General features: G+C 46.6%; 6 protein-coding genes across 8 annotated transcripts; all 6 read left to right on the plus strand.

Annotated features, from left to right (window-relative positions):
• The first annotated feature begins 3,416 nt into the window (after nt 1–3,416).
• LSG1 (large 60S subunit nuclear export GTPase 1) lies at nt 3,417–14,834 on the plus strand. The gene is made up of 14 exons (XM_054639269.2): nt 3,417–3,574; nt 3,649–3,766; nt 3,993–4,113; nt 4,685–4,771; nt 5,638–5,724; nt 7,761–7,821; nt 8,523–8,699; nt 8,864–9,289; nt 9,587–9,688; nt 10,505–10,648; nt 10,957–11,080; nt 11,693–11,772; nt 12,406–12,579; nt 13,898–14,834. Exons 1-14 carry the CDS (start codon nt 3,494–3,496, stop codon nt 14,075–14,077), a joined length of 1,962 nt encoding a protein of 653 aa, XP_054495244.2. The 5' UTR covers nt 3,417–3,493; the 3' UTR covers nt 14,078–14,834.
• An 18,003-nt stretch (nt 14,835–32,837) lies between these two features.
• ATP13A3 (ATPase 13A3) lies at nt 32,838–88,921 on the plus strand. 2 transcript variants are annotated; one of them, XM_054639088.2, is made up of 34 exons: nt 32,838–33,062; nt 34,194–34,247; nt 53,095–53,188; nt 54,925–55,098; nt 55,614–55,784; nt 56,094–56,164; nt 59,674–59,754; nt 60,475–60,544; nt 61,382–61,516; nt 62,297–62,369; nt 63,152–63,283; nt 64,287–64,466; nt 66,155–66,312; nt 66,970–67,158; nt 68,060–68,121; nt 68,716–68,866; nt 68,953–69,069; nt 70,098–70,115; nt 70,207–70,360; nt 70,445–70,565; nt 71,722–71,846; nt 72,724–72,902; nt 73,357–73,479; nt 73,562–73,641; nt 74,328–74,370; nt 74,468–74,577; nt 75,417–75,513; nt 76,406–76,478; nt 77,279–77,456; nt 78,113–78,300; nt 78,754–78,842; nt 79,041–79,121; nt 82,801–82,890; nt 84,345–88,921. In XM_054639088.2, exons 2-34 carry the CDS (start codon nt 34,210–34,212, stop codon nt 84,540–84,542), a joined length of 3,843 nt encoding a protein of 1,280 aa, XP_054495063.2. In that variant the 5' UTR covers nt 32,838–33,062; nt 34,194–34,209; the 3' UTR covers nt 84,543–88,921. The 2 variants fall into 2 exon arrangements, with proteins under 2 accessions (XP_054495063.2, XP_077040105.1); XM_077183990.1 differs by having other exon boundaries at nt 32,838–33,009.
• Nucleotides 88,922–89,043: 122 nt separating this feature from the next.
• Nucleotides 89,044–95,335, plus strand: GP5 (glycoprotein V platelet). 2 transcript variants are annotated; one of them, XM_054639087.2, is made up of 2 exons: nt 89,044–90,179; nt 92,651–95,335. In XM_054639087.2, the coding sequence occupies exon 2, from the start codon at nt 92,677–92,679 to the stop codon at nt 94,582–94,584; it is 1,908 nt and encodes a 635-aa protein (XP_054495062.2). In that variant the 5' UTR covers nt 89,044–90,179; nt 92,651–92,676; the 3' UTR covers nt 94,585–95,335. The 2 variants fall into 2 exon arrangements, with proteins under 2 accessions (XP_054495062.2, XP_054495059.2); XM_054639084.2 differs by having other exon boundaries at nt 89,044–89,623.
• Nucleotides 95,336–102,744: 7,409 nt separating this feature from the next.
• LOC129124553 (uncharacterized) lies at nt 102,745–107,585 on the plus strand. The gene is made up of 2 exons (XM_054639578.2): nt 102,745–102,783; nt 104,340–107,585. Exon 2 carries the CDS (start codon nt 104,345–104,347, stop codon nt 106,091–106,093), a length of 1,749 nt encoding a protein of 582 aa, XP_054495553.2. The 5' UTR covers nt 102,745–102,783; nt 104,340–104,344; the 3' UTR covers nt 106,094–107,585.
• Nucleotides 107,586–108,678: 1,093 nt separating this feature from the next.
• CPN2 (carboxypeptidase N subunit 2) lies at nt 108,679–111,429 on the plus strand. The gene is made up of 2 exons (XM_054639540.2): nt 108,679–108,743; nt 109,604–111,429. The coding sequence occupies exons 1-2, from the start codon at nt 108,732–108,734 to the stop codon at nt 111,227–111,229; spliced, it is 1,638 nt and encodes a 545-aa protein (XP_054495515.2). The 5' UTR covers nt 108,679–108,731; the 3' UTR covers nt 111,230–111,429.
• Nucleotides 111,430–114,851: 3,422 nt separating this feature from the next.
• On the plus strand, nt 114,852–117,866 carry LOC129124520 (uncharacterized). The gene has a single exon (XM_054639539.2). It carries the CDS (start codon nt 114,852–114,854, stop codon nt 117,300–117,302), a length of 2,451 nt encoding a protein of 816 aa, XP_054495514.2. The 3' UTR covers nt 117,303–117,866.
• The last annotated feature ends 22,759 nt before the right edge of the window (nt 117,867–140,625 follow it).

Below are 140,625 nucleotides of genomic sequence, written 5' to 3' on the forward strand. Positions count from 1 at the left end.
AGAGCAAAATTGTCTTGGTGTTCTTTCAGGGCTGTTGTGGGGACAGTTTCTTAATGGGTCTGCTTGTCAGGCTGAGGCTGGCAGTACCGCTGAATTGAGCATTGTGAACCTACATGAATAATGAATAGCCATCACATGAATATTTTAGGGACACAGTCCTGAGATCTCCCAGTGCTGCCTTAAAGAAACATGGAGGGAAAATTGTCCAGAAAGAACGATGTTTCCTTTAGGCAAAAATGCACTGTTATCACAGGCTTTTGAAAAAGAGCTGCTGCTGCTAAATAATTCTCAGGATATGCATCAAAAACTGGAGCAGTGGTTTGGCTCCAAGGCAGAAGAAGTTGAGAGAGAAGCCCAAGACAATGATTACAATGTGCTGGAAGGACAGCAGATTTTACTTTGTCTATGCAATGGTTTTGTGAGAATTCCCAAAGCTGTGGCCACTTTCCAAAGAGCCAACAGTGCTGGGCACTCAGTGCTTTTCAAAGGAGTGGTGAGAAGTTTTGTGCTGCACAGAGGTGCTTTCTCTCCCAGGACAACACCTCAGTCCAGCCCTGTCAAAGAGATGAGTTGTACAAACAAAGCCCCACAGCAAAAATTGTGTTCATTTTGCATGCAGTGGTAGATACTCCATCATATGGGAATGGGCTGCAAATCAACAGCTTTCTCACACTTGACAGCAGCATGCCCCTCTCCTCCAAGCTCTCCTTGCCTGGCTGTGCTCTTGGCACGTACACTCTGGTGCCAAGCTGCCTCTGTGCAGCTCTTGTGACAGCATCTGTACCTCAGTTTCCCTTTGCACTGTGTGAAATGCATGCATAAATGTCTTCTAGAAGCAGCAGGCTGTCGGGTTCAGGTGAGACCAGCAGCAGCCTGTCTTGCTCAGGTAGACACAGCAGAGCAATGGGAGAGGGATGAGAAACATGGCAATTAGAAATAGGCAATTACTACTCCAGCTCTGATGTTTTTGTCACTTGGATGACCCAGTCTGTTTCTCCTTCAGCACTGCTCTGCTCAAAGCAATCTTCGCAGTGCTGCTGGCATCACCAGACAGAAATAATTCCTTGGTGTTTATGAAGTGCCCAGAAATGTATCTGTTGCAACAATGAGGGCAATTTGGGCATTGCTTAAGTAGGTCTCACAAAGGTAGTAGAAAATACCTGCAATTAACTGTTCCCTGAAGCATTTCAGTCTAGAAATGGGGAAAGGTGGGGGGGAAAAGGGCAATGTGTGGGAAAAACATCTCCTAAATGCAGAGATCTTTGTTCTTCAGGTTATTCTCAAACCTCCCTGCCCCAGGATGGGTTGCAGGTGGTGGAGCAAGCCTCCTTTTCCCACTGCACCAGCACTTCTGCCTGTCCTTGAGTGTCTGTTTCCCAGTTCATGCCACTGAACAGAGCTGCAGGTGTCCCATGGAGATCCATTGAGCTCTGCAATCTGTACTGACAGTCTCCAGACCCTGATGGTTCTGGGGCTGTGCTGCCAGGGCTGTGCCAATGGGATTATTAGAGCATTTAGCCTGTGGTTGGGCAGCCTGGGAATGGCACTGCACGTGCCTCAGCCGTGGGGCTAGAAGTGCTGCCAGACCTGAGGCGTGGGGATCAGCCAGGCTGGCTGGCTGCTCTGGCTGGTGATTATGCATTGTAGAGGGAAGGTAACTTTTAACTGAAGTACAAAAGAAAGACAATAATGAGCACTTATATTACTGCTTCAGTGCCCACATAAAGACTTGAGATGGTTTTATTAAAGATTACTCGATTAGAAATTATTTTACTAAATGTCTGCCTGCTGTCTGCAGCCCACCAGCCTTCCATTGAAGCACCTCACCTAAATGAAAAGGTGACTGCTGAGTCCCCTTTCATCTCTCTTATTTGCCTTTAGGAAGCAAAGGAGGGGCCAGACCTGGCTGGTGGTGGCGGCAGAGCCTGGGATGAGCATGGCAAAGGATCAGACGTCCTTGGGAAATTTATGCCATGCAGTTACTGGCTTTGAAAAGAAGAAGAAAATAAAAGCTGTGTCTTCCTAATGGGCGTTTATCATGGAGCAAGAGAAAAGAAAAAAGAAAGAAAAGAGAATAGAGAAGAGAGAAAAGACTGCTCCTGCCCAGGGGGTTGTGCATGCTGCCATGCTGTTGGTTGGTGGCAAACTCCTGAAGTTAAGCTTTTTCTGCTTCTGTTTTCCAGGAATTAGATAGGTTATTCTCCAGTTACAACTGATACACATTACAGAGTTGTAGTGAAAATTGTCTGGCCTTAACCCAACAACCATAAAGGAGAAATGCTTCATAATTCAGTTCAGTGAGCAAGTACAGGTCAAGTTGTTTATTAATTTAACCTGTTCTCCCATCTTGACCCAGACCAGTCACAATGGCTGCTGCCAAAATCCATTCAGTGGTTCCGTGGCTGGTCATGCAATTTCCTCCATCTGGCAAAGATGCCCAGACTCTGTCTAGATTTTGCCAGGAACCTCATAGTGTACCTCCCACATCTGCATCCAGGATCCCACTTTGCCACCATCATTCCTCACATGCACTGTTTGCTGTATTGGGACGGTGGACACTAGGGAAGGAGAACCTGCACTGGCCTGGCTGTGTTGCACAGCGCGGGGTCAGCCTTGGCCACAGGAGCTGGTGGCTTTCCCCAGAGGGAGACACAAACCCCTGCCCCCATGGCTGGCTGCTGGGCAGGGTTTTGCACAGCGTGGTTTGATAGCATCTGCACCAGGCCGAGCCAGCAAGAGAAACTGGCCCCACTGCTGGTGGCACTGCCACGGGCAGGGCTGGGACTGGCAGCCCTGTGTGCCACCCCAGTGCCAGGGCCTCCAGCTGCAGCACCGACCTTGGGGTGGGAGTGAACCGTGCCCTCAGGCTCATTACTGGTGGGGTTGGTGGCTGCTATGGGAGGCAGGAGGTTAGAGCTGAGCCTGAGGAGGGGAGACCCAGAGAGAGGTGTGTCCATACTGAGCACCATAGGGTGGGAGGGATAGAAAGATTGGATGGATGGATGGATGGATGGATGGATGGATGGATGGATGGATGGATGGATGGATGGATGGATGGATGGATGGATGGTCACAGAACCAACTGGGTTGGAAAAGACCTCTGATACTGAGTCCAACACCATATCAACTAGACCATGGCACTAAGTGCCACATTCTTAAACACCTCCAGGGACGGTGACTCTACCAACACACTGCGCAGTCCACTCCAACGCCTAATCACCCTTTCAGTTAAGAAATTCTTCCTAATGTCCAACCTAAACCTCCCCTTATGCAGGTTCAGGCTGTGTCCTATCGCCCTGGCTGGCCGGCGAGGTGCCGGTGCGGTGGCACCGCCTGGTGGCAGACGCCGGGGCACGGCGGGGCGAGCGCAGCTAAGGCTCCGGGCGGCGGAAGGGGCGGTGGAAGGGGCGGACGGCGGAAGGGGCGGTGGAAGGGGCGGTAGAACGCGGCGGTCCGCCCGCCCCTTCCGTCGGCGGGGCGGCAGCGGCGGCACATGGGCAAGAAGCGGAGCGATGGGCTCGGGCGCTGCCTGCAGCGGCAGCGCGGGCTGGAGCGGCGCGGCGCCTCCTCGTGGGTACGCCGGGGGGCCGGGGAGGCGGGAGAGAGGTCGGGGCGGCCCGAGCTGACGGCGGTGTCCTGTCCCGGCAGCTCCACGCCAGCGAGGTGGTGGCCGAGCGCGGCCCGGAGCTGCGGTCGGCGCCCGAGCAGAGCCCGCTGGAGGAGTTCCTGGCCACGGCCGAGCTGGCCGGCACCCGCTTCGTGGCCGGTGAGCAGCTGGGACGGGCCTGGGGCTGAGGAGGGGACCCCGGGCCGGGGCGGCACCGGTTCTGGGCTGAGTGGGTGCCAATGGGAGCTGGCAGTGGGTCTGGCCCGCGGGAACTGGGGCAGGTTGTGAGGCCCTGAGCCAGGGCTGGGGTCTGCAGGGACAGGATGGGGTGGCAGGGGTAGCAGCGCTGGGGACAGGTGGCTTTGGATGACTGTCTCTCCTTTAGAGCGTCTGAATGCCCAGATCGTGTCTGCCCAGAGCTGCACGGGCCTGCTCACAGCACAGGAGGCCCAGCGCGTTCGGCAGCTGCAGCAGGAGAACCAGGAGTTCCTGCGCATCCCACGGAGGTGAGTTCTGCATGGCTGCCTGGGTGCCCCTTGGCTGACTGGGCCTCCGGGGCTGATCCCTCTGGGCTGCAAGCCTGAGGACAGCCCTCGGGTTGGCAATACACTGCTTTTGGAGAAGCCACTAACTAACCTATGTGAGCAGGCTGTAACCCACAGTACAGTGCCAGTCTGCCATGTGAGTGCTGCCAGTGCCAGCCTCTCTGGCCTGATGGTGTGGGTTTCCTGCCCAAAGCTTGGCACTGCTGAGGCAGGTGCATCCAGGGTGCCTGGTAAGCCTTTTCAGAGCTTTGTGAATGGTGAACAGAGAGATTAACCCCCATCTCAATGACCCTACAAAACTTAGCTCAAGAAAACAGCTTTGTAGTATCTGGTGTACGTGCTCTCTGCTAATGGAGTTTGGAAGGAACAAGGAAAGAAGGTGTATTTAAAGCTGCTGAAAACAGTTGTATGCACATCTGAACCATTATTTCAGCATAGCTGAATGTGTGGTTTTTATGTTCTATTTACTGAAGTAATGTTGCTGGACTGACTGCTATTTCTGACCACTCACTCCAAAATATGTTTGTTATAGGCCACACTGGGATAGGACAACCAGTGCAGAGGACTTGAAGCAAGCAGAGAGAGAGAGCTTTCTCGAGTGGAGGCGACAGCTTGCCCAGTGAGTATGCTGCTTGTGGCTGGGTAAGTAGCTGGTGGCATTTAGTGACAGGGGAAGCAGTGGGTTGAACTTATCCTTGTTGGACCAATAAAACTATCATCTACTCAGTACCTCTCTGTACTTGTTCTGGAAGGCTGGACATCCCTGCCACAGTGCAGCATGTCTTTGTGCTCAGCTCTGCAAAGCTCTCTTGTGTGTGCATGTTCTTTTAAATGAATTCAGGATGGCATGTGATGTTCTTAATTCACCTGTGAAGTAGAGGGTTACTGGATGTGTCTTTTAAAAGCAACAGTGCTGCTCTGAATAGAAGGCCATGCTGCCAGCCTGCTGCATCCAGCAGCCTGTGCTGGTCTGGCACTGCATCTGCTGGCTTGGAGACTTGGGTGATATCTGCTCACATCCTGCAAACCCATGCTTGCCCTGAGTAAAGTTGTTCAGGTGCTGTTAACACCAACTTAAAGGTTGTATAGAGGTATTTCAGGTACCATGCCCAAATTTCAGGTTTTTTTCCAAGTGGTACTCAATTAAGAAAAAACTACTGGCACTTGGGATAACTTCTCTCATTTGTTATCATGGCTCTCAAATTTCACAGGCAGACTCTTGATGAGTTCTTGCTCTTTCCATCTTTTACCACTTCTGTATTGACAAGATCAGAAGTCGTTGTGTCACCACTAAACCAGTGCCACTGGTACAGCAGTGTACCTGAGGGCTTGATCTGTTTGAAAAATCATCAGAAATGGTATCTCTGTATGAGTTTGGTTTGATTATTCTGTGCAAAACTAAAGCCTTCTGGATCTAGGGAAGACCTGGGAGTGATCTTACAGCCTGTCATAGACCAAATGTGATGTTTTTTCTGTTTGCCTTAGCCTTGAGGAAGAGAAAAAGTTAATTCTAACCCCATTTGAAAGAAACTTGGAATTTTGGCGTCAGCTTTGGAGAGTCATTGAAAGAAGGTAAAGTATTTTGCTATCCACTTTTTAAAAAGTGATGTTGAATGTATTTTCCTGAATTGCAGCTTTTGAGACAAGCTTCAAGTGTCTCAGCACAGGAAAAATTATTAAGTTAGTAATGTTTTATTATCAGCACTTCAGTGATTTTGTTTTTGTGGTGCCTGCTAGCTCTGAGCAGTGTGATGTGCAGTGCTTCACTGTGAGTCCCCAGTAACTGTGTTGGAGGCCTCCTTTGAGAAAGTGCCTTTGAGGTCTCTTGCCAAGATTAACCCTTCCCCTCCTTCCCAACCAAACTGCAGCAGCTGATGTTCAGGAGCAGGAGGCAAGGACTAAGTAATGTTGGGAAAGAAGGAACTTCTTGGTCCTTGTCTCTTTGCCACACAGAGAAGTTGCAGCAGTGCACAGAAGACAACAGGCTGTCATACCACAGGAATAGCTTTGTTTGCTCTGCTGAGCTGTAATACAATAAGAGTGCTATCTGCTACATTAATCTAACTGGGGCATTTAATTTCACTAGTTATTAGGCTTAAGATCATTTCATTTCACTTTTCTAAAATTGAAAAATGCTTCACCAGTGAGGTCATGGTGAGCTGGTCCTTTCACAGAAGGGCCTTTGTACTGAGTGCTGCTGGGCCCTTGGCTGGGAGAGTGCTGGTCAGGAGCATCCACTCTAGGGTATCATGATGTACACTGTGAGTGTGCAGGGTGTTTGGAGGTGACTGGAATGTGTCATTAATGCCTTTCTGCTCCTGTTGAAGCTTTTTATTTCATGTAGAGTGAGGATGCTGTCTCAGAAGTGAATGGAAAAGTCACTCAGTCCTTTAACCTTTCCAGATAATTTGATCTGTTATCAGCCTTTTCCATGAACTTGCTTCAAACTAGTTCCCAGCAGTGGCCTTCAGTAACTTCTCTGTATCCCATCCCAGTACAATGGTGTCAGCTTTCCCTCATATTGATCTTTGAACGTCTGTAACTGTGCAGTCCTCTTTGTACCCATGGGGCTTATTAAATTATTCTCTTGGGGGGGTTATTGATTTTTTTTTTTAACGCATAACAAACAGCCTAGTGAAACTTGAAATTCTTCCATGTGACCTGTGGTGTTCTGAAGTTGTCCTGACTTAACAGAAATCCCTGTCAAACAAATGGAATTAGTATGTGATAATACCTGGCAGTATTTTAAATTACTTGCTTGGAAAAGTTCTAGTGGAAGAGGCTGTAGTTAAATTTTCCCCTCCTTTTGACAAAAGAACCATGAATGCCTTTGGGATCTGAAGCCATTGCATTTAATTAGTGTGTGGAACTAATGAGTCCTGCTCGTGTATGTGGTGGCAACCTGGTCTCTGGGCTTGGAAGGTGTTTCCTAGAAGTATGTTGCAAGGCCTTGCTTGCATGGGGGAACAACATATTTTACTGAAATCTAAGGCTATTTTTTCATTGTTTTATGCTTTTTGTCACAAAAAGAGCACAGAGGAACTTCTGAAAATATCCAATAGCAAACACTTAGAATCTGTATGTCATTTGTGGGAGGCTTTGTACATCTTGTTCCATGCAAGGACAACAATGTTCCACTCACTGTGTAGGAAAACCACCTCTTCTTTCTCTCTGTAACCACCCTGCCACAGTTGAGGATGAGAACAGACAGAAACAAAGTTGTGTTACCACAGTTTTTAGTACCATTCTAAAAGATGGAGTACCACTACTGTCGTTCTTGCCTGCTGAGTATTTCTGAAGGGTAGATGGGTTGGCAGAATTGGCATGTTTTCTTCCCCCTTGCTGCCTGTACATTTGTGCAGGAGAATGAGCCAAGTGAGGAGGAAACACTGTATGGCAGTACTAGCTTGTAGCACAAGCATGGCTCTGTTGGGCAGGTGGGCTGCTGAGATGCTCTGTTGTTCAGTAAAGATATTTAGTAGGATAATACAATTGAAACTATTAAAATTCCAAGGAAAACCTAAAAATGAATAATTGCTGTGTCTTACTGCTTTCTTTGGGGCAATGTAAGAATGACTACTTCATGGGGCTTTCCTTTCCTTTTGCAGTGATATTGTAGTCCAGATAGTAGATGCCAGAAACCCCCTTCTGTTTAGATGTCAAGACCTGGTAAGTAAACAACTTTCTTGAATCTTGTCTTCATTTTATGTCTTAATGTTTATGTGATATATTTTTTGCTCAATGCATTCAGCCACCTTGAAGCTGTTTTGTTGTAGTGCCTGAGTGGATATCTTATTAATTCATAAAAGTATTCAGGCATGAAATTATTTTTTTTTCTTTTGGTATTTCACACAGAATGTTGTGGATTTAGAGGCTCTTCTGCAGATGTTACATTGCAGATACTATTTTATTTCTCATTACCCATTAGAAGTGTCCTCACCTAAAGGAATTGTCTTTTGTAAAAGCATAGTGGAATAAAAGTGGGTGAGGATTACAAAGGATCAAAAATTATTCAAGTGACAAGTTTGTAATGATAGGCTATAGAACACTGCATCAGGGAGATATGAAATTGCTCAAATAGTTATCTTAGGAGCTCCTGCTGCAGGGTGCTGATTAATATCTTGTCACAGCTCTAGGCAGACAAGGCGTTTGCACACATGGCCAGCAACAAGCTGTATTGTGGTAGTTGCATGCTCCAATTTGTTCTTGTGGCTGTCTGCTGAACAGCACTTCATCAACCTAGGGATGGTAAGCTTGGCTACACTCGTGTGGAGCTGCATGGGTTAATTTGTTTTGGTGATCTTGTGTTGTCTTGGGGTGGAAGGAGTTGAAACCAGAGGGCAAACTGATCCTTCTCTTGTTTTCTTTAGGAAAGTTATGTTAAGGAAGTCAGTAAAGACAAAGAGAACATGATCCTGATCAACAAAGCAGATTTGCTGAGTGAGGAGCAACGTGCTGCTTGGGCACAGTTCTTTGAGAAGGAGGGTGTCAAGGTGGTGTTCTGGTCAGCTCTGGCAGAGTGTGAACGGCTGTGTGGAGAATCAAAGGTACTGCAGGTGACCAGGTCAGACTGGGTCTGTGCTGGCTGCAGCTGGGAATAGATAAGCACTGGGTTGTCAGCTCTTGGGATCTGGCTGATGACAGCTCACTGAGCCAGCAGCAAGGCTTGGGGTTGTCTTTGCATTTCACCTCTGAACTGCTGTTCCCACAGGAACTGGGCTCTGATGGGGGAGCAGAGCACCCCAGCGGTTCTGAGGATGATGGCTCCAGTCAGGAAGATGACAACACAGCACAAGGAAGTGCAGAAAGAGCATCCACAGGCAGCACTTGGCAAAGTGCAAACCAGGCCTTGGGGAGTGATGATAACAGCAGTGATGAATATGAAGACTGTGAAGATGATGAAGAGGAGGACTGGCAAACGTGTTCTGAAGATGAAGCTGGTGACAGCATAAATGCTGTTGGTCCACAGAGGATGGAAAGCAGAACTGATGGTGCTGCAGTGCAGCACAGAGTGCAGGAGCAGAACAGGAACGTCAGGAACTTCAGCCATCTGGTACAGAGAGATGAGCTGCTGGAGATATTCAAAACTATGCACAATGGACCAAGGGTGAAGGATGGGGAAGTAAATGTTGGGCTGGTAAGTTGGACTTAGTGCCTAAATGGAACTTACTTAATCTAAATTCTAATTCCATGTGCCCTCCATGGGAAAAATTCATCCTGTAGTCTGGCTTCCCATAAGGGTATAAAAACTGGCAAGCACAAACCACTGTGGGTTTTGTGCAAAGATTAATACTGAAGCTCCTAGAGGTCAGCGTGCCCCCCTGCTTGCCCTAGTTGGTTTTTTTTAGAACATTTTATTAAAAAACTTTTGTGTCAGAGCTCTGTGAGTCTTTTGGCATCACCCTGCCTAATAACATTTCACTTTGTCATCTAGGTGGGTTACCCTAATGTTGGCAAAAGTTCAACCATCAACACAATCCTTGGAAATAAGAAGGTGTCGGTGTCTGCTACACCAGGCCGTACAAAGCACTTCCAGGTACTGCTAACAAATAACATCAGTCTTTTTGTAATTTCTTCTCCCCAGTGGAAGAGAGCTTCATTATGACCTAGTTGCAACCACATGCACTCACTGAGAACTCTGCCAGCCTGACCTATGGTCAGCAGAGTAGGTTGGAGAGGAGTGGTCTTGATGTGTATAATTTTGGAACTTTAATTCTTGCTTCTAAACTTGTGCTCGATTTTGAGTCGCTCATGAGAGCTGCTGTGCAATGGGGCACGGTTTATATCCTGATTTTATTTAGTTACCTTGTCCCTTTCTTCCAACACCAGTCATGAGGAGAGAAGCTTTTTAACATGAGTGTTCCTCCAAGTAGCTTAAGGTCAAGGCTTCAAACTATCCTTGTCAACATCATGGCTGTGAATAAATGTAGTTTTGCTGATATTTTCATATTGATCAAACTTTGATTTTGAGGTAGCTGCTCCAATGCTATAGTGTGGGACCATTGTGGGATTTGTACTTTTTGAACTCCCAGCTGTTTCAGAAGGTCCAACACACTTAAAGGTTTCTGGAGTGCTTTCTCCTCTCCCATCAGACTGAAGAGCTGAAGATCTTGCTGCCCCCATCTGGACACCTTATTTAGGAACTTTGAAAAATGTTGCTGTCTTCTACATCTGATCTGCTTAATTCATTGGCTGGGACCAGCAGGGCAGATGTCTGTGTTAGTAGAATTTCTCCTTATTGTCATTTGCATCCATGTTTCATCTGTGTGTTTGAATTTATTTTTTTTTTGTTCCTTTTACCTCCGTGGACACTGAGTTGCCATAGTGAACTAATAGGTTATTTATCATGTAGACCCTGTATGTGGAGCCTGGCCTGTGCCTTTGTGATTGCCCCGGTCTGGTGATGCCATCTTTCGTCTCTACCAAGGCAGAAATGATTTGTTCTGGAATTCTGCCTATAGATCAGATGAGGGACCACGTTCCACCTGTTTCTCTAATATCCTTTGCATGGGGTTTGTAAGAGGGCATGCAAGGGTTGGATCTGGAGTATGCCAAGTAGCGTGTTCCAGCCCTGCTAGCAGCACATGTGCTCATGCTTTGAGGGAGGTGGGACATACTGGATAACAGTCCTGCTGTGTTGGTCTTTTCCTATCTCATTTCAACTTAGTTGTGTTTTCAGACCTGTTATTTTTCTGGTTTGCAACAAAATCCAAAAGTCATTCTTTTGTGTGTGCTCCTAGAGTGACAAGGGCAAGATTACTTGTGTAGCTGTAAATGACAAAGTGGTTTCCTTCACTAGCTTATGTTTGCCAGCATATCCCACGAAACATTTTGGAAGCAACCTATGGAATAAATATCATAAGGCCAAGGGAAGATGAGGACCCAGATCGAAAGCCAACAGCTGAAGAGCTGCTAACAGCATATGGATGTGAGTGATGATCCTTTTAAAACCTGTCACCTCCACTGTGTGCATGGTCCTGAACATGGCCTTAGGAGAACATTGTAAAGTTTTCCTAAGCCTGGGGGTTTTGTGCATTGGACCTCTTTGATAGGACTTGCCCTGCTCTCAGGAATGGTCTTTGTTAATGGCTCGTCTCCTGTGGGAGTTGGAGTGGTGCTTTGCCAGTCTTATCTGACAGATGTAGTGATGGTGTGGAAGATACTGGTGGAATGCCCTGCCAGTCTATAGTGTGGTGCTCTTACCCTTTCAGATACCTCCCACCATCTGGGTCTGAATTAGACTTTGAAGAATGCAGTGAATTCTCATTCTCTGCCTTTAAAACAAAAATAAAACCCTAGCAGTTTTCTCCTAGTAGGGAGGTGTCAGCTCTTATAATTTCTTTCAGGTCAGGGTGCTTCTGCAGTACCTTTACAGTCACCAAAGTTCTTCCCTTCTTTTTCCCCCTGCTTTCCCCAAGAGAAGCCTTGTTCTAAGGGAGTATTTTTGAGAAAGAATATGAATGGGTGGTTAGGCAGCAGAGGAGAACACATTAACATTCTCTTGTACTTACAAAGAATATACTTTGGATTTCTCTTCCAGATATGAGGGGCTTTATGACATCTCATGGACAGCCAGACCAGCCGAGATCAGCTCGATATGTGTTAAAAGATTATGTCAATGTAAGTGCTTTCTACATCTGGGTTTTCTTCTCAGAGGTGAATTAAAGGTTGCACTGGAGTACAATAAAGTCAATTCTGTTTCTCTGGATAAAATCACCATGTATCAAAAGACTCTTGAGATTGGCCTGCTTTTGTGTTTTAAAAGAATAAATTGAATTTCTGAAGCTGCCTAATCTTAGAAAGGTGATTGCTTAAAAATATGATGCCAGCTAAAAAAATAATCATATCTCCAAAGTAGCTAGCAGATACTCAAGAAATGAACCCATAATGTACTGCTGGACCAATATTTGGCACTAAGGACTGTTGCTGTGAGTGTTGTAATATTGCATGCTGCTTTAGCACCTCTTGGCAACTTACTGTTGATAATTTCTTAATAGGATCCTCTGGTGCTCCTGAGAGTTTTGCTCTGTGTTGTTTGCATCTGGGCACTGCAGCTGCAAATGTTGCTTTGATGTAGAGGTGCAACAGTACTTAACCTTAGGAGTCAAGCCAGTTGTTGTCTGGGAGAAGAAATAAAGTGTACTGATAGTCTGCCAGTGTGAACCCCTAAACTTCAGGCCCTTCTTAGGTGTGGAGTTGTTTTCTTTCCTCTCTGACTGTCTTTTTAGTAACTAAGTCCCATTGCTTTCACAGGGGAAGCTGTTATATTGCCACCCACCTCCTGGTATTGACCCAAATGATTTTCAGCACCAACATCAAAGATGCCCTGACAGAACAACTTTGCAGGCCACTGGACAGGTGAAGCCTGAGAAAAATACCAAAGCAAAACAAATTGAAAATGTGGTGGACAAAACTTTTTTCCATCAGGTAAATTCTGGAAAAGATTTGTTCTAGGAATTTTTGCTGCAGCACTCATCTGTAGTTACTGGAGGAAAACCACCTTTGAGGATGGAGGTGTGCTGGGTTGAGTTAATGGTGTTTAATGCTGTGGGATTTGCATGTAATTTCTACCCAAGAGCTCTCTGTTCTTTTTATTACCTCCTAAATCACTGGGAATGTCCTCAGTGACAGAAAGATTGCTAGTGAGGTGTGCACAGATGATTTTTCAGAGATCAGCAGGGTGACCCTTGTTGTTAGGAATCAGACATCAATCTTGAGCAAACAGGAGGGTGACTGGGAAGAAAGACAAGGAGGAATGACTTGACAACTGACCCAGAACATGGTTTGGAACTAACAGGTCCTTCCAAGTGACATTCCTTTCCTGAGCTGATGTATTTAGAGGCTGTGATAAGCTTTTTTAAGATAATTTAGTATTACATTGAGGTTTTGACTCAGAACCTGAAATCAGATGAAAAGAATACCAACTGATTTAAAATCCAGTTAAGAAATCTCAAAATTAGGTAGAAAATGGGAATTTTTCTTAACCTGTATGATTTGTGGTAGATCCTACAGGCATTTGTTTTGCCTCTACACGACTGAAAAGAGGCAAAAGTCTATTTCACTTAGAGTGAAATATGAAATCCATAACTGACCAGATCTGCATACCTGACAAGGATTAGAACAGGTTTTTGGCTGTGAACAGGATGGGTGATAGATAGCATGTTCCATTCTGTGTGGTTGGCTGGATGTGAAGACCATTTATTTAGCACAGCTAAGATAATCATGCATTTTGAAAACAAAAACTCAGGCTCTTTACAAAAAAAAAAAAAAAAAAAAAAAAAAAAAAAAAAAAAAAAAGTGAGCTATTTCAGAAAACTGTGACCTGAAAAGCATTTTTGGGATTACCAGACTGTTGCTCTGTCTGCCCAAAGTGCTGGCACAAGCTGCGAGCCCTGTCAGTGCTGCCCACGCTCCAGACTTGAGCAACTTATTTTGGTCTGTGGCTTTCCTGGGCGCCAGATTTATTTGTGAAGACAATTTGTTGTGCACAGAGCAGAGGCTGTGAGGATCCATCCTGGTGCTGGAGCTGGTGCTGGCTGGGACACGGTGTCACGTCAGTGGCAGACGCCGGGGACCCGGCACAGCTTGGCAGCTTCGGCTGCCTGCCGTGACCTTTCTGCAGCTCCGGAGCAGGGGCTGGGCAGGCCCTGCTGGGTTTGAGCTTGCTTGTGTCTGGTTCTACTGGCATACTGCAGTGGTTGAGGATCTTCTCCTTGGTCACTGGAGGTTGTGTCTCCTTTTCCAGGAGAATGTTCGTGCCCTGATGAAAGGGGTCCGGGCTGCCATGGGCTACCGGCCTGGGAGCGGCCTCGTGCCTGCGGCTGCACCCAACCCTGCCAACGTGGTGGGAAAGCCCTGGAAAAAACACGGGAACAGGAACAAGAAGGAGAAAATCCGCAGGATCACCAAGCACCTGGAGGCTTAGCTGTGGCACTGGTATCTTGCCTTTTCAGGGCAGGGACTGCACTGTCTCACAGGCCTTGATTGAGGGGGAAAAAAACAGATAAGTGGGCAACACTAGCTCACCTGGGAGCTCTCTGCACTGGATTGGCCTGGCAGGGGATGAGAGTAGGCTCTGGTGGCTGGAGTTCATCCCTTCTGTGAACAAAAGAGACCTGGCTGTTCCTGTTATCTGGAAGCCAGCCCAGACATTTGACTGCTGTTGAAACATCCTTTCAATGGGAGCAGATGGAGCTGTGCAGGAATGTTTTTTTCCTTCCATAAAGGATGTGTTTTATAGCTGTTGCAATCAAAGCAAGCCCTGGTAAAACTCAGTAAAATCTTTAAACAGTTGAATTTCAATGAGTGATGTTTGTTACATTTTGAGACACTATTGCTCTTTTTCTTTTTTTTTTTTTTTCTGGTCTTTAAGGCTTGTTTGTTGATTTGACAAAATGCTTTAGTGTGTTGACAAATAAGGTAGAATGATCTTTATTGCCCTCTTCCTTCTTGGCTATTCTCAGTCCTATTCTGTAGAATCTGTAACCACTCCCTATTTCCCAGCTTGAGCAGAGCACAGCACACTGTGCAAGGAAAATATTGCTTTTATATCCTTTACACTGAGCTGGTATCAGTTGTTTTCGTGTGACTTCCCACTGGTATTTTAAAACATTGGCTCCATATGACTGCCTAAAAATCTGGTGCTAATTTGTCCTTAAATATACTTGAGATTTTACTTCCTGTATGTGTGTCATGATCTGTCTCATTGTCCTAAGTCAGAGAATTGTCTATTAGCAGATTTTAATTGAGTACCTGAGTATTTGATGCTAAAAAGACTTTACTTACCTGGGGTCAGATTAAAGTGAGATTTACTTCTCAGCTGCCCTACTGAGAAAATGTTTGTGCCCTTGGTCAGAGCTCTTTGTTCCTTGTTCAGCACAGGGAGTAATGATAGGACTGGAAAAGCTCATGAAGACGAGTCATGCTTTGTTTTTAGGGGGTGGAAGGAATAACACATGATGCTGGTCTCTTGATGCTATAAAAAGGGATTGCTGTCTTGTAATTCTGTACTTTCCAGGCTTTAAATGTGGATGGAGAGATGAAAGCAACTGCTGAGCAAAGCCACAGCAAACCAAGCCAGTTTTGGCTTTGTGACCCTTTGTGTGTGTCCTGTACAGGCAGCTTGCACTGTGTATGCAGAGGGTCCCCTGACAGCAGAGCTCTCACCTCAGCTCCTGCTTTCCCTGGAGTGCCTGCTCTCAAGTTCCTAATTGGAGGGGAGATAGTTCCCTGCCATGTGTAAAGGTAAAGTATAATTACCCTGAATTAAAATGGTGAATGGTGTTTTAAATCAGTGTACCGTAGCAGAAAGTAGATTCTCAGGAGAGACTGTTTAATCTAGTTCTCCTGGAGAAGGTGATCTTTGCCTTTGTTTCCTGAAAAGGTTGTGCCTTAGCCAAATCACTCAGATCTTACTTCTCCACCCTCCTTGCAGGAAAGGTATCTGCTTTTGTTCCTTACAGTGCTTTAGGAACTTGATTGCTCAGAAACACTCCTTAGTTTTTGTCCTGTTTTGTGTGAAGCTATTACCTGTCAAACTGAGTATCTTTTATTGAAGGTCTAAAACATTTTTTCCTATTCTGTTTTTCTGCTTTAGAAACATTTTGAATTGTTAGCCTATGTTGCATGTACCCAAGTTCTCTTCTTTTGCATTGTCTGCCCTTTCCTGTTGGCTGGGTCTCCATGAGCCACCTTGCTGGACAGGCTGAGTCCTTATGTAGACCCTCCCAAATCTAGTGAGTGACAGAAATCCCCAGGTCCTGAGACTTGGGGTGACTGCTTGTTGCTTGCAGAAGCCTTTTGCCATGAGACCTGCCAAGCAACTTGCAGTGTTTGCCTGAGTGAGTGGAGGATAATGTAAATATGACCAAGCAAGTACTGTGTGCTCAGGTGTTAAATGCAAACTGCTCCTTGCTGTGCTAAAGGACTCTTGCCTCAACAGAAGAAGGATGTAAAGATCTGTTAATATTTCATGCTGTTACTAGGCAGTGAGCAGAATAGGTAAGAGGCAAATTAATGCTTTCCTGTGGTGGTTTGATATGTTGCTGAACCACATCCCTCACTGGGCAGTGCCAGCTAGGCCTTGCTGACAGCTCAGTACAGCACATGGCAGCAGCTGGCAGGCGTGAGGCCATGTGGGCACTGCTCATTGTCAGAGCCAGCACAAAGGAGACAATGTGCTCTGCCCTGGCCACCTGTGAATGAGCTTCTGCTGCTGCACTGCTGTCTGGAGAAGGCCAGTTTCCATTTTGGAGTGCTGTTTTCTTCAAGTGCCTTGTGTGTGTAGAGGGAGTGTGCAGGCTGCAACTGGTTCCAGTCTCTTCTTTGGGATCCCCAGCACCCCAGTGCTGTCTCCCCTTTCAGGCCACTTTCCTTTTAATGCATGCAGTTTGTTTTCCTGGCTGATGTTTCCTCCTGCACAGATACCTGCAGCAGAAATGCAGAACTGGTTTGGGAATATGTTTTGGAGCTGAACTGGCCTTTGATGGTATGTTGCACTTGCATTGTGACCTACAGCTCTCCCTGCAGGTCCCTGCTGCCAGGTTCAGGGGGTCTCACTCCAGCCTGCAATCTGTCCCACAGCAGGTGGTGTCCCAGAGATCATGGGTGGGTCTGTGCTGGCTGTCACACCTGTGGGGCAGCACTGGCAGCCTGTGGTGGAATCACCAGCTCTGCCCTGGATGTCCAGAGAACTGGTGCTCTGCTTCACACACATTGCATGTGTGAGCTTGTCATTGCATGTCTGAGCTGCCATCTAGGCCATCTAGCTACTACAAAAAAGTGTTTTACAGTCTTGTTTTGAGGAAGAGTAGTTTTACTGTCTTCCTGAAAGCTGAAGCATCATGGGTGAGCAGTTGACAGGTAGGGATGCCAGGATGCAAATCCCTAAGCCACTCTGTTGTGGGTGCTGTGGCTCTTCTAACTGCAGTTGGTAGCAAGTGATGTAGGAGCTTCGTTCCCCTCAGCTTGGCAGAGCCAGCAGTACATAAATCCTCTGCCCATCACCCCACTGCAGACTGTGGGGCTGTCAGGGTCAGGTGTCTGATCTTTTCCCAACGTCTCAGGTCAAGGATCAAAGGGATGATGGCTTTTTGCACCAGGGAGTCTGCAGCAAGGGATGGCCATGTGGCATCTCGCTGGTTTTCTGCAGTCTCCACGTAGCCCAAAGCTCCTCGGTTGTGTGTCTGGAGGAGGCTGAACTGCCCCTCTCCTGCCGTTAGGGGCCGGCCTTTCCCAGGCAGAGGAGCAGCCCGGGTGCCCCCAGCAGCAGTGTCGGCTCCTGCTCCAGGTCAGGATCCCAGCTGAGGTGTGGCTCCCCGAGGACTCCCAGCCCAGCCCTGCAGAGTGGCTCATGAGCTGCCCTTCCCAGCCACCCCAGCAAGGAGGTGGCCGAGGGGACCACCATGGGGAGTGTGGCTCTGGCCACAGCAAGGCAGCAGCTGAGTCCAGGGCCTCTCAAGCTGTTCCTACAAAATTGAAGCAACTCTTTTCTAATTCTCCTGAGACACTGTTGCTTTAAAGTAAGAAGCAACCTTTCTTCTTTCCTCTCTGGTCACAGCTCCTTCCCTCCTGTGAGGAGCTTCAGGCCATTGCCTGGCCCCTGCAGGAGGGATCCTTTACCCCATTTGTCTGTGAGGAGCAGTTTTGTGCTGGACCCCTTCCCTGTGTGGTGGCTCTAGTCCAGCTTTTTTACTAAGTTTTTTCATTTTTTGCTGCAGAAGGAAAAAAATATATATTGGGGAAAATTATCCTGGGGCAGCTGGGAGAGGAGCAGGGAGCAGCTCTCCAGAAAATAATGTCTCCAAGCTAAATGCCTGAGGTGCCCAGGACATCTTGAGACCCAAAGAGAGGTCATGGTGAGGACAAGAGGAAAAGAAACCGCTACTGAGTCAGAGGAACTCTGCCCCAGTGTTCTTTCTTGCTGTGGCTGTGGGAAAAGGGTCTGTCCCATGGGTGGTGTCAGGGCAGGAGGAGGGTGGGTGTGCTGGGTGGAGCACACTTGGGTTTGCCCTTCTGGAAATGTCACCAGCCCTTCATCACTTGGGAGCTGAGGCAAAGAACCAGAAACATCATCCATGAGGGAAGGTCCTGCAGTCCAGCCAGGCTTTTTCTGCCTGCCCAAAGCAAAGGAAGCTGGAAGCATCTACAGAGCCCCTTTGTTTTGGTCAGCATTGATAGACCAGTGCAGGCTTGTCTGGGATTTCACAGGGTTTTCAGCAAGAGTGTCTCTGCTTGGAGCTTCTCAGAACTGGCTGTGCTCAGGGCAGTGCAGGGGGGGATGCTCAGGAATCACTGCTGTGTGGTCTCAGGGAAAAGGGATTCTCTTACTCTTGACACCACATCTTGCCTGGCCTCTCTGTGTGCTCCTGAGCCCTCTCCTCACACTGGATAGCAAGGGAAGTGTGTGAGAAAAATGGAAACCAGCACTGTTCTGCTTTGCCATGGAGAAAGGGAGAACCAAAAACTTTATAGTTTCAAATGCAGCCAGTTCCCCTTTCTGGAAGGAGGCAGTGCAGGTCCTTTGCTGCCCAGGGAGCTGCCTGGGGCTCCCTGGCACCCATCTAGGGCACTTCCTGCCCCTTTCTCTTCACAGTGGGACTTGGAGGATGTGATGGTGCAATGGAGCCAGCCCAGCCCTGCTGCTCACCCTTGCTCTGTGCTGTGCCCAGGCACCTTCAGACAAGCTACAGCCCCTCCAGGATATCCAAGCACCTCAGCCAAACAAGCAATAAGCAGCAGAAGGTACTTCTTTGGGGCGCTCTGGGGTGCCACCACAGGCTGCCATGCCATGTTGTGCCTGAAGCACTGCCTAGTGGAGCAGGGACAGTTCCCAGCATCTTTCATGCTTGTCCTGCTGAGATAAGGCATGGGGGTTCCCCCTTTCTTACCACTGATGGCTTCCTTCTCTGGATCTGGGGCTTTGGGAGAGGTGCAGCCTCACAGCTGGATTCAAACCCATCAGTCTCCTCTTGTGATTGTGCTGCTGTTTCCCCCTGCATTTAGGCTTACAAGCCATGCCCAGTGGAATTGAAGCCAGCTGATGCACTCAGCAAGGCAGGAGAAAGGGACAGTCCTCACTGTGGCTCACTGCTGGTGGCCACCACATTTCCTGGTAATCCCTGGCTCCTAATTTTAGCACCAAGAACCATGGACCAGTGAGATGGAAACCCATCCAGCAGGCTGAGTATGTCCTCAGTGCTCTGTGTGGAGGGCTGACCCATGATTCATTGTTGGCATGGAAGGAAGAAAGAAATGGAAAACCATAGTGTTTCAATGCCTTGGTCAATTCTCATCGAGCTCTGCTGCCTGGCACTGCCATCCCTCTGAATGAACTGCTGAGCTGGCACCTGCCTTGGGCAGTGGAAAATGCACAGCTCATGAATGGGGTGAGGATGGGGCCTGGGGCCACCAGACCCTGCCTGGTTTGCCTGCAGCAGCAAAAAAAGCGTTTGCAGAGCTCCTGCTGATAAGAAGGGCCTGCATTCATATTTCCAAAGGCCTGAGCACATTGGTGAGTGGCAAGGCTCAGAAATCCAGACGCCAGACAATGGAAAGGCTGGAAGCATAAAGGAAAGGAAATTCTTCTGCTGTATTGCCTTTCCTATGGCGATAAGATAACCTCAAGTGAAACAAAAGTCCCTGCTGCAGACGCTGGGGTGGGCACCTCAGCTGCTCTCTGAAGCTCAGGAGGATGTATGTCTGTGTGAGCTGGGATCTCCTGGCCAGAGGCTCTGGCTCTCACAGCTGTGCAGTGGGCACAGGGGGCTCCCAGTGCTTCAGTGAGCCTTGGACCAGCAGCCTTGGCCTGCTCCTGCTCCATGCCATGGGAGCATCTGTGTCCTTCATTTACACTCCTGCAAGGGAAGTCGTAGGATAGTTTGGGTTGAAGGGGACTTTCAATCACCATCTAGTCCATCACCCCTGCAAGGAGCATCTTCAATTAGATCAGGTTCAGAGCTCCATCTAACCCTGCTGTGAATGTTCCTTAGGATGAGGCAACAACCACCTCTCTGGCTAACCTGTTCCAGTGTTTCCCCTCATTGTAAAGAATTTCTTTCTCAAACCTAAATCTAAATTAATCTTCCTTCACCTTAAATCCATTACCCCTTGTCATATCACAACAGGCCTGACTAAAATGTTTGTCCTCATCTTTCTGGTAGGTCCCTTTCAAGTACTGAAAGGCAAGTCTAAGGTCAGCCCCAAGCCTTCTCCTCTCCAGGCTGAACAGCCACAACTTTCTCAGCCTTTCCTCATAGGAGAGCTGTTCCAGCACTCTGATAATCTTTGTGGCCTCCTCTGGCCCTGCTCCATGTCCTTCTTATGCTGAGGACCCCATGGCTGGGTGCAGTCCTGCAGGTGGGGTCTCACCACAGCAGAGGGGCAGAATCTCCTCCCTCGCTTGTTGCCCATGCTGCTTTAGATGCAGCCCAGGACAGCTTTGGCTTTCTGAGCTGCCAGTGCACATTGCTGGCCCATATCCACCAGCACCCCCAAGTCCTTGGCAGGGCTGCTCTCAGTCTGTTCTGTATTGATATCAGGGCTTGCCTCAACCCAGGTGCAGGACCTTGCATTTGCCTTTGTTCAACCTCATGGAGTTCCCATGAACCCAGTTCTAGGGCTTGTAAAGGTCCCTCTGGATGGCATCCCATCCTTCAAGGGTGTCAGTTGCATCACATAGCTTGGTGTCTCACTTTAAATCTTACTTTAAACACTTTGGAAGAGCTAAGAAAAATGAGGCCACAACATTTGCTAGTGATACATTTCTATTGGGTATGTGAACATCCCAAAGCTAGTGGCAGATGTTGAAAGCATTGCTGAGTGGCTGAGGAACAGTGTGACATGTTCTATGTGTTATAGGTTATTTTTCAGAGTGGGGGGACAGGGACAGAGTGGTGTCCACGTAGGCAGGAATGGGAGCACGATCAGGTGCTACCAAAGAGAAGGCTGTCATGGGAGCAGTGCTGAGTGGGAGCTGGTTGGGAAAGGGCTGGAAGACAATCTAATGTCTTCCCCAGTGCCCAGAGCTAAACAGGCCACGAGAAGAGGTGCAAGGGGCACAGGTGGCATCTCAGTAAGGATAGAGGTGAGCCTCTGCAGCACTGTCCTGTCCCAAAGAGGGGATGTGATGGGATGGGTACCCTTGGGATAGCAGAGAAAAGGAAAGGAGGAGCGCCTTTGCTGTGTCTCAGAGTAAGGGGACAGGGAAGTCTGAAATGGAGCTGGCTAGAGCCAAATTCAGATTATAGCCTGCAGGCTCAGAGCAGGCCCAGATTAACTGCGGAAATCATTGCAGGCTATTTTGGGCAGCAAGACTGGGATGAATGATGAGAGGAGTTCAGGGAGGCAGGCCAGGGCTGGCTCTTTGGCTCAGGAAGGCCCCAGGCTGTGGCACTGGGAGCGGCAGGGTGGCTGCAGGAGGTCACCCTGTGCTGACCTGCTCTGTGCTGGCCCCAGAGGTGGGTCCCAAGGGCTGCCTTGGTGTTCCATCATTGACAGCTGCTCTTCAGAAAGCAGTGGGATGGGTGCTGTGCCCAGCAAGCAGTGCCTGCTCCCTTCTTGTGGGGGACCCAGGATGGGAGCCATGAAGATGCACACTGGTGTTTGGTCAGGCTGAAGGAAGGGACATTTCAGGGATCTGGCAAAGGGAGGGGCTATGCAGCAGAGGCTGGAGCACATCACACACTCCTGTGGTTTGCAATTTTCCAGTAGCTGCACTTGTCCTCTGCCCTGAGGTGCAGCAGGTGGAGATCAGTGGCCTCAGCCCTTTCAGATCTTGTATTCAGTTCACCTGGATTCAGCAGAGCTGAGCTGTTGGCATAGGGGGACATGCAGGAGTCAGCAGCAGCTTTGCTGGGATGGCTGTGACACTTGCAGCACTGTCAGTGTCTCCCTTCATCCAGCCCTGGGAAGCAGGAGCCAGCAGTACAGCAAAAAAAGGGCACAAAGCACCAAAACACCAGGTAGGTGTTGTACAGCTGTGCAGCATGGTTTGCTGTAACTTCTGCCTGCTCCCAGTAGCTGTCACTGGCTGCTTCTGCTGGGGTATTTAGGGAGATAGCTCTGGCACCAGCACCTCTGATGGAGATCACCCCAGGAGCAGCCACAGTTGTGCTTAGCGGGATGAAGAGCTGCCCAATGCATTGCACCAGAGTGAGGTTGGCTGCAGCTTCCATCATGGTCCCAGTGCTATTCCCTCTCCCAGGTGAGCTCAGCAGGTTGGGCAGGGGTCCCCCGTGGATCATTGCAGGGTCATGCTGGCTGTCCCATGGCCATCAGTCACCCTGTGGTCTTCTCCTGCCCTGGGCTTGCAGCAGATGTGAGCCAAGCACCTGCTGCTCCCTGCTCTGCCAGGGAATGTGGTTTGTGGACTCACTGAACAGGCTTTTGGTCCTCATGACCCTGCTGGGGAGGGGCCCCAGGTGGCCTTGCAGCAGCAAGGAGCAGAGAGGTCACAGGGTGCTCTGCTCTCCTGTCTGCATGGATGCTTTGCAGGCAGAGATGGGTTCGTGGGTGGCTCTTAGTCTTCCTGATGAGATGATGTAAGCTCTCCAGGTGATGATCTTCTTTGCCCTGGGACTGGGAACAATGTGTGTCCTGTTGTAACCGGTATTGCAGGGGCCAGGCTGTCCCTGGGGTCAGGATGGCCACTGGCCACGCTGGGTCCCCATGTGGTGACAGCGCTAGGCTGAGTGCCTTTGAAGTGCCCTGCTGTGCTCTCTGCTCCGCTGTTGGACAGGATCTGAGCAGCCATTGTGCAAAGCAAAACAAACCCTTCCTATCTGTCCCAGGCTCAGAGCTCAGCTCTGCTTCCAGCTGTGAGGCTCCAGAGCCAGCACAGCCCTGCCAGAGACTGCTGATAACCATCTCCCCTTGCAAAAGAGTTCAAGTCCCTGCTCCAGGCAGGCGATGTCACCTTATCAGCCCTTGAAGGCTCCTGATAAAGGGATCAATCTGACTTCAGCTGCATGCCCACCTGCAAACACAATGTTCTGGGTGCAGCCAAGGTGAGGGTGGCCAGGCCCACTGCTCCTTTCCTTTTGGGAGGGTCACGGCTGCCCAGACTCCGCAGGGCTCAGCCAGGGCTGGGAACAATAGTGGCCACTGGCGACCACAGGGGGGGCAATTACCGAGAATCATGTGCTCACCGGGCCGCTGCGGAGGCAATTTGTCAAAGTCCCGTTTTCCTTTCCCTGATAAGATAGGGCTCGAGGAATACAATAATGCTTTTCTGAGATACAATCGTGGCTCTTCTACCCGGCACACACGCAGGGGAAGCTAATTTTGGCCATGCTGGACTGGCAGGGGCCGAGAGGAGGCTTCTGTCTGCTGGGGCTGCAGTCCAAGGGACAGGGAGACTCCCTAAGCCCCGAGGACTAGGACAGCCCTGGGGCTGGCACACTTCCTGCTCCCTGGGGCACTCCTGGAAGATGCTATAGCTGCAGGAGGAGCTGTTGCTGCTGGCTTCATGGTAGGAGCTGATATAATGTGGCCCAGTGCTGCAGCTCTGCCAACACCTGCCAAGCCCTGTCCGAGACTGGGCAGCCGTGGGCAGCAGTGCTTCCCTTGCAGGCACACAGCACATGTAGCTGCACCTCACACCCTCTTCCCCCCTGCCCCATGCTTTGAACATTATCCCACCCCAAAGGCGGCACCAGGATGCCAGGCCAGTGTTCATGGCCTGGCCAAGGAAAGCTGCCCTCTCCCGGCTCTCTGCTCCATGGCAAGCTGGCCGAGCAGGGGGGGAAAGTGATCTTGGTTGCCTGTGGCAAGCCAGTCCCTCCACAGGCTGCTCCTGTGCCACCAGAGTCTCAAGGGGAAAGGAGTAAAAGACACCATTGGCAAAGGCAGACATTGCACAATTCCAGCCTCCCTGGGAACCAGACCCTTTTAATAACATATACAGTATTTGTAGGTGGTGGATCTGGCTTTCCTCGGGAGGATAATGAGAAGCACACCCATCTGGCAGAGCTGACGTTTCCATTTTGGCATGTTGCTTGGGATGCACTTTCTGCACAGTTTGAAATCTGAGCATAATCCTATCTTCATGAACCACATTCACTAGTCTGATAATGTGACCCCACAAAAGGTCAATGGAAAAGTTAATATAATTTATTGGCTGATTTAAAAAAAAAAATCTAATCATCTCTTTTTCCTTTTTCCTGACCCCCCCACCCGCACCCAGTGCCCTGCTGACATTTTCCAGTCGTTCCCAAAACAATGGCAAGGGTGGGAATGCTCTGAGCGGGTGCAGCTTTAGAGGAGGCTTTTCCTGAGGGGCTGCAGATGCATCTGCCTGCTCAGGCCTCCCTCTCCAAGAGGTGTGTTGGGAGTGATGTGCTCAGCCAAGGTCACCAGCCCGGCCAGGGACAGGGCTGGCACCAGGTCAGGTTTGGGCAGGCCTGGTGGTTTCAGTGTTTGCTGGGTATCTTCTGCTCTGTGGGGTGACTGGAGTTCAGCTGCTGTGGACTGTGAGGAGACACACCTCTGTTGTTGATCATCTCTGCCAGTTCTGTAGCTGTGGAGAGTAGAGGAGGAGGATCCAGCCAATTCCTGGGAGTCAGGCCGTCTTGGATGAAGCCATCAAGGGCCCCAAGAACCTTTCTAGGGACACAGTGCCCTGGGAGGTGCCATGCTGCTTCTAGGCAGGGCTGCAAGAAGCTGCAGTGCACACGGGTGAGTTCCTATGCACAGCTGTGTGCCAAAGGGGACCTGCACTTGTTTTCCTCTCACTGTCCTCCCTTTGGGTTTCCCAGGCACCAGGAGCACCCACAGCATGCCCAGCCCGGGCTGTCTGCAGAGCCCCAAGTGCTGTTTGGAGCAATTAAAGCAGCCAGGTGTTTGTCAGGGCATGACCTGTCCTGGGGAAGCAGACGAGCTTGCTTGTTAGGGTGGAGCTGCAAAGTAATTACGAGCTGCAAAAATAATTAGACCTTTCTTACTCTGAAACCTCAGGGATAGAGAAGAAAGGACCCCAGAGGGCAAGGAAGGGTGAAATGGATCCAGCGGCTTCTCTTTCAGCATTAGAAAAAGCCACTTTTGCTATTTCAAAGTCGTGGCTTTGGAGCTGCCACACTGCAGAGCTGAAGAAGAGGGCACTGGGAAAACATCTTCTGGCAAGAGCAGGGGAAGGAGAATCCCAGAACTGCCCATCACTGTCAGGCTCCAGCACTGCAAGGTCTATCAGGTGCTGCCACGGCTGTGCATGCAAAGCCTGGCTCCTGTCAGCAGCTGACTGCCCTTCCTGGCTTTTTCAGAGCACTGCTCCAGGCTGGCTCTTGCCAAGGAAAGACTGGAGAGATGGAGGGAGCCTGAGCAGTGTGGCTTGGAGGGCAGAGGGCAAAGGAAACACAGGTAACTTCTAAAGTCGGTAGTTTCAGAAAAGCAAAATGATGTTCTAATGTGGTGTAAATGATGTTCTCACCTTGTGCTTTGTAAAGCTGGGCTGGCCTGGCCGTGCAGCTCTGCCTGCTGCCCACCCTGCCTGGCACTGCCCACCAGCAAACCCAGCCTCCCCAGTGCAGGGAAACTGGGCTCCCACACTGTGAGTGCTCCCCTGCCTTGCTTTCCAGTGTCTTGAAGGTGAGCTGACCTTCTCCAGCCCTTGCATAAGATGTTCTTTATCCATCAGCACATTCAGCTCCTGCTCTGTTCCAGCTGGTGCTGGGCCCTGTGGGCAGGGAATGCCAGTCCTGATGGCAGCAATGCTGCCAGTCTGGGGGCGGGTGGGGAGACACGGGGGCATCAGAGGGCACTGCAGAAGCACAGTGTCTCAGATCATCATAAACTCATGGACTTTGCCCACTTAGTTGAAATAACAGAGATGAAAAAGTTATTGAGGATGACTGATGGTGGGTCAAATGACCAGACAGCGTAACCTGCTTCATTCTCTGAGGCGCCATGCCAGGGAGAGGAGCTGCACACAGGCTTTGGTTCCAGCTTTGGAGAGCACAAAGCAGAAGAAAGGCTTCCCAGCCCTCTGCTTTGTTGTAACAGCACCGACTGCCAGTCTGCCAAGCACTTTCCCAGGAGATGCTGTGAGAACAAGGTTGCAGAGGTCAGTTTAGCAATAACTGCTTGATCTGCCCTGGACCATGCTAAAATTGTGTCCAGTTTCCAGATACAGCAAGAGTTACAAGTTGTTCCTTAACCTGGCTGGATGGAGGTATCTTGGTTTGGGATCTGTGATGAAGTCCTGGAGAAGTGGATGTGAAATGCCCCTGTTCCTGCCCCTGTTGCAGTCCCTGGTGGCATGGCTGTAACAGAGAGATTTGTGTTTGTCTACTTGGTGACAGGGTGTGCAAGGTGTCTCCTCACCTGGAGTTCAGAGCACTTCAGCTCCTTACTGCCGTCAGAGATGGCTGGGACAGTGGCCTGTGTGGAGCTCCAGCCTGGCCCAGAACAGCTGCAAGATCTGCTGCTTCTCTGCAAATGATGATGGAGGACAGAAGGTGAAATCAAGGGTTTCATATGCTATCAAATCAAGTCCAGGGCTTGGTTTGCTTTTTTTTTTTTTTTTTTTTTTTTGTTTAGTAGGGTAACTTTGCTGTGATAAATATGTCTCAGAAAGTGGGAACCCAAATAGCAATAGTTCAAAGACATTTTTCCAGTGCCACACATTTAAGCTGCTCATCACAGCACAGCTTTGTTGGGTGAAGTGTAACAGGGATTGTGTCCTCTCTTCATGCCAAGGGTGTAAGAGCAAGGCACCAATTCACAGATCCTGAAGAATGTGACAGTGGTATTTCAGCAGCTCTAATGCTCTGCAGCCTGTGAAGGCTGCACAGTAACTGAAAGGAAATATCTTTGGTTTTATTCACTTGGCTTTATTCCCAATTCACTCTTTGATGCCATCAGCCTGGGATAATGAGTTTTCAGAGATATGCTGGAAATTAAGGAAATGAGTCTGATTAAGTCCTTTATACATACTTTGAGAGAGAAATGTGTAACAATAGAGGTATTAAAGGTCCTATTTTCAAGCAATTCTAATATGAAATCAAAACATTGAGCTGCTAGATGGTGAGATCCATTAGTAGTGTGTGTGCATTCTTCAGCTGGAGAGGGTATCACCTTCTTCAGCTAGGAGAGTTGCCAGAGAGCTTGAATCTGTCCTCTGTGCTGGGTGGGCAGTGATCAGCAGATTCATTTCACAGTAAAATACTTGCAGCTAAATAATAAAAGCACAGACTCTTGTCCTTTGCCTGTTGTATTTTGCTGGGTAGAAGTGATGGTTTCTCAAGAGTCTCATGTTCAAGGTTTGTATACAGGGGTCTTTTAGCTCTGTTTAGCTAGTTGCTTTCTTTTTCTTAGCAGTCCTGGGGTAATTGAGCTGTAAATAGGTTACCTAGTATGGGGTTTATGCTGTCCATTGGTCAGGGTGGAACTCCCCCCCATTTACTGGGATACTTCCCAGTGAAGTCAGCAGTGTTGCAGGTACCTCCTGGGTCCCCTTGGCAACTTTTCCCTGTGGCTGGGACCACTGCTACCAAACTCAACCCTCTGTCACAGTGTGGCAGCCTTTGCTCTGCCGTTTCCAGCCCCAGTGCTGATGTGGTGCCCCAGGATTTCAGCCCAGTCTGCAGGCTGGATGGGACAAACCCTGTGCAAGCCATCAGGAAAGTGGTGTCCTTGGTGGAGACAATCCCTCAGGGAGCTTCTGTGCATGTGCTGCAGGGCAGCTCTCTGAAATGCTGTGGTGGAGGTGTGAAAGCTGATAACAGCACTCAGATCCCACTTCCTTGGGTATGATGTGATCTAGGCAAAGGCTGGCAGTCCCACTGACTGAAAGACTTCTGCCTTATTTTAAAAATAGAAGGGAGAGGGAAAGGGACAAGTACCAACAAAAAGGATAAGCCAAGTAGCTCTACAGTGATTCCATTAAGGCTGTGTAGTAGCAGGGAACCAGGAGAGGAGAGTGGAAGGTAAATTCTGTGGAGGGAACAGTCTTCAAAGGATCTGAGAAGTAATCTGGAGACAGGAGTGACCTCCTTTACTGCTTCCCATGGCAGTCATGGGCTAGCAAGAAGAATAGGAAAGCACAGTATTATTTTTTTAATTTACTATAAAAAGTGACTTTTTAAGGTCTTGTTCAAGTAAATGGAGCAATGAATTCTCCTTTGCCTCTGACTGCTGTTGAAGACATGCAACTTATTAGATAGGCTGCTATTGTAGTGGAAATAACCAGCCAGGCTATTTTAAACCATGAAGAACTGGATGTCTGGGAAATGGGGGAAAATGGATTGGGTGGCACAAGAGAAAAGAAACTTAATCTGTGACAGTCTTGGGCACTTTGTACAATTTCCTCTTAAAGCGGTTTCACAAGCTCATCTGGCAGAGAAGTGATAAATTGTTCAACAACTCAGGCTTGCCAGAGTAGTTTAAGAGCTTTCAAAGGAAACTTTTAAGGACTTGTGGCTTTCAACTGCATGTGAATCATTTTGAAGAGTGAAACTATAATTGCTAACCTCCATTTAATGAGTTACCATGTACCTGTCTGTGTTCATGAGCTCTGGCACTCAGTTCAAGAGTCATGTTCCCATGCAGATCCCATGCCTGTGTCCGAGAGCCCAGAGGGATGCCACTGCTGTTGCCAACCTACTGAACTTGAAAATCTAAGCTGGCAGAGCCTGCAAGCCACTGAGGTCAGAGAAGACACATGAAGGTAGTAGGAGGAGTGTCATGTGTACACACACAGCCAAGGCACAGAGCCATGTCCTTTCTCAGCCCCTTTTCTTATGAGCCTCTTTTTGTTTGCCTAAGGATGTATGGGGATTAGAGAGAGTGAGCTATGGGGATTTTATCCCCTGTGTAACACCCTTGCCAGGAAAATCAAACAAACAGGGCCAGAGGTGTCCCACAGGAGGCCCCACAGCTGTACTCAGGGAAGGCTTGTTGGTACAGGGCTAGCAGAGGTGTGCTTGCAGCATCTGGGACCAGATGTGGCCAGCTGGCTGCTGCTGCACTGCAGAGGTGGGTCCCATAACCTCCTCTGAGCTAAGGCACATATTTATACAGCCCTACCAGAAAAGGCAGGGTGGAACACGCTAATATATACACATTAAAGAGACTGAATAAATAAACAGTAGGTTCTGATTTATTTTCTCTGCTACTTGGATATCTTAGTTTTGGCACAAAATAGATTTCATACACAAATGTGATCCCCAGATAGGTTTTTGTCCTGCCTGATTTAGAAACCATGTGCAAAGGAGAAAAACTTCACAAATGTTCTTAAGGCATAATGATATTTATTCTGTTTGTTGCCAAAGCACATAAAATCCTTGGCCCCTTTCAGCTAGGTAATATACAGCAGGTAATTGTGCTGATCTCTGCCCTGGAGGATTTACAGTTACAGATGAGAGATAACAGTGGGTACAGTCAGACTGGGAAAGCACATAGAATGTGATTAGTCAGACTGAGACTCACTAAATGCTGTGCACTTAATTGGCATTGTTCAGCTCATTTGTGCCTCACCTGGGAGAGAGTGCAGGGCTCGGTGGGGCAAAGCCAGACAAGGAAAACAGCAAACGCCCTCGACACTGGGGGAAAGGTGATGGGAGGGAGCAGTTGAGAAATGTCATGTGTAAGAATCGTTCTGGTCACAGAAAGCTGTAAAGGACTTGTAAGTTTTATTATTAAGTGGGACTTGTACCCAGTTTTCAGGTGGAATATGTGTAACAATGCAATCAGAATCGTGATGGGCAGCCCATTAAGAAAGGCTGCAGGGTTTACCACTCCTGTCCTCAAGCCCCAGGCTGCTTATCTCCTCCTGAGCAAAGTCTGGAGGAATTACGCTGTCTGTGAATGCCCATAACATTTCCAGAAGCACTGACAATGCTGGATTGTATTCTCTGGCTCATTTCCTCCTGCTAACCAATCCCTCAAAGGTGAACAGAATGGAGAAAAATTGTTGTTTTTCTTGCACTTTCTCTTGTAATTTACTTTATTTCTTCTACCAGGTTAAACACCTGATGTTTTAAAAGCACTGAATGCTCTGATTTGTGCCTGGAAATAACTTGTGATGCCCTGTGAGCCCTCTCTTCCCTAGGGAAGCTGCAGCCAGGAATGCTGCAGGAGAGCTGAGGTTGCCAGGCACTTCCAGCAGTACAAACCAGAGCAATGCCAAGAGAGCTGGAAAGCAGGGAGTGTGCCAACCACAAAATTAATCTCTGAGTTAATAAAAGCTTGCATGGTTTGAGGTTTGTGAAGCAATAAACGAGTTCAAATTTGCCAGTGACTGAAAAAGAAAAGCAATTAGGTGTTAAGGGAAACCTTCTAATGGGGATAAAGATAATACATTAGAATATACAATGCATTGAAAAATGTGATGAGGAATTAATCTTTAATTGAAAATTACTAAAGGAATTTTCATGAAGAACATAGAAATGTATATATCAAAGCAAACCTTTTAACTCCTTTTACTAATAGGGAATGATAGAGTAAGAGCTTCTGTTTAATAGCACTAATAATTTCATAATATTTTTCCTCTGAGTCATATGATAGACTCTTTTTACCAGTCAGTACTTCATCCAAAAAAAAAAAAAAATCTCCTTGGCTTCTCCTCATCATAGCAGTTTCTAGGTCTGCATGACCTAGAAAGCTGTTTGTACTAATGTGTTTTACCTCTGTTTTTCCAACACCCAGGCAGAAGGGTACCCACTTCAGTCTCCCCACAATCCTATGACTCTGCTAGCAAGTTTGCAAGGCTAAAAGAGGTTATGAGAAAAAGTGAACCAGAGGAAATACCTCAGTGTGATCCAGATGGACCTGGGGGAGTCCTTCATCAATGTGTTGTTAGATGACTCAAATGTGCACCATTTCAGTGGCATCAAAGGAGGCTTTTCTGGTTTTAAAACAAAACATCTTGCTCAAAAGGGAAGACTAGGCAACAATAAAGACATACATAGATGGGAATTTTGCAAGCTGATAGCAATGGGTAGTTTAGCAGTTTGCAAAAAGGGTAACTAGCTAGGGAAAGCCAGTTGGCCAATACCATTGATCACCAGTGCATTTCCTTGAGGCACAAATAAAATTCTAGCAGTGATTTAGGTTGGATGTTGGACGACAAAAATTGCAATTCAATGAAAAAATCCCCAAATTACTCAGTAATTTTTCAGTTCTTTGTTTAAAAAATTGACAGATTAGTGTCACCCTATTGGAGGTATTTCACATGGTCTTTCACATGTAACCAGAGTGAATGAAAACCACTGGTTTATACCCATCTTAAAAACTTTCATGCAAAAGTATTTTAAGAATTGCCTGAGAAGATCAGAAACTCTTAGTACTGATTTCTCAGTAAAAACTGTATCTCTGAATTTCCAGAGAACCAGCGGAAGTAACTGCTGAGTCATTACACAAAACCCAGTAACTGGTGTGTGCCGGGTGAGCAGGGACAGAAGCTTGGCCAGGCTGACACCAGCCTTGGCAGGAGTGGTGAGGTGTGCAGTCAACAGAGAATCAAACTGTGACAGCAGAGTTAGCACATTAAGAGAAAATAGATGCTTTTGGGGTTTTTTTGAGTAGAGGAAGGCGTCCATCAGTCAGAGCAGCTCAGCGTTTTGTGTGGGTGGCTGCCAGAAGGGGCAGTTTTCTCATTTTGTTCTCCTCTTATTCCCTTAAACAGTGGTCACATGAGTGAATCAACTCACCCGGGCCAACAAAAAACTGTGTCTTTTCTTTCTATCACTGTCAGAATTTCCTGCTGGATTCCCATGCTCACCCCAGAGCTGTGGGGTCACTGGAGCTGCCAGGAAGCCCAGAGTGGTGCTGGGGTGATGTGATGTTCTGCCAGATGGATGTAACCCCTGTTCAGTCACTGCTGGGGTTGCATGCAATGAGATTAACAGTCAAGGGCTCCCTTCATCTGCAATGGAGAAGAACTACTAGAAAAAATAGTATGTGAAAATACACATAGATCCTATTGTGGTTTACAAATCCTCTAAATGGTTTGCAGTGCTCTTCAAAATTGAGCAGTTGACAGAAGCAGGGATGGGTTATTAAAAGCAGGTGTAGATAGGACAATGGGAAAGATCCCTGATCCCTTCTGTCAGGCTGAGGGGAAGAGCTGAGTGAGTGACCCACTGTGGGGCTGGGCTTGTGTCCAGCACCTGAGCTGGGGTCTGTGATGGAGCCCCTCAGTGGTCACTCATGCCTTACAGGGATTCCCCTGAGGTGATCCCCACCCTCTGTCACCTCTGCCTAACATTCCCCGTGGTCACACTGAGTGGGATGTGCAGAGCTGCTCAACTGGTGCCTGTCAGTGTTCACCAGTGCTGGATGGAGCCAAATCCCCCAACAGCAGCCATAAAGCTCTTGGCCTGGCGTTGTTCCCTGTCCTGTGACAATGGATGAGGATGCTGGAGGGTAACTGGCAGAGCTGGACCTGAGAGGAGGTCCATGGAGACGTTTGCTGTCTGGGTTTTAGGGGCAGCACCAGCCCTCACTGCCACCCCTGTCCCAAGGGGACCCCTTGTCCTGCCCCACAGAGCCCTGCACAGCCATGTCCCCCCATATCCATGGCCCCCACATCCATGTCCCCCCACCCGTCTCCCCACGTGCTCCCTTGCCCCGCCCCCTGCCCCGCCCCTCTCACCGAAGCCCCGCCCCCAGGCCCCGCCCCCCGGCCCGCGCGGCACCCTCTCTTCCGGCGCCGAGCGGCGCTGGCGCGTGCCGCGCCGCCGTCACTTCCGCGCCCGCCCCGCCCCGCCCCGCTCAGCGCGGTCGGCGCGTGCAGCCGGTTGGCGGCCGATCCGCTCGCGCCTCGCGAGGCAGCCGCGCGCGGCGGGCGGGGTGGGGGGGGGAGCGCCGGTCCCGCGCCGGTCCCGCGCCCGCCCCGCCGGCGATGGGGCTGCGCTGAGGCCGCCGGTGAGTGGGGCCGTGGGACCGCGGGCACGGCACGGCACGGCACGGCCCGGCAGGTGAGGGAGGGTCCGCGGGCCTCCAGTGGCGCCCGCAATCTCCGCCGCGCCGGGCGCGGCACGGCCGCCCGCAGCGCCCTTCAGCCGCGCCGGCCGCTGCTCCGCCCGCGGCAGCCCCCACGGGGCGGCCCGGCGCGGGCGCGGGGGTTGTGGCGGGGCCGGTGCCGTGGAGCGGGGCCCGGGGCCGGGGCGCGCGTGGCCGGGAGCGCGGTGCCCGGCGTGTGGCGGCCGCCGGTGTCCGGACACGTGCGGCGCCGGCCCGGAGGCCAGGCCGCCCCCCGCCTTATCCAGGGGCCAGCCCGGGCTGTCGGGGCCCCTCGGGCAGCCCTCCCGTGCCGCTCCCTCTGCCCTCTCAGCCCGGCCCGCGGTTCTGCCGGCGGCCCCGGTTCCCGAAGAGCGCGCGTTCCGCCGCCGGGGCACACGTCAGCGCGTTCTGCAGTGGCGGGGTCGGTGGCGAGTGCTGCTGGTCGTGTGCCAAAGAGAAACTTTCGCAGCCCGAGATGAGGACTTAGTGCGTCTCATCCTTTTTTCAGCACATGAGTCAGTGCATGCTGCAGCTGCAGCTGCTGCTGCTGCTGCTGACAAAGGTTCCAGAGCACGTTTCCCTCAGCTGAGCCATGGAGCCGGGGATCTCGCACTGCGAGCACCTCTGACGGCCACTGCGTCATCCCTAAGGGGAGGCCTGTTTATGCCTGTGCAGGGATAAACAGCTGCTAGGTGAATTAAACACTGAGAACCTTCACAGCATTGCTGCTGAAGGTGAAGATAAACTTGAGTATCGACAGTACTGGCTCTGAAAGCTTGCTGCTGCCATCAGGCTCTGGCTTGCCTGCTGGGATCAGTGTATCCCTTCAGGTGCTCTAGTTGGAAGAGACTTTTGGAGCCCTTCAGGAAGCTGAGATAGCATAGCCTCCAGCAGTGGGAGATGTTAACTCTCAACTGTTCTAACATGAGTGCTGATGGTTTTCTGGCCACGCTGGCTGGCTGCTTCCTCCTCTGAGGTTGCTGAGATAGAATTCGTTAATGTGTTTTCTTTGCAGTTTGCACTCACTGCAATTGTATGGTGTTAGCAGGGGCAATCAAGATTATGTTTCATTTAGCCTATTCATTACTCTTTTTTTTTTGTTGTAGGTGACTCAGCTGTTGTATGTATGAGATTTGTCCGCACACTGGCTCTTCAGACAGGTTAGCAATATTTTTCAGCCATCAGTTCCATCATGTTTGAAAGAATTCCTACTTTTACCCTTTCTTCACATTTTGTACAACACCATTACATCCTGTAGAATATTGATTTTCTTGATCTTGTGAGAAACAGTTTTTTTTGGCATTATTTAAATTTACTCTGTTGTGGTCCTTACTCTGTAAGTGTGGTCCTCATAAACTTAATGTCCCTGTATCAGTGTCATGAGTGACAGCAGTGTATCTTTATTACACCTATACTGAGGAAATGTTTGTCCTGGTATTTGGCATGACACTGATGGCTGCATACTGCTGCTTTTGTTAGCTGCATTTTCTGGTTAATTACAAGTACAATTTCACAAAGTTTAAAGAAAATATGCTGTGTAAACTTTGAACTGTACAATTGAGTTGGAAATTGATTGGTACTGATCTAACCCTCCTGACTTCTAAGAAGCATATCATTAACATGATGTAGTGAAACAAAAATGCCATCTCTTGTTGGTGTAGTCACCTGTGGGAAAGAACACTGGCTTCTGGCTACATGGAGTGTTCCAGTGTGAACACCTAGGTCAGCTGTGAAAAACTGATGTGCTCCAAGGTTATCAGTTTTTAAAGTGCTTCAGAAAATGAGCAAGAGAGATCTATTTGTTAACTGGTTTTGGCCAAGGCTGACTGTCTGTGACACAAGGAGGTGCAAGCAGTGAAGGGGGTCTGAGCAGTTCTGCAGACTCCAGCAGAGCTGCTGGGCAGCAGCTGCTGCTTTCCCAAATAGCTCCCGGGAGCAGTGGGGCTGTTCCAAGCTCTGTTTCTGTCTTCCTGTAGTGCTGTCTAGACTTTGAGCTTGTTTTGCTCTCCCCACTTAATTTTTTGTTAGTTGTCTTCTAGGATCAGGCATCTGTTCCTGTATTTGTTTTTCATTTGTTGCTAGTCTGTGGAGGACCTCATGGCATTGGTAGGCACTAATTCATCCCTAACTGCCTGGTCAGGAAGCTGCAGTGCCTCCAAGGGAGCCTGGGGGCTGCCTAGCAGGAAGGGAAGTTGCATCATGAAGTCTGAGTGATTGAGAAACTTTGTGATTCAGTCCTCTTCTGCTCCTCTGCCATGTGACAGGCATGGCACATCAGACAAGCTGTTTTGCTGTGTTCCTAATCAATTATTTAAAAAGAAGGAAATATTTCTGTATTGACATGGAACCCTAAGATTATATTTTCTCATTTGCCTTGAGGACTGTCCTATTGTTTTCTGTGTGGAGTAGAAAACAGCCAACAGGACATTGATTTTCTGTGGGATGAAGACAAATTCCATTTATTCTGTGGAAGTAAAATACCTTTATATTGTTAAAGCCAGGTCCAAGTGGAGTGTCCAGGTCATAGAGGAAATCTGTACTAGAGCTGGGAGCTGACATGGAAAGGTCAGGTTTTCATCAAGCTTTTTGACCATTGCACCCTTGTTTTCCTGGAAACATTCAGATAACATTTGCTTTATTTCTGTAAACAACAGAAATCTGCAGCAGGGGATTACTTTGACTTAGCTTGTCCCAGGTCTGGTGTAGAAATTATTACTTCTGTTGTGATAAATGTCTCTATTGAGTGCTGTGCCCAGGCATCTTCAACTGCAGAGCAGGGAGCATGGTTGTAGCACCTTCCTTATTTACCCTCTGTGTGGTAGACAGAGGATGGATGCCAGCATCATAAAGTCACCCCAGGACAGAACCTGATGGCAGCTGGCATGGAGAGAAGATGTGTCATTCCTTTATTGCCTTGTGAAACAAAGTCCTTTAGTTAAATCTTCTAAAACTCCTGAGTTCTGGAAATTAGAAAAAAGGGGTTTCCTTAGATTTAATTTACTCAGTGCCCAAACCTTATCAATGTAATGTGAACATAAATGTTCTGGCATTCCTGTTCAGGCTCATCTCTTGAATGTCTGCAAGAATTGCCTTGGAGAACACACCTTGTATTTAAGTGCAGGTTTTTTTGGGCAGGGATTACTGGTCTCCACAGCATGGTATGTACTATGGTCAAACCTGCTTTGGGTCTGGAGTGGTGTTGTTGTGCAGATGAGTAGTTTTTGTGGGCTTTCAGTGGTGAAAAACCTCCCAATGTTCTGACTAGTGCTTGGATATGGTTTCGATTAGCATGAGAAAGTTCATACAAGACAAATCCTAGTTCAACAATCCTAATTTTACAAGAAAACATTGAAAAAAGTGTTTTAAATAACAGTAATGCTAAAATGTTTCCCTTTCACTGTTACACAATGAGCTAAAAATAGTTTTCATTCATAAAAAAGCTGCTTCCTTTGTTAAATAATCTGCATAGCAGAGAACAAAAGTTCATTTTGTAGTAAACTGTAGCTGTATTATAGCTCCAAGTCTGACACCTTTTATTCCTGATTGAAATAAGACTGTAAACTTTAATTTTTGGTAGCTGAAAAGCAGGCTTAAATAAAAAGGATGGGTGTTCACAATTTCTGTTCAGGAGCTATGGATGTGATCTGCACAGAAAGCTGAAGTTCTGTGTCTTGCAGCTCCTTTTCTAAAATGTATCATTTCTGCACCATCTTCATGGAGTGCTGTGCAGGGGTTGGGATTTTCATTTTTTCATTGTGTGTTTTTCATTTGAAAGAATTTAGCCCCTTTTTAAATGGTTCTACTTTATTAGAATTGTGTTATTGCATTGTTCATCTTAAAACAGCTCTTTGGATGTGGTAGTAGAACTGGTGGCAAGTCCATTACTTTTTAGTTGGCTTGAGATTTTTTATGTGGCATTTAAGACTAAAAGATCATCCTTCAAAATCAAAATACACAACTCTCTTTTTTTGACCTTTAGCAAAGTTAGATGGCAGTGATATTTTCAGTTTAGAGGCTACATGCAGTAACAAAAATGGCAGCTCCTTCAGGTTTTATTCTAGCTAGAAGATGTCAAAATGAAAGGTGATAAATGGCAATGGCTGTGAAATCACAGCTGATTCTTTTAAAGGATAGGAGAACAGTGTAATGAGAAGGGTTTTGAGAAACAGGAGTAAGAGCAGCTTAACTGGCTTGGGATGCAAGAAGAAAATATCTATAGAATGTGAAATTGACTCACATTGTGAAGAACATGTGAAAAAGACAAGTAGGGGCAGATATCACAAAGGCTGACAGTGCAAATGGAATGGCAAGTAGCAAGAGACGTAAAAGTCTCAAGCTACCTGTAAAAGTATCTTAGTAAGATTGGGAAATGCTCACTTGATTTGGTGGGGAGAGCACAGTCTGCAGGAGGTGCAGAACATCTGAATGGTTTAGTGCCTATTTTGCTTGTCTTTCACATAGTGTCATGCAGGTGCTTAATCTTGTGAATATTTGTGACAAGGTAATATTTTACACTACAGCATACTTCCACTAGATGTTTCTGTATCAACTGGCCCTGATAAGTTTCACTGTACAATTCTTAAAACTGCTCAAAAATATTATCTGGAACTACTCAGAAGTACTAGAAGGTTGGCACAGGATGAGTCTTCAGACAGTTACAAAGGAGAAGAGCTGAGGAAGATGAGTTACAGCCTGACAGTTCAGTTTGTCCCAGTTTTTTCCATCAGTTGAGATTAATGAGCAAACATTCTGTTTTCAAGTGCTTGGAAGATACAGCAGCATGAACTGATTTGTGGGAAAAGTAATTGTGTCTGAAGTCTTGATACCTTTTAACTGCAGAGCAGAAGGCTCAGTGGCTATAGCAGAAGCAGTGGAGGTTTAGTCTCCTGAATTGATTGATTTAAAAAGGTTGTTCCTCATTTTAATGGCCTCATAAGTAAATGGAGGCATGATCTGGGGGTAGATGATCCTATCTGAAGAACTGTAATTAGCAATTTGGTGTTAAATTGAGAAGTTATGTTGAAGGATTCTGTCCTGGGTCCTGGCCTTTAATGAAAATATTAGTCAGCTGGCTGATTAAATGTGCTTATTAAATTCACAGGGACTGTGTTGTAGGACATGATGAGAGTTCAAAATAACGTGAAAAAATCACACAACATTCAGTTGTTCAAATGCAGGTACTGCACTTAGGCAGGAATTGCCAGCTGTTGAAATGCAGGGTGAAGAATAACTGGTTAGCTACTAGAAAAAGGACCTGGGGGTGTACTGGATCACAAGTTGAACATGAGTCAGTGTCATGCTGTTTTGCAGAAAAGGCAAATATCTTACTGGGATGTTCAAACAGAAGTATTGTCTGAGAGACATAAAGTTTGAATCCATTGGCTTTATTTGCTGTTGATGTACAGTCTGTGCAGACAGCATCAGTTTTGGGTGCCAAGATTCAAGAAGAATTTGGACCACTTGGAAGGAGTTCAGAGTAGAGAAATGAGAGTAATCAGAGTTCGAGGAAACAACTTCATAAATGTGGAAGAAAATCCAAGTTATTTTGGCAAGAGATGAGGAGTTTAGGGGGAATGTAAGAGATTTCAAGTATTTAAAAGATTTGTAAGAAGGGAATGCTATTTTCAGTGGCCATGATGGGCACATTGAAGTGGGATTAACTTTTGTTGCAGAAAACACCAATTAAGTTTTCAACATTTCTCACAGTTAACGTAGAACTTTAAGAAGTCTTTCCTTGTGGCCATGAAGAACAAGTTTGTGTGTTTAGAAGGAGTGGTATATGGTTTAGGTTGAAGAATAGACTAAACTCACAATTAATGTCCCTTTACAAAATGTCCCATTTTGTAAGATTCTAGTTTTGGTTGATGTTGTGTTTGAGCCAGTGAGGGAGAAATAGACAGGATTCTTTTTGTCAATCTCTTGGTCATATCATGTGGGTGTAGATCTTGTACAAGTTCAGATGGTTAGAGCTGTGGTGCTTGTATTGGTTTGGAAATACACAGTGTTTGGGATTACTTTCTTCCCTTGGATGCTGCCTCCTGTGAATGGAGTGAGGTTTCTTGTGCTGTCAGGGTGTTCTAAACCTCCATGGTGGAGGTACTGCATGTTAGCAATGTCTGTGTGAGTTAAACCTAGCAGAGCACTGATGAATTTACATTCATTTTAGTAGTCTTGGTAGCTTTCAGATTACTGCTTTGTCTTCAGGTGATAATTTTATGATGTTTGTTATCCATAGTTAAAAGGTCCACCTTTGGCTTTGAGGATCTCTTTGCAGTTCCCATACTGTGGTATATTTGCCACTGCAGGGATCCTCACTGTGATGGACTCATGGCAAAGTGGAAGGTCCAGCTGTGAGTATAGCCATGCTATTTTATATATCATTGTTTTTATGCACTGTTATCATTGCTTTTGATTGTCTGCAGTAGACTGCGTGGCAAAACAAAGGATCCAGCTCATCCTTCTATTTCAGCAATCGATTTGTAATGTAACTGCAATGTGTGAAAACACTTCAATTAATCCTCTGCATTTTGCTGCCATATCATGTCTCCAAATCATTGAAGAAAAGTACAGTTACCCTCATGACCTCTGCCCTTAAGATCTGCTATGGTGTTTCACATCAACAATAGCAAGAGCTTATTTTCTGGAGGCTGCATTTAGTGCAGCAGCAGATAGCAGTAGCTGAAAGGTCAATGACAGGGATAATGGTTGGCCTCTGGTGGGGAGATTGTACAGTTGAGTTGCATTACCTGCCTGACTTTACCTTTACCCTGTAATATTTACTGAACTGTTTAACTTTTGGGTACAGGTTAATTTCCTGAAAAGTCCTATTACTGTTGGCTAGAGATTTTTTTCTCTGGGGTGGGGGTAGTTTTTCTTACCTTTGTTTCTCAAACAGGGATCTATTTTTATCATACAGGCATGGAAGGTTCTTAACATTATCTGCTGTTGTCACCAAGTTGTGAAAGCTGGATCCAACGTCCAGTGAATTCAAAGGGTTGTTCCACTGGCTTGAGTGGCCTTTGGCTGAGGGTGCTGCTGTCTGAAAGTGGTGCCTCTGTCACTAGAGCAGTACTCCAGATCTGACAAGCCAGGAAAAAGTTCTTTTCAGACCAACTGGTAATTCAAATGGAAACATAAAAGGGCTGTTAAATGTGCAGTCTTGCAGAGTGCATTCTTTAGATTAACCCTATCTTCAGTTCATCCATCTAGTGAGGACCTCAAAACCTTAAGTAGTGCTTTGAGAGAGGGTCCTGACATTATTTTCCTGCGTCATAGCCCTGCTTTATTGCTAGAGGCAGCCTACTGAGCCTTAATATTGGCAATACTGAAGACTTGTGTTGGGGGTAATGGTGTTGAGTCCAATTCAGACAGCCAGACTTTAAATGCCAGCAGTGTATGGATGAAACACAGCTTCTGCTGTGTTACAGTTGTACTGTTGTGCTGGCCTTCAACTGCTTGGGTAGATCAACCTGTGGTGAAGGGCATGTGTCTGGGGAAGAGGCAGATGTAATGTGTCTGAGTGAACTCGAGCACTTGGAAAACCATTGTTGTGCAGTCTAAGTTGGTCAAAAGTCTACTTGTGCTCCTAACTTCTTAATTTTCCTTAATTCATCTACAAATTTTAATTTTTGATAGCAATATGATTTGCATTTGTTTATGAATTTGTCTTCTCCAGCAGTAATAACTTCAGTAATGAACAGGCAAAAATAAGAACACACAAATTTCACCACACAAATTGCATGCCTTTTGTAGGGTGAGAGCACAATGGAAAATAACTTAGGGTCTTGTCAGCCTGACAAAGTCCTTACTCAGTAGTGTGCAGATGGATTTGTTCTTATAGCACCCTTCCTTCTGCCACCCTTTCCATTACCCAGCAAAATCCCTTCCCCAGAGACAGGTTTTTTAAGAAGGGAGACTGTTGGCATGATTGCATTCTGAGCATGTATTGTGGAGGACTTCTATGCCTTAAGCTGGTACTGCTGTGCTGGTAGCATTTGTAACCCCAGTTCTTATGCTGTGGTCATTTCAGTACTGACTGTCTGGTGTGTTTAGTAGTGGCTGTCTCTGATGGAGATGCTGTTCCACATAAGTCCATTGCTGGAACAGGTCATGGAAGTCCTTGGCTCTGGTTTCAGAGCAGAGTATTTTGAATTAGTGCAGTCTGCACCTTGCATTTGGAACAAATGTATAGTCTCAGTTTCCTGCTTGCTGTCATCCTCTGCTGGCATAAATGTCTGTGAAGAAACAGTATCTTAAATGCCAGAATTGTCTGTGTGGCTGAAATCTGATAACACTTGTATGTACCATTGGTGGGTGTGGTGGCAGAACTCATGCAGCCTTGTAGTCAAGTCAGTGTTGCTGGTTGATGAGGTACTGTCAACAGAAGAATGTATTGGGTTGAGAATATTTTGGTGTGCACTCTCAGAAAATACTTTTTGTTGGCCTAGCTTAATGGAAGTAGTTCACCTTTTGTAAAGCTCATTTATTTTGGAGGCTAATTTTTGGTAGTGCAGACATTGTGCTATAGTGCAGACAGTTTGCTAGGTTTGATGGGCAGTATATTATGGTGAATCATCTGTGTAGTGTTTTGCTCTATCCTGACATCTTACCTTTGCTGGATTCCTGAAGAGTGTATTTTATATCTGTGTGTCTCTCTATCAGAGAACATCCTCATTCTTTGGTTACTAATTTTGATTTTAGCTAGGTTAGTGTTTTTCAATTTCAAAAGTGTGGTAGTATATACAGGTAGTATATACAGGTAGTATATACAGGTAGTATATAACATCAGCTTGAAAGATAGTAAAAACATAGTAACTGGTGGTTGATTCCTTTCTTAATGCCCCATAGAAAGGAGGTATGTTCAGAGCTTCAGTCTTTTTCAAACATTTTTGATTATTTTGCTTATATTCAGATGAAGTAGTTGTTTGGCAGTTTGCCTTTCTGAATGCTGTAGGCAAGGAGAATCCAGAGTGCATGTTCATAGAGCTAATAGATTGAGGGTTAGAATAAGGGCAAAATGAATCCTCTGTGAATTCAGGAATTCTTTGCAGGATGATGGCAAGCTTAAAATGTGCCACAAAATAATTTTTAAAACCCCAGGAAAAATCCAGTTAGTAATAAATAAGGTGATAGGGTATTTGGCTCTTGAGACTCTTGAACTGCAAGTCCCTGGGACTGGAGATTGTGCACTGGGGAGCATCATTATGTGACTCTCTCTGTGCTGTCTCCTTGACTGCAGGGGAAATGCACATTTGATCTGACCTTTCTGGACCATTGTTTTGTTGCTCTATTAGCCTTTCTGTTCTTCCATGCCACTGATACAAAGAGTATGAAGTTAAAGCTACTGGGGCATTTAGTATAAGTGAAATGGTGGCAGTCCTCAGTGGTACTTGAGGAAGCTGACCTCTGTTTTCACCTAACATTTATGAAAAAGCAAGGCTGAAGGGGGAAAGCTGGGTCGAGCATCTGGACTAGAGCTGTCTGGGAAGAGGCTACTTCTGAATATATGGCTAGACAGTGGTGATATTTCAGTTAGAGAGGTCAGTGCTTGAGGAAAAAGCACTCCTTGATACACTTCACTTACTCGAAGCATTTCAGTCTTGCTTTTAAGGAAACTTTCCTCCTCAGGGAGGAGAAGATGGATACAGTTACACCTCTTAATACTGTTATAACAATTTTTATAGCTAGGAAAGAAAGAAGAGTTCTAAAAAAGGTATTTCAAACAGAGATAAAAATGTTGCTCTAGACAAGATATGTTAAAGCAGAATTTCTCCTTTAAGGTAAGTGTGCAGGATAAAAGTTAACTATAAATGGACTGATAGCAAAAGCTATTACTTGTGGTAGAAGTAAGATTCAAGACCTTTGCTGATGGTCATTAGGACTGAGAAGATTGCAGCAGTTGAAGGGATATCCCTTGTCAGATTTTTGCAGTCTGTTTCCATTATACAGGAGATGTCTCCCACTGCTGATGGTGTGGAAGTCGTTCCCAAGGGGCACAGAAGCCCTGAATAGTGTCATTTAAACAGAGCTATTTAAGGCAGTGATGAAATGTATTGTAGTAGGATGTGGGGAGTTAATTTAATTTCATGGATTGTAGAAGTCCTTCTCTGAAATACAACTGTTTACTAAATCTCTGAAGCTCTTCTGGGTTTGTAGGGCTGTTCTGAATGACTGGGACATAGTAGCTAGGTGGATGTGGGCCAGGGTTTAAGTTACAGGCAGGGAGGTAAATGTTACAGTCCTGTATGTCTGTTCTCTTCTTGTCTTTGTCAAACTTCTTTTCGTGGAAGTAGAGTGTGCAACTTTTCCCCCTTGATTTTTTCATCTTGCTGTAGTTCTGAGTGTAAATTAATCAATTTCAGGAGTTAAGCGGTCAGGTTCTATAAATTCCTGTGCATAAAAAATTGTCCTGTACAGCAGTTCAGTCTTGGGATGGAACTCATTTTCAGATTTTTGTGTTAATTATTTCAGTTACTGTAATTTGAGATCAAAACAAATAATTTGTCATATGTAATATCTTAAATTGAATCTATACAGTCTTTTAACATTAATATTTAGTGTTGGTATATGATATTTAGAGTTTTAACAGTATCTGTGATGCACAGTATTTCTATTGATTGACAAGTTTGCAGACAAGAGCTTTTTCCTTGAAGTGTTTCTGATTTAAGTTAAGTGAATGTATCACATACACTGTGGTACATTCAAACTTTGCGTCAATTTATTATGACTAGTTTAAAAAATTGTGCTTTCAGTAAACAGTAGAACCCACTGGTTTAATGTATACATTTTCTTACAGAATACATTTTTAGAAATTAGTACAATTTGGTGTGTAATTAGTACAATCTTATTCAGGAATATATTCTTGTGTTCTGTACTTTTAGTAGTTACATGGTTGAACTTTAGAATATCTAAGTTTTGCATTTTGAGTTCAGGAAACTGAAGAAATACTGTTGCTTTGTCTGAGAATGCTTTGCTGAAAGCAGTGAAGTCATAATTAGGATGGGAAAGGAAGATGTGAAAGCCAGTTGCTTGCTTATGATGAGTGTGACTGCTGTAGTTGTAGCTGTATGCCACTATATGTGCTTCTGAGGAAGCAAAAGTTAAATGTCTAAACTTCAGAGGCAAGTTCATCTTTTGTGATTAGTCTGGTTGTGCTTGATGATCTCCTTGCAGACGAAGGGAAATTTGATTCAAATGTTCTTATGTTAACCTCAAAAATATTTTCCAAGAATTTAAGAGGAAGAGGAAAAAAAGTCATTGCCTCCTTTTATTGAGCATCCATACTACAAAAGCAAATATATCCCAGGAAGCAGATACTCTACATTGCACAATAAGGCGGCAGCCACACAGGAAAGGTTGGGCTCTTGGCACAGCCCCTAAGGGGAAATGCTTCCTTGAAAGGACCCATTGTTGCTGGGTCTGGGTCTTCAGACTCCCAGTTCTCCACTGGAATGGCTGTGGGTCTCTTGGTGCTGGGATGGGGCATCTTTGCCATCCCCATTATCTAACCAGAATAGTCTTGGTTATTTAATCACATAGAAGGGCTGAGTAAAGTTCACACCTCATGTGAGAAAAAACCATTTCTTTGGAAGCAGCCTCAGTACTCAGCTGTGCAGAGCTCATGCTGGGTGTTATGGCGCCATGCCTTACCCAAGGTATTTGGAACAGTTTAACTTTCTCTTCCAAGAACAAACAAAACATAGTCTGTGAATTCTAACCCAAATGTCTGGTATACTCTTCCAAGAGACAAAAGAACTAATAAGCATCCAAAATAAATGCATGCTTTGTTGGATTCCCTGACTGTGGGACAGGTCTTCTTTCTCTCATGTCAGTTAGGTAAGAGACCCAGAAATCTGAAAAGAAATGGGTAAAGACTCTGTTTCTGCGAGCCTGAGAGTGGGAAACAAGCTTTGGGTGATTGTGAGTTTTGGTGCTTGGTTTCCAGTTGAAAATTTTCATTAATGTGAATAGCTGCTGCTTGAAGTAAGATAAATGAGATGGTGGGAAGGTTAGGTGGTAAAATGCTTGACTAATTGTCCTTGAGATGACCAACAGCTTTCCTAAATTCTCTTCCAACATATCTTCAACTTCTTCATTGCTGCTATATTAATAACAAATTTCTAAGTGATCTGAAAATAATGATCTGAAGACCAGTTAGAAAGTAAGTTTTGAGTGTAGTATTGGCTATAGTACTTCGTTATCATGATGAATTGACATACTGAGTTTATTGTTAGATGTAGAATTATCTTTCCTTAATGTAGCCTGTACTCTACTATAAACATTGCAATTGCTCTTACAGCCTGCAAAAAGTATACTTTACAAAGAATACACTCTACAAATGTAAATACAATTTTGGTTTGGTGATTGTTGGATACAATGGTCTTCCTTAGGCCTAAACACAGAAACAAAAGCTTGTATTATAACAGAAAGCCTAAGATGGGAAGTGATAAAATAGGTATTGAGTGGAGGGCTTTGTTAAAATTTAGCTCGTGTACTTGTAAAATTTCCATGTATTCATTAAACTATTATGTCATTCTTATTGTTAGAGCTTGGTTAGTTGACTAAAGTGTTAAGCTTTGTTTGTAGTACAAATTATAACCTTAACTCCTTTCAAAATGCAGTTGAAGGATTTTTGATCTTCAGTTATTTTAGTTTGTGTGTCTTACCCGAGCATCTGTTGTGCATTATGTGAATAAGTTAGCATTTAAGGGTTCAGCTGCAAGGTACTGGAGAGCTGTAAATGCATCAGCTCCCATTTCTGTAGGGTGCATTTCTTCTGTGAGGCTGCCTCTCAAGCTGAGCATCTCTTGTGTTTGTAAACCACATGCTTGTAAAAATACAGATATATTCAAATACTGAAAGCTTTACAAGTGCATTATGTGTGTGTAAGCTCATGGCAATGCATATTGAAGCAAAAGTCATAACCTTTTAGTCACAAAAATGTGATAGCCCCAGGCCTTTGAGTGGCATGGGTTTTGTGTTTTGGGGACAGGCAAAGAGGCTCTCTCATGTGGGATCAGGCTTGCCAGGTGGTGTGAGATGTCTCTGGCATTGTGCTGCTGCTCATACATGGATCCTTCCAAATCCAGGGTGCAGCAAAATCCATCTGGCACACACCATGGCTCTGGTCCTGGCTACCTGCAACACTGAGGCAGAATCAGAGGAGCAAAAATGTAGAGTGCAGGCGCACCTGTGTACAGAAGCTCCTTGGAGACTGAGAATCCAAAAAGAACAGCTCAGAAACTCTTTCCTTAAAGGATGCACAGAGACTAATAGTGAATCTTGATTACAGACTGGTGACAAGATGTCATGAGGTGCATTTTAGCAGGACTTTCATATAGAAAGAAAGTCCTGTTTGAATAGATTTCAAGGTTTTTAATTGCAAATGTATTAAAGTGGTCCTTCTTTCATTCTCAGTGGCTGCAGATTCTGCCTGTCTTGTTTCAAAAGCTGCCAGTGGAGAAATTTTAGGAAATATAACATTATTTTTATAGATGCTAAAGTAGGATATCTTATGTAAAAGAGAAGGACTGGAAAGTAAATACAGGACTTATGTCCAAGACACTGTGGGCAGAAATCTTGATTCCATCCCTTGCAAGCTGGAAATGTTGTGTCCAAATTTGCTTTTTTGGTGATTGATTTTTAGCATGTGCAGCATATTATGAAATATGCTTTGAGAAGAACGTCCTTGTAAGCATTTTATAATCTTTTTTCTCAGCCTTGTGTCAAGAAAAATATTTATTTCCTCACGTCAAGTAAAATGAATGGCCATCACTTTCTCCTAACGGTCAACTGTCTCCCAGGCTGAGTTTTCATCTTTCCTAAGAAGTCAGATGTATTTTCAGATGGAATATTTTCTTAGAAGATACATTCATTCCTCTTCCTGGCCCATTACAGCTCTTCCAGTCTGAGCATTTCTTCAGTTTTAATTTCATTACTGCTGGTATGGCAGAGATTGAGCATTAGCTGGTGTTTTGTGTATGTGTAGCAATTCTTTTACCTCTATTTTGGGCCCATTGCATGAATCCCAAAAACTTTCACTATAATGTTTGGAAAAAATGGACTTTTTGGTAAATTATCTCAGTGTGTGTGAATCTTATGGTACTGTAACAAGAATAAGCCCTAGTGGTAAACATTGCCTTTGTAAGGTCTATTCCCTTGTAGGGTTGTTTTCTTCTTGGAGTAAATTGTTAAAAGTATGGCTCTAAAGTGCAGAATTTTTGAATTTCTGAGTGACTTGGCTAACCAAATATTTGGCTTTCGAGCTGCAAAAAAAACCCCTTTTTTCCCTTGTGTTTTGGCAACTAGTTGGGATACAGTTCAAGGTGATGACTTTCAAGGTGTTTTTTATTCAGAAATATGAAAGGCTTTTCATGACATTGAGCTATTTAGAAACTTAATTTTTAATAACAGAGGTGTAAGGTGGCTCTTAGTGGAGGATGTACTTGTTGTAAATAAGTTCTGAAAGAGGAGTATTAGTCCTTTAGTAGCCTATTTGGACCCAGGAGAGCATGGTGAGTCACTTACTAGGACAGTAGCTCAGATGTCAGGAATAGGAATTGTGTTTGATTGTTTTCTAGACAGCTCAGTCTAGGTTTTTTTGTTGTTAATTTTCTTCCTGTATTAGTTTACTTTGTTTGATTTATTTATTGAGAGTAATTACATAGGGTGCTGAGGAAGATTTACTTGTATTAATCTTTGCACAGAGGTGAATTTGAAGTTTGACCTCTCATGTGTCTCTTGCATTTATTGTCTGCCTTGCTACATCTCTTGGTTTGCCTTTTGTATTCTTACCAAAGCAGAGCTGGTTGAGCCTTGCCTTGTAAGAAAATTTCCTTGTTTCTGTGATGTTCAGGTAGTGACAAAGTCTACTTTCTTAGCTGTACAGCACTCAGTCTCTAAAGGTTGTCTGATCTGGTGTGTGTGATTGCTTCATTATGCTGTGTGATAAAGTGCAAAATGCTGAGAGTGAGAAATGTGTGCATTTCTGACCCGCTGCCTTTAGCTCCTCAACGTGAACGTTGTTGTCTTCACTCAGAAGCGCTGTAAATACAAGGAAGGGTTTGGTCAGAAGCATAGATGCTTTTAGCTGGGCAGATAGTATCAGGGCTTGTGCATAGCCCTGCGAGTGTCTGCAGGCTCCTGGGGAGGCATTTGTTGTTTGAATAGAAGGAGCTGGACCGGGCGGCCGATGCCTGGAAGCGCAGCCTCCGCGCCAGCCCGGCCACAGTCTTGCAATTGTTCGGCCACTCTGGAGGGAAGAGGAAAAAAAAAAGCATTCCAAGCAGTGCCAAATTTTCTTTGATATGTTAATCTTTTGATAACAGTTTGAAAAGCCCTTGGAGACTTTTTTTAGATTTTAGACAAAATAGTTCATTTGTCAGGACTTCCCTTGTAGATAGGGTCTCCGTTATTAAGAACTGCGTCGCTAACTCATGGTAACAAAAGCAAGTGCAGAGGACAGCTGCTGGACTGCTCGTTGGTAAGAGAAACTATTAGTTACTGCAGGACTTTTTACAAAAATCTGAAAAGAATAAAGTAGGGAGCGTTTAAGATACAAATGTGGAAGTTTACTCATGTACTTTAAGCAGACAGATGATGAGAGCATAAGCAAAATTAATAACTTGTTAATTTTTATATGTGTCCATACATGGATTTTTTTAAAGACTTCAGCTTTAAAAAAATGTTTTTTAATCTGAGAAATTTGGGGTTTAAATTACCCTGTCATTGCAGGAGATATCAAAAGTTTCTTCTTTTGGAGCTGTAATTTGTCCAGACTTTTAAAATTTTCTCTTGAAGCTATGAAACTGCCACTTATATTGAAAAACTGGAAGAGTAAACAGTGTATTATTTAGTTTTTAAGGATTGTGGAATTCAGACAAATGTTGAAGGCAATAGAGGGAAGATTGTCTTTGCTTCCCACCAAATCAATCTCTGAGGGTAAAATCAAACTCTAATGGTAAAATTTGCACTGAAGTAGTTTACTAATTATGCCAGTTGTTAGAAAACTACCTTGAGGTAAGCCCGTAGTCCTTTGAAAGTGTGGCTTGCAGGAATCTTCAGGTGTACTGATGGAGACTTGCTCTGGTGTTTTTAGAACAATTTCCTTAATAAATACGCCATGACTTCACTTGCATCTATTATACTGTTGCTACAAATGTTTGTTACTTTCAAATATTTTGGTACAATTGCTTGGTATCCTGATTTAGTCAGGATAGATGAACAAATATGGAGTGGTGTAGTAATTGAGAAAAAGTGCAGCATTTTCTTCATTGTGAGGGATGCATATAGTTTTAAGCTCTGTACACTGCTGTAATTTCTTTAGTGATCCAATTTTTGATTTATTTTAGCTCCAAAATAAGCATCTTATTTGGACTTAAGTATCAACTTAGGTCTGAGGCTGCAGGTGCTGCTGTCCTGGTCACAGCTGCACACTCTTCAGGACAGTTACAAATTAGAAATGCTGTTCAACTAAATTTTTATATACTGTGTTTTGCAGAGTTGCAGTTTTACTGTTTAAGCTTGTGACTCAAATGTATGCTCTTAGAAATACTTAGCGTTCAGACACTGTTCAGCTGATCTCTAGACCATTTGTTAAATTTATTCCTACATTGTTACAAAATGTTGCAAGAGATTTCATTCTCTGAGTCTCGGTGGCAAGCCGCCTTTTCTTTTACAGACCTTTTTGATATTTTGTACTATTCTGATTCTAGAATATGCTTAGCTATACAGTAACAATGAAATAAGTAAGAATTATGAGTGGAGTGATAGTAACTTTCAGCATTTCCATTGGTTAGAAGTCTTTTTTCTTTAAAAGGTTGCTATTTTCAATTTGTTACAAGGGGCAGAGGATTTCTCTGGCTTTTCACTCCAGGGCCAGAGAGAGGCTGCATGACAGCCTGTAATGTGCATCAGAGGCACATTGTATTTGGATATTTCCATGTTCATTTTGCTTATTGCAAGTAGATTTCCACCTCACTTCAATTTGAGTACTAATAAAATGTCATACTTTCTTACTTGGTCTGGAAAGACCAAGGTTTATATTTAAATCTTTAATTAAAGGTTTAAAGTAATGTTTAATTCCCCATCATATTATAGAAGGAAGGAAGTAAAACTCAAATGCAGATTGCTAAAGTCTCTTCTGAACTGGTAAGGTTTTTTCAGTCTGACCCAGCAGCCTGAAGTCACCCAAGGAGGCAGCACCATGTGGTGGTGTTCAATCCCAGCTTTCAGCAGGGCAGTGGGACACAAACCCCAGAATTTACCCATTTGAACTCGTGGTGACATGCTTGGGCTGATGGTGTGCCAGAAGAGAAATGATAGGAGAGAAAGTGCAGTTCTTTCTTGTGGAATAGGAATAACTTTCATGACCCATCAATGAAGAAAATATTTCTATAATGCTTTTTAAGTTTAGAGATTTGAATTGGACTTCAATATGGAAAATTACCAGCAGTATGTGCCATGTTGAGAACTTGTGTTAGTTGAAGGTTGTTCAGTAAATGAGTCTGTATAAAATAATGCAGACGGAGCTAATGATGTGAGTCAGAAATAGCCTCCTCATTCTCCTCATGTATTCCCTGTCTGATTCTACCCAGCTGTTCAAAGAGCTTACTGAATCACAGGAATTATTGCTAGTGTTGAGATTTCCTTTCATACTTCTTCAGACCCACAACTTGATGTTCCTTCCCATTGCCTAAATGAAGGCAATTGCACTTCTCTCTCACACTGCCATGGTGTCCCATAAGGTCTCTGTGCTGACATATTGGCCAAATGAAAATCTCAGTTGAGATCCATTGATCTGGAAGCTATTTACATTTATTTTTCTTCCTGGTACTTTCCTGTATCAAGCTCCTCCTTGATATGTCCATCAAGGTTGGAGAGTTGCCTGCAGGACCCTTTTTGATGTTACTGTACATGATAGTGGGGAAGTGTGTGTTTGTTAAAGAGCAAACTAGCTCAAGTATGATTAACCTAATAATTCTCTCCTGGACCTGTGAACTCTATTAGGAGTATAATTCTGTCAATACACAGAACATTTTCTGGCTGCATGACTTCTGGGTTGAAAATGTGATTTGTATGGTGTACATAAAGTTGTTTGATGTAATTAATTCAGAGATTGTCCTCAGGAGCTTTCTTAGCAGTCCTGTGTAGATGTAGGACAGCTTTTAACTGGTTCTATGTGTTACCTACATCTTTCCCAGGATAGAAAGCTCCTTAGTTAAGAAAAGTGGCAATTTAAATGAAAGTGTGGTTTAGAACTTTAATGACTTGTGTGGCTTAATTTCCAAGTAAATCTGCAGTAATATAGTATAGCAATAGAAAATTTTCAGCTTAACAAGTCAAGGAAAGTGTGAGCTGGTGTTCCCATCCAATGTTGGCAAGTTCTCTCCATTCAGAACAAAATGCCAACTGTATCAATTTATGAAGAACTGAGCTGCTTCTCACCTGAGACTCAGCTTTGTGCTGTGATGCAGTTCTCTCCTTTGAGTGTGTGCTTGTACTAGGACCTTATTCAGCAGTGGGAATAGATTTCTGAGGAGATCCAGTTTTGGGTAGCAAAAGAAACCTTTGCTGTTGGGGTCCTGCTTCATTTATTGGGTTAAGTGGGAAGGAGATGGTAGGTGGCAGAAAACACGTGTGGCTGTGATGCTGTAGATAAGCTGCAGGAGGTGGGAACAGGGACCCTTTGAAGCTGGCCTTGCTGGTGAATGTAAGTGCATGGATCCAGGGGCTGGCTTTGAGAGGATCTGACTTGTAGTCTGGAGATTTGGTTTGTGAAAATGTTGGGGACTTAATGGCAGAGAAGTTGGTAGTGATTGTACTAATTAACATTACTTATTAATAATAACATGTACTTATTAATAATAACAGCCTGAAAAAGGACAATTAGGGTAGCTGCTTGTGCTGTGACTTAATACTTTAGAGGATTGGTTATAAGCTGTGGTAGTAAGTGCTGTCTTCTGAGAGATTTATGTATGTGCAGTAAATGAAACTGAAGTGCAGAGAATTACAGTTAATCTGTGTCTTGGCAGGTGAGCACTGGCTATATCGTGATTTTAATTGTTGTGGTTTTTTTGTTCCTGTGCATTAATTATAAATTGTATACAATTAACATGTACAGGGGTCCCCAAATGAAGGTTAGATGCAGTTTTAATTTCAAAAATTTGGTGGTTTGACACGGTACTTTTGATTTTTCTTGCTTCTGCAATGAGGAAAATTCTGACAAGCCTCACTGTATTTAACCTTTGTTAGTAGCTCTCCCCTTTTGGAGTAGGGATCTGTGTGCACTACATTCATCTTGTAGACAGTGCCATATTTTTTCCATGCCTTTTCTTATTCATGAAAATTGTGATCATAATCTGTTCTCAAAGCACTTCTCAAGATTAGCAACTGTGAGAGATTTTGATGCAAATTGAATAGTAGAGGAATTGGAAAGAGGGGGAAAGATGGACCAAAAAGCATGTCTTGATTTAGAAATAATGAACTGGGGACTAAATATTTTTGAGCAACTATTCATTCTGCTCAGATGAGAAGTGTAGCTCTCAGGGGTACTGTGCCTTTCCTCTTGAAGGATAGCCTGACTTGTGAAAGCATCTGATTGGAGCTATTACATACAGAGTGATACAAATGTGTAATACTAACCTACTTCTTTTAAGCTTTTTTTTTATTTACATTTCCATCATGAAGCTTGCAGAATGTACCAAAAACTGCTTGCTGCATGTAGAATGCAGCTGAGTTAAATTGGTACAAGCTTCTTCCTCCTCTTTTAGAGCCTGGTGTTTATGCAGGATTTCACTTGTATTTATCTGATGTTCTATCATAAAGTTTTATAGACCTCCTTGGATAGCTACTTCTAGAAACTAGTAACAGTGCAAATTGAAGATAAATATTAACATTTTGCCAGTGTTGTGTTTTATATATGTACTTACTGAAAGTAACTTGAAACAATAAAACTTAGGTGTAAAATCACTAATGTTGTTTCAGTTTTTAATTCTTGTCTTGTTGAAGGTCTTCCATATCTCAAGTTGAGAAGTTTCATATCATACTAAACATGGAGAAAGAAGAAAAGAAATATGTCAATAAAGCAGAGGAAGATGAGATGGTAATGAATTCTGTTAATCTTTTTTATACAATGAAAGAAACACATTTACAGGGTTTTCTGCTTAAAGGGGGCATATTACACTGGGAAGTGGATTGTTTAATCAATTTAGCAATTATATAAGAGTATCATTGGCAATATTTTTTGGTATTAAGAAATTAGTCTTGGGATAGGAAAGGTTTTTATTAAGGTCAGTAGTCCAGTAAATAACACATTTTGGTGTTTAACATTTCCACTTTTACAGATGAAAATGGAAACAAAGTGAGTTGTGTTTTGTTTTTTTTTATTATTACCATTATTTTGTTGTTCTTTGCTTAGTTGGGGTTTCTTCTCTCCAGATCCTGGAGATTTTTTGTTGTATTTTAAAACAGGTTAATGCTTCATAATGTGATTCAAAGCAGGAAGCTTTGACTGGAAAGTACTAGGAGCTAATCTTTCAATTTCTAGTCCACTTGGGGTTCATAGGGATTTTTCTTGTCCATTTGGTATATATAGGGATTTTTGCTTCCAAAAATGATAGGTTTCTGTGACTGTTCTGTCCTTGTCCACACTGCTAGGAAAAGTAGTTCTTCACTAAATAGCTCCAATACAGAAAGTAAGCAAATGCATCCTAGAACAGGAGGTGCTTATGGCCTGATCACTAACATAAATAATTTTTTTTAGGAAATTATTTTATTTTCTCCTGAAAAGAAGCACTGATTTCTCTCACCATCTTTCATTCACCTATTTTTATTGCTGAAGAGTGTTTTGGGGGTAGGAGAAAATAGGCTTTACTTCTGCTTTTTGTCATCAGAGAAGGTGGCAAACCAAACTTTTGAAAAGCGTTTTCTTAGGAAAGGACTTTAAACAATTTCTAACACTGTTTAATGAAAAGTGAAAAAAAAATCCAAGAAGTTCATGTCAGTGTGAACAATGGGTGGGACTCAATGGGAAACTTCATTACCCTTTTACAGCAGGAAATATAATGTAATGATGTAATGTGAAACTCAGGAATGTAACACAGTGTCTAGTAAATCACTAAATTATTTTCTGTTCCTGGCTGTCATCAAGTTAACTTGGTGCTTGCATACTGAATACTTGGGAGTTTTTTCATGGGAAAAGGATTTTTCTAACTGGTGCAAGTTACAGAACCTTAGAGCTTGGCTTGGAGTTTGTAAAGTAGCATTTCTTTTTAAATGGCAGGCAAACTAAGCAAAATTCTCTAGTAGAAAGTGATGTTTGATATATTTTGGGGCTTTTTTAGAATGTATAAAATTCAGCCTGCAATAGTAATTCAAAACTGTGAATGCTAGCTGATCAAATGCTTTGTCATAAAATCAGCATTTGACAAAGCCACACACTTTTGCTCTTAAGTGTTCAGCTGACTGTGCTGTGTCATGGTCAAAAATGTTGTTGTTCACTGAGAGTTAAGGCAGGTTGTGTTGCAGCCTCAGTCCTTAGGGAGCAGTGCAGAGAGGAGACAGTCTTGCAATGAAATGTTTTACACAGTGTGGATGATCTGCCTCTGTCAGGCTTTTATTGATGTTTATATTTCTGACTAAGCAAAACAGTGTTCCTTTTTGCTTCCACTCCACCATGTATTAAGTATTCCAAATCTTTCCTTCCCCCAGAAAAGAAAAAAGAGGAAATGGCTTTGAAATTTGATTTGCTTTAAATACTGCACATTATGAAAAATGAATGTTGGCATCCCAAGCACAGTAATTAAGAGAGTCATCATTACCTGTTTTACTGCCATGCAGGAGATCTATGGCTATGATCTGTGTCGCTGGAAGCTGGTGCTGGTTGCTGTGGGAGTGATCTGTTCTGGTGGCTTTCTTCTCCTCCTCCTCTACTGGATGCCCCAGTGGCGTGTGAAAGCAACGTGCAGAAGGGCTGCTCTGAGGGACTGCCAGGTGGTTCTGCTGAGAACGACTGTAAGTGTGCAGGGGATGTGCTTCTCCCTGTGTGCAGCTCCTCCTGGGTGCTGGAGTAGAGCAGTCCCTGCCTGCAGTGTAGACATGACTGTGCTTTACAGCAGTGCAGGACGGTGCTCCTGGGAATGACTGTGTGGGAAGGCTGACAGCTGTTTGCAGTGGGCATAGCGAGTCCTCTGTCTTGCAGTTTAATCAAATACAGCAGTGGTGTTGTCATCAGCACTTACAGAACAAATACCTTGTTCCTATAAGCTGAAACATGGTTTCCCCTCCCTTGTTCAGGAAAGATAATATTTGCTGAAGTAAGGTGTAACTGCTGACCCGAGTGCAAAAATGTGCTTTTAGAATTGTGGAGAGAAAATTATTCCTAAGGTAGCTGATATTAACATGGAGATATGTTCTGTAATTCTGTATGGGCTCTACTAATCTATGATCTGTGATTTTGCTACAGCTGTTGTAGTAAAATGCTGTTCAAATGCTCTTTCAGCTAAGTCATTTCCCCCCCTCTTTTGAAGGATGAATTCAAGATATGGTTTTGTGCAAAGGTTCGCATTATGCCTTCCTTGGGAGCCAATCCTTTACAGAATCCTAACCCCATCATGCACAAGGTTTCAAATGGCCATGCTGTTCATTTCTCTGAATCTGCTGCAGAAGAGAATAAAAACGATTCGAGAAAACATTTGCCTGTAAGTAAACTTGGAATACTGTGCTGGCTGATTCTCAAGTACTATTGAGAATAAACACACACAGTACAGTACATGTGAGCTGCTACTTTTGTTTGAAAGGCTAACTCATTTTTGAGTGGAACAGAAATCTCCTCAATCACCTGTTACTGAAAATTGTGGAAAGCTTGAAAGATTATGTTGAAAGAAAAGTATTCATTTTTCAGTGAAGCTTTTCTAAATTCAATTTCTATCACCTCTCAGAATAAAGTCAGTCAGAAGAAAGGTGTTAAGTGGCACCAGTTTGACATCTATGTTTTGTTGCCCTTACAGATTCGTTACTTCACACATCACAGTGTGAAGTATTTTTGGAATGATTCAGTTCAAAGTTTTGATGTTGTACGGTAAGAACACTTTTTTCTTATGTGTTGTGCTTCAAACTGTATTAAAAAAAGTGAAATAGCATGCCTAAGAACATGCTGAAAATTGGTGTTATTTTCTGAGCAGCTGTTTTAGCTCATGGAGTCTTTGTTTGAACCATAGTGAGGGCAGGGAGAATGTGGAAGGAAGGTGTTTGTTTAATCTGCCTTTATCAAGTGTGATTTGTGTAGGGTGACAGGCTGCATGCTTCTGCAGACTTCTTTGCCTGTTCTTGGAGTGTTACTTCAGAATCAGAGCACCTGTTCATAGACAGTAGTACTTCTATAAACACTCAAAAACTTTGCTTATGATAGAATAACTTCGTTTTTTGTGTTGCTGAGCTAGACCTAAAAGGAGTATCTAGGAAGAAGAGGAATTCACCAAGTACCTATTTTGCTCATGTTTGTGTAGGTCTATTTCTATATTTTAGTGCAGTTGGGCTGGATCTGAGCCATCTTTTGTTACTCTTTAGTAACAAAAACAGGTCTATTGCACTGATAAAAAATGTCTTAGTGACCAGCACTAGCTTGTGATGCACTGTATTGTCTTTTATCCAGCAACACTGTTGCATGATGTTAGGGTTGAAGAAGAAAGTTTTTCTTCCTGTGATAAGGCCATCTCATAGTGCCACAAGTTAAATGAGCACAAGCTTCTCCATTTTTGGCAACTGCCCATTAAAACAATAAATTCAGATCACAAATAAAATCTACTTTAAGCTTGAATTAGGAGTGTTCACTGCATTGAACCATCATATGGAGATGGGGTTTTTTTCCCAAAAAGGTGTGTGCAAATAATATGAAAAGTTATCAGTAATGAAAACAATATTAAGAAATTGCTGTAACACAAGCAATTACAAAACTGAGCAGTCCTTATCTGGGAGGGTGGAAATGTCTCACTTCTCAGGAGTAAGTAATTTAAAGTTTTGTATGCATTTTTTGTGTTAAGTCTCCCATGAAATACAGTCGTGCAGGTAGTGACACTCATCATTTTGCATTGCAGTTTTCATGCCTATAGTGCTCCTAATTTAAACTGTTCAAAGGGAATAGTTCCCACAGATGAGATTAAGAAACTGTACTTGTATGTTAAAAATAAGTATTGGAAAAAAAATCATATGACTCCATGTGTTTAGAAAAAAATATTGTTCCTTAGCATTAAAGCAGTGACTTGAAACTTGGCATTTGTGGCTATTTGACTGTGCCTTTTGATGTTCTTGTGATAACTCAGCCAATTTATAAGCCCTGGAAGAATCTCAGATATGCCTGTGAAGTTATGGGAGCATTTATTCAATCACATTCTTGCTGATAAGCCAAACTTGCCTTTGTTTGATGTATTAGCCATGACTGAGCCTGGCCACTTGTTTAGTCAGGTACAGTAGCTGAGCTGGACATGATTATTTAGCTATTGAATAAAAAAGAGGAGAAAGAAGTGGATTTGAGACATACTGGATACTGTTAGAGCACTAAGTCACTTTTCCACAAGGTCAGATAAAAATGCCAGTTTGTTACAACTTTCTTCTAAAGTGTATGGTTGTGCAGTGAAGTACTAGATACCATGTGCAAAATAATATCTGAGCTTGTGAATGATAAATATTCTGAAAAGAAGTCTTGAAAAATTTGTCCTTCTCTAAGATACGTCTTCTTATTCTGCCCGTCAGTTTATATGTATAAACCAAAACTTGATATTACCTGATAACGTGGTAGAGAATCAAGTTAATATTTATAAAGAGACAGACTGTGAGACAGAGGCCTTTTTATAGTAAAACCCTTAAAGCAGGCAGCACATTTGTAGTTGTAATCTAAGCACGACCCTGCATCATGAGGAGCATTCACTTTGGGCTGCCAGTTATGCCAGCACTCAGAGACAGAGCAGTTTGATCACATCATGAAAGGCTTACTGCAACACAGAAGGGGGGCAAATTAAGATTTCTTGGGCAACTAATTCAGTTATGAGAGCTTGAGTTTCATATCATTGTTCTTTTTATATTACCATAATATTAAGATCACTGTTTTAAACACAGGAAATGCAAGTGTAATTGTTCTTGGACTAAGTCAGACTTGGTCACATAGCCAGAGAGGATGCAACTCTGACCTTGGATGTCTGTTTTGTTTTAGCTGCTGTCAACTGAATTTCTGAGTGGGTTGATGAGTGCTTTATATAATAAACTCTGCACACAGGGATTTTAATGCCCTGGGAATTCAGTCTGTAGCAGTAGTGTAAAAAGCAGAGAGCACTGTGCTAGAAGCTCTGTCCTTGCATGGACATTGCACACATAAGGATGCATATTTGCATATAGAGAACTTAAATTTAGGGACCCTCCTTAACTCCACTGTTACATTTCTTTTCCTACAGAAAAAGAAAAGTTGTTCGTGGTAGAGTGGGAGGAAAGACACAGCTATTAACAGAATTTTGTGTATTTTTAAATTTAAAATAGTATTTCTAAAATCCTTAAACTTAAAAAGGTTTAGAGAAACCTGCCAAACTTAGGGCCAGGTTAACACATAATTTTCATCTTCTGTTCTTGTACAAGCAGTTGGTGGAAATGTGATCCTAGGCTTCGCAGTAGTGAGGATATTTAAAGCTTTCCCTGTGTTCCTAGAGAATGAAAGTAATTGTTACAAAATATGCACGTAAAGAGTTGGATTTTTTCTTTTTTTCTAGTCGGACAACTCTGAATCCTTTTTGACAGATAACTTAACAGATATCCAATATAAAAAACATTAGTGTTGGTTTTGTCATGATGACTGTGAAAGCCTTTTGGAAGGTGATATCTTCCTGTGCATCCAAAGTATGTCCACAAGAAAATGCCTGGATATTGGGCAGCATACAAGTGATTTACTGCATTTGATAGTTAATACAATCCCATAGCTGTAAATATAACAATGTTTTAGATGTTTCTGCATATCTGTAGATTTCCTAAAGCACAGCTTTCGCAGCATGTGGAGAAGTCCTGTGAAAATGAATCTTCTGGTGATAAGAAAAACTGAAAATGTAGGATGCATTTTTCCTCATCATGGATAACACTGTGATAGTAAGATGCTGTAAAATAGCTGTGGTATAGATTTATTTAATAAATTGATTAATAATTATTTTTAAAAAACTTCCATTACTACCTATAGTCAAACAAAGATAATTTGAAGAAATGTTAATTCACATTGATTTCATATAACATTTTATAAAACTTGCTCACTTTTTAGAAGCCTTTGAATACGAGTTATGCTAGTATTGTACTTCATTTTTGAAGTGTCTCCATTTTGATTGGAATGGGTATGACTATCCTACACAGTAAGATATATCAACAAGAAGATTGCTTTTAATGTGTCACTGGTATCTGCAGTTGTGACAAAACCAGCTAAGAACACATTTATCCATAGATTTTGTTGTTTTATAAAATGGTGGATACCTCTTGGCAAAGACCTAGCTCTTTTGAGTCACTGAAGACTTCATTTTAAATATGAGATTTCTTAAATAACTCATTGACTTTTCCTTTATTTAGAGGCCTAGATGAATCTACTTTCTGCTCTGCAATTCATAACGAACACAGCACAGGACTGACAAAGGGAATGCATGATTACAGGTAATATTGCAGTAGTACTTGAGGGAAGAGTTGTTGATGTTTCATTACCTGTGCTCAGAGTGTTAAAAAGCCCAGAAGACAATTGAGTGATCAGTGTCTGATTTTTTTGAAAATGAGACCTTCATACAGGTTGAAATATGGGAGCATCTGCTTGCTTATCAATTCATCTTCTGGCAATTTGTGTCTAAAATAAAAGCCTTTCCCCTCAGATAATTTTAAGGGCTTTTTCATGTCACTGCCATTTAATCAGCTCTGATCCCATCAGAGCTTGGTTTCTTGAAGCTCCCTTTTTCATGATTTGCCTTTTTTTCATGCTGAGAATAAAACTAAGATACAGGACCTTGAAAAGATTGTCTTACTTGCAGGGTAAGAGTTAACACTGGTTTAAGCTTAAGGTAATGAGAATCACATACTGGATTTCAGAATGACATATTTAATAACATTGGACTCATACACAGTTTACAGAGAAATCTTGTTATGAAAGAATCTTAAAAATAAGGTACAGTTTAAATTGAAGTATAAAAGAATTATCTTTGTATTGAAACATCTCAGTAGGTAACTGTTTTCTGAAAAGCACTTTTTGAAACTATGGTAAATAAGAAGAGAGTCACAGATTTGGGGACATGTTATACTTTATCAGATTAGTGGAATTACTTTGACATCAATAAGACTCCTAAAAAATCTTAACTTTTTTTTTTGTATTTTTCTTTTTTAATACAGAAAAGCATTCTATGGAGTAAATGAAATTGCTGTGAAAGTGCCTTCCATTTTTAAGCTTCTGGTTAAGGAGGTAAAATCTTTAACAAATCAGAGTAAAAAGGTATATAATTGAAAGTTGTTTCAAGTGCAATGACCATTGGCTGTTGGAAACCTTCCCCTAGAGCCCAACTTTCTAAAACAAAATGGTATGGACAATCTTTTTGAGCTCTCCAGCTCTCCTTAGAGCTAAAGATGCCTCAGCTATAAGCTCTCCAGAGTTCACAGCCTGGTGCCTTAGTAAGGACATTAGAAACATATCAGAATTCTTTGAAAGGGTCAGCATCTTATTTATTTTTTGTAATTAATTTAAAACATAAAATGACTTGCGTTCTCCATGAGCATGCCAGGGATTACATATTACAATGTATTTATTTTTATGAACAAATGAAATGTACTATTGTTGGATTTGTTCCGTTTTCCTTGTATCAGGTGGATTTGAATAAGTGGTTTGTTATCTTGTGTTATAATAATGCACAGTAGAACTTCTCAACAAAGACATTCTCCAACCTGATCTAACAGAGTAAGAACTTGAGGTACCAGGGCATTATTAAGAATAAATAGAAAATAACATCCAAATTTGTTTAAGAATTATAACTTGAGGGTGCATCAGATATTGCCATTACCTTGTTTTGAGGTGTAGGGGAAAATGCATGCAGTCTTTGAAGTCTGTATTTGTGTATATTTGAGTGAGAACTGTGCTTTTGAGGGGCTGAGGAGGTAGTGAAAAAAAGGATAATTTTGGCAAATCAAAAAGTATGTTTAAAGAACTGAAATTGTCTTCCCCCGGAGGAGGATAATTTCAGCTTTGTTTTGATGGAGAACCCATGCGACCTTTTGGTGTAACTTGAATGTTCTGTCACTCTTCTAGGTTCTCAACCCTTTTTACATTTTCCAGTTGTTCAGTGTGATATTGTGGATCACTGATGAGTATCACTACTATGCATTAGCAATTGTGATTATGTCTGTAATATCCATTGTTAGCTCACTCTACACCATTAGAAAGGTAAGTTCAAAGAAAATGGATGCATCTTTTTGGCTTTTTACTCATTGCCTTATTTTGTTAGGAAATTGCCTGCAAATCTTTAAGAATTTTTCAGAGTTATACAGATAGAATATTGCTATGCATTTTCCCTCTTTGAGCTGAAAGAATTTGGATTTGTAGTTTTCTTTGAGGCCTTTGCAGCCTTTCCACGCTGATGAATCAATAAGTTGGCCTCAGACAGCAGAAACACTCCCTTGCTTAAATAAAACCCGGACACGAGTTTATGTACCAAGTTTTATTGACAGTAATGATTCCATCTTGTGTTGTTTCCTTGTTTGAAAAGGCCCTGCAGAACTGAGCACCAGTGAAGCATATGGATTATTAAACTGGTGATTCAGTTTGCTCTGTAGACTTAGCTGATGGGAATCAAAGTAGTAATTATCCTTAAATTGCAATCTCTGAATTCAGACCAGAGACAAAAAACCCCAAACAACTTCTACCTTAATTCAAGTTCATACAAATACTGCAGCTGTTACTTTTGTAAATGACCACATGATTTTATAAGATTTTTACAGGACAGTGTATGTTTGCTTCCAGGATGCTGTTAAAATAGGAGCCTGTACAGGTTGATGCACTCAAACTTTATTTGCCCATAAGTTTTCTAAACTATGTTCAAGAGAATGTTTTGAGTAGCATTTTGTTGTTAGAGTGTTAGAGAATCTCATCACTTCTACTGCAGAATGTGCATTTAGAAGAAGACAAGCTGTGCTTTTGAATAATGAATTTTTCTCCCTTTTGCAGCAATATGTTATGTTACATGACATGGTAGCAGCTCACAGCATTGTAAGGGTTTCTGTCTGCAGAGGAAACCAAGGTAAATTTCACAGGTGGCTTGGAAGGTTGAATTTAAATTGCTCATGGAGTGTGAGTGTAAAGTGGATCTGCATCTGTTCTTTCTTTAACCAGCTTGAAATGCTTGCATTCCTTAGCAAAATTGCATGTGAAAAGAAGTTCAAAGTGGAATTTAGATAGTGGAATGTGTTCAGGGTTAACCTTCTAGATGCAATTTTCAGTGAGTGTCAGGTTTGTTCTAGATTAGGTGCTTGTTCTCTTGCTGTTTAGGTGCTGTTTCTCATTCTCTACCATTCCACTTACGTAATTATCATTCTGGTTTCTTTCCTGACTTAAAGATGTGCATGTGTTGGGTCTCCATTACAATTTATTACCCAACAAGGGCTGCAAGATGATTTCTGAACTTCCCCTCATTTGGATATCACAGCAGTTAAAGGTGTGGTGTCCAAAAGGTTATGATGCATGATATTGTTTTTAAGACATACATTGGATTGGATTCATGTCTTTATACTGAAGTTAAACTGTAGCTAATCATAAATATCTTTTGTATAAGCTCAATTCCTTTCATGTGTCATGATGCACTCTATCCATGTGCTCTGGAGTTTAATCTGTGGTGGAATTGGGGTTTATCAATGGCCTTTTCTTTATATTTTTAAAATCTCTTCATGCCATTAATTAGATCAAGTTGTACATTTTATTAATAGTTATATTTGTCACCACCTGGATCTTGAGTGTGAGGATCTTTATCAGGTTTTCTAGGTGGTGGCTATTTTCAAGTAAACTTGTTTGTGTTCTAATATTCAGAAATAGAAGAAATCCTTTCCACTGACCTCGTGCCTGGAGACACCATGTTGATTCCATCCAACGGGACAATTATGCCCTGTGATGCAGTACTGCTCAGTGGTACTTGCATTGTAAATGAAAGTATGCTAACAGGTAAAGTAAATTTGATACCCAGTGCTGCAGGGCTAAAAGTATTAGCTTATACCTGTGTGCATGCTTACTTGCAGTATGTTTTAGCAGAAGTGGATATGTTTATTTTGTTTGAAATGTGTATGTTCTTACAGTTAGACATGTTGTGAAGTACTTAGGTACTTGTGCCCTGCTTATCTGCAACAGCTACCTAATACTGCTTGGAAACTCCAAAAATGAGTGATTGTTTCTTGTTAAAAAAATTTCTTCTTGATAGTTTGTCTTTCTGCCTCTTAACTTGATGTTCTCAGTGCAGGTCAGAAGCCTGTTTCTTCAGAAATTTTTTTTCCAAACTTTTTAGCTTCTTCCAAAAATGAAGGTAGTGAGTAGAATGTTCTACTGTATTTAAAACCACAAATTATTATCTCAAAATGTGCCTGCATACTGTGAAATCAGGTGTCTGATGTATTTAAAGGACAGCTTCAGTGACTAGGATGGACTTTTTGTTATTCCTAGGATAATCTGTCCAAATTGACAGCCTTTAGGAAATTTTAGTTCAGAGATTGTGTGTTCTGTTGTGTTCAGTTTTTCTGAATATACTTGATCCTCTTGCTGTTGCTGGCAACTGAGTAAAAGTGATTGTTTCCCTAGCTTGAGTACACTTGGTCACCAAAGGAGCTGAGAAAAATCTTCTTTAGCTTCTAGTTTTTCTGAGTAAAGATGGGGGGGATGCTTTTCAGCAAGAGAGGGAAGCTTGTCCTGTTTTTTGTTTTAATGAACTGTGTTTTATATCACAAACTGTGATTTGAAGTAAGGGGCACAGAAGCTCTATAAGGAAGTGAAAGCAATATAAGGAGTTAAATAGCATTTGGGTAAGGTGAGAGACTACCTAATATGCTAAAAGGAAGAAGACTTCCATAAGTCTGCCTGTGCTGGTGAAGTCAGATTATGTTATTCTCCTTGTAGTTGTGAATGAAAAAATGCCTGTTCTTCTCTGATCTTGCTTAGAGACTTTCTTTCCTTTAAGGTGAAAGTGTTCCTGTGACAAAGATTAATCTGCCAAATCCTTCAGAATATCCAAAAGCAGTGGGAGATGAGATCTACAGTCCCGAGGTGCACAAGCGGCACACGCTGTTCTGTGGGACCAATGTCATCCAGACCCGCTTCTACACTGGGGAGTTGGTCAAAGCTCTGGTAGTGAGGACAGGTGCTGATTGTTACATTTATCCCATGTTAATGTACTACTCCTCTCTGTAGGTGTGTGTCAACTGGCTGATACTGCTAAACTTGGTAAAGGAATGTACCCCAAATAGCTTGATAAAAGTCTTAAAACAATGATAAAACTAGATGATAGTCTGAAGATTAACAGTTGGCATGGAAAAAAGTGAATCAGTCTTCAGCATCAATTTAAAACTTATTTGAATGTGTTTTCATGTCCTTTAGAGGTTTTTTTTATAGTGTGTTGGTTGAACTGCATGTGCCTCTTGGAAAAGGTTTGTGTGGATAGTGGAGAGCAGCTGATTTTAGCAGAGTCATTCACAATGCCAAATGTCTTTCTTTACCTATAGTTATTTCAAAATGCATAACATTTACTTAAAAAATAAGTTTGATCTATCTACAGAAATGCTAATTCATATGTTAGAGATCTGGTGTTAAATGTCTATGAAAACCAATTGCACAAGCTAGTATAATTGTGGGATTCTGCTTTACAAAGATCATCTTGAGAAAATTGCCACAAAATAAATGAATGCAAGCTATAATCCAAGGTACAATAAAACAAGTTAGAAGAAATCGGACTGAATTGACTAGACTGCTACTTAAAGCAATATTTCCAACAAATAACTTCATCCTAATTAGCTGTTTCTTACTCTGGTGTATTCTTTTCACCTTCTGTTAGTCTGCTTTAGCAGTAAAAGTTCTGATTTTTTGTTTTATTCTCTTTCTTGAGGCTTTTATTAGTCTTTTCTTTCAAATAGATATTTTCCTTCCGTTGAACATATCTGCGCTTTAATTATATACATCTGAACTTTTGTTTCTTAAATAAATTCCATGTGCCCAGCAGGTGTGCATGTACAGCAGGGTGAGCCCAAACAGTGACAGAAATGAACTGCTGAAGGCAAGGCCCTGAGCAGGGGCTCAGCCTTTGTGGTGGTGGCTTGCACACTGAAAAGCTGTCAGGGAGCTGTCACTAATGCCAGAAGACCTGGCACTGACATTGAGGTTGTAGTAATAGACTTTGAAGTGTAGGCAGATGAAAAATGTTTTGGGCACACAAAATTGGGCATTAATGTTGGCCTCTTTAAATGTTGAGGCAAAAGTTCAAGGAGGGCCTTGGGATATCTGTTGGTTGTTCAACTGTGAGACCTTTAGAGGGTTAGTCTCCTAGTTTAATTGTCAAAATGCCATCAGGAGGTGCCCTTCTCAGAAGATGACTCCCTGCACTGCAGTTTTTTCTGAATCTTTCATTCTGGCTCTCAAGGGAACTTAAGTAGACCTGCCATTTAAGTATTTGATGTTGGATTCTGAATATCTTAATTTTCTTTTCTGCAAGGACTGGCTTAATTAGACAATAAATATACCCACTAGCTCTGCACTGTGAGGGACAAAATGCAGTACAACAAACTCTGCCAGGCCAAACCATGTGAGGATTTGCTGCTGCTGCAGAGGAGGGGTTTGTTTGCATCAGCTGCATGTCCTTACTGTAGGAGAGAAGCCCTTAGTATGATGTGCACATATAAGTACCTTAATTACAGTATTGCAAAACATCTGCTGTGGATATTGAGAAACAGCTGTAATGAAATTAGTAGCTTAAGGGTTTTATTGAGGTTTTTAATGTATTTTAATAGCTTTGCTTCTGTTTGTATTTTTAATAACTTAGTCCTTTTTTATTTCTAGGCTTTAGTACTGCTAAAGGACAGCTTGTTCGTTCCATACTGTATCCAAAGCCAACTGATTTTAAGCTCTACAGAGATGCCTATTTGTTTCTCCTGTCTCTGGTGGTGGTAGCAGGCTTTGGATTTCTTTACACAATTGTCAATAGCATCTTAAATGAGGTATGTTTTAATTTCTGGTCCAAAACTGCCTTACTTTAGAAAAGGGGTGACCATGACTTCCTTCACACTTCAGATGATGAGAAAGTATTGGATTTAAAGTGGAAATTTTTTTGCTCTATTTTATATCAATAAAATGAGACAAGGTTACTGAGAATAAAATTCAGCACAGAAACAGAATTTGAATATCTTACGGAGAAATTTGAGTTTACCTTGGTTTCTCTTGACCCAACTACTAGATTTTTATCTTTGTTATATGTGAGATTACCATGTGACTTAGAGTTGGGAGAAATAGGATACAGCCCATCTAAACATGCTGCAGGAAAAAAAATCCTTTTCAAGGAATAACCTTATAACTGTTAAGTTTTTTGATTTTTTTTTTTTTTCTCTCAAAAATTTTTGCATTATTCAGCTAATGTTTTAAAGTAATACATTGCCAGGGAGAAAAGTGCAAATTTGAAGTTATGGGTTGTGGACAATTTAGGACTAGATTATTGTGGTTGCTGATGGTGGGTGAAGATTGTGCTAAATTTCTGGGCAATCCAGAACACACTGTACTGGGAAAAACAATGTGTGGGTTTTGCTCTTGGTAGCACATCAGTGGGATAGTGAATGTGTAAGCAGTGAGCTCTTGCTCATTAACTCTGACCTCTGTTGCAGGTTCCAGCTCGTACCATCATCATCGAGTCTCTTGACATTATCACCATCACGGTGCCTCCAGCACTCCCTGCTGCTATGACTGCTGGCATCGTTTATGCACAAAGAAGGTTGAAAAAAATTGGCATCTTCTGCATCAGCCCACAAAGGATAAATATTTGTGGCCAGCTGAATCTTGTGTGTTTTGATAAGGTTAGGTGAATTTTGAACCCTTGCTACCTGAAGGAGCATTGTCTTTGAAAAGGGAGGTTGTACAGATAAAAAGGGAAAACTCATTATTTTTCATGTAAGTTAGATGATTTGTGATCTATTAGCTTCCAGGTATTCGGTGTTTACTATCTGTCAATTCTCCTAATTTAATCTGCTCTAAAAAGTTGTTGTAATTTAGCTGTTTTCTTATCTCAAGAATCCCAAATCCCAACTTACTACTGGCACCTCAGAAATGTGTGAGTGAAGGCTTACTAAAAACTTTATTTAGCACACAAGCTTCTGAAAAACTCAGGTGTGAAGTCAGACTTTTTCTCATTTTCATTCATTTCAATGAAAAGCTGAGTGAGTGTATTTTGTTGTTATTTATTAACCAAACATGAATGAAAGACAGTAATGCTGCTAGCCAGAGTTCTTTGCTTTTGGCTATTTCCTAGATAAAGTTTATTTTCCTCATTTGATTTTATCTCAAATAATAAGTATAATAATACTAACTGTATTATTTCAACTGTAAATACATTTCAGTTATTGTTTTAACTATGTAAGATAGTACTTATGGTTTAGTGCCCATTTTCCATTGTCCTCAGTCTCTGAATATTGAGATGATGTGCTATCGTCTTTGGATTTTAAGGGTCTGTTTAATTTGTCCTGTCTCCAGTGAGGAGCATGACTGCTTTGAATATTTTTGAAAGTTATTTACCAGGTTTGGAACTTAATTACTAGCAAAAAGCAAGGGAGATATACTGTATTTTCTGTCCCCAAGTCTTGATTTGTATGTGAAAACAAAAGAAAATTTTTTAAAATAGCTGTTAATTTTTGCTTTGCTGGAAGATAATTTGCTTCTGAAGGCTTTTTCTTTATGCCATGCCCTTGGTCTCTTTTGCAGACTGGCACACTTACTGAGGATGGCTTGGATCTTTGGGGAATTCAGCGGGTGGAAAATGCTCGGTAAGGATGAGCTCGGGGCTGATAGCAAACGTGATACTCATGTTGTACTGTAACAGCTTCAGCAGAATAGAATAGAAAATTCAGTGTGAGCTCATATATGTTTACATTTCTGTAATGTGCTGTAGGAATGCCACTTAAACTGTGGCTTAGGTCTAATGCAAGTTACAGCTCCCAGCAAAGCTGGGGTAGAATTTTATTCATTAGAGTCTGAGACCTCATCATGGTCATACTGCAGAACTGTTGCAGGTACTGTTGCATATTTCTTTAATCCTGTCCTCCTAAGCAATGACTTTTCAGGCTGCTAAAATGAATTAGCTTAGCTAATTAAATTAAATACTAAGTGATAAGAGGGCTTTGTATGAGAGATCAAACTTGACAGGGAAGGAATGAGCACTGAGTGTTTGAAGGAGGAAAAAGTTGTGATAGTTTCTGAAGATTCCAACCCAGAGTCTTAATTTGTTTTCTGTGATGTGTGAAAACACAAGTTAAGGGACTTGTGCAGTCAATTTTCTTCTGTTAATCTAAACAAACCTTTTGAAGTGGCTCATAATAAATAATTATAGTGCTAAGTATATTATTACTTCATTGTTTCAGTTTCCTTTTGCCGGAAGAGAGGGCTTGCAGTGAGAGCTTGCTGAAGTCTGAGTTTGTTGCTTGCATGGCAACTTGTCATTCCCTTACAAAAATTGAAGGGGTGCTTTCTGGGGATCCACTTGATTTGAAGATGTTTGAAGCAATAGGATGGGTAAGTGCCTTTTTCCCCCTGAATATTGCATTATGAGCAAGTCAAAGTTAATGAATGTATAAATTAGCTGATTTTTTTTAATACAGATTTTAGAAGAAGCAACTGAAGAGGAAACAGCCCTTCATAATCGAATCATGCCAACAGTGGTTCGACCTTCAAAACAACTTTCCCCAGAATCCAAGCAAGCAACAGATCAAGAAATGGTATAAAAATTCAAAACAATTGATTTGAGTTAAAGAAACACATTTTACTGTATGCTGAGGTTCTGGCTGATAAAATTGAAATTGGATCAGAACTGTGAGGGTTTTGATGGCAAAAATACAACAAACATGTTTAAACCATTGTTGAAGGTAGTGATTCAGTATATGCCCCTTTCAAGGTGAGCAAAGTGAGTGTCAGCATTATTGCCTTTACTGATTGGTTAAAAGGTACAGTAATGCTTTTTGAGCTTATGCCTTTTAATATTGGTATGTTACCAAATTCTTACGTTTTAATGAAATGCTTAGGTGTGCTCACCTTGCAGTTTCAGTTAAAACAATAATTTGTTAATGTCACTGTGTGGCGTGGAATTCTTGCCACTCTGGTACCTTAGAGATAATATTAAGTGCTGAGTAAAAAAACAAAATGTACTTAGCAAATGTAAAAGTTTCTTCTAGCTGTATTTTGAAGTATTTTTAAATATTTCACAAAGGGAAATTTTAAGCATGTGAGTGTATATCCAGATTATCACAGAGTAGGGTAGTGGGAGGGTATAACAAGTCAGTACATTTGTATGAGTTGTATTTTGTAGTAGATAGAACTGTCTTTCTTTTGTTCAGAGCTCCGTGTACGTGCACAGTAATTTCTGTGCAGTAGTTGACATCTGAACATTCTTGCAACTTAGTACATTATTTTTTGGAGGGAGATACTTAATAATAATGTGGCCTCATTCTGAAACACCATAGTACTTCAGTCATTTACAAAGGCTAAACAGACACTTGGAACTGTGAAAAATCTTGGAAATTCTAATCAAGAAATCAAGCTCTACAATTCTACTATGTCTCACTTAAAGGATACTAAACAGATGCAGTATATTTATATTCAGCTTTTATGAAATCCATTAAAAATACAATATGACTTGATATGAAGAATGCTGTGCAGTTTCATTTACTGATTTGTGTTGAAATAGTTTGTAGCAGAAGAAATACTCAAAGTTGATATTTAGAGTGACTGTATATTTTTTGTTTTTCAGGAGTTGTTTGAGCTGTCGGTAAGTATACTTTTTCATTTGGCACATGCCTATTTTTCTGAATATGCATGTGGATGTAACCCTTCTGTTCCTTCCTTCCTGTCTGACACAGACTGGGTATGAAATTGGAATCGTGCGCCAGTTTCCATTTTCCTCAGTGCTGCAGCGCATGTGTGTGATAGCCAGGGTTCTAGGGGAAAAGAGAATGGATGCTTACATGAAAGGTGCCCCAGAAGTGATTGCCAGCTTGTGTAAGCAGGAAACAGGTAAAGGAGCAAATCGTTTTTATTTCTTCTAAAGCTCAGCTGAAATATGAATATTTTAATAACTCAAAACTTGATCTTTTAAAGTTCCTGTTGACTTTGAGCGTGTCCTGGAAGAATACACTAAGCAGGGCTTCCGAGTTATTGCTCTTGCTCACAGAAAACTGGAGTCTAAGCTTACGTGGCACAAAGTCCAGACTATTAGCAGGTAAGACTGACTTTACTCTTTTAATAAGAGACTTTAAAAGCTGCATGCTTTGAATTAATATGTAATGCGTATTTTTGTTTAAATCAATTACTACTCTTCTTTAGCTTTTTTCTGTCTTGGCATACATAGCTCTGTACATCCTTTAGCTGTGCCCTGGACACACAAGATAAGGAAGCTTTTTTCTGCAATGAAGTGAATTCCGAGGATGAGCTTTAAGCTGGAAATGAACTGGAATATAATTTTCATTATGTCTGATTTACATTATTGTGGCAGAAATCCTCATCTGATTTCTTTACTTGCACATACTTATCTCTTCTATGTTTATTGAGGATAATGGCAAGTAGTGGAAATCCTCCTATGCATGTTTGATGCAGTTTCTTGGTCTCCTAAAGGCAGCATGTCCATTTTCTCATTGCAGAGGTTTGAAAGGTAGAAAGGTTTCTTCCTTCAAAGAGTAGCACCTCCTGTGAATTATTTATCAGCTGAGTCTAGTTTTGTGGGTAATGTCATCTTTCCCACAGTGCTTGAATGTGTAGCACAGCTATGAAAATGCCAACTTTGGCTGTGTTCTTCTGTATCAGCCCTATGTGCAAGGTGAACATTTGGCAAAGCAGAGAAATGAGTTTTCCTGTTTCAGTTGTCAAAGTCTACAATAGTAGTAGAATACCCAAGACCTGTAAATGTAAACCAAAGGGAATTAGTTTCTCTGCCTAATTAGCTAGTGCCCATAATCTTACACGCCTTTGTAATGATGTGGTAGCTTTTATCTTAAGGTTCAGTTAAATTGGAAAATAGAGATGTATACTCTAAACATATCTTAATATTTGGCCTGTGAATGCAGTTAGTTTCAGAGCAGGTTTTCTAGCTATAACCTATTTGAGACTAATTTCCTTTAGAAAGCATTCTCATGGAAGAAACTGAAAATTGTGCTTGACAGGAAGCAACATTTTCTCACACTGGTTTTCAAATAAAACAAGGGAAATAAGTATAAATTATTGTGATGATATCTTTCACATCACTTTTTATAAAGCAAATTACTTTATGGTTAAAAATACACATTCCTCTTTACTTTGATAAGCAGAAAATCGGGCTTTTAAAGCTGCATCTAATAATTGTAAATCTTAAAATCTTCTCTTCCTTGTCTCTTTTTCATCAGAGATGCTATTGAAAGCAACATGGATTTTATGGGGTTAATTATAATGCAAAACAAGTTAAAGCAAGAAACCCCTGCTGTACTTGAAGATTTGCATAAAGCCAACATTCGCACTGTCATGGTTACAGGTTAGCATGTAAACATTGGTACTCAAAGATCCATCTCTTTCTTGTTTTAATTATGTGTATGAAGTCAAATGTTAGTGTCAGTGGGTTTACACTGTGTTTATAGCAACGGGAAGTTTAGAAACTTGTGAAAATATTCAGACTCCAAATTTTTCTTTTTGGGTGCAAGTTGCTTTGGTAAGTCGGAGAAACCAGAAGAGGCTTTAATTGAACTTTGTAGTTTCTTCTCCCTAGCTCCAAGTATACAGTACTCAATACTGAATTGGAGGATGAAACCCCTTAAAAGTCTTCCAAATCAGGCTAAGTGGAAGTCCTAGTCTAATTTTATGACTGAATTTGCTTTGAGCAGGAGGTTGGACTGGATGTCCTGATGTTCCCTACCATTTTGATTTATACTATGAAAAGTCACTTTGTATTGGATTTTTTCTGGGAGCATGACTTAGGTCCTTGTAAGCATTCTAGATGTCTGTGCTCAGTGTTTTTTATACATTATGTGTTTGCTTTTTAAATCACAGGTGTTGTGATTTTGGAATGTTTTGCTAGGCTAACAATACAGCTCTGTGTTTGCATGTTCTGTGACTGTAAAATCAGTATTTTAAATGGCTGCCTGTTTTCTGCCTGATTTTCCATATACACTAAGATTTGGTCAATCGGAGATCTTTATAGCTCCAAGCAGCAGAAAAAATTTCTAGAGGAGGGGGTTTACCTGGGGGTTTGAATGTTGTCTGTAGGCTTGGTTTGCTCTGAGGTTGGCACTGGTATGTGGGGCAGTCCTCATAGTTCTGTACAGGCTTTGTTAGCTTTTCTCTTACAGAGAATATCAACTTATGATTGTGATTCTTTTCTGACTGAAACCCTTTAAAATACAATTGTTTAACAGGGGATAACATGTTAACTGCTATCTCTGTGGCCAGAGACTGTGGAATGATTCTACCTCAGGATAAGGTCATTATTGCTGAAGCACTACCTCCAAAGGATGGGCAGGCTGCCAGGATCAACTGGCATTATGCAGATACCCTCGCAAAATGCACTAGTTCATCACCAGCCATAAACTCAGAGGTAATGGTCATATTATGCATATATATTAGAATGTAAGCTGTTAGTTTTACTGTTCTTTTTTTGTTATTCCATTAAATAGTAAATCTGCTGTTAAATGTCAGTTCAGCATTGATATACTGGTTAACTTTCAGATCTTCAAATATCAAAGACTAGTAAAGCAGCTGGGGGAGGTAGTTTTTCAACTGTGATAGGGCATTCGACATTTCACTTGACAGGGTTTTTTTCCCCAACATTTCAATCTGTGATGAAAACTTCTCTAGCTGCTTGTAGTTGAAACATTAAGCTACATTTTCTTAGTAATACGTAAGTGTTTTTATTCTATGAGGTTTTTTTTTTCAAATGACCTTCTTATAAACCTACTCATCTCTAGGAATACCCCTCTGAGTATTAGCTTGAAATGGCAAGGTATCTGTGTAAATCCATTACAGCTAGAGTATTAAACTACTTTTGATAGGATATTCCAGTTAAATTGGTCCATGAAAGCCTTGAGGATCTCCAGATGACAAAATACCATTTTGCAATGAATGGGAAGTCATTTGCAGTGATTTTGGAGCATTTTCAGGACCTGGTACCCAAGGTGAGCATTTCACTTGAGTATGGGCACTTTCAGTGGTGAGGAGCCTTTGCCCTGTGAGCATTAAGCATCTCCTGTCTTGCAGCTCGTGCTACATGGCACTGTGTTTGCTCGCATGGCACCTGATCAGAAAACTCAGCTGGTGGAAGCTTTACAAAATGTAGAGTAAGTATTTACTTAAGCATAGAAATCAAGAGGGTTCAATGTGTCTGGTTTGATAGGAGACAAAAATTATGCATGCTGCTAGCTGTTTTGCCTAAAGAAAAATGCTGGGCTGAGAGAACTCCTTGTGTTGATAAATCAGCCTATTAGCTGATCTAAGAGAATGAGAGTAGTACCATCTGCTGGCTATTTGGGAAAGTTTCAGACTTTTAACGAAGTTTTAAATGAGGAATATGTGCATAAACTCACTGACATATTTTATAAATGCAGTTGCTTGGTTTATGAAACAAGCCCATCAAATGTCTTCTGTGTATTACAGAAGTATTATCAGGATGACTTCTGTTTACATTGGTCAATATGTGACTGGTGTCAGGCCTTGCAGCTTTACAAAATATTACAGAAGAGTCATTGCCTAGAGCAAAGATTCTTTAGACCACATGATAGAGATGGGATGATAGAGAGTTAGTTAACCATTATTGCTTTGATTGACCTGTCATTGTCATGTTACTTTTCTATCTACTTCCTTATATGTGTAACAGCTACAGAAATTGATTTCAGCGTTAATGATCACCCGTTGTTATGCAAACCCTGAATAACTCAAAGTAATATAGAAGTAATTAATGAAATAAGCTAAATGGATCATGGTTGGAGAATGGTCCAGAATGCTGATATCTGTTTGCTTTTTATAGTTACTATGTGGGCATGTGTGGAGATGGAGCAAATGACTGTGGGGTAAGTATATTTTTATTTTCCATACAGAACCATTCAGTTACATGGTACAGCTGAAGGCAAGTTCTAAAATGGTCTCTATTTCAATGTTACCTGGCAGGCACTGAAGAGGGCACACGGTGGTATATCTCTGTCTGAGCTTGAGGCTTCTGTGGCATCACCATTCACTTCCAGGACACCCAGTATTTCCTGTGTGCCAAAGCTGATCAGGTAATGCCACTGACTGTGGACTTAAAAGTGTCTGTGTAACTCATTTTGCATGCTCTATTTTAGTATATATTTGATGCTGCAGGAAACCAGTGTGAATTACAGAACAATACATACATTTTAGTGGTTCTGTTTCTTTACTGAAGGTACTCCGGGCAAAACCCTGCCATAGCATGATTTACTATTTTGTTGTAAAATCCTTTGCCCATGTAAAGTTAATTTTTCAAAGCATGACCAAGCTTCTACACATTAGTCTTTAATTTTGTCTTAGTCACTTTGCTAGTTTCCATAAAGGCTGTGTGTAATTGCAAGCAGTAAAAATCTTCAGATAATTGCCCCGCACCATACAAAGTAGAAGACAAATTCTCTAAATAGGGTTTGACCAATATTTTGACTCTAGAATTAGAAATTAGGTAATGATTTTGATAAAGGTCAGCCAAAGAAGAATCTAGGGGTCTGTGGGGAACTAATGAAGTAATGCATTATCAGAAACATTTCTGAAGTCAGCAGCTTTGTGGCTAACTGTGTTTATTCAGTCCATGCAGTAAACTAATGCTTCATAGATGCTTGTGTAAAAAGACATTCTTTAAAAACCTCTGTTGAAAAACCACATGAAATCCACAGAGGACTGAAGTTAGGTGGTGGCTGAGTTCAGAAGACATACCCACAACTTGATGTTGGGGGAAGTGTACCATTCTGGCTCCTGTTTTTCTCATGTCTGTAGCCTAATGTCCCTCAAGGGGTTTGCTGGTGTGTTTAATTGCAGCTAACATTTTGGTAGGCAGAACTGAACTGCTTGCATAGAAAGCTTTGTAGTTACATGATTGCATCTGTTTTGACAGGGAAGGCCGTGCTGCTTTAGTAACTTCCTTCTGTGTGTTCAAATTCATGGCATTATACAGCATCATCCAGTACATCACTGTTACTTTGCTGTATTCTGTAAGTATTCTGTCAATACCTATGCAGTCTCAGCATAATTCAGAGATTTGAAAGTTGATAGATATTTAATACAAATTATTGCAAGTCCCTTTGAGTACAACATATGCATTCAAAAATACATTTAGACTGAAAGTGTTGTTAGTATTATAGGGGTTTTTTTTCATATTAACTGTACGAAATACATGGTAGTATCTGTTTGGAAAAGGCAATAACCAGTGGTTGAGAAAAGAAAGTCTCTACAGTAGGAAGACCAAATAAGCATATATACAAAGCAAAAAATACAGGTTTCAATTCTTTAAAAATTTTCAGCATTTTGAAATAGCCTAACTTATTTTAAAGGACAATGAATTCATTTTATGTTAGAATTTAAAGAAACTGGAAGTACTGATTCAGCTGGGTGGGAGGGCGGAAGCAAAATGGAATGTTTCCTGTTAATATGATTGGTTTCACAATAGTGGCATGTGGTAGAAATCCTGTATTTTAATTTGTATTCTGAGCAAGTTAAAGGTGCAGAGTATTAAAGGACCTTTGAGGTGGAAATTTTCACAGCTGTATGAGTACATAGTAAGGCCATGGTGTTTAAAGAGCTTTAGGCCTAAGCTGTGATTGCATTGGAATGTAAGATTCAATAATATCATTTTGATTAGGAACAAATTTCAATTACAAGTAGCTTGTCCATCTTGAAAAGGAAATTGTTTCATACTGTGATACTTCAGGAATTATTTTGTGAATTGTAGAGTATTCAGGACTCCTGCAGGTCAAGGAGGCCAGTTTGACAGGACACTCTCTTGTTTATAGAGGGAAATTCAAAGAATGAATATGTAAAAGTGTCAGTATAAATTTTTTGTGGTGTGAAGAAATTACCAATCTTTCATTTGTTGTTTCTCTCCAGATCCTGAGCAATTTGGGAGATTTCCAGTTTCTCTTCATTGATTTGGCAATCATTTTGGTGGTTGTCTTCACTAGTAAGTTCTGTACTGAATTACCATTGTGGCTTCTGTGAACCACTTTTTGCTTGGTCAGATTTTCTTTAATATCTAATTACATATGGTTTTGAGAAAACACTGTGACATACAGTGAAGATGTTATTACTATTACATCTATGCATTAAGAAACCCAAACCACACTGTGTACTGAATTAGATTCATCTGAAATTTGTGAAATGTCCTAAAACAAGAAGCAGGTCATGGGCATGATCTTGGGGAAGTAATTCTTCACAGTACAGGAAGCCGGTTTTGGAATCAAAGCAGGAGCCATTGCAATATCATCTTGCTCAAATATTTTGATTCCTTGCATTCTTACTTTGAACTTCTGTCCACAAAATGTTACACTCAAAGTATTGCCTGGTGAAACATTTGATTTCACATACATGCCTAGCATTTAATTCACTGGCTAACAGTAGAATTCCATGTTCAAATTTAATAGAAACATCTTAATTGAAGCAATGGCAGTCCAAAAGTGAGGAGGCAAGCTGTAAGTCCTTGCAGACAAAGGGAATTTGGCCAGACACTACTAATTCCTTAAGTCTGATGGCTGCTGCTGTCCCCTGCTATGCTGTGCTGCTGGGGAACCAGCCTGTAGAAGGCACTGTGGTGTTGTTCTAGGGTTCTATGGTTTTTGCAAAGTGGTTTCACATTTGCAGTTCTGGACTAAATTTTAAAGTGATGTCATGAGCAAGCCATTCTAATCCCACAGAATGTGAACAGGATAACTCTTGAAAACCATAATGATGCAATGTGTCATTTGTTTTTTGTTCTCTCTGCAGTGAGTCTGAACCCTGCTTGGACAGAGCTTGTTGCACGAAGGCCTCCATCAGGTCTTATCTCAGGTCCACTTCTGTGTTCCGTGTTGTCTCAGATCATCATCTGCCTTGCTTTCCAAACCTTGGGGTTCTTTTGGGTCAAACAGCAGTCCTGGTACGAGCCCTGGACACCAGACTCTGAGTAAGTGTTTCAGTGGCTCTGTGATTGGAAAGCTATAGGCAATAATGCTCTCTTCTTTCTTAACCCCCCCTCCCCGTAGGCACTTTGAAAATAAAGCTTTTGTATTGCAGCTTGTAAGTCTGCTGTTTTTCTGTGAAAAAATATATGGGGCTACCCACTGGCTGAAAAACAAAAATTGGGTCAGAGTCAGATGGCTTGGTCTAATGACTCTTCAGCTTTGAGACAGTTGAGGTAGAAATTTGAAATTTATGGTTCAGATCTATTCTATCTCTTTCATATTATAAAGCTTTGCTTTTCTGTTAGAGTTACAGTAAATCAAATTCATATTTTTGAAAATAAAGAGGTGTTTTAATTTTATTTTTTTAGATTGCAGTATTTCCTTACCTGTCTCTTAAGTCTGTCTACAATGATAGTTTTTAAACAGTTTATGTAGAAAATTTACAAACTGGCAGCATAAAAGAACTTGTAGCTTTGAATTCACAAAAATTGCCACCTCCCTGCCACAGTTTTGAGTTACTTCTTACTACCTGTAATATGGTCTCAAGTTTAAGCTTTTTTACTACTGTAGCAATTTGTTCTGTCATTATTTTTTGTAGATAAGTGGGCCCTATTTGCCTCTTCTCCATAACTCAGTGTTCAATGTTTTTGTGTTGCAGTGCATGTAATGTGTTGGACGCCCAGAACACCAGCTCTGCACACCATGGGAATGAGACTATTCACGATGAACATTACATTAAAAATTATGAAAACACAACTTTGTTTTTTATATCCAGCTTTCAGTACCTCATAGTGGCAATTGTCTTTTCTAAAGGAAAGCCCTTTAGACAACCATGCTACAAAAATTGTAAGTCCTTTCTTAGTATATACAGTTCCAAATAAAATTCCCAAGTGACTGTGCACTTGTTGACAATTCTGTTGTGCCACTTCAGAAGCAATAGTGTTGCTAGCACATCATAGTGGAGTTATCCTCTCATACTCACAGCTAGAAATAAGGAAATATTAAAGTGTATAGAGAAATTTGTGTTAATAGTTGCTTAATTTGTAGACGTGTATGTGTGTGTATATTTCAACTCCACAAGTGAGCCACTGAGGAGTCAGGCCTTCTCTCTTTATGGCTATCAGCACTAGTATTGCCCCAATATCAGCAACTAGTATTGCCCCAATTTGCCTGGAAGGGGTTTAGGGGGAGAAGAGAGGTTGTTTCCAGGCAGTAATGAACTCATGATACATGTTAAAACTGTGTAAAACTCTCGATTGTGAGATGGTCCAATTAAAATATTTTTTTCTTTTTTTACAGTTCTGTTTGTTTTATCTGTTATAGTTCTTTATGTCTTCATATTTTTCATCATGTTGCATCCTATTGAACCTATCGATGAATTTCTTGAGGTAAGAGTCAGCAGATCTCGAGTGTGTCAGCTTCCTCAGGGAACTGGTGGGGGCTGCCTTTGGGGCAAGCATGAGCCCTGCAGAGCTTTAGCTTCACATCACTGGGTGGGGAAGGGAGAATTTATAATGCTGAGTCTGTTTTGGATGTGTGTTTGCTTCACACGTGTGTTTCTAACCTCTGGGAACTTGTTTCCACAGCTTGTGTGTGTGCCACCAGAGTGGCGCCTAAGAATTGTCATCATTGTTATTCTAAATGCACTTGTGTCTGTGCTGACAGAGGTAAGAAATCCACATGGGAAAAATACTTCTTTTTTAAATGCTTCTTTTTGCAGGGTTTGTCTTTTATTTAGATCACTCTTCACAGCATGCCAGTATGAGTGGCTGCTGTTTTCTTGTTAAGTGTGTATTTCTACAAATGTCCATGTAAGCTAGATTTAAGGTGTCAAGACTTTCTGTGTCTAAAGTGTAACTTTAAAATCTTTTTTATTAAAAAATTGGGGCAGGGAGGAAGTTAAAAGATTTAATAATTCAACTATATTGTATTCAAATACTCCATTTTTATTGTCTGTGTTACTTAGAATAACAACATACAAGAGAACTATCTAAAATCCTTAGGGGAGCCACCCTTCCTTCATTTGGATCGTACACATAGCTTGTTGTTCAGAATTATGCAGGTCTGTGTAATACAGGTCTGTCTGATGTGATCAAAGTCCAGAAGTAGAGATGCTCATGCAAATCTGCTTTTTCCATCACTGAGTTTGTCTGAAGTCAGTCACTCTGGATGTTGGCCTCTTCTGCTATAATTCCAGAGTTAACGTATGCAGAAACACACCCTACCTTTTATCCAGGTGCCTTGTTTTTGTTTCCAAGAATCAAAGTTGGACAAATAAATCTTCCAGAAGAAATCTGTATTCACAGTCAGTTATTTATTTCTGTGGTTAGTTTTTCTCCCTGTTAACTGACGTGTGATTTCCAACCTGAATATGTTTGGGTTTTGGTTGCAGTCATGAGTCACTTTTTTTCCAGCAAGATGAAAAGGCCTTCCAGCATTATCTAGTGTACACTACAATTATCTGTTTTTACTGTGTAACATTTTCTACAGCTTCTAATCAGTATTTCCATTACAATGTGAGGGATTGCTACCAATGTAACCAGCATAATACTTCCTTGGATCATATAATTTTGGTCTTCAAAGAATACTACAGCATTAATATTCTGTCCAATTGACATGTTTTTTCCCTTTATTAGTGACCTAGTAAAAAATAACTCAAACAAAGGGTTTTTTTAGATACTTGAATCAAAATTACCAAGGTTTTGTGTTTAAAATGTTGTTCCAAATAGAATTTGCAAAATATGCTCTTATGTTGCTGCCTATTGGAACATGGTTTTGTGTTTTCACATGGCAGGCAACAACTTTTCCAAAACGTGTCAGTAGATACTAATTTTCTTGGCCTCTTGTCTTGTTGTTAACAAGTTTATCCACTATTAAAGCTCCTGTGCCTTTCTTACATTGTCCTGTCTGTACTCTAGCTCTTCCTCTGATGATTTTTCTTTATGGTCTTGAATTCTTTTGGTTTTTTGTATTAGTGAATGATTAGTAGTTTGGGTTTCTTTGGCTTTCTTTTATTTGTGAAAAGTAAATTTTTATGTATTTTGCTGTCTTTACCACTGAAACAAAACAGTTATTCTGAAGCTTCAGAATCATGGCTTTTTTTGTCTTCTGATAAAATTAAAACAAACCTCCTAGACAGAAATATTTTTTCTAATTCAATTTCAATTTTCAGTCCAGTGATAAAGATTACTGAGTGAAATACATTTACCATCTGCTTGAAAATGTCTTTGTTCTGCAGGTGATCTTGTAACTTTTATAGAATCTGGTGCTGTTTCTGTTCTGGATGTGTAAGGGCTCCAGTAGGAATTCTGTCCAGTGTGCAATCCATGTATCAGCACGTGGCTCTTGAGGACAAATGGTTCTCCTCTGGTTTAAATACGTGTTCATCAAGTTCCACTTCTGGGCCTTGTTGGTTGTCACATCAGCCTGAAAACTTGTGAATTTCTACTAAACATCACCTAAGCTCTATAATTACCTGCAGACTGTGTTCTTTCACATAGTATTTCAAACCTCACCCCACTCTTTTTCCTATGGAGGTTGAGTTAGAATCTTTGTACACTTCAGTCATTTAACTTTCATTACCAAAACTGCAGGGGTGATTTGACACGTTTCTTCTAAACAGCCTTCCCTATTTATCTTGTTGCTTGTACTTTGGTAATAAAATAGAAGTACCTACTTCTTGCCAGTAATTTTGTGGGCTGTTATGCTCTCTCTTAAACCAAATGTCTCCCACTTTGTAAGTGTAAGTTGAATGCTTTGTTTTGGCAGATGAGTTGTTTTACTGTTCAGCAGGTGTCCCAACAGCACTGTTGTGTAGCAATCCTCAAATCCCAAACCTTGTTTTACAATATACACCTTACCTTCCATATCTGGTGCCCACCTCTTGAGCTGCATTTGCCCAGTTCGAGCAGTGTTACTCTACACTCTCTAAAGCTTTGTCACGTGGTGCCAGCTCCTTGGGTCCAGTGTGTTGTGTAGAAATCCCAGGCTATTTATTTCCTTCACTTCAAGTATAGCTCATTGTCTTTCTCTCCTTGTGTGCCTGGCTGGATTTTCTGCTCCCTCCACTTTTCACTGCAGACCTGTGCCACAGGTCACATTCTGAGTATCTGGGAGCGGCCACTGGTGGCAGCTCCTTCCATCTTATAACAAGGTGTCCTGTATTTCACCTGGAGTTTGTTCTGCTGGGAGAAATGCCTCTTTAAGTGTCTCACAATTATGAGATACATGAGGATGGGATCTTCCTTAGTCACACTTGACAGTGTGACACTTTTGTGTCATGCTATGATCATATGTAGTTTTGTCATTGCTTCTACAACAGGAATAGTTTCTGACTGTGTTGTTTTCTATTTGTTTTCTGAAATGCCCTGAAAAGCTTTTGCTCCTTCCATGTGGGTGCCAGACTAGGAGCACAAAGCATGCAGATTCTTTCTACCATATGATAGAAAATATTGCACAACAAAGGCAGATCCTAGCAGCTGTTCCTCCTCACCCCTGATGCCTGGTATAGACATGCTTAAACCAGACTGGCTTCAAAAATGAACATCTACAAGCTGAAGATTTGTTAGCAGATGCTTTATAAAAGCACTGTCAAATTGTGGTACATTATAAAATCATAAGCACTATAAAAATTTGTTACAAAAGTCTGACTAATCAGCTCCCCATTTTCAATGGCAGCAGTTAGTCAGATGTTAGAAATGGAATCTGTCCAAGGATCAGAGTTGTAGGCTCGAGGCCATGGAAGGTACAAGTTCACACCTGTGTTGTGAGATTTGCTCAAAGCTCCTAAATCTGCCCATGCAGCTGTATGAGGGTAACCAGATGTGCTCAACATACTATTCAAATTCTGCCCTCTTTTAAAAACATGGAATTACACATACCAAATTCCTTTATTCCTACTGGTGGCCCAGCTCTGCCACGCCACTGCTACTTTTCTGAGAATGTCACTAGTTTAGAACAGGCTATGTAAAAAGGATAGCTCCAAGATGGTTTATGGGGAAACTGCTCTAAGCACTCATGTCTTCATGTGGTGCTTTCACAGGTTTTTAGAGTATTGAAACACATGTGTATTTATGTTTTTTACCCATGGAGATGGATGCAGATTTGGTCATTGTTGCTGTTGATTTTAGAGTACTTGTTCATATTCTTAAATTTTGTGTGAGCACTTTAAGAATGGAAATGTTTATCACAAAAGTACCAACAAAAGTAGCACAGACTCTCCGTTTTGCTCACCACTGAATTAGTTATGGCTAACCCACTGTTTCAGGTTTTATTTGTAATGTGCACACTAACAACAATTGATCATTAGTTTCTTTAACTCTTCCCACTCACTGTAATGTCTCACAGAATGTCCTCCTTGATATGATCCTTTGGAAGGTTGTGTTCAATCGAGACAAACAAGGAGAATCTCGCCTCACCATACCCCAGCCGCCTCAGGTTGGAGACGAGTATTTTGCTGTCCTCATTTGAGTGCATGTGGATTAATTTGGTTTTGTCTCTTATCTCTAAGTGTCTGTTGCCTTATCTTTAGCTTAAGTCTGCTTAAATTAGATTTCATTAAAAGCAAAGGCTTCTGGGTTTATATTTTTTTTCTGTATTGGCACTTAAAGAGTTTAGTGTGTGTGCAAGAACAGTGAAACAAACCTAGAGTATTGCTTTAAGACTTTTCTCACTTCATCTTTAGTTTCCACATTAGCAAATTGTTTTGGTGTCACAAGTTAGTACACTAGGACTGGGAACATCTTGATTTGCTTAGAAGCAATTAAAATAAATTATTTGGTTTAGAGTTCTGGGTCCTTGTCTGAGAGCAGTAATTTTCAGCATGTACAAATAAAACAGAACAAGATGGCAAATGAAAATACACTATTACTGCTTCAGATGGTTTAGGACACTGAAAGGTTTTTCAGGTGACCATGAATTTTGGTCTGGTCTGCCCCTCTGCTGTTAATACATGAAGGAAATCTATGTGAATCCCATAAAAAACAGCTTTAAGCTTGCTGCCTTACTACTTTTGGCTGATTATACATTTGTGCTTGCTAGAATTATAGTGGTTTATTTCTCAGCACTAAATTTTATTAAATATATTCACTTCAGATTTACATTTGTCCTTTTGAGGCTGTTGTAGAACAAATTGTTTTGTGGTTGCTGAAGAATGGAAACTGTGCTCAAGGCTCACATTTGCTTCAGTTCACCAATTGATAGACATTTAGAGTATAATGAAAACTATAGAATATATTACTATTAAAATGTCAGCCCTGTAGACTATAGGTGCTCTCTGAGACATGAGAGGGATTCATTCTTAAGAATGTGGAATGGTGTTTCTCCTCCCAGCTAATTTAATTACATGCTTTTAAGACTGGGAGAGGAAACATAGGAAGGAAGTCTTAAGTTTAATAATTTGTGTCCTTTTTAATAGCTATTAATACCTGCAGTATTTAGATTTCACCAGCAAGTTAAATTCTGCTACTTTTGTCTGACTGGCTGCCTTCAGTTTAACAATTCATGACTTAAAAAGTGTTTTGGGATTTTAGGAATTTGATTTTTCTAGACCAGGCTTTTATTCTCCAACAGTAAAATAATTTATTGTTCCCTGTTCTATCTGTAATTATTGAAATTATTGTAGAATATGCATAAAAACTGTTGGTGGTCTTAGATGTTATGATAATGTGAAATGGTTTGTTTTTTTCTTAATAATGTTTTTTGAATGTCATTACGACCATAGTATAGAAGACACAACAGAAGGGTTTCTGTACCACAGGTCCAATCCAATGTGATAATGAAATAGTAAATTAAAGACTGAAATAAGTTTTTCTTCTAGTGATTTACTGTATTGTTACTGACTTTTGTTTTTGTTATGGTAATCCAATTTTCAAATTTGTTCACTTCTGCAGGAGGCTGGGGACCGCTGTGGAGTCTGTTTCCTTTCTTCCCTGTTTGGTTGTAGAGAGAAGACACCAAAAGCCAAGTATATGCACCTAGCTCAGGAACTGCTGGTTGATCCAGAATGGCCACCAAAACCCAGGACAACAACAGAAGCAAAAGTACCATCCCAAGAAAATGGTTCATATCAAATCATCACTGTAACGTAGCAGTGGATCCTGGTGGCATGTATCTTTAGTAGTATTCAGAAGAATGTAATTTTAAGGCTTTATTTGAAACTGCAGTGTGCTAAATGTCAAATTCTAATGCAGATATTTCCAACTATTTTGTCTCTCTGAATACAAAATTCAGAGCCAGGTGTCCTATGGCTATACATTTTAAAAATGTAAGTTACCTTAGGCAGAACAAAAATTATTGTGTTTCCTTCCACCTTCTTTCAGATTTCATTGTTCCTAAATGAGATGCATTTGAAGGTTTAAACTGCAGGGCAGTTAAAACAGGTTCACATTATTTGCCTGGAGTACTTTAATAGTTGTTCTAATCTGCTTATCTGGGCATGTGTTCATGTAAACCCTATGATGTGATGGTTTCATGGCTGTACTAGAGGTGCATAATAACCTTGTCATGGTTTGGGGTTTTTTTGTGTCTGTCTTTTGGTTGGTTGGGGTTATTTTGTTTGTTTAGTTGGTTTTTATTTGACTGATGAAAAGTTTTGTGCCTCAGAACGGTTCTGAAGTTTGTGTGTGTACCTCTTAAGTTTGTCCCTATTAATAAGGAGTGTTTCCAGGTGTAATGTTTGGGTTCTAATTTCAATTCTTTAGTCTGCCACAGCAGGAATTGGGAATGCTGTAGTAGCAATGTGCTCTGTCCTTAAGAAATAAGCACATTGCTTTCATGTGGATTCTTGACTTCTCTTCTAGCTAACCACAGAGAAGGCTTAGGTGGCCTCCAGGGGAGGAGCCATTTGGCTACACTCTAAAGTTTTTGGAGAAAGAAGGATGGAGAATCTAAACACTCTTTTCTGTGTCATGTTTTATTACATTTAGCTATGCATTTCTCCACAAACCTTGCTTTTTCCAGCAGAAGGGTTGGATTATCCTTTTGTGGACCATGTTTTATTTGTAAATCTAAAGATAATTTTCCTATATACCTTGAAGTAGTAAGGCCAGAGTTACTGCTGCAAGGGATATGGGCTTGGAGGGAGGTATTGTCACATGCCCACGTGTGGGGTCTGTGCACGTGAAGAGCACAGGCATTTCAGAGCCTGCCAGTGTCTTCAGCGCTACATGTAGCTGTACAAAACAAAATTAAGAGAAAATTGGGCTAAAGTCTGTCTTGCTGCAGAACTATAAGGCTTATGCAGATTTTATTTATTAAAAAAAAAAAAAGATGAAAAAAATTAAAGCTTGTATCACCACTAATGCTGCTTAAGCACTAGGGGTAGCCATACATCATTTTGCCATGAGGCAGTATCAGAACACAAGACCACTAGAAAAACAGGTCTACAAAGAAGTAGAGGCAGACAGCACTTTGACTTGCAAGGCTTAAAACTTTTTTTTTTTTTTAAACTACAAATTACTTATCTGGAAACCATTGTCAACTTTGTAAATGTCTTTGACTTTGGAAAATGTAAATTACTTCGGAAAAGTCTTCCTTAGTGTCTTAGGGAAGATGATAAATATTAAGTCTTGATCAGTCTGTTTTTGACCAGAGGCAACTAACTGGTCCAGACACTTCCAAGCTTTGGGAGGAGATCTGGGGTCTGAAGAAGTCATGATTCTGTAGAGATCCTTTAGAGAAGGAAGTGGGGTCCTTTAGAGTAGTTGTGGAATGAGGGCCCCAGGCACACTGGCTGGCTGGGATTGTTTTGAAGTGTGTATATTCTGATTATGGAATTTGAGGTTTTGATGTTAGGGATTTTTTTCTTTCTTTTTTCCTTTTTTCCTTTTTTTTTTTTTTTCTGGGTTGTCTTGTTTTGTTTTCTTCTTTTAAATTCCTGTGGAGACAATTCCATTCCAGCCTTGTTTTAATAAGCAGAATTTTTCAGATCAGGCCTAATTCCCTTGTGCTGTTCTGTAGGACAGTATGGACAGTGTGCCCTGCTGCTCATAGAATCATTAAGGTTGGAAAAGACCTTCAAAATCATCAACCATTAACCATGTTAATGTCAATCATGTTGTGGTTTCTGCAGTGTTGAATATACGGTGCCAACAGGGAATTTAAAAGTGGTGCTAAATGGTTTGGAAGACCTTTTCCTAGAACTGGGTTGTTGAAGTTATTGCTCCTCCTAAATAGTATGCATATGGGTGTACTATCTTCCAGTCCAGCTGTCAACTCTTTTCCTGATTTCTGTTGTTGTTGTTGTTTGTTTTTGAGGAGTGGAGCAGGGGGAAAGGGGGAAGTGGTTTTCTTAGCATTCATTCAACAGAGCAATGTTCTTTATTATCCTGGCTTCGTAAGGTCATAAACATTGAACAACATTGGTGGCTTTTAAAGGGTCTGCAAACATTGGATACATTAATTAGTCATGAACCTGAGTCAGTTGGCTAATTTCTGCCGATGTTGATTTTACAAAATCTTTGTAGCATGGAATAACTGATGAAGAATAATTCTTAGCTGCGTAAGTAGTATTCAAATCTAAACAAAAATAATAATTTAGTTGAAAAATATTGTGAAGCTATGCATCTTGGACCTGGGAGCTGTGACTTATCCTTAAACGCATAAGCTTCTGCTTTCCATTTTACTGACCATTTTAGATTTGCTGTTTCATGAGAACTGAAAGAAAATATTTGTGTCTTTCCCTTTTATATGCTTTTGCTTAATACTTTCCTAGACTGATAATTTCTCTTGGCTTGTTTGGTTTCTGAAGCTACTTTTTCAGTCTTATTCTAGTTTATTAGACTTACCTAGAAAGTGAGGAGGAAAACAGCTCTTTAGGGCGGGCTTGTCTTCAGAGAACATTTTAGGGAACTGTTACTAAAACAGAAATGGCCAAGTGTCTCCACTTAACTGAGTGACTAATGGCTCATGAGCGAGTAAACTTGAATGTTTTGCAAATGGGAGCTTGTTTCCTCCAGGTCTGCGTTCAGGGTTGGTAAATGTTCCTGAGGTTGCATGCTTGAGCTCTGACGCTTAGTCAAGAATAATAAATCAGCTTTTCTGAGAATCCATCTTGTTCTTGCAAGTTCAGCCACAAAATAAGCTTTTGCATTTTCTGCAATTATTGGGATTTATGCCTTCCTGCCCAAGAGCTGAATTTGACCACCTATAATTTTTCTCATTTTGAGCAGTTTAGTTTTTCTGGTTTTCAGAAATGCAGCAAACTAGATCTGCACTAGTGTATTCAGTTTCTGTTTTGAAGTAAGATGAAATTCATTTTGTAGTGAAAAAAAATCTTTTTCAGTGTTCATCTTGGAAATCTAAATTCAGGTGAACAGACCAAGTTAGTGAGCTCCACTAGATACTGGGTAGACATTTTCTTCCTGCTGTATATTTTGGCCTTATGTTGAGGAGTTTGATTTATTATTAAATTATTTGTGTATGCAGACTTCAATCTGTACGTATTTTATTTTGATGTATTAGGATTTGTAAATATTACTGATTTTTAAATATTATTTATGCACATACTTAAAGGACTGGTCTATCCAGAAAAGCAGTTGCTAAATAATAAATGTTACTTTTTAGAAATAAATTACAAGATCATGAAATTGTATATCCCTCAGGGTTATTTTTAAAGTTTTTTTCCTTCCTTTCCCTTCAGATTCAATTAGCAGTAACTCTAGTTTCATGTACTATAGAAATAAATCTACTGTAAAAAGAAAATGCTGCAAATAATGCTTGAATAGAAGCGGCTGAAAAAACCCACAGAACTGACTGTCCATATTCATCCTAACTTTAAATTGGAAACTCTTACTGTTGCACTTTTTAAAAAGTTGTTGGATTTTTAATTCTATTTATTTTTTTCTTTCTTCATGAAGGTTGTGCTGAACAGTCATCCCAAATTGGGTAAATAATCCTGTACTGTATATGTGTATATGCAGTATAATACTAAGCAGATGTGGAGTCCTTTTTATGCTGCAAATTTGTAATGCTTATGTTGGTCATCACAAAATGAGAGAGCTCAAGTCCTGTTGGATTTCTCCCATGAAACTCTGAATTGTAAACTTAGGGTTTTGTATGTCTAAGGGAAAGCTGTGGGTTTTTGACAATTTTTAGAGTCTTGAATATGTTGATTTTATATACAGTAAAGCTTCAGGTTTTTAAAACTATTTTCAACAAACTGCAGGTTGTTTAATAATTATGTGAACCAGAAACTACTTAGTTTGTCATTAATTCCTCGAGCCTAACACAGATTAAAATGTTCATCATTACAGCACTCTCTAGAAGCTCAGCTTCCTTTTATTTTTAAATCTGAAATGATACTACATCTTTGTATTTAAAATATGTATTGCTGCTCTAGAATGGTACCCTGTTGTCAAGAGGCATACATAAATAACTGTACAATAGAATTGTAAATAGACTTGTAAATCATTTTTGTGACTGAAGCTCTTTGAAAATAAAATTAAAATGAATGGATATTTTAACTCTTCTCATTAGTTTCATGAAATTGTTTTAATTATTCTTTATAGAACTAGGTGGAAAGCTTGTTGAAGAACACAGGCTTACTCCCTCTGATGTCATGGATATGTTGTTCAGTGCCTCTGATTCTGCAGATGGGGTGGGAGGGATGCCTGCTGTGTTACTGTTCTGCAGGGGATCACACTGACTGCAGCTTTTCCTGGTGGCCTAGGAGAGCCATTCTAATGCCTTGTACACGTGATAGCAGCTTGTTTCCACCTTTGGTTATTCAGATGTTCCTTCTGTTTGGACATGTGGGAGGCATGATCTGAGCTGTCACCATTGTCACAGTCATCTTCAGCAAAATCATGTGGAAATGAAGACATCTTTTCTGTCTTGTGCCTCACCTTCCATTGAAACAGTCATTGGCAGAGCACATTCTTTTAAACTTGAAGACAAGATACCTAAGAAACCTTTTTACTTAATAACAAAAACTTAATCTTTCAATTTCAAGCTTCTATTTTTACAACTTAGCTTTTCTCTTTCAGAATCTTACAGGTTTTAGGTTTTGTTGGCTTGCCACACTGGAAGACTTTGAGGAAAAACAGAAACTAAATGTTTCAACCTTGGAATGTTTAGCCAAAGCATTAAGTAAAAAGCCCCTTCATGCCTTACTGAAATTGCTTTGACTCCAATCCTGCAAGAAATTAAAAGTCAGAGCAGTTTTGTGAAGGTAGGAGCACCTGGTTTAAAGTGGATGTGTTCACTCCTTCAAAACCTATTTAGAAGACTGGTGACAAATTTGAAATTTCTGATCCCATCTCACATTGAAATGTAGATTCCTGACTTCACTCTGATGTGCTTTGGGTTGGCTGAAGCACATACCCCAATATCACTGCCAAAGAAGCTACAAGTGGGTTTTCTGCTGTTGGGTGTGTGACTTAAAACTTTCTCCTGTTATGTGAGTGGTTTCAAGCCCTACTTTTGGAGTTACATACCACCTGTGGAAGTTGGTTGCTTGAATTACAAGTAAAAATCTGCTCTGAAGCTTCAAATATTGTTTGGCCTTTGGCCTGTCTCAGTAACTGGACAAATACGGGTGAAAGTGTTATCTAGAGGATGCCTTTTGCTGTTTTACTTCCCATTTAAAGTGCAGTGTCATGGTGAAGCCTGATTGCCTGCTCTGCTCCTAGTAAGTTCCTTTAAAAGCAGATAAGTTTCTAAGGTACAGCTCAAAATTTCTTTGTCATGCTTGTATGAGTATAGGAACTTGCAAGACAGTGAAAGAGGTAAGCACCACTGTAAGCAATACATGTGCTCAGTGTTCTGTAAGTTCAAAACTGATTTGAGACTTCTGATATAGTAACAATATTAATGTATTGCCTCTGGTATCCTTTTGTAGTCTTGAGAAATATTGGGGTGGTGGGGAAGGGGGGCTGAAAGGGAACGACGCTGTAGACCAGACTTTGGTAAGTGACCAGCCAGGCTGGTGTCTTTTCTGGAATGCCAGGTGTCTCATGTGAGGGTTTGAGAGAATTTTAAGGCATGGGAATGTCTAATTATCTTTATTGTGGGTATTACTGTATTCTGTACTGTTGAAATATTTAAAAAATTTTTTAAATAGTGTTAGCAGCTCTAGTTGTTTGAGACCCATAGGCTTTTCCAGTTCTTGTGACAGCACTTACAGCCTTCATATCTTGCAGAGAATTTCTACCATTTTGCTGTTTGTCAAAACTAGTGCTTTCTAGCATTTCTGAGCATCTGCTTGTCTTCTTGTATGCTCTCTTATCTTTTGCTATAAGACCAGGAAAAGAGTCATCACGAACCTACAGCCTAGTGTTAGTCTGTTTCTGATTTTCCAGAGTAGCCTGTAGTCATACCTTCCAAGGGACCTGCATTTACAGTTTTTAGCATAACAAACTGGGGGTTTTTCCATCCATTTGGTTCAAGTCAGGGCTCGAAACAGAAATTTCTTATTGTGTTTCTGGATGGAGGGTTCTGCTCGTGGAGATACATAGGATCAGGGATGGGCTGAGTTACAAATTCATTGAGGTAAAAGCATCACTGGCTTATGACAAAGTTTTGGGGTAGGATTACTAGGAGGGTGAGATTCTGTGAAAGATTCTTGTTTGACATGTAAAAGACCTTTGGAAGAGTGGAATCTCGTGCTATTTTTTGGTGATGCCTATGTCTCATTCAATGAGTTGTGAAAAGCCCAATGAGATCTTGTTTTGTGGCACCATTTTGCTGGTTGTTGATAGCCCTAAATACCACATCCTTCCCTTCCCGAGGGATAGTTAGACATTTTACCAGACTTCACTACTCCGAAGCTCAATAAAATTTAAATTTTTAAAGCACTCCCTTTTGCTCTTCTGGCTTCTTTTTATAATGCAGTAGCTGGTTTGGACATGCAGCTGTTTTGGATCTGTTGTGGTATGTTCTTGTCAGCAGTTCAGGTGCCTCAGAAGCTCTGCTGTCCTTCCTGATTTCCCTTCCAGTGAAGGGGGTTGTACCCAGCAGTCTGTCAGTGGGATTGGTATGGGAGGGCTTCATCTTCACCCCTGAGAAAGAGCATGTGGGGATGGAGCCTTCCTCTCCCCCATGTTCCTGGTGCAGAGGGCTGACATTGTGTCAGCTATCCCAGTTACATCTGTGGAAGTTTTGTAGCTTTTCCAGTGGTCCCAGCTGCTGCTTATTCTGCTGCTCAGCCAGGTGCTTGACATCCAGGTTTCTGATACACTTGGACTTGTTGATTTCATTGAGGAAGTATTTCTGTGGGTTTCTGTTTGACTTGCTCTTTTAAATATTACCATTTATACCTACAATGATTGCTTTCCTGTTTGGAAATGTATGCAACTTTCCAACTTTGTGGTGTGTTTCATGCAGATGTACCTTTATTGCTACAACTTCCCATCTAATTTCGTGCACTTCTTTCCTCTCATTTTGCTGTACTTCCAATTCCACTGCTGATAGCTTGGTATTGTGTTAAGCTGTTGAAATGAGGCTTGGTGGTTATCAGAGGCTCACTACTGTCCTGTGCCATATGGGGTCTTCTGTGTTATTTCAGGCTGTGTCAAAAATAGCCTGTTCCTTCTTGTGTGTTCCTGGGCTGTTCCAAGAAGCCATCACTTGAAAATGCTGAGACAGGATTTAACTGGACAGTGCTGTTTTGCTTTTCACCACTTAAAGTACAGGACAACCTTTTTACCTCCATTGTCTATTTTTGCAGGCTAAACTTTATTTTTTAACCTCAGATAACTTACAATGAAAAACACAGTGAGTGCAGGACCTTTTGATAATTTTTGAAAATATTTTTGGCATGTAATTTAGTATAATACACTTAACCTTGTCTAGTGGAAGATGTCCCTGTCAGATGGAAAGAGATGATCATTAAGGTCCCTTCCAACCCAAGCCCTTCTGTAATTCTGTAATGCTTTTCTGTTCAAGTAAATATACGTCTTTTGACTAGTTAAGTGTTTCATCATGATTTTTGTATACTTTTATTATAGTTAATTGGTACAAATATAATACAAATATAAACAAGGAGTACTTGAATTACAAAAATTAATTTACCTGTACTTCTCAGTGTAAGCTGAGCACTTCAGAAATATTGGCAGTCAACAATAAAAGAGATTTTGAAGTTTGTTTTCAAGGCAAGGGAAATTTTGCACACATATGCAGGTTTATGATATCACACATCTTTGTGAGCTGCTAAGTTACCTATGATCAAATCCTGATTCTCTCTTATCTCTTGTAACAGCTAATGTTTCTGGAACTTCAACAAGGATGTTGGTGTTTCGTTTGTCAGTGATGATCAAGCTTTTCTTCCAGTTGGATGCATCTGTTTGTCCTGAGAAGTGTGACTGCTCTTCAAAAAATGCAATTTATTGCTCTGGTCCCCACATAAAAGACCTGGAATTGTTAAATCTGCCTTGCAACATGACAGAAATTCACATAACAAACGCTAACATATCGTACTTGCAGGATGTTTTTGCTAGGATGGAGGAACTGCAGCATCTCATCCTGTCTTCAAACAACATCGCTCTGGTTTCACCAATGGCTTTTAAAGGCTTGGGAAGGCTAAAAGTCCTCAAACTGCTGGATAATAAGCTGGTTGAACTTCCCCCAGAGGTATTTGATGACATGGTGCAGCTTCAGCAATTGATCATTGAAAGTAACAGGTTGAAATCTATTGAGGAAAATCTGTTTGACAAACTGGCTGGTTTGCAGGAGCTTTACTTGAACAAAAACCAACTAACAGCACTTCCCAGTGGTGTGATGAAGAAACTCACCAAACTCAGAATACTGAACTTGTCAAGAAATTACTTAGCAGCACTGCCTAGAAATATATTTAGTGCATTAGCCAGGCTTGAGAGGCTGATGCTGTATATTAATAGGCTGTCTTCAATAGAGTCTGGGATGTTTGATAGCCTGAAGGAGCTGCAGGAGCTTTTCCTGCATTCCAATAATATCCATTCCATTGCCCCTGATGCATTTCACTGTCTTCCTAAACTAAGAACGCTGACGCTTTCCAGGAACAGGCTTCAGGTTTTGCCTTCTGGGCTTTTTTTGCACTTGCACGACCTGTCTAAACTGACCTTGTACAGGAACCCACTGAAGGCTCTTCCAGAGGTACTGTTTGGAGAGATGAGGCACCTTGGTAGCCTATGGCTGTATCATACAAAGCTCTCAACAATACCAGATTTTGTGTTCAGTAACTTGACAAATTTAGAGCTTCTTGTGCTGAGTTTTAACCCAGAGCTTACGGTTCTTCCTAGGAATGTGTTCAGTGGCCTGAATGAACTGCGGAGCCTTTCTCTCCATACAAGTAATATTTCCAGTTTGCCAGAGGGAATCTTTCTGAGCCTTCAGAAACTGCAGAACATTTCCCTCTTTGATACAAGGCTTGAGGTTCTTCCTAGAAACCTCTTTCATAATCTCAAGCACCTCCAGAAAGTTTACCTGAATAGTACTAACCTGCAGTCTCTTCCTGCAGACTTCTTTACCACTTTACCTGAGCTGGAAGAAGTTGTCCTTGACGACAACCCTTGGAAATGTGATTGCCAAATTCTTGGTTTCCGAGAATGGCTCCAAAAGAGCACAGCAATAGTTAAAAATGTGCCATCTCTGATGTGCCACAGCCCAATGGCACTGCAGAATATTTCTCTTGTGTCTCTAAGCATCGATGACCCGGAGTGCCTGCCAACCACAGCTATGACCTATCAGACATTCAGCTCAACTCTGACATCTCCTGTGACAGAACACTTCACATCATCTCAGGAGACAGTGCTGTCTGACGTGGAAATCACCAGCATACCCACATCAATTCCTCCTGCAGCTCCAGGTTTTACCTACTCCCATGTTGAAGATGTTGGACAACCTGGGCTACATTTCTCAGATGTTCCAGTCCAAACTTCTCCCAGCATCATAGCACGAACCAGCAGTGTTAAAGGGACAGATTTAACTACTCTTGTCTGGTGGGATGAGTTTCCAGCCCACAGCAGTGCTAAACCCTATTTTAATACCAGAGTTACTTATTGCCAGCTATTCTTGTGTGTTCACAGTTTGATTTTAACACTCCAGACTGTAGTTATTGTGCTCAGTCTGTATGTGGTGGGCAACACCAGGCAACTCTTCCTCTCTGGAAATATTCCTGCTCAGCCTGTAGTTCTGAGAAGAATATTAAGAAGATAAGAGAAATCTAGCCCAAGAAAGAACTGGAAGTGTTGCTTTGGATGCTTTTGGAACATTTGAGCAGTTAATACTCGATTAAGATGTGGATTACAGGTCTTCATAGAAAAGACCATAAGGACCTTGTCTTTATAACATAATGGAAATTAGTTTTATGCACCTTGCAGCATTTCCCAAGAGTGGCTGTAATCACTGTAAATTGCTACAGCACTTAGTGCATGAACCCAGAGGGCAAGATGGAAGTACTGTGGTCACCTCCACACATGTGCTGTGGGTTTCCTGCCTTGGAGTGCTGCCCTGTCCTCTGCCAGAGGCTGCTGCCTGCTGAGTGTTCACTGCTCAGATGGAGTGCCATCAATGGAGGAACTCTTACATAGGAACATGGCTTCAGCTGTGCTTTAGAGATCGCCCAAAGAACTCCAATAATATTATTTCCTCTACTGCCTGCAGTCTTTTCTCTCCTTACTGAGAAAAAAATGGTGGTTTTGGGAGGAGATGCTGGGAAGGACCTTTAAACAATGGGGATGTGTGCAGAATGGTGTGGTGCAAGTGTCTTAACTTCTGCTTTCTGTCCTCAGCCCCTTTCCAGGACGTGGCATGAGGAAGGGGTACCAATTAAAGCTAACAGCAGGGGAAGATGCTGAGCTAGGAAGTATAATCATGATATATTTTATTGTTTGATTGGAGGTTTTCTGAAAACTTTGTAAAGTTCCTACAACTCTGTGAATTTTAAGTAAACACTTTCATCCTTAAACTTTGGCCAGTGGTCTGAAAAAACAAGGTGTTCCTGGCTGCATGATGCAGGGAATCTTGAAACCAGAGTACCAGGAGGATGCCCAGGACTGAGGAGGGGCTCCACAGGCACGAATTGGTTTGAGAGCTGATCTTGACTGAGCTGGGAGAGAAAAAAATGGTCTCTCCTGGGCTTGGCTAGCAAAACAGCAGCATGCAGCCGAGGGGCAGGGAACCTGCCTGAACTGAGGGCCACAAAGTGTCACCTCCATTTCAAAGTTGGCTGGGGAACATATACAACTTCAACTTGGCGTGTCCAGTCACATTTTCAGTCTCACTATTTTTTACCTTATTACATCCTGCTATTCCATGACTTCCTGTCCTTTCACGTGTTGATGTACAAAGGCAACTACTAGGCAATAGTGTGGGTTTTGGTCTTTATACTAACATTTTATTAATATTTTGAATTGTATGAATATTTTAGTTCATAGGTAGACTGGTGGCTGTCAGACTGCCTGTGCTTTAGTAGCTCTTGGATTTAACTATCAGCTTTTATCTACATTATGGGACTTAGTTTGCTCTTAAAAGCTCTGATGTGCTTAAAAACCTCTGGGTGTGAATCCCTGGCTTCTTGGGCCAGAGAGCCTCTACTCTAGGAGTCATTTTGTAACCTTAGTGATTTTCTCAATATTAGGGACTTTCCTGGATGGCCTTTAAATGCATAACAGACTTGAGGTGAAGAAAACTTGCATTTCCTGCAGGTTGGTTATGGTTGGTTCCCTGCAGTGAGAATAAACTGTGACTTTGTTTCAGGGTGCTCTGCTGCTGGGCCTAAATTCCTCTTTGAAAAGAGAGAATGTGCTTCTATAGTTTTAAATGATCATTGTCTTGTTAGTGAGGTCTAACAAAATTTAGCAAACCTGGCTAAATGGGAGTTAGAGCTATCTCTAAAGAAGCAGAAACGCAAGTCACTGCAAGTGGTGCAAAGCAGGCTGTGACTGGAATCATAAACAGATGCTCTAGAATATTTCCTGCAATATAATTGAGAGAAGCACAAAACCAACAGTGAGCTTTCTCAGTGGTGGTTCTGGGTGGTTGCATGTAGTATTTAAGAAGAGAGAGTTGTTGCAAATTTAGTTTCTTGGTTGGACAGCTGTAACAACCCCTTGGTGCTGTGCCAGCTCCAGCGCTGTCACACGGTGCCACGCAGGCAGCTGCTCACAGCAGGCAGGTCAGGAAAATCAGGGCTAGTGAGAAAATTCTGTCTTTGACTTCTACAAACCATGCTGGGGGTTGTTACCTCAGTGAAGGAAGTGTGCTCCGGGTGCTTGGATGCACAGTGTCTGATTTGTGAGGAAAAGCCCCTGTTTGCCCATGCTATGGGTATGACACCTTGCTGCCCACCCCGAGGGCAGCAGGGCAGCACCGGCTGCGCCTCTGTGAGCCCTCTCTGGCTGCCCTGGCCCTGCAGTGCAGCCAGCTGGGCCCCCACGCTGCTCGTTGGCTCCTGCTGCAGTCGCTGAGCTCCAGCTCTGGCACGTGGGGGCTCTGGCACAGAGCTGAGTACAGGCAATGTACAACAAAAGGATGATTCCTCTTCCAGGATGATTCCTCTTCACATGCTGTCATCGGGCTTTCCCCACGCTCGAGGAGCCAGACGGGGGAAGTGAAGTCATCAGACAACAAAAGGCTGGAGCAATGAGTGCCTGGGGTGGTTTACTAACTTTCCTCTGAGGTGTACTGTTTTGAGCTGCCTCTGATTCATTGTTTCTTGCTCAGCGGAGCTCAACCCTTCCTGAAAAATTCCCTGGCCTGACAAATCCAAGGATATCCTTGTGCATACCCCATTTCTGTTTTTCCTGGAGAAGGGATAGTTGCCCAGCATGATGCAGCTGTGGCCAGAGGAAGGCAGCAGGCTGGTCCCTCAAAGCACTGTTCCCTTGTGTGCAAGGATTTTCTCAGTCCCTGCAGCCCACACTTGCATCATCTACTGCCCAGCCTTTGCCACCAGGCTGGAAGGGAACACAGTAGGCTGGAGGTAAGAATCTGGAGGTACCTAATCCCTGATCCACCGGGTCCTGATATTGGGGAAGAGGTGAATGCAAAGCACATCTGCATACACTGGCTGAAGGGGTTGGTTCTGCTCTCTTGGCTCCTGATGGGGGTGCAGAGTCATGGTTAACAGCCCTGCACATTATCCAGACCTCCAGGTCAAGGACCTGCTTCCAGGACCACATCCTGGCTGGGAGTGCCTGGGTAGCTCCCCAGCAGGCCAGCTGTGCCAGCCCAGTCATAGCTTGCTCTGTCCCTTCAGATGCTTGCTGCTGTAGCAGTTGCTCCTGCTCTCTCTGTTGAGGAAATCCTGGAGCAGTGGGAGCTCTGACCTACTCTGTGCCAAGCCATGGGACTATTCATTGTGTTTCCAGCTTGATGTCACTACAAATGTCATTCCCCTTTGCTTGTTGGGAGTTGAATCCAGAGAGTCCCCAAAGCACAGGTTGCTGAAGGGGGAATTGAATGAACTGCTGCCACAAACCCTGGCAGTTCTGCCTGTTTCACAGCCACTGCAGCAAGCATTTCCAAGCCACCAGCACACACATTCTTTCCTGGTGTCCCTGATGTCCTGGTCCTTTCCATCCCACACCTCTGCCTCCTGAGACCAGGAACTGCAGCAGGGCCCTTGTCACTGCTTGCAGAGGGCAGTGAGCATGGGCAGCTGCCTGTGAATGCAGTTCAGTCCTCCAGGGCACAGCAGCAAGATCAGAGCCTGCACCTCAGATCTTCCCTGTCCTGATGTCAAAGAGAAGTAGGGTGATGGCAGATGTGCTTGGAGCAGGCCCCAGCAGTGGCTCAGGAGGATGCAGCTGCTGGCTGTGAGGCAGGAGCCCTGGGAGCCTCTGCCTGACATTATGGAGCATTGGCTGTGTCTCCTCTAGGCCTCCAACCAGCAGGGCTGGCCTAGGGCTGCTGATTTGGCAGCCCTGATATCGGAGCATTTCCTAGGGATGTCAGAAGAGCTGGGAGGAGACGCAGCCCAAGGCACGTTCCCAGTGGACAAGGCCATGAGAATTTACAGACTCACGGTGAGCAGAAGGCCTGAAGCTCCTGCTTTGTCCCAGCTAGGGAGTGGCAAACTAGGGAGGTGTTATGACTCCATTTTTTTAACCAAAATCTGGGTTTATACTCACTTGTGGGTGGATAAGTCCTGGTATAGTCTCTTACTTGGGCCAAGGGGGGTGAGTCCCAGTTCACTACAGGGTGGGAGCTTCTGTTCCAGCAGCACCCAGACCCATCCACCATTGGGCTCAGCAATTGCTGCTGTAGGACTGGCATGCCAGACTTCCAGCTGTGCCTTTGTGTCTTTCTGCATGGAAAAGCTCGGGGCAGAGAGCCAGCAATGGCTGGCAGCAGCTCTGCAGTCTGCTGTTCACTCTTCTGCTGGCTTCTCCTGCGAACAAACGAGGCCCCCTTCCCCCTTCGTGTGCTGGGGAGAGGTCCCTGGGCCACTTCGTGGTGCCAGAGGTAGCTTTACAGAGATGGAGCTGATCCAGGGAACATTTCTCAGAGTGTGAGCCCCTGCCATCGCCTCCCGCTCCAGCTGGTCCTTCCCCCCTCTCCCAGGACAAGCTCTTTCCGCTCCGGATTATCCCTGCGGGCGGAGCTGGCCGCGGCCCCGCATTCCTTCCAGCCTAGCGCTGCCCGGAGCCGGGGCCAAGCCCCGCTGCTGCTGCTGCTGCTGCTGCTGCTGCTGCTATCGCTCGGGCCGGGGCCGAGCCTGGAGGAGACGGTTCTGCTGCTGGGGCCAACCCCACTGGAGCCCGAGATCCTAAATGCCATTTTCCTGGAGCTCCAGGAGGGTTGTGGTGGGCCTGGGGCTGGTGCTGGGATGGAGGTCAGCCTGATGGCCCTCCCTGCTAAGAAAGCTGCTGCTGCTCCCTCCCAGAGATCCTTCTCTCTTTGCATAAGCACTTTCCCAGGGAAGGCAGGCATGTCCCTGTCCCTCGGGGCAGATGATGGCATGAGCAGTGAGGCAGCCCTGGCCCTGCATTCCACAAGCAGGGTGGGAAAATGTCACTAGGGCTGGATCACTGGTCCTATGGAGGAGCTCTCTCATTTGGGCTCCTCAAAGGATCAGGGTGGGCCCGTGGTGAGGCAGGAGCTGCTGGTGCTTCTCCAAGGGTGGAGGTGTTCCCCAGCACCAGTCCCCGAGGGACTGATGTCCCTTCCTTCACCCCTCAGCTGTGGTGTGAGCCTGGGGACCCTGCTGCAGGGCTCGGGCCCAGCGGTGTCCCCCTGTGCTGGAACACGGGGAGCACTCCCTCTGTGGCCCCAGCCCAGCCCTCCGCCCTCCTCCTCCCCTCTCCTCCCCTTCAGCAGAGTTTGGCCTGGTGCCTGGGACCAGCTGCGTGCACTGGGGGCCACCAGGGTGGGGGTTCACGGCAGGGTGGGCACTTTGCAGCAGCACAGAGTGACTGGGGGGTCCCAGCACTGCCCTGCCGGCCATGGGGAGGGCTCACCCTGCCCAGGGTGCCCGTTCAGGCAGGAGTGGAGGTGTGCAGGAGCAGGGGCTGAGGGGGGAGCTGCGTCTGCATGGCGTGGGTGAGCACGCTCAGCTGCTTGGCAGATGAACAATGTGCTCTCCCAGCCAAGCCCACAAGCTGCTAATTTTAGAGATTACATGAGTTTTTCCAAGCAGTCTTGAGTCCCTTGGTGATTCAGAGCCACTCAGCTTTGCTGCATCCGCCACCCTGGCCGTGGGGATGTGCTGGAGATGTGCCAGCATGGACAGACAAACACGGGACTGTCGTGCTGTCCTGTAGCAAGGCAGGCAGCTCCAGCAGTAAGTGACAGTGCTGTTCTGGGGCTCCACTGTCTCTTTGAAGGTGCAGGGCTTGGTCAGGGGGGCTGTAGCCTCTGGCTGGTGCAGCTGGAGGTGGGAAAGGTCCCCCAGGCAATGCTGAACCTGGGGCTTTCCTGCAGCATGAGACCCATGCCATCCAGCACCGTGTGAGTTCCTGGCTATGTGGAACAGCCTCTCCCTGCAAAATGCTCATCTCACCCTCAATCATATCCGTTTGCTCTCTCAGGAGCTGCCTCTCCCCTCCAAATGTGTGGGATGAGTCCATGCTGCTGTCCCAAGCTGTCACACCCTCTGTTCCTCTCCCTTGTAAGTAGCCTGGGGCAACCCCCCATGTGCTCACCTCTGGGAGTGGCTGCAGAAGTGGCGCACGGGCGTGTGCCATTTGTTACTCAGCCCTGCTTTATTTTTAGCCATGTCTTGAAAACAATCCTCTTTTCCGGCTGGAAGCCAGAGGCAGTTTCCTGAGGCCTGGGTAGAGGCAGGCAGGTTTTTGTCAGGGCTGTTACCTGCACTGCTCTGAAACTTTGCATGGTGGTAGGGACCATAATCTGATGACCCCCCGAGTTGGGGCACGGTGTTTGAGGTCCCCATCACTGCATTCCTGTCTGCCCTGGGGCAGCACTGCTTGGAAGGAGGCGACTCCAACATTCCTGGGATGAGCTGGGCTTGGGGCAGTGATTTATTGGAAGTGCTGAGGTTTGGTTTCTGTGTTGCCTGGCTGAAAAGCTGTGAGCTTCTGGATGAGTCAGAGTGGGCAGAAGCCCAGCAGCACTGGCAGTGGGCAGACAGAGCCTCGATAAGGCTGTGATAAGGCTGTGAGAGCCCAGCTCTTGTGTCAGGGCTGCAGGGAGCAGGCAGCTCCCAAGCCCTGTGCCTGACCTCCAGCTGCAGTGCTGTCACAGAATTGGGGAGATTGTTTTGGGAAGTGTGGTTCTACGAAACTGCTGTGTCACTAGAGTGTGGACTAGAGCACTTGGTGGATGGTGTTTTCAAAATGCCCATTCTCTGTGCCCAAATGCCTGGGTGTTGCCCCAGAGCAGGCAGGAACATGGCCAGGGGTAGTTTCACCCACTTTCCAGCCAGAGGGGTCTGCGGCCATCCAGCATGTGCTATGGCAGAGGGCCTCTCATGTGATGTGACATCATGGTGGCCGTGTCCTCCAGCTGAGGTCCCACTCCCTGCCATGTTCCCACGGTCCCTGTCTCCTTCCCTTGAGACTGTCTGGGAGCTCTGCTCTCCATCCCTGCAGTTTGCTGTTTGTCCTGGCCTGGTCCCCTCTCTGTCCCCTCCACGGCCCTGCAGGCTCCCAGCCCTCACAGCATGACACATTTCCTCCCTTCCCCGGCAGCAGCCCCAGCTGTTCCCGTCCTGAGCAGCTCCTCGGTGCCACCGGAACCTGAGCAGAGGCTGCTGCAACGGCGGAGGCACGGGTGGGGTGGGGTGAGAGCGGATCAGAGGCAGGCAGGGAAGTTCCAGCTGCCCTGTGCTTAGCAAGGGACTGCAGCGTCTCTCCAGGAAGCCCAAAGGGGCCACCCACGTGCACTGACTCTCCTCACCTCCTTCCTCCCGAATATCCATTCCCGGCAGCGGCTGGACCGGGATTGCCCGGAGGAGGTGGGCGAGGTGGGGAGACCTGGGCTGGGTGATGGGACCCAAGGGCTCCCCAGTGCACCCCTGTGCTCTGGAGGGGCAGGGGAGGGCTGGAAGCAGGTGCCCCTGAACAAGTCAATGGATGCTTTCCAAACACCCCTGAGTACCAGGCTCCATCACCTGTGTGTCAGGACTGCTGAGGGGGCAGAGCAGGGGTGCAGTGGGGGTTTCTCAGTGCCAAGGTGTTCCTCATGGCTTGTGGGCAATGCTCTGGCTTTCTGAGGGCTCTCTGAAGCAGCCTGGCCCATGGCTGGCACCCACACAGCTGCTGACCCTGTCACAGTTCTCACTTCCTGGCAGTGCTGGTTGTGGTGCCCACAGGACAGAGCCTGCAGTGGGTGCTCATGGGTTTGTGGCCCCTTGGCATCTGTGGCTGTGGGGGCAATGAGAGCTGTGACCTGGGCGGGGTCCGTGTGCCAGGGGTCTGCCTGCACTGGTGGCCCTGGGCTGGGGCACAGTCCGAGGTCCTGACACAGGAGCCATAGATGGGGAAACAAGGGCTGTGCCTGTGCCAAGGAAGTGCCATGGAGCAGCCCTGGTGTGGACTTGTGCCAGGGAAGGACAGGGTTGTGCCCAGGGGTCCGGCTTTGCTTGTCTGCCCCCATGGGTCAGTGGCTGTGTCCCACTGGGGACCAGGGGGACTCTGAGGGCCAAGCCACTGCCTGGGCACTGGCTGACATGAGCAGCATGGTCACGGAGCCCTCTGCTTGTCTTCTTACAAGAGCATGGGGTTCAGGAGGGGGAAACCCAAAAGTAATCCTTGAAATGCTTGCTCTGCTGAGGAAATAGGAGTTGGAAGCAGCTCTGCTCCAGTGCTTTCCCTAACCCCGCCACTGCCCCTGTGCTGATTCATTGATTTGGACGGGTTTTATACTGGGAGGGGAAGAATGAACCACACTCTGCTCTCCTGCCAGCACGGAGCTGTGCTCGCTCGCTGCTCGTGGCTGCAGGACACTCGGGTAAGTCTCCTTCTCCTGCTGCCCCTCTGAGTGGACACGGACTCCAGGGACTGCCAGGGCAGCTCTGAGGGGTGGTGGTGGAGTGGTGGGATCTGCATGTTCAGCACCTTTTCATTTGATGGAGATGTTTATCTTGCAAGGGTTCTTCGAAAAAGTGAGACCACTTAGATGCTATGGGAGCTGTAAGAGTTATGTAGGCAATGTATCCCAGACAATGATCAAGAGAGAAAATTCAAGGGGGCAAAGTAATATTTTGGGGGGGCTGATGTTAGGAGCAGTGGGATGCTGAGGGGCTGAGCAGCAGAGAATGTTCAGCCTCTTGGTCTGTAAGTTTTTTATCCCTAGAAGAAAAAGAGATATCAATTGTTTCCAGCTGCTTTTCCTGAAGGTTGCTCCAGTGTGTGTGCTCTCAGTGCTGCCTTACCAGGGAGTGACATGAGCAGAGCTTTTGATGTGCCGAGCTTTTGGGGAAGTTTATAAATGTCTTGCTATAAACATAGCTGTTCTTGGATGCAGATTGTTTCCATATGGGAAACAAACCATGCTGGCTTGTGGAGGGCTCCTCCCTCCCTGCCTGAGAGGAAGAGTGTTCCCTGTGGGGAGGGCAGGGAGGAGGGCAGGGGCTGTGCCCCAGTACCGTGGATGCCCCTGGGGCACTGTGGCCAGACCCTTGTGCTGCCTGAGTCGCCTGTCTGGCTGAGCTGTGCTCAGAGCAGGAGCTGCAGGCTTTCTCCCTCCCTTGTGCCACATGAAGCTGTTAATGGGGGGCTGCTCCATGCCAGCCTGGCACAAGGCTGCTGCTTCAATCTAGGGAGGGAGAAAGGTCACAGGCCAGAGAAGAGAGGAGAAGGTGTCCATGGTGTCTGTGCTCAGGGGTAATGGAGAGCTTTGCTGGGCACCACCCCTGGGACCAGCCTGCAGGCACGTGCCCACATCAGACACCCCACTCATGGCAAAAACAGGCCAGGCTGAGACCTCCTGCTAGGGATGGGGGAACAGGTCCCGCCTGTACCCAGCCTGTGCTGGGTTCTGTTGACCCAGGCTCCTGCAGGACTGGGACTTAAGCATCTCTAGGCACTGCTCTTGGATTTGCAACAGGAGCTCAGAGGGTGCTGGGGGCGCTGTGGCAAAGCTGGGACCCGCTGCAGGTGCCATGAGCCAGCTCTGGTGGAGGTCTGGGCTCTTTGGTGGTGCTGGGAGGCCAGTGCTGCTGGCAGCAGCTCGCCACACTCTGTAAAACAGGAAACCACACTCCTGGCTGCCAGAAGAGCCCAGAGAGCTGGGACGCCAGGGATGCCACTAATAGCTGTGGTATGGCAGCCAGGCACTGTGGCCTTCAGCTCTGTCTTGCTCTGAGCTCCTGCCTGGGCTGAGTCAAGCCTTGCCTGCCCCAAGCCTTCCTTGTCTGCCTTTTTCTGCCTCATTGCCATGCTGGGAGCAGGATGGCCACAGCCTTGGTGGCTTTTTCCAGGGGGAAAGCAGCACCCATCCCTTGCAGCGACTCTGGGAGCTGGGAACCCCCAGAGTTGAACTCCCCTCCTTTGTTTTTTCTGCAGGCCCAATGGAGCAGGGAGGCTGGCAGCGGTGGCTGCTGCTGCTGGTGGGCATCCAGCTGGCCAGCAGCCAGTGCCCAGAGCAGTGCCAGTGTGTCCGCAGTGCCCAGGTGGAGTGCTTTGGTGCCGACATCAGCACGGTGCCCAGCCCCATCCCTGCCAACGCCATGACCCTGCAGATCATCAACACGCGCATCGCCGAGCTGGGCGACGCCGCCTTCGGCAACGCCTCCCTGCTGATCGGGCTGCGCGTGGAGAAGAACCTCCTGTCTCGCATCAGCCCCAGGGCCTTCCAGAACCTGCCCGACCTGCGCTACCTCAGCCTGGCCAGCAACAAGCTGCAGGAGCTCCCTGTGCAGGTCTTTGAGCCTCTGGACAAGCTGGAGTCTCTGCTCCTCTCCAGCAACCAGATCCTCCAGGTTGAGCCTTCCCACTTCACCCATCTGAGCAACCTCAAGGAGCTGCAGCTGCACGGGAACAACCTGAAGGAGCTGCAGGAGGGGGTGTTTGACCAGCTCACCAGCCTCACCAAGCTCAACCTGGCCAGGAACAACATCGACCGCCTGCCGCCCCGGGCCTTCGAGCGGCTGGCGCGGCTGCAGGTGCTGCGGCTCTACGAGAACCGGCTCCGGCACATCTCAGTGGGCACCTTCGATGGGCTGCCGGAGCTGCAGGAGCTGGGGCTGCACCAGAACCAGCTGGAGACGCTGTCCCCGGAGCTCTTTGTGCACAATACCAACCTGCAGAAGCTCTACCTGTCCAACAACTTCCTCACCACTCTGCCGAGCGGCATCTTCTTGCCCCTGCACGCTCTCGCCAAGATCACCCTGCATGTCAACCACCTGCGGGACATCTCCCCCAGTGCCTTTGGGCCCACGCCCAACCTGAAGGAGCTCTGGCTTTATGAGAATGAGCTTTCCACCCTCCCCACTGCCGTCTTCAGCAACCTGACCCAGCTGCAGCTCTTGGTTCTCAGCAAGAACCGGCTGCGGTCGGTGCCACCGGGGGCTTTCCAGGGCTTGGGGGAGCTGCTGGAGCTGTCGCTGCACTCCAATGCCCTGCGCCGCCTGGATGCCCGGGCGCTGGAGGGGATGCCCAAGCTGCAGAACATCTCTCTGCACCACAACCAGCTGCAGGCACTGCCACGGGGCCTCTTCAGGGCCACCCCTGGGCTGCAGCACCTGCAGCTGCACTCCAATGCCCTGGAGTACCTGCCCGCCGGCATCTTCTCCCCGCTGACTGCCCTGCGAGAGGTGAGGCTGCACAACAACTCCTGGCGCTGTGACAAGGGCATCCTGCCCCTGCAGGGCTGGCTGGAGGAGAACCCTCACAAGGTGGGTGAGATACCCCCACTGTGTGCCCAGCCTCCCGCCCTGCAGGGCATCCCCATCGCTGGGCTGCCACAGGACCAGTTCATCAACCCCCAGCCCCCCACTGCTGTTCCTCGTCATCCCAGCACCCTGCTCCCTGCTGACACCTCTGAGGCAGCCTCAGATGATGCCTCAGCAGCAGAAGATGCCTCGATGGAGCCTCCCACGGGGCTGCCAGCCTCCCCACAGGAGGATGAGGAGGAGAAGAAGGAGGAGGAAGAGAGGGGGCAGTGGGGGCTGACACGCCTGCAGAGTGGGGTGGTGGTAGCAGTCATCGTGCTGGTGAGTGTGGCCCTGCTGGCTGCTCTGGTGGCACTGGTGGTCTATGGCTGTAGGAAGAAGAGCCACGTTGTGCTCATGAGGATGAAGGCTCCGAATGAAGCCTGAGTATCTGGCAGACCCTGAGGGCAGAAGTGCCTGTGGGGTCAAAGGACATGACAGAGGCTCTGCATCAGCTGCCCCTGCTGACTGGGATGGGAGAACATCACCGTGTGCGCTGTGTGTACCACTGTCCTGCTCTGCTTTGCCCTGTCCCTGCGCTGCAGCAGGGCTTCCCCATGGCTGCCCACTGTCCCCAGCCCTTCCTGCCTCCAGTGCAGTCTCTGTGCTTGTTCCCTGCCTGGGTCCAGCAGCTGAGGTGTGGGATGCAGAGAGGGACCCCTCGAGCCAGGAGCCACAGCCTGGCCATGATGGTGCTTTACCCCAAATAACAGGACTTCCCCATCCTTCACCTTGCCTCATTCCCTGCAGTGCTGCTGCCCTCATGCTGCCTGCTGCTCTCACCCCTGCCCAGCCCCTCTTCCCCACCTTCTGTCCCCACCATGCCTCCCCCCTTGCCCCTGCCTGGGCAGGCAGTGTGAGCCATCATGCTGGGCCACCTTTGCCCCAGGGAGCTGCTTTACCTGTGCTGCTCCATCACTCACCGGTGCCTGGGCAGGGCTCCCCGCAGGGCTCCAGGCTGGCTGGCACACCCTGAGTGCCTCAGCTGCGTCCCAGCTGCCCTCCCTGCCTGCAGGCAGGGCAGGCCAGAGCACAGCCAGCACCCTCTCCTGCTCCTGGCTCCTGCCTCCTTCCCTCCTGCTCCTCCGGCCAGGAGAGGCACGGGACAGTGTGCTGGCATCAGGGATGAGCAGGAGCAGCCCCCCAGCCCTCACTGCACGCTGGTGCTGACCCTGCTGTGGCTGTGCCCCTGCCTGCAGCACCCTGCCTCAGCCCCAGAGGGTGCAGGGGCTTGCACTGTGAGGGTAGAGCGGGACAATGGGTGTGAAGCGTCTGCAGGGGATGGGAGAAGCTCCTGTGCTTGTGCTCCTGGACTGCTGGAGTGTGTTGGAGTTGCTTCCACTACACTCCATTCCTGGTCCTCATTTCCTTAAGACCCTCCACCAGCTAGTGAGCCACCTGGTCCTGCTCTGCTTGACAAAGCTTCTTCATCCTCTTCTTACTCCCTTGAGTGCCCTCCTGTGTGTGCCCAGTGTCCCTGCCTGGTGGCAGCCCTTGGCCAGGGGGGATGCTGGCAGCACAGCATCCTGGCTGCTTTGCAGATTGCAAATGGGTGCCAGTGCCATGCCATCCCCCCTGTACCCAGCTGCCTTCTCCAGCTGTAGCACGACCATGAGGGATTGAGCTCACCTCCATGGGTGCTGCAGTGGCGCCGCTGCCTGAGGACTGCTGCTGTGGGACAAGGTGTCCACCCTGCAGTGCTGGCTGCTCACAGCACCTCAGCAGCCAGTGCTGGTACAGGCAGCTCCACCCTGGTGCATGTGAGGGGTCACCCCTCTGGGCTGAGTCCTGCATGGTAATAGGAGACTCATGACTGTGTCACGGGGCTGTTGGGTGCTGATGTGTGACCTTCTCATTAAAGTGCCACTGTCCACTCCAAGTGCCAAGAGCTGTTTATTCACTCCTTTATGATGGGCAGCAGGGGAATGGCCCAGCAGGGACAGGGGCTGCACTTGATTTCCACTCCTCAGAGATTTTTACAGTGTTGAGGAAAAGCCTGTACGAGTTGGTGAGGCTGGGAGAGGGTTGTGGGCTGTGTTTGCAGAGCCCTTGCTGGTTCCTGGACTCCAAGCTGGCATGATGGACCAAGGAGGGCTAAGCCATACAAGAGCAGTGGGTGGGCTTTTGGTGAGTAAGCTGAGACCTCAGCAAGCTTCTCTATGGAGACACGGACTGTCTCCTGCACAGTCCACTGCTGGGGTGGTGGGAGCTTGCTCGGCTCCCTTCAGAGCTGGCTGCCACTGCATTGTGTCAGCTGTGTTTTTCCATGTGTCACCATCTGCTCCATGAGACTGAGTGCAGTGAAATATCCCTCCTCCTGCCCCTGGGGGTGTCTCCATGGCTGCTGCCAGCCCAGCCTGTGCCAACACAGGCCCTTGCAATGCAGCTTTTATGGTTGCGTGGGCTGCTCCTCTGGGCAGGCTGAAACTCTTAGGGAGTTCAGCTGATCCATGGCTCCCTCGCCATCCCACTGCTGGCTGGGATGCAAAACCCCATGATGGTCCCACAGTGGTCCCCTCCCCAGAGAATCATAAGGTTGGAAAAGACCTCTAACCTCATGTACAGCCTTCATCTGCCTTGCTCAGCTGCACCTGGTCTCTTCTCTCATGGCAGAGATATTTTGAGCACCATTTCCCAGTGAGATTTGATAAAATTCTGGGGCTCTCTTAGGAGGTTTCTGGAAGCAAGTATGCTGACCTTGGTGTGGGACTGGAGCCACCTGTGACAGCAGCACCCTGCCACCACCATCCCTGCCCCAGTGGATGTCCAGGGCCAGAACCCCACTTCCTTGCCAGGATGCTCACAGGCAGCTGCCTCTGGCCTCACCTCCAGTGCCCTGGAGGCCGGGTTATTTTTCAGAGTGCTCCAAGGACACGGGTTGTTGTTGCTGATAAGCAGCGAGGGGCAGCTCCGCCCCAGCAGGAACAGCTTGTCCCTGGCTTCCCATCCGCCCCAGAAAACAATGTCCCATCCCAGCCAGCAGCATCCCTGCACATCTGCCACACGTTTTGTGACCGACCCCGTGATGCCATGCTTGGTAAGTGGTGCCCACACTGCTTGGGTAGTTTGGGAGCCTGGGATGGGTGGGAGCCTCTGTTGGCTCTGTGAGCACAAGCAAGAGGGAGGAAAGGAAATGGCAAAGCCAGTGCTGCTCTCAAGTGCCAGTGTAAGTCCAGGGGAGCTCCACTGATGCGGGGTGTCTGTAGGTGGGCCTTGCTCTGGGGTGGGCAATGTCCCCCATCATGAGGCAGCACTGGCATGTATCCCAACTAGGGAGGGACTGGCAGAGGTGTGGCGGCCACCACCTCAAAAAGAGCTTCTGTGGGCTGGGAATAGGCATTTGGTCAGGCTGAATATCCCTCCAGCAGGTTGACGCTGCTCTGATTCCCTGTAGAAAAAGAAGTACCTGACAGGCAATTAGAAATACAAGTGGTGGAGCCCACAGCTACTGCCACTGAGCTCAGAGCAGCCCTGCAGGGCTGTCCCCATCACCCACTGTGCTCCCACTGGCTTTGTGCCTGTGGAGACATCTGATGAGGGTATAGGTTTCCCCCAAGACTTCCACAGACCCACACAAGTCCCAGCTCAGCAGCTGCTCTGCAGGATGTGGCTGCTCACCACCTCTGGTGAGGGTGGCATCACCCTGGCTGTCACAGGGTGGGCTGGGGCACAGAGTAGAAACCCTGGGGAGACAGCTGGGAGGGAAGTGCTCCCCGTTCCTGCGAGGGGAGTGCTGGGGAGGTGCTGGCAGCAGGGGCTGGAGGGATCCCCATGGCCAGGGCAGCTGCCTATGCTGGTGGTGTCTCAGAGGGTGATCCTGCTGCATTTCTGGCTCCAGAAGCCCTTTCCCCAGCAGTGCCTGTGGGTGCATGGGGTAAGGCTTGGTTCCTTCTCCAGTGCAGGCTACTGATCTACGTGCTGCTGGGGCTGGGGTCCCTGCTGGTGGGGGCACTGTCCCCATCCTGCCCCCCTGCCTGCCAGTGCTATGACACCTCCAAAGTCTTCTGCTCAAATGAAAGGATACGGGAGATCCCGGAGGGCCTGCCAGGAAGTGCCACCCACCTCTTCTTCGTGGAGACAGCCCTGAGCAGCATCCGCAGCGGGGATTTGGGCTCCAGCACCACGCTCACCAAGCTGGTCTTCATCAATAACAACATCCAGGAGCTGCAGGCTGGTGCCTTTCAAGGGCTGCCCAGCCTCACTGAGCTGGAGGTGTCAGGCAACCCCTTGCCAGCTGTCAGCCCTGGGCTGCTGGCAGGGCTGACCAGCCTCAGCAAGCTCTCCCTCAGTGCCAACACCATCCGCACCCTGCAGCCGGGGCTCTTCACTGCCTCTTGCCGCCTGCAGGACCTGAGCTTGGCAGGGAACAGGATCGAGGCACTGCCCCCTGGCATCTTCCGCCCACTCCGGCGGCTCCGGGCCCTGGACCTGTCACAGAATGCTCTGTCCGAGCTGCCGGATGGGCTGCTGGCCCCACTTGTCGCCCTTCGTGTCCTCAAGCTCAGTGACAACCTGCTGGCACAGGTGCCTCCTGGCGCTTTCAGGGCACTTGGCCAGCTGACCGAGCTCCACCTGGATGGCAACCGGCTGGAGGAGCTGCCCTCGGGCATCTTCTCCAGGCTGGGGGCGCTGCGGCGGCTGCAGCTGCAGCACAATGCCCTGGGCAGCCTGGCCCCTGACATCTTCACGGGTCTCCTCAACCTCACTGTCCTCAGCCTGGAGGGCAACAACCTGGCCACCGTGCCTGCCATGCTGTTCACTGGCACCCCTGGCCTCCTCCACCTCTCGCTGGCTCGCAACCGGCTGGAGACACTGCCCCAGGAGCTCTTTGCGAACCTGTCAGTGCTGGAAACCCTGGAGCTCTCACACAATGCCATAGATCACCTGCCCACCGGGGCTTTCCAGGGTCTGGAAGGGCTCACAGAGCTCCAGCTGAGCCACAACAACCTCTCCAGGCTGCCGGTGGGGCTGCTGGCCGGGCTGCCCCTCCTCACCGCCCTGGTGCTGGACCACAACCGCCTGGCCCGCCTGCCTGCGGGGCTCTTCGATGCCAACGATGAGCTGGTGCGTGTGGGGCTGGCTGGCAACCCCTGGCTCTGCGACTGCCACCTCTCCTACCTCCTGCACTGGCTCCAGAGCTTTGCTGAGCCCCTCATCCACGGCCAAGCCTTCTGTGCCAATCCCGCTGCTCTCCAGGGCCGCTCCCTGCTGGAGGTCTCCAGCGGGCAGCTGCAGTGCCCGGGAGCCCACGATGTCCCGCCGGAGGAGGGCTGGGACACAGATGCCCCGGGGCAGTGCACCTACAGCGACGCCGAGGGCACGGTAAGCGTGGCCTGCAATGCCACATCGTGCCAGCAGCTGAACCTGCGCCTCCCTCCTCCCGGGCCGGAGCGGGGCCTGGGGCCGGCCTACCGGCGGGCCTGGCTGCTGCGCTCCCGCTGCGGCACGCTGCAGGTCAGCGTCCTTGTCACAGCACACGGAGGGAACGAGGTCACACCACCAGCTCCCCCCGCCGTGCCCTAAGGCTTGGGCAAATGTTTGCTTCTGCTCTGGCAACCTCTGGACCAACCTGGGAAGCAAACAGCTCTCCACAGTCTCGCTCTGCTACCGCTGCCATGGTCCCCAGCTGTCCCCGAGCTCTCCACAACAGCTGGCCTGGGGATATTTATCCTCTCAGCTATGTGTTTCCTGTGTATTTCAAATATAATTAAAATTTATCTATTATTTCTGTGCTCCTAGTTCCCATGGCAGAGAGAGGAGTCATTCTGTTCTCCCCACCACTGTCGGTGTGTCTGGGAGAGACAGCGAAGGTCCATGTGGTACACTGGGATCTTGCCAGGAGCTGGGCATGGTGGGGCATAGTGCAGGTGCCTGGGGGTGAGTAGGGGCCACTCTGGTGGCACATTCTCATGGTGTGTTCGTGCCTCCCCACGGCAGCCACCTCCCCTTGGCACTGCAGAGGGAAGAGAGGCCCAGCGGCAGCCTGGCAAAACCTGAGGACACGGATTTGTGCCATCCAAGGGAGGTGTGGGTGAGGGCTGCTGATTGCCCAGCAAGGGCCATGAGCTGCCTGGCTGCAGGGTGAGCTCCAGACCAGGTGAACACAGGCAGGTCCCACTCCTACCATGTCAGGGCTTGGTCTGCAGCCCTGCAGCCTGAGCATGGAAAGTGGCAAGTTTCATGTAAATGAGAGGAAGAACTTTGCTGTGAGGGTGAGTGGAACAGATTACCCAGTGAAGTCGTAGAGTCTCCTTCTCTGAATATACTAAAAAGCCATCTGAACAGAGCCATGGGTACCCAGGGAACCTCTCTTCAACAGAGAGGTTGGACTAGATGGCTTCCACTGGTCCCTTCCAACCTCTCCATCCTGGGATTCTGATTCTGTGATCTGTGGAGATGAGGCACAAAGTCCCAGCAGTGCTGCCCACCTGGGGGTGACAGGTAAGGCGTGTGCTCCCCTGGGAGGGTGAGCATGGGTGTAGTAAGAGCACAAGTGTCTGTGTGTGTCTGTGTGAGTGTGTCCCTGTGTCTGTGCGTGTCAGGGCGGGCCTGTCTGTGTGTGTCTGCCCGTGTCTGCGAGTGTGTGCGAGTGGCCCCGTGTCTGTCTGTCCGTGCCTGGCGGTGCTGCGGCACCATCTCGTGGCCATCGGGACCGGGCTCCGCGGGCAGAGCCGGCAGTGGGGGGAACCCCGGTGGGGACATGGGTGGAAACGACGCTGACGTTGGAAAGGGGTAAGGCTGTTTAAAAAGTGCAGTAGTTTGTTTTTAAGTTTGCCAAGAAAAGCGCAATGAAACCCACCAAGCAGAACCTGAGCTTTTACAGGAGCAGATGAAAATGAAGAAGTTTAAATGCAATCGGTGCAATTACCCATTGGGAAGCAATGGATATCCTGGCAGTTTGCCTCAAAATGAACATCCCACAGGATGCCCTGCACTGGCCAGGAGCTCTGGGTGTCACCATGGGAGGGTCTTTGGCTTGCACTGGAGTGCAGCACACAACACTGGGGTCAGCAAGGTGGAGCTGTGGGGCTGAGCACAGAGCCCGGGTGGTGTTCTATCTGTCGAGCTCATAGATGCTCAAAATGTTTCACTGTTTATAAGCATTAAGAAACGGCTTCAGAACTGCACTTTTAGCTACATGAGGCAAATGCTGAGGAATGAAACAGCTGTCTGTTGTGGTGGTGTTTGTGAAACTGGTGAGTTACCCTGCTGGAGATACGGCACCACAGACACCATGGCTGCAAACAGGCTGGCCTGGAGATCTTCAGCTTTCCCTGGATGTGACGAGTCAAGTGGTGCCAGCAGATAACGCCTGGGGAGTACGTGACTGTGTCCCCTCCAAGGGGTTTCTGCCGTGGCCTCCTGCACCGGGGGCACAGCTCCCCGGCCGTCCCTTATCTCCCCACACAGACTGGTGTCCTGACCTCACGTGAAACTGAGCCCCGTGTCTGGGACGTGGATAAAGAGCTGGACAGGTGATGAGACCCCCATCCGGTGTCCTCACTCCTCCATGGCATGGCTCCCGTGGCTGAACTCGTTTGCAAGTGCTCAGCCAAGTAAGTGATGCAAAATGCTTCTTTTGTGCTCTTTAAAATGTGCTGGGAGGGGCGGTGTGGAGCGCTGTTGGTGTTTCCTTGCAGCAAGGAGCAGGGGAGGCTTCAGTGCCTTGAGCTGGGACCATCTCTCCACGACTCTGCCTGGCTGGAGTGGGGGACAAGCACGGGACCACAGTAAATGTTTTAAAAGGGTGCTGTGGTTCAAAACTGTCAATTTTCATCCCCATACCCTCAGATGTTTCCACATTTCACCCACTGCATTGCCCCTGCAGCAGAAGTGAAGCAGGCACTTCCACAGCCACAGCCACAGCCCCAGCTCTTCCACCTGAGTCTCCCTGGGGAGAGGATGGGCAGGGACCAGCAGCGGCTTCAGCCCTGGGGGACAGCCTGCACAACCAGTGTCACCTCCCATCCATTTATCTTCAAACCTAGTGGCTTTCAGTCTCCTGTATTTGCTGATGTCTCTATGTTCTTTAAAAAAAATAACTTCATAGAAGATTTACCCTCCCAGAATAAGTTTTTTTGCATGGCCAGCTTTGATGGTCACCCAAGAAGAAACTTGTACCTCTTTTCCCTGCTCCCACCCAGGGCTGTGAATTAAAAGTTGGAAATATGGTCCCAGTGAGGTGCTCATGGCAGTTAAACCCAGTTAATGTGTTAGCTGAGTGTTTCCAAATGTTTCCATGGAAGAAGTGGGCTCTACTAGTAGGTGTGCATCAGTGATTTCACTTCCTACCTGCAAGGTCAGAGCCCCAAATGTTAGGTGTTAAATAGTTCATCTGTGGACATTCCAAGGTTTTAATGAGCCTTGCTGTAAAGCTTGGTTGCTGTTCTCAGGTTAACTACTTCTGTCTGTCAGAGCTTCATGACCAAGGCCAAAATATGGTACAATTAGCAAGAATCCTGAAGAAGAGGTGCTTAGAAACCATGTTTTTAATCAGCCCCCTGAACTGAGAGAAGCAGCAATGAAATAGCAAGTCTGCCCAGCACAGTGTGGAAATTCTAAGCACACGAGGTCCTGTGGTCTTGGCTGGCTCCTGGGAGCCCTGCTGATCCCTCATTAGCAAGTGCAGGGCTGACTGCTTCTGTTGTTGCATGAATGGGCCGTTGCCCTGCTGACTAACTGGACCCACTGGGGCAGCACTAATGGGCAGCAGCACTTTGCCTTCTTCACCCTGGCAGGCTGAGCCTACAGTTCAAACATGTGAGAAGGGCCAGAGAACAGACTGTCCAGCCCTTGTCCCTCCTGCAACATCTCCCAGTGCAAGCCACGAGCTGGCTTGCCTTCCCTCTCCATCCCTTGGTACCAGCAGCAGTGAACTTGTGTAAATGCAGTGGGTTTGCTTGTCCAGTCTCTCTTTCTCATGAAGTGAGTCATGGTATGTGAATAGAAGAGTCCTGAGAGCTGAACAACAGTATGATACCATAGTTCATGAGCTGTGGACAGAGATTTATTGCTCTTCATAACTGATTTTTGAAACTTTTTTTCCAGAACAATGTGCCAGCATTTCCTTTTCCTTTTCCTTTTCCTCTTGTCCTTCAATCCCCATAAATGCCAAGATCAAATCCTGGGTGAAGATCCATATGAAATGCCCAAAGACTATCAGGAGGTCTACAGAGGGACAAAAAATGATGTTAAAGAGATCCCAAAGATTGCAAAGCCCTTTGTTTCTGAGATGATCTTTGTGCAAACCAGCATCACTTCTATAAGTAAAGGTGCCTTCAGGTACATGCCCAACCTGACCAAGATTTTGTTCATTGGCAACAAGATCAAGACTGTTGAACCTGGAGCCTTTGATAATTTGGACAAGTTGAGAGACTTGGACATCTCTGGTGCCTCATTAGAAAAACTACCTGTGGGCACTTTCCAAAACCTCCCAAGTTTACAGAGGCTGGAACTGAGAGACAGCCAGCTCAGATCCATCCCCAAAGGCCTGTTTGATGGGCTGGAAAGTTTGGGAGAGCTCTCCCTGCACATCAATGCAATCCCTTCTCTTCCAGAAGGCATTTTTGATTCTCTTGTCAATCTAACTTTTTTGGATCTGTCTAGAAACAGGATCACAGCTCTTCCTGTGAATGCCTTTAGCAAACTCACCCAGCTGCAAGTCCTCCGGCTGTATGAGAACGAGTTGCAGGACCTCCCAGAGGGACTGCTAGACAGTCAGCTGGAGCTGCTGGAGCTCAGCCTCCAGAGGAACAAGCTCAGGGCACTGCCACCCATGCTTCTGAGGAGCCTGCCTCACCTGGAGAAACTCCTCTTGGACAACAACCTCATCAGGGTTCTCCCACCTCAGGGCTTTTTTGGTTTAAACAAACTAAAGTTGCTGACTCTGGGCTCAAACCATATTATGGAGCTCCCCTGCTGCCTTTTTGACACCATGCCACACTTGAGGGAGCTGGATCTGGGCAGGAACAGTTTGGCCACACTTCCAGAGGGCATCTTTGTCAACCTCACATCCCTTGGCAAACTCATCTTGTCCCACAACCAGCTATCAGCCCTGCCAAGAGGGGTCTTCACTGGGCTCAGCAAGCTCTTGGACCTCCAGCTGGACACAAATCAGCTCTCTGCTCTGGATGAAGAGGTCTTTGTGTCTCTCCCAAATCTGAAAACCCTCAATCTTCGAAAGAACCAGCTGGAGAGTGTTCCCCAAGGGCTCCTAGATCCTCTGAAGAAGCTCAGCTCGGTGTATCTGAGTGGTAACCCGTGGAGATGTGACTGCAACCTCTGCTACCTGCACCGCTGGATCCTGGGCAACAGGGAGAAGGTCAAATTGTCCACCCAAGTCTCCTGCAAGAGCCCACCCCACCTGGCAGGGCAAGAAGTAACATTGCTGAGGGATGAACACCTGATTTGCCCAGGTACTCTGCCATTTAACTCCACACCATCACAAAGAACATCAACATTCCTGTCACGTGGAGCCGTGTCCACAGCAGCACCAACCATGCTGTCACTGGCATCCTTTCCCATCAGGACACTGCCAACCACTCTTCCACCTGTGGTCACCCCTGCTGTGTTGCCAACCGTGCCCATGGAGGCTGCCTTCACTGCTCTGTCCCCAGCCAAGCCATCTGAGGTCTTTGTCACCATCCCAACACCAGCTGTGCTGCAGAAGGCCTTCAGCACCAGCCCATCAACAACCAATAAGCTCAAGACCTCCATCACCACGCCATCAACAACCACTGTGCCCAGGTCCTTCATCACCACACCATCACCAAAAGCCTTCATCACCACCTCATCACCCACTGTGCTGCCAAAGGCCTCCACTGCCACACCATCATCATCAGCTGAGATGCCCAAGGCTTCCATCACCACCCCATCATCAGCTGTTTCAACTTCAGCCATCGTAAGGCTGCAGACTCCTGGGGCCACCCACCCAGAACCTGTGCCACCCACTCCAGCTTCTCCCACCTCACGGGTGCCAACAAGCTCACTGGCAGGCACCACCAGAGCGGAGCCTCCTGCTCTCTCAGTGCCCAGGGAGAGGCCAGCCACCATCCCACAGGGAACACCCACAACCCCCCTTGTCTCAGCTCCCTCCATGGCCCTCTGGCCATTCTCCAGGACTGCTGCTCCGGGCACAGTCCCGCTGGCCTCACGTTCACCATCACACCATGCTCCTGCACCAGGCAGGGAATGGGGCTATTCCACCACCTGTGACTCGTCCACAGCTGGTGCCCAGCCCACCCCCACTGCTCCCCAGCAGGCTCCTGCCCTGGCAGGCACCGTCCTGCTCCCAACACCTCCCATCCCCGCACTATCAGACAGCACCAGCCCCTCTCCAGCCTCCCCACTCCTGACCCCCAGCAGTCATCGTGCCTGGGGATTGCCCCTGTGGACCAGCCCATGGCAGTGCCAGGTGTCCCTGGCCTTGGGGCTGGCCATGCTGGCACTGCAGGCTGTCTGCACACTGCTGGGGGGAGTGGTCACCTTCCGTCTTCACCAGGACACCCGCCACCACCCCGGGCCACCCGTGAGGCTGCTGAGCCTTCAGGCTCTGGCTGCTCCGGGGACCCCCGAGCCAGCCCCGGTGCCACCTTGAGCTTTGCTGCCCTGTATGACCCGGGTAGTGCCAGCTGTCCCCTTGTGGGGTTTGCAGCCGTGCTGGCCGCAGGGTGCGCTGTCCCTGGGATGGGGATCCCAGGCCGATCCCAGCGCAGGGGGTCCCCAGCAGCCAGGCTGTTTCGGGATGACTCCTGGCGATGCCGGGAGCCTGCAGGCCCAATCTCGGTGTCCCTGCCTGACGGCCCTTCTGCCGAGGGACACTAGATGGCATCCCGACACTAGATGGCATCCCGACACAGGCAGTGGCTGCCACCACCTGCCCGCGGCCACCGGAACGCCGGAGCCTCCGCACCCGCCGCCGGGACCCCGCGGTCGGTCAGGAGCCATGGAGGGTCAGGAGCCCCCACCCGGATTCCTCCCATCCCCGGAAGGTGCTTGCAGTCCTTGGAGGAAGATATCACAAGGCTTCCTGCCCCACACCGCGTCTTGTTCCCTGTGCCACGTTACAGGATGTGTCAGTACCACCGTCACACACAGATCTCTTCCCCTCTCCCTCTCCCTTTCCTCCTCCCTGATATTAAAGCTTCCTCTCCATGTCTGATGGGCTGGTGAGAAGACTGTTTTCATCCTGGGGTTTTTCTTGCCCTGACCTGTTGCTTGCTGGAGTGTGGGGCCCCCAGTCAGTGCTGAGGTAGGAGCAGGGCTGACCCTCCACAGGCAGTGGCACTGTGAGACAATAGATTAGCTTTTCTTCCCACTCTTAAATCTCATGTCCTCCAAAATCCCTTTGTGGTGCTGCCTGCCCAGCCCCTCTGGAAGACTGATGTTTCAGCATGGCTGGCATGTGCTTCTTTACCATAACCTCACCTGGTGCTGAGCCCTGGCTGCAGGATGGGAACAGCTCTCTTGGGAAACTTGGCAGGAAGGGTTGGTGAGAGCCTTCACCTCTGCAGTCCTGGGTTCCTGCCAGGCCTAGGGAAGTGCCAAACTTAAACAAAAGTGGCTGTTCCTCTGTGGTTTCTGCCATCACAGAAAGTGTTGAAACCTTTCCTGGGAAGCTTTATTCCAGGAGAATTTGAGCTGATGAACACAGGGGTTGTTCCCTTGATTTGGGTCACTGGGTACCTTTTTTTTTGCTCTAGGTTCAGCATTGATTTTGCCCTGTGCAAGGTAATCTGCTCCCAAATTTGATCACAGTTTCTACCGGGTTGCAGGTGTCTGTCTTCAACTCCTTGCCATTGCTGCTGGCACCTGCTCCATCTTGTCCTGCCTTTGGGTGGCCTTTCCCAATTGTGTGGCATGGGGGCTACTTGGCTTGGAGGTGTCCCAGGGAAAGAGTCCCTGAAAAGCAATAGTCTGGATGTGTGCTTCACAAGGAAAAGTGGGGAAAGCAGCTCAGAAACCTCCTGGCCAGTGAGCCCTGAGCACCCCAGTTCCCCTGCAAGGCCAGCGAGGGGGAAGGGGCTTTGTGCTGGAGTGCATGCCTGCAGCTATGCATTAGGGACCTGGATATACATCCTTGCTAAGAACCTGTGCAGTGTTACAGGCCCTTCAGCTGCTCCTTGAAGTGCTGCTGACGGCTGTGAAATACGGGAGGCGAGCGGGGCAGCACATCTGGGCGGGATGGAGCGAGCGGCTCCGGGGCCGGGGCTGGCACAGCAGGTAATGAGATACAGATGAGGGGGAGGGAGTGTTTTTTCTGGCAATCCAGATGGACTCAGCTTAATACTTGATTTAGAGGGTTTGAAAGCGGGGCCTGACTGCTGGGGAACAGACCCCGAGCACTTCCCGAGGTGATGAGGGGGGGTCTCTGCTGGCTTTTCAGATATTTAATGGCCCAGCGCAGTCTAAACAGGGAAGTACTTCGGGGTGAGATTAGCACAACATAATCACATCTTAAAAGGTCTTCAGAGACACAAGGCACGTCCGCTCTCATATTAATTACTGGTTATTAATAAAGCTGGGGTCAGGCACGAGGTGTTGGCTCCGGAGAGTGCTGGGTCCCTCTTTGCAGGGCGGTGCTGTATCCAAAAGCAGCACAAAGCCCTGCAGCCTCCACCTGTGCCCATCTGGCTCTGGAAGCCAAATGGCCAACATTCCTACGGCTGATTTTAAAACTAATTTGCCCCATAATACCCTGAAAGGGCCATATCTTTCTAAGTGCCTAGAACACCTCTAAGTGCTTCAGAGTGCTGTAAAATAATAACAGCCAAGGGTATTCTCAGCACGGGAATTTGCTGCTATGATCGATTTGTAATTTGCAATGAAAACACAGCGTGCATGTTCCTGGGGCCAGGCTGGTGCAGCTGGCTCTCAGGCAAGACTCAGCTCCGTCCACCACTTTAGGGCCAGTCCTTGGAGGGTTAGGGCTGGGCTGGGCTGGGCTGGGAGGAATTAGCAGCTGTTCCCATTTGCCCCTGTTGGGGCCAACAGTGTACTCCAGGAGGGAAGGAGCTTAGAGGGATGCAGGGTGTCCTGGAGGCGATGTGCCTGAGCAGCCCGTGGGGCAACACCCTGGGGTTTGCTGCTTGCTGAGCAAGAGCAGCCAGAGATCACATGGAGATGGGGCAGAGCAGGGGGATCTGCACCAGGGAGATCAGTGTTTGCTGCTTCAGGGCTGCAGCTCACTGCAATGAAGGTGCATGGCTGGGGCAGGGCTGTGCAGTGCAGGGTCCCCAGCACAGCCTCTCCACTCTGTGCAGTGCAGGGTCCCCAGCACACGCTCTCCCCTCTGCTGTGGACAGCCCAGGCATTCCCTTTGCAGCATGCCACTGCACTGGGTAGTGGTTGATAGTTTTTAATCTCTGAACTTCTCTGGTTTCCCTGAACTTAGGTAAGATTTTAGCATTCACAGCACTATGTATGTGCTGGGGGCTGCCCAGGATTGCCCATGCACTGAATGAGACATCACGTTGCTTTGCTCTTCCTCTGCTTGCTGCTACTTGCACAGGATGCCCCTGGTTCTCGCTTTGGGAAACAAAAGTTGAGCATCCCCTGTGGCATCTCCAGGCTGCTTGTGACACTCTCCACCTCTTCCCAGTTGCTGTGACTGCCTGAGTCCCTCACAGCCTCAGGTGACCAACTGTTAGAAGCAGAGACAGGACACCACACATGTGTGTCATTGAGTGGTGCTGGGACCAGGGGTGTCCAGCATGGCCTGGGACTCCTGCAGCTGCTGCTGGCTCTCCTCCTGCCCTGTGCAGGTGAGAAGTGGTTCCCACAGCACTGTCACTCATGCTGCAGCACTGACTGTAGCTCTCTGCATGTCAGCCCTGCCGGGAGCCACCCATGCTGTGGGTGTGGTGGCCTGTCCCTGCCACCTGCCTCAGTTCCCTTTCCTGTCCCTGGGGCATCCTGTCCCATGGGCAGGAAGGGGACTCACAAGCAAAACTCTTTATTGTGGCTCATGGGAAGGGGAGGCAATGAACACCTGCATGAGGGGATTTGCACAACAACCCACACAAGGAGCAAGCCTGGGCCTCTGGTGGGGAAGTCTCACTGCTGGCTTGTGATGAGAACCTGTCCCAGCTTGTGGCCACACTGCCACAGCTTCCACCCTGCATGCCCGCCTCGTGTGCTGGTGCCAGACATGTGCCAAGCTCTGCTGGAGCAGTGTCTCAAAAGCTGCTGGTGGTGCTGACAGGCATGGGGAGCTGTGGGCAGAGCAAGAAGGAGCTGGTTTGTCACTTGTTCCTGTGGGAGCAGAGAGATGCTGGCAATGCCACTGGAGAGGTGGGATGGGCAACATGGGATCTTCAGGTTGAGGACACGAGCTGGGGCAGCTCCCTGGCAGAGGGGGCAGCTGCTGGGATCAGCCTCAGGTCTGGCTGCACAGGCACGTGCAGCACTCATCCATCCCCTATTTCAGCCAGCAGAGATGGCCTGTGGGCTGCCAGTCATTTCTTAGTGTGCTGATGTGCTTCCTCGATGCTGGTGATGGTTTTGAACACCAGCACCACTCCTCTGTGTATCTTCTGGATGGTTTGTCTCCCCCTCTCCATCCTTCCCATTCAGCATCCCTCTCCACACCCACTCACAGTACCCAACCAGCCATGCAAGGAGCCCTGTGAGACACGTGGGGCAAGAGCTGAACTGGGACATTTCTGCATTTGCTTTGCCCTTGGCATCTCACAACCCTACTGCAGCAGGGGCCTGGCTTCCCCAGGGCCAGGTGGGGCAGCAAGAGGACACACAGATTAGGGACGAGGCTCAAGCAGATGGGGGGCTGACACCCCTGGCATTCTCATCCTGTCTGCCTCCTGCCTTGGGCTGTCCAGGCTTTTATCCAGAGTTTGGGCAGGGCATGAGAGCGAGGGCAAGAAAAACAAGCTGGTGCATCCTCCCTTGGGCAGTGAGAGAGCCCGGAGGGGCGGAAGTTCCTGTTTGTTTAAGGTGCAAACAAGTGCTGTTAATCTGCTGCCTGTTTGTATTTCTTTAGAGCCCCTGAGTGTGGGGGGAGCGGAGATGGGGTCTCCCCTTTGTGCGGGGGCAGGGTCAGGCTATTGGAAGTGGAGGTGAGAAAACACAGAGGGGCAGCTGGAACCTGCTTTGGGAGGGAAAGATTTTTTTCGGCTATTTATGATAATTAGTGGGAAACGTTCCTCAAGCATTTCAGATGATTCTGTAATGAAGTTGGGTCGAATGTTTCCGCTTTGTTCCCCTGGAACCATTAAAAATCCCCCTTCTTTGGCTGCCTTAATGCAATGCTGAAAAGGCACAATGGCATAAAAGTGGCTCTGGGCAGGGCGGCACGCCTCCCACCCCGCCAGATAGAGCCCTTCAGAGCCCAGATTTTCTGGGTTATAAACCCCAGCACTTGTCATGTTCATGCAGAAGCTGTTGTGGATCCTGTGCCCAGGGCTCCTTCATCCCCCTAATGCTGGTCAGGGTGTGTGAGCACCACTGAGCTTGGTGTGCTCTGGGGGAGCAATGGCCAGCACAAACACAGCAGAGTGACAAAGGGCAGGAGCAGCCAGAGATGCCATCACTCCACTGTTACAGAAAAGCTACTTTCTGCACATGGTTGTGCTGGGAATTTGCTGGGGTGAAATGTTGCACTGGGAGAGGACCAGTCTTCATTCAGGGGAAAATGGGGGGTCCAACCCAAAGGAAAATCCTTCTGGTTCTAGGCCAGATCCTGCCCTGCCTGCCGGGCCAGGCAGCACCCAGGCACCAGAGCAGAGCAAGGGGCCTGAAATCCAGCCAGGACTCTCCAGGTGAATCATTAGCAGTCTGCAAGAGCTGGCTCAGTCTCCTCCTGCTTTTAGCAGTGGAAGGCTTTTCCAGCATATGTGATGAAAAGAAAATCCACCTGCCTGATCTCACACATCTATCAGCACTATTTCCCCCGGGATGATGTGTAAAGCTAATGGGAGTTCTCCTGCTAAAGCTGTGATAAAAAGAGAAAATGGCAAGAGCTTTTAGCATACTGGTGGGGGCTGAATGTGATGGATTTTGGCCTCCCCATCAATATTCTCATGTGAGCTCCAGTCAAGTTCAGTGTCCTAGGCTGAGCACAGGGCTGCAGCAGGCAGGAGGGAGCTGCTCCCCTCCTACTCCACTTTTGGCTGGGCAAGGGCAGCTGGGGAGTGCTTGGGCAGTGTTGGCACCCAACATTGGCACAGTCCTGCAGCTCTGTGGGGCAGGAGGGAGCCATGCCTGCTGGCCAGGCACCTTCCCTCCCCAGTCACAGGCAGTGATTGCTAACTTGGACCACATCTCCCTTAATGCCCAACCCCTGCCCCATGGCTGGAGGCAGCACACCCCACTAAGGTACTAAATCATCAAGTTTGTGGAGCAGAGGTTAAGGACTAGGAGCACACCTCCCCAGGAGCTGCCTCATCCCTCTGCCTTGCCTGCCCTGGCCATAATCAAGCAGTCATATCAGTCTCTTCACTCCTTTCAATGGGGGAAAATTTGCAAACAAATTCCTGCCAGCAGGACTTTTGAGCTCTCCTGCATGGTGGGATAAAGATACCTGTCACCTCTGCCCTGTTCCCAACACCAGCTCCTGCTGGGAGCACGGCTGGGGAGCTCCATGCTCTCCACAGGGCTGGTGACTCCAGGCAGTGTGGGAATGGGCTGGGAGGGCTCTCAGGAAGAGCAGAAGGGCTTTAGTTTTCCTGGAGATAATGCATAGCCTGCAGTGATGGGGTGACACAATGAGCCCTGCTGTGAATTAGCTGGATCCTTACCTCGGGTTTCTGTTACAGCAGGTCCTGAAGCAGCACTTGAATCATGATGCCTTTGCCAGTTCCCATGTCTGTACCGCCAACCTTTTTTGTGGAAAAATCTCAAGATGCACAGTGAAGTTTCTGTGGGAGCTGAGGCAGAGGTACTGGCACTGAGATGAGTGTTTGGATGGTGCATGTCTGCAGGCAAGGGTAACGGGTCCTGGGCTAATTGCAGAGCGTTGGGTCTCGGAGATGGGGATTTCAGTGCAGGTTGCTGCCTGCACCGTGCTTTAAACCTCCACACACAAATGGCTCTCTTGGCACAGTTTGCAGTGGGAAAGCAGCTATCCTGGTGTATAGGAGTGATGATATGAAGCCTGATGGAATGTGGCAAGCCCGTGGCTTCCTGAGCACACCACAGCTGTGGCCAAGACCCTGGCAAGCGTGTTTGATGGAGCAGGTACCTCTGGTACCACCCTGCCAGCACATCTCCACCCCTTCCCTCTGTTCCCCCGCTAGCGATTGCTTCCCAATGAATTATTTACATAAGTTCTCGGCAGCGGCTGCAGACAAAGGCTCAGGTACAGAGCGGCAGCGTGCTCCTGACCTTTCCCAGCGCCGCACAAACGCAGGCAGCAGCACGGGGCGGGCGCACAAAGGCGCTGCGCCGGCCGGAGCGCTGACCCCGCTGTGCCACAGCTACCTGCTGCTCGGCCACAATGGCCCCGCGGCCCCCGCCGGCCTGCCGGGCCCGTGAAAAAGGGCCCGAGATAATAATGAGCCTGACTACCACTGCTCTCTTCAGAGAACTGAGTCAACTCCTTGGGAAGAAAGGGGAAAAAAAAAAAAAAAAAAGAAGCGGAAAAAAAAAAAAGAAAAACTCCTCTTGGATAATAAAGAAGTAACAAATGAAGACTGAAAGCCTATAGAAGGCGTCTTAACCCAGTGAAGAAAAAAAATGTCAACATCTGTGGAGCTGTCTGCAAAAACAGACCAAACCCCTAATGAATACCCTCTAGAAAAGACATTCACTCGAGGAAAGGCAAAAGGCTACATTTTTCTATGGAGGTATAAAGATTTTGATGAATCTGCCCTTTCCCTTTCCAGTGCAGTTGAACCAAGCACTAATGTTCATCTTCAGCTGTATTAAAGAGTATGGAGGGGGGCAGAGGGGGGAAGAGTCTTGATCTGAAAGCTTATGGGGAGGGTGGATTTAGGGAGCTTGGATAGACGTCTGAGCACTAAAGCAAGGAAGAAAAGCAACAGGCATTAGAGAAAATACTGTTTAACAAGAGTTTCCTTAGTCAACCCATTTGAGCAGAGATTGGTGCACCATAAACGTAATCCTCTTAGTGCTGACTTAAACGTGTTTGTACAAAACAGGGAAATATAATATGAATGTAATAGTCTCGTTTGCTAAAATGCTTAATAAAAAGACAAAAGTCCTTTATTTTGATCTTCAGATCCGGTGTGGGCTTGGGGCACAGCAGCTGTTTTCTCAGAAATCTGTTTGAAAAAAAGAGAAAGAAATAGAGAATATGGTTGTGTCCCGGCTGGCTGTGTCACACGGCACCTCAGCAGCTTCCTGGGTTGGTCTCTGGAGAAGGCAGCCCCTGCCTGAGGAGCCCCCAGGCTCTCCAGTGTGCAAGGGGAACCACTGGGGGTTGAACCTAAAAACACTTGGTGGGGAGCGCTTGGTAAGGCAGGTTTCAGGCAAGGGGGCACAGGCAATTTTCTTTGCTGTGTCCAGAAGCTTTGTTGGGGGAAACAGAGCTAAGGAGTAGTCCCCAACTGGAAATGTTGCAGAAAAAGTCAGACTCAGACCCAGCCAGAGCTGTTGTGGAGGGACCATAGCAATTGTCCTCAGGTGCATCCCACCTTGTGCTGTGGATGCAGCAGGAAAACTGATGGGTGAAGTTGTTGTAATCACCATACTAACACCTACATTAATCACAGATTAATTTGAAAGACATGAACAAAATGTTGCATGTTTTTTCTCCTTTTTTGTTTTTTGTTCTACAGAATAATCACAGAAAATACGAAACTGAAATGGCAATATTTGGGTTTGACTTTGCTTGATAAATATCTATTTAACATTAGCCAGTATGACTGTACAGCATCAACACGAACTGAAAGCCAGAAACCAGTAACATATTGTGTTTTCCTCGGTGTTTCCCACACAGATATCATCTTGCCCCAGAAAACTATGGCTCCCTCTTGGACCAGCCTGGGTGGGTCCTTGGTGGCTTACAGGACTTGGGTCAAATCTTGAATCAATGCCAGGGTTTGTGCCACAGGTTTTGGTCATGCCGCAATGCCCATGTGATGCCTGGAGATGAAAGGGTGAGATGGGGACAGGGCTGCTTGCTTTCTGCTGCAGCAAATGTCAGCACAAACTAGGTAAAACTTGTTTCCTGAGGAAAATTTCCACTCTAATAAGAAAAGAAATGCCCTGTCTATTTTGGAAGCACATCAGATGTTTTCTGGTATGGTCTACAATGTGTACAGCGAATGCAAGGCATTTTCTGTGGAGAGCAGATATTTTCCAAAATAACAACATATTTTTGTTTTTTAAAAAAATCATCTGTTCTCCCAATTAAGAAGAAAGAAAAAAAGGCTTTGAAAGCAGATAGTTTCTGACTGCCAGGGTCCTGTGCTTGGGCACTGCAGCAGTGAGCAGGGATGGAGGGGAGCCTGGCAGTGGGAGGGTCAGCTGGGTTGGTACCTGGGCCTGGCTCCTGTTAGTGGGTATGTGCAGAGGTTTGATACCATGGGGTTCAGGTCCCTGGCACCAATATCACCCCCTCTGTCACTTGTCACCAAGTGGGGAGTATGACAGGTTCTGTGTTTCCCACCAGGCACCTGCTTGGGAAGTTCTGCCAGGTCCACCAAGACAGGTGGTAGCTCCAGGGAGAAAACAGGGGCCAGACTAGTGGGACCATGCCTATAATGCAGTTCATTCAGGTCTGTGCAGCCAGTTATGATAGCTGGTAAGCTCTGATGCTGGTCTTGAAAAATCAGTCCTGGTTTAGCTGTGAACTGGTGAAAAAAGACTTAAACCAGCCAACCTGCTGCCTGCAGAGCATGGATACATTTTTGATAATGGGAAAATAGGAAATGTATTAATTGTTACGGTCCACTATCACTTCTTTTTTGGAGGCTGCTTCTGTGACTAGGGGAAAATTAAACATGAGTGGCTTTTCCACAGGGCAAGAAAGCTCTTAGTGCTCAGGGCTGCTCCTTCGGGCAACAGTGCCCCTGCTCTGCTCCAGGCAGCAAACCCCACGTATCACATCTTCCCAGGTGCCACAGGAGGCAGAGGAAGTGCTGGAGCAAGGCAGAGCAAAGTCCATCAAAACACAGCCAAGGAGCCAGCAGTGACTCGCTGTTTCCCTGTCACCCCTTGCCCTGAACTTGCCAGGCGGAGGGCAGGGTGTGCAGCCCCATGGCCGGGAGCAGGGGGGCCGACCCCGGCCGGTCGGGGCTGGGGCAGATAAATGCAAAGGGCTGAAAAGCACAGCAGCCCTGGGGGCAGGGGCGGCATATCCTTGGTGCCGCCCCCTGCTTCCTCCCACGTCTGCTTTGTTTCTCTCTCTATTATCCCACTGGTGACAGCAGAGCCTCCAAACCCTGCTCTGTTTCCTTCCGGCGCACCTGGTTCCCGAGCCTCATGTGCTAAAGGCACATCTCTTCACCAGCAACGTCGTTACTGTAACGGGAACAACGCAGTTTACAGCCCAATAAACCCCGGGTCCTTCTGTGCAGGCTCCCCTTACGTGATGCTAATGCTTACAAGATGTGCAGCGCTGCGGGACGGCCCCGGGAGCCAACGCCCAGCGACCGGCTCGTGTTTTACACGGCTCCGCAGCCGCAGCCTTTGCTAATGAATCCCAGGGCCGAGCCTGCTGCTCTCGGCAGCCCCGCGGCCGCCGGGCGCCATCGCGGCTCTGTCCCGCCCGGAATGGTGTCCCCGGCCGAGCCACCCTCGGTCCCCGCTGTCACCCGCGGCTCGGGGGTGCCGGGGATGTTGATGGCCCAGGGCCGGGCACAGCTCGGGGGTGCCGGGGATGTTGATGGCCCAGGGCCGGGCACAGCTCGGGGGTGCCGGGGATGTTGATGGCCCAGGGCCGGGCACAGCTCGGGGGTGCCGGGGATGTTGATGCCCAGCGCCGGCCGCAGCTCGGCGGGATGCCCGGGCACCGGGGGAAGCGCGGCATTGTCTCTCAGCGGCGTTGTGATCACACACTGCGTCTAACGTGATTTACATCCCATATTCGACCTCTGGCGACTTCAAAGCCTGGGCGAGAGGGGGATTAAGTGGAGGAGCTGGGGCCAGGGGAGCCGGGGAGTGGGGGCCTGGCTCACCTTTGAGCTCCCGTCATCCCCTCCCCGGTGGACCCGGGATAATCATCTCCCTTTGTGCTGCCGGGGAAAGCCGGGGTGCAAACACAGGAACCTTGTCAATATTGGTTTTTGAGAAGACTTTTTTTCTATTCTCCCATGTCTGGAGTTTTTGTACCCAAATCCCTCCGGGGCTTCCCAGGCTTCCCCTGGGAAATCGTGATCCCAGGGGCCCCTGCTAGCACCAGCCATTGATTGAAATTTCACACCCACCTGTTTGCACACAAGATTTAATTTGGTTGATTCTTCATGCCCTTTTCCTGCTTAATCGTCAACCTATTGACCTTAATATTAAAAGGGGCTAAGGGCGAGGGAGAGAGAGACTGCATTTCTGTAAAGGAACAAAAGCTGCCAGAGAATAAAGTAGGCACAGCCAGCCCTGAGCTAATGAGTCCCCACCACACGCAGGAGCAGGAAGCCCTGTGTGCTGCCCTTGGCTGGTGCTGTGCTCCTGTGTGACAGGACACGTCTCACTGACCATCCCTTTGCTCACTGCCCTTTACAGGACCCACAAGTTTAATGTCATGAGGGATGGGAGACCGCGCTGGCTGAGCCTGGGCACCTACCAGCCTGCTAGGGCTGCTTTCCCCCTGCACTTGTGTAGGGTTGCACATGTTCATTCTGCACATTGCAGAATGCGTCTTGCTGAAATGTTTCCTGTTCGGTGGAAGATGCCATAGCAATGCAGCCAAAGGAGCAGCAGTGGACACAGGTCAGGAGTATCCTGCACACCTGCACAGAGTGTGCTGGTCCTGCCTTATCTGAGTGCTGTGGTGTGACTCCAAAACACTCACCAAAGCAGCTTAGTGCCACAGCTGCCCGCAGGGTAATGCTGCCCCAGGGTAATGGTGCACCCACGCCCTGCTCCAGACCCGGCTCTGCGAGCTGGGGCTGGACAGCAGCAGCCCAGCTGTGCATCCCGTGCCTGGCAGCAGGCAGGCTGTGGGGCAGGGCTGCAGTGCAGGGGCTCGCTCAGCCCCCGGGCTGGCGGTCACCGGAGCAGCCCTGCAGCACGTGTCTGTCACAGTGCGGTGGCCAGGCAGCCTCCCTGCTCTCTGGGGGTCAGGCTGCTCCCACGCTTGCTCTTCCTCAGAGCACCGGCAGGGGAAGGGCAGGAGAAAAGACTCTGGGAGCCCATAGAAGTTGGAGCGAGGGAAACACAGCCTTTCACAGCTCGGTGGAAGCAGGGGTGGGACTTTCCCGCTGGCTGGACGGACAGGATGCACAGAGACCCGTGGGATGCTGGGCTGTGCTGGGAATCTGGGGGAGCAGGAGGGGCTGGGTGCACCAGTAAAGGCGGGACACAGCCCCACATGTGCTGTGCACACCCATGGGGACCGGCATGCAGCTGCTCCTTGCCCGAGGCGTGTGTCCAGGCCAGAGGTGGGACCCCAAGCAGCAACTTTGGATGAGGAATATCAGCCAGCCCAGACCCTGGAGGGCTCTGGCCACCTTCCACACATCCCCCTCTTTCATGGGGTAGAGTTTTTGGCAGTTTCTGCACTTGCAGATAATCTGCCTGCTGGAAAACCAAAAAGGAAAAGGAGGACTATTTTTTACCCAGCTCTGCCTTGGCTGACATGAAACCGGAGCTGTGTGGGAGCGGGCGGGCGTGTGGCTGTGCTCACACGTGTGTGTGGTGAGCTGCCTGTCCCAGCCCTGGCTGGGGCCGTGCTGGGGGAGCCTGTGGGTGCGGATGCATGTGCGCCTTCCCCAGGGGATTGCCTTGGGCTGCAGAGTGCGGTCGTGTTTATTTAATATCTGACGTCCCTTCTGTCTTCAGCGCTGACATCCATTAACGAGTGTCTGAGCACTCATTGCTCAGACAATAAGCAATGGAGCCCAGATGTTCCCTGGCGGTGGCCTCCCTTCCTTCACCAGTGTTATGTGGGTGATAAAAAAATCCAAGGGGGATTTTTTGACCAGTGTTGTTCCAGGGCCATTCCAGGAGCACATGGGGGGATTGCAGGTCAGTTAACCCAGCGGGGATGCCCACACACAGGCAGCTCCTGGCCTGGCCCCTCTGAACCAGGACCTGGGCACAAGCAGCATGGGTGTCAGGGTGTCAGGGAGCAGGGACTGTGCAAAGTGCAGGAGGTGAAAGCAACTGGCAGATGGGCTGATCTCCAGAGCCTCCCTGAGCACCTCCCTCCTGCCCCAACTGCAGCAAAGGCTTTTGCCGGCTGTGCCCGGCTGCCACGCTGCTGGCATGCTCCCCTGCCAACCAGAGATTAACACTGCAGCCTGTCACTTCAGAAATACCCTCACCCATGAAACAAGAGACAGACATGGCCTTATCAGAGAGCCACAGTGCTGCTGGGGCCCACACACACCCAGCTGAGCACCGTGCTGTGGCTCTGAGGCTGCACAGGCACTCTGGGTGCCCCCAGGATTTGTCCTGAAGAGGTGGAGCAGGATCAGTGGAATACTCCTGATTGGTTTGTGAGGGCTGAAATGGCTGGGCTGGGCACAGGAAGGCAGCGTCCCCTCTGTGTTTTCTGCCATCACTGGGACATGCCACCAAGGAAAATGCTCAGGCAGCATGTGGGGGGTAGCCCGACTTCTTGCTCTGGCAGGGGCTTAATATGCACCCAGTGCTAATGATTAGACATTATTCTTTAGCTGGGAATGAATAATTAGAACAAATGGTACTAGAGAATAATGTGTGGGATGGTGTTATTTTTAGCAATTGTGTCTGTCGTGGTGGCATCACTTCCTAAAGGGACGCGCGTGACAGGGAGCATAACCAGCAGATCAGCCTGACCAGCAAATAACCCCTTGCACGGTTTCCATATTGCCTTTTTAAACAGGAAGGGAACATGATACAAACGCTATGCGAATTATGATCTGAAAAGTTTTCCTGGCAGGTTGTCACATGAGTTGTTAGTGTCATTCTTTGACATGCACACTCAAAGCCTTTCTACACCAGTGCCTTAACCCTCTCACCCCTCGAGAGGGCTGCCAGGTTGGAGCTTTTCTTCCCCGCCTTTTGGATCTTGCCCTTTTCTTAGGTGCTCTGAGATGTGATTTCACACCAATTCCTGAGCAAGAGCTCCCCATCTGCTTGATCTTGGGTGCAGCTTGAGGGGCTGGTGAGCCAGGGCAGGCAGGGAGACATCATGCTCACCCCGGGGCTGCCAGCCTGGGAAGTGGCCAAACAATTCCTCCTGTGCATCACCACTGCCCTACCCCAGAGCATCGTCAGCCCCTGAAACCTTGCCCAGCCCAGGCCAGGAGCGTGTGGGGGCCCACTTGAGCCAGCAGGGCTGTGTGTGTGGGCGGAGGTCCCTGCCTGTGCGTGTCCTCATCTCCTTCTGGGCCGCCTTGGCCGCAGCTCTGCGCAGAGCCCAGCTGCACTCTGGCCAGGGAACATCCGCTGTGGAAACCTGGGAGGAGCTGACAATCCCCAAAGATTGGCTGCACACCCAGCCAAGCAAGAGCTGCTGGCTTCCAGCCTAATTCATTGCAAATGTGCTTCCATGTGGTTCCAATCTGGAGCCCCTGCTCCCCCCGTGCTGCCCCCCGGGGCTCGGCAGGGGCTGGGAGCAGCCGCGCAGGGCAGAGCCAGGAGCAGCCCAGTGCTGGCCTGGGCACACAGCAGCCTCCTTGGCTCCCAGGCCCCAAGATGTGTCCCCCAGACAGTTCCCTCCTGGGAGTCACAGGGAACCTCCACCAGCATGTGAGAGAAGTTCACAGAAAATTCCTGCTGGGGACACAATGTCCGGAATGGTCCTCACTCGCCTGCACCCCGTGGAGGGACTAACATCACTCCTTTGCTCTTAGCCCAGCCCCAGGCATCATCTTCCCACCAGGATTTGATTTTCATCTGCCAAAGGGCTTTTGGCAGGCGGCACTGGGCTGGCAGCCAGCAGTGCCCAGCATCCTAATTTAGCCTTCTCTTCACCCTGCCCAGCTGTCCCTCTGTCGTTCATTGCTGTGGCTGCCCCCTCGCTGTCCTTGGGCACAGGTGGGCTCTCTGGGCACACACCCCTGTCCTGCCAGGGCTTGGGGCAGTAGAGAGATAAGCTGGGTGCTGCCAGGGCTGACCCCTGTCCCTGCTCTATCCTGGCTCTGCTGTGCTGTGCCCATCAGCCCTTGGCAGTGCCAGGGACACGGTGTCACCCTGTGCACCCCTCCCACGGTGGCTGCAGCAGAGATGTCCCAGGGCAGCGATGGGCTCCTGAGCCCCCCTGCTCCTGCAGTTTCTTGCTGTACTTTGTTTTCCCCAGGAACGTCTCCCACAGGAGCAGGGCAGCTCTGTCAGCCCCTCAGCACAGGTGTTGTGGGGACTCAGGACCAGGGAGATCCCAGCAGACACCCTGGTGCACAGTCCCAGCACCAGCATTGCCAGACAGGTCTTCTCCTTGCTCCATGCATGCACCTGGTTTAACATCTCAAACTAGTACCAACAACATGTATTCACTTTGGATCTTCTCCCTGAGGATCCTTCCTTATCTTCTGGGGTCCTTGCCCATGTCCTGCAGTGCCCCTTCCGTGCTGCCAAGAAACTTTAAGCTCAATTTAAAATGACTCAAACACCCTCTCCCCACAAGCTTGTGCATTTGAAAGGAGATTGCATCAAAGCTTCAAAATAGTCATTAAAAAATTTGCTCATTAATCAAAGTTGTGAGCCCTCTCCTCTTTTGTGTTTATCGCAGAACTAAAAATGCCTGGCACAAGATTAGCCCTCAGAGCATTGAAATAAAATGGCATAAAATGAGTTCAGCTCTCCTCAGGTTTCAGGAGAAGAGGGGTGAAGCATGTGGGGGAGTGAGCAGGGCTGGGGCCAGCACCTGGAATAACATTTTTGGTGTTGGTGCAGGAGAGGAAAAGGAAATGAGCAGTCAAAGAGCTGGGAGCAGCACGGTGGTGGCCGGGCAGGCTGGGCTGTGATGGTCATTGCACCCCCCTCACCAAAGTGAGAGCCCCTGCAGGCAGTGCTGTGCTGCCTCGGGGTGGCTGCACTGCTGCCAGGGCTGCATGGCCCTCTGGGCAGCCTGCAGGAGTCACCTGGGCATGCCACTGTGGTGGGGGACATGAGGAGATGGGGTCATTCTTCCTCCAGCCGTCGGGGTGGGTCCAGGTGCCAAAAAAGGGAAAATCTCCCTGCCAGTGCTTTTGGGCCCTGGGAAATGAGCATCTCAGCTTAAATACAGCAGCAGCAGGGAGGACTGGGGAGGCTGTAGGACAGGGGTGATCACTGCCCAGGCTTTTGCCACTTGCTGTCACAGCAAGGTGATGCTGGGATGGGCTTGGGTGGACCTTGCAGAGCACAGGGTATATGGGAAGCTCCAAATCTACACGGCTGGATGCCCTCCCTCCATAAAAAGCCAAGCTAATCTTTTTGATGGGACTCAGGGCTGCCATCAGCCTTGCAGGGGCAGTGTTGGGGTCTGCACTGGGGCAGTGGGTGAGAGCTGATGCCTGATGCCCTGCGAGATGTTCAGCCCTTGCTGCTCTGGAGTGCTTGCCCTGGTGCAGCCAGGCGTTGTGCTTGTCTTTTTAAGATCAGAAAGGTTTTTGGGCTGACACTAGCTCTGGTACGCAGAAGAAAGTGTACAGCAGGGTAATTAAAGTGTAAGAGCGAGGCTGGGTTTGCCTGTAATGGCTTGCAGCTGCAAATATTTTTGTCTTCCCAAGTCCACTTGTAAGCTGTCTAGCTGTATTTCTCATCCTGGCCAATTAGATTCCCATGTGTGCTGCAGAAGTGGAAATATAGAAAGTGAATAATCCTCCAATTCTGCTCTTTGCTGCAGCGGCCTTTGAACCTCTGGCTGCCAGGGCTCCCTTCCACCCCAGCCCCATCACCACTCTGGCCACCCCTCTCCACACCAGTCCTGGCTCCCCTCTTTGCAATCAAACTTCAGCAAATCTGCTTTGGGCATCACCATGATTCATCTTCAAGCTTTTCTGATCAAAGCTACAGGCTGTTTCTCCTCCCTCCCCACCCCCTTTTTGCCGAGCTTTACAGCAATTTTCCCTTTTGGATGCTGGTTTTCTGCCAAAAGTTCCACTCTAAAATCAAAAGGGGCAGTCCATTAATACCGGGCAGCTGTAACAAGTACACTATTGTGTTGTCTCTTCCAAGGTACCCAGGATTTTTAATAAACTGTGGGGTGTGGAGAGCTGGTTGCCTGCAAGAAAGGGGAGGCAAAGGAGGAAGAAGAGGGAGCTGGCAGAAACTGCAGTACCATAAATGCAGCCCAGAGGTGCAGAGCCCGTGCTGTGCTTGGTGCTGCGTGGTGGTGGGAACAGTGCAGGAGGCACTCGGCAGCCTCCCGGCTCTCTTCCAGCACCAGGATCAGGTATCGGTCGGGAAACGCTGCTGCCTTTGATCTCTGTGGGCTGACCAGGCTCTGTGCCAGCACCCACGCTGTGGAAACAGGCTGCCTGCCCTGGCTGCCCTGTGCTGGAGCCACGGCTGCCGGGGCGGCTCACTCCAGGGCACCCACGCACCAGCTGGGAGGCTGGTGGGGAGCTTTGGTAAGTGCAGTGGGGTGTAAACCTGAAACAGACCCTTTGGGTCTCTGGGAAACATCTGTGTTATTCTCAGCCCAGCTGGGGAAGGTCTCCAAGACCTTCCCTGTCTCATTCCCCACGGGGGACATCAGCCAGCAGCCAGGGGGGCCACATGCAAACTGCCTTGCCCAGTCGGGAGGTGTGAATGATGCCCCTCAAGCTCCCAGCAGCCATAGCCAAGCTGCTGGAGACAGGTGGGCAGAGCAAGCCCCAGACAGGGCTGCCACAGCAGCACCCCTTTCTGCAGATCCCTGGAGATCCTGCCCTCTGCTCCTGTGGGGAGCACCCTGTGGCAGGGGGGCTGATGGCAGGGAGGCAGGTTCCTGCACCAGAGTTTGGGAGCAGCGGGGCAGAGGGGCTGACCCTGTGGGCTCACCACTGCAAGTCAAGGTGAGGCTGGGCTGGGAGCAGATGGGACCTGCTCTGCTGGTGAAAGAGCGTTTCTGCTATTTATGCTAAGCGGTGGGAATGCTTCTCAAGCATTTCGGATGGCTCTGTAATGAGGCCGGCCTAAATATGCCAGCATTGTTTGTGCTGGACAATTAAAAGCTCCCCCTTGCCACATGAACGGTGTCTCTGGTGGCGGAAGGGCCCGGGAAGGCGCGGGCGAGGGCAGCCACAAAGCCCGCCTTTTGTTCCGTGCTCCTTTGAACCCGCTCAAAGCCCCCGTTTCAAGGGGTGGCTTTTGTTTCCTTTTCAGCGGGCCTGAACCCAGAGCCGCCTGTTGTTTAGCAACACAGAAATGTGACCTTAATTGACTCTGCTCTCGGGTGCACTGTGTAAATCACTTCTGGCACCCAGGGGAGTGTGTGACGTGCCCCCCTCGCTCCCCAGTCCCTGTACACCCGGGGAGCATCCTCCCTCTGGCCGCTCCTGGTCCCTGGCAGAGTCCCTGGACCCCAGCTCTGCGCATCATCCCCGCGTTGCAAGCTGGCAGAGGAGTGGGATGGGAAATAGGGCTGGGAATACTCCTGCCTCCATGGCAAAGGGCTTCCCATTATCATGGGAGAGCTGATTAAACTGTTTCTCTCTGTTCTTCAAACTCTCTTTGCAACCCAGTGCCTCCTGCTTGTGTTTACGGTCCAGCTGGGCTGGCAAGCCTCTTCACCTACCTTCCCTGGGACTCACCGGGTTAAAGCTTATTGCAAGATAAATTAAAAGACGATGATGATGAAAATGATTAAGTGATGAAAAGGTAACAACTCCTCCTGTGAACCTCTGACACACACTTAGCCAGACGACCTATTTGTAGGATACCAGGGGGCTGATACATTAACAGATATAATTTGCGGTCTCCCGAGGAGAGGTTAAGGACTGGGAGCACGGCTCCCTGGGAGCTGCCCCGTCTCTCCACCTCGCCTGCCCTGGCCTTAATCAAGCGATCATCTCAGCCCGTGCCTCGCTGGCCCCCTCTCTTCTTTCAATGGGGGAAAATTTGCAGACAAATTCCTGCCAGCGGGACGTGCGAGCTCTCCTGCGTGGTGGGATAAAGATACCTGTCACCTCCACCCGGCCCCGCCGCCGGCTCACGCTGGGAGCGTCGCTCAAGGAGCACCATGCTGATACCCTTATTTGATTACGCCTCTTCATGCCTTCCTCTGAGCGGGAAGAGCTATTCAACAGCGGCACCGCTGCGCTCCCAGCACGGGCTGGCCCCGCTGCTGGCCTTTTGTTAGCCCCACTGGCAGCATGCCGGGCATCAGGGCTGCACACAGGGTCCCCATGCCACCGCCAGGGCCACAGCTCTTCCCAGTGCTTTGCAGCAAGGCCTTGGCCAGGCTGTCGGTTTTTAACTAGAAAAATTGCAAAAATGAGGGGATAATAGGACTTAAATAGAAATATGAATGGCTCCATGAGATAAGGGCTCTGTTCCTTCTGCTTCACCATGCTTTTGGCATGATGGAGATGGAGCTGCTCAGTGCCTGTTATCTACATCCACTGGGAGATCCCAGGGGCACATTATCAGGATCTGCTCTGGGTGCTGCTTGTTGCTGGGTGATCCAGCTCCTCTGTGGCCTCAGGAGCTTTTGGACAGGTTTGTGAGCTCGCAGAGAGGGGATCAATTGTCCCTCTGCTCAGGAGTTGGAAGATCAGCACCTGGAGATCCCCTGGGCACCAAGAGCTGCAATCTCAATAGAAACACCATTTTGCACATTCCCTGGCCAGAACCATGCACCCCATCTCACCCTACCCACTCCTCCCGAACAGTGCCACATGTTCTCTGCTGTGTCCCAAGGACCAGTGGTGACCACCTCACCAGATGAGAAGATGTGCCCTCTGTAGCCCAAGCAGAAAGGACCCAATGCTGTCCCAGCTCTGAGTCTTTCTGCCATCCCTGAAAGTTTCTGGTAGCTTATGTTAAGGTAAAATATGTGGCTTCAGGTGACACTGAGGTGTGAGTTCCCAGCCAGCCCCGCAGCGGCTTGGGGAGGGCAGCTTCTGTTCCTGCCTCTCCTTCAGGAGTTAATCACTTGGACTGCAGGAAATGTGGAGCAATTGGCCCTTGTTTTGCCTTTCCCTGCTAGATTAAAGAGCTCTTAAGTACCTGGTTCGTTATTTCTGCCAGGATACTTTCGAACCAAGGTCCTTGTGACTGTAATCAAGCCACCTCTTGATCTTCTTCCTGATAAACTGAGTAGGCTGAGTGTCCTGTCTGCCTCCATCGGAAAACGTCCTCAGTCCTTGTCTCGCTCTCCTGGGGTTTCTCTGCAGGCTCTCCAGCCTGGGCACAGCCTGCTTTGGGAATAGCTTCAAGTGTGTCAGGATTGGACCTGTTGGTGCAAAGTCACTCTCCCGTGTCAGCTCCTCCAAAACAGACTTTAAGTCTTGCAATGCCAGCAATGGAAGGAACAAACAAACAAAAGGATGCACAAACCTCCCTGCCTGCACAGCTGCAAATCCCCCCCCATGAAGCCTGAAGACTTTGGGTATCTGCCCTTTTTCCCCTTCCTCACACCAAAGTTTACTCAGCATAATCCCCCCTAAAATCTCCCTTCAGTGAGTTCTGCTCTGCCAGGCAGGAGGAAGGCTCTGATGTGATGAGCATGGCTGGGGCTCAGCATCTCAAAAAGAGAGGGGCCTCTCCAAGCTGTCAGGGAGGGAACCAGTGAAGGCCAGCCCTCACCCAGGTATCACATCCACCCTATGATCCTCAACACCAGCTCCAGGCTCTCAGAGAGCCCAAATGGCTCTGGAGCCAATTGCTGCCTGTTTCTTCACCTTAGAAGCTTATGGGCCTACACATGGCTGGCTGGAGAGTGGTGGCCTGGGTGGCCAGTGCAGCAAGGATGACATCTGGGACCTTGGATACAAGGTGTCACCTGCAGGAGCCCAGTCCCCTGAGCCACACTGCAAGCAGAACCAGTGGTCTTTGACAGCTTCACAGTCACTGTGCAGAGAAGTGCCAAATGGGCCAAATCACCATTTGTGTTTGTACAGATAAAATGAGTCTGGTACTTAATTAAAGCAATCTTCAGTATCTTGCTTTTGACTGAAATACCTTGCAATACATCTTGCAGGTGTTATGCAGACTGGGGCACTTCCTGCCCTGCAGGGAGCATCTCCCAGTCCCTGGTGCTGAGCTGGCCCTGCCACCCTGTGCACGCTTACTGCCCCGGCCGAAAAGTGGCATTTGCAGGCCCCAGGTCACTGCCCCCCAGCAAAGGAGCTTTCGCCTGAGCCCCAGCAGCACGTCCTGCCACCGGCACCTCCTGAAAGGGACCTTCCGCTGCAGCCCCAGCCCTTTGTCCACAGGGATAATTGGAGGGAGAAGTGAAACGGGGCTGTAATGAATTCTGCAGCTATTCAACAGGGCCGGGAGGCAGAAAGCTCCCTGCTCCTGACAAAGTGCTGAGGCTGCTACTTCCATTCTGCGTCCAGAGGGGAGGTCTCTGGAGGGCAGCTCACTATTGAGGAGGCTCTGGGGTTGAAACAACACCCGGTATCTGAAGTTTTACTCTTTCTGTGCAAACGTGCTCTGACGTGGCTGTGCACGGGATCCTTCCCTGCCTGGTGCTTGGCAGGGCTGCAGCTGTTGGTACTTCCCAGGACACACAGTGAGGTGTCAGGATGTCCCCATCACGGTGTTCTGCTGACACCGGGCTCAGCTCTGCTGCCCTTCTCCCCAGGCTGCCTTCATGGGCTCTGCCTGGCCAAGCACTCATTCATTCATCTCTGGGGTTCCATGCAGAACTTCCTCAGCCACAGTGACCCCAGAGACCAATACCTGTGCCACCCCAGCACCCAGCAGCACACACACAGCTCCCCCAGACCCCTGCCAGGGGCTAGATTGCCCCCTTCCCGTATTTTTGGGCAGGACGGAGCAGCTCTGAAGGGAGTACCCAGTTTGGGGGTGGATGGAAAATCTGTGTTCCTCTTTCCAGGCATCCTGAGGCTGTGAGGGCCTGAGGGTGAAGCGTCTGTGTGGTCTGTCCCGCGCAGGCAGAGCCCCGCCGAGGGCAGCTCCTCTCCCACACGCTCCCGCCGGTAGCTGGCCCCGTCTCCAGACATCTTGCATCACTTTGCTCAGCCCTGCCGCAGCTGCAGCCGAGCTCCTGCTGGGCTCTCACACTCAGGGTGGGGTTCCCCCTTCTCCAAAGCCTCCTGGCAGTATCCGGCTGGAGGCAGGGACACCGTCAGGAGCGGGCCCCTGCGATGCTGGGCCGGCTCTGGTGCAGAACCCGTGTCCATGGTGCCTGAGCCCCTGGGGAAAGCTTTCTGTCAGCTTGCCCAGGCTGCAGAGGGATTGGTGGCAGAAGATCTGCGAGCCTGTGCAGGGGTTGGCCTCCCGCACATGAAGGCTGGAGGGGATGAGGAAGTGCCCAGCTGCCTCCCTGGTGCAGACAGACAGTGAGCCTGTGTCACAGGGCAGTCCCCACAGATGCTGTGCTGCCCTTGCCCTGGGGTACATCGTCCTATTTTACATCCAGATGCTCTTGAAGCAAATGTATAAGTAACCCCCTTCTCCTTCTTGCCCATTGAGATGACACAGTTTCAAACCTTGGAAGGGCTTTTAGCTCTTTTGTCTCTGGCCCAGTGCACCAGGTGAACATGCAATCAGCAAACTGCTGGCAATTACAGCCATCACAAATTTCTGCATCAGTGCCATAAACAAGTGGGAGGGGGACCCAGACCACAGCACCCCGAAGAGCAGGAGAAGACAAACAGGACTATGTTCCAAGATTTAGAGCGGGCTGCAGGCATCCCTAGGACCCAGTGCTGTTCTTCCCAGCACATGGTGCTCTCATAACATCTTTGCTCAGTGGAACTTACCAGGCTGTCTCAAGCCCCAAGGAAAGCCCTCCTGACCTTCCTGGGAAATTACTCCAGCAAGCAATAAACTGGCTCGTGTTTACCTTGAGAGGGGGGTCTCGTTGGGCTTTAAAACAAGAGGGACAGCTCTGAGCTGTGAAATGTGGCTGACACCAGAGCCATGGCTGGAGCAACCCACAACTACCAGCTCATGTGTGGGACCAGCTGGGTCCGAGCCTCCCCTGTGAAAGATGGGAGGCCATGGACAGTCCATCCTGTCAGACCTTTTCCTGTCCTTTTTCACATGGGTGAAGGTTAACCAGCTGCAACGACAGTGTGCTTCTCCAGATAGGCAAACACTGAGAGATAAGAGAGCCCCTCACCCCATGCAAGATCTGCAGTGGGGGCGAGGATGGGGGAAGAGGGAGTGGTGACTGTGCCATGGGCTGACCCAGCCTGGGAGGAGCTTCCCAAGAGGTTCTCTGTGACCCTCGTGCTCACCGTGACACTGGCTGAGCAAGCACAATGCAGCTCTCAGCCATGCCCCTCTCCCCTTTGCCTGGCTTTGGGCTCTCATCCCGCAGCCCTCATCCATTACTTCAGCCCTGGGTGGCCATGGTGGTCCAGCTCCTCATCCCTTTGAGGAGACATGACCCCACTCAGCCTGTGCCCAGCACCAGAGCCCCTCTCAAGCCCAAACAGGCAGCACTGCAGGCAGGGGCTGCCCGCCCACCGGCTCTGCCTGCAGCCTGCCCGCACGCAGCTGAGCCCCAGCGGGGATGGCAGGGAGCGCCAGCCCCGGCTGTGAGCACAAACATCTGCTTGGAGCCTACTCAGAAACACCAGCCCAGGCTGTCCAGCTGCCAGCCTCTCTGTTTTGAAGCACAATAAAAGCTGAAGGGTGGCTGAAAGGAAATGCCCCGTGGGAAGTGCAGAGCTCCGTACTGTGGGACACAGCAGCACTGATCCCACAGTGAGGAGTGAGGCTTGGCTGCAGGGAGCAAGGAAGTATCCATC

Source organism: Agelaius phoeniceus, chromosome 10, assembly GCF_051311805.1.
Source record: "Agelaius phoeniceus isolate bAgePho1 chromosome 10, bAgePho1.hap1, whole genome shotgun sequence".
In the NCBI taxonomy this organism is placed as follows: Eukaryota; Metazoa; Chordata; class Aves; order Passeriformes; family Icteridae; genus Agelaius; species Agelaius phoeniceus.

Bases quoted from the DNA above. Each gene is read 5' to 3' on its own strand.
- LSG1 (XM_054639269.2), top strand. From the start codon at position 3,494: ATGGGCAAGAAGCGGAGCGATGGGCTCGGGCGCTGCCTGCAGCGGCAG. The intron at 9,290-9,586 runs GTAAGTTGGACT...TTTGTCATCTAG, and splicing joins GGGAAGTAAATGTTGGGCTG to GTGGGTTACCCTAATGTTGG. The intron at 10,649-10,956 runs ATATCCTTTGCA...TCACTAGCTTAT, and splicing joins ACGTTCCACCTGTTTCTCTA to GTTTGCCAGCATATCCCACG.
- ATP13A3 (XM_054639088.2), top strand. From the start codon at position 34,210: ATGTATGAGATTTGTCCGCACACTGGCTCTTCAGACAG. The intron at 62,370-63,151 runs GTAAATTTCACA...TCTAATATTCAG, and splicing joins TGTCTGCAGAGGAAACCAAG to AAATAGAAGAAATCCTTTCC. The intron at 68,122-68,715 runs GTAAGGATGAGC...TCATTGTTTCAG, and splicing joins CAGCGGGTGGAAAATGCTCG to TTTCCTTTTGCCGGAAGAGA.
- GP5 (XM_054639087.2), top strand. From the start codon at position 92,677: ATGTTGGTGTTTCGTTTGTCAGTGATGATCAAGCTTTTCTTCCAGTTG.
- LOC129124553 (XM_054639578.2), top strand. From the start codon at position 104,345: ATGGAGCAGGGAGGCTGGCAGCGGTGGCTGCTGCTGCTGGTGGGCATC.
- LOC129124520 (XM_054639539.2), top strand. From the start codon at position 114,852: ATGCCCAAAGACTATCAGGAGGTCTACAGAGGGACAAAAAATGATGTT.